At 38.1% G+C, this 144,179-nt stretch overlaps 1 protein-coding gene across 1 annotated transcript; it reads left to right on the top strand.

Moving 5' to 3' along the window:
* Positions 1-12,308: 12,308 nt before the first annotated feature.
* On the top strand, positions 12,309-60,705 carry LOC134528848 (MAGE-like protein 2). Its single transcript, XM_063362515.1, has 9 exons — positions 12,309-12,382; positions 32,322-32,365; positions 33,202-33,382; positions 34,302-34,345; positions 35,732-35,912; positions 36,942-36,985; positions 37,602-37,672; positions 38,869-39,015; positions 58,364-60,705. Exons 1-9 carry the CDS (start codon positions 12,309-12,311, stop codon positions 60,530-60,532), a joined length of 2,955 nt encoding a protein of 984 aa, XP_063218585.1. The 3' UTR covers positions 60,533-60,705.
* Positions 60,706-144,179: the final 83,474 nt, after the last annotated feature.

Here is a 144,179-nt window from a genome sequence, read left to right on the forward strand (position 1 = left end):
CGTTGGCTCACGGTCGTAGAGGGGCGTGTCCATGTAACTGCGGTCCAATCATGAACACAGTGCGAGAGTGTGAAGGTTTGCATTCTAGCTTTTGACTAAATGAATCCGCGAAATTTCCGGGTCTCTACTGGTAAGGCCAAGGGGCTTTGGACAAAGCCAACTGTCTGTCTATCCAATTTCCGATTGCTAGGGACACCTGTATTTCTTTATTTCATTTCATGTCAAGGTATTTCACAAAACACTGTAGCTTTTTATAAGAGTCATGGCAAATTGTGAGGGTGCAGCAGTACGGTGACCACATTCTCATTGGCCCCGTCAAGAGCGGGACGACACCTCTCACCGACCTCGGCCAATAACCACAGGAGAAAAGCTACAGTATTTTGTGAGATACCTCGACACGAAATGTATTCGCGAAATACAGGTGTCCCTACCGATTGCGTGTACGGAGTGATCCGTTACCGGCGCCCATGGGGGCCCCGGGGCTGAAAAGAGCGCCGGGTTAACAAGTGCTCCCTAGTTTAGATTGTATGCAATACATATAACTAAGTATACCTAGCCAAAATAAGAGACAAAAACCCCGGGGGACTAATGCTATGAAAGAGATACTTTCTTTCTTATCTAATGTACTGTTCACAAAATAAAAAATTTCAGTATTAAAAACATCTATTCAAAACATGGCATCCAAACAAACACAGCGTGTCTTTTCTTTCTGTCCATATGTTCCGATTAAATAGTAAAATTATTAGATACAAAAATAAATAGAAAATAAATAACTTTTTTCCAGACAACAAAATTAAATGCAAAAGAAAACTAGGCTTATATTTACGATTTTTGACGATAGGCGTACACATTTTTCGGTGGAAAACTAATCAAGGGACTGACCATAAACACTCGTATATTCTAATCTACCCACTCAGGACAAATGAATAGGTTTCATTTACCGTTCCTACTTATTTCTGTAAAGTTATTTATAGGATTGCTTAAAAACTGGTAACCTTATTTACATCTGACAACACAGCATGAGTGCTCCAGCCAGAGTTTTTACCTAGTCATTCTGACAAACACAAAAAATCAATATTTTGATTTAAGAGCCTTTTAAATATTTCTAAATTAACAGAAATTCAAAATCATGACACGGCCTAAGATACGTAATTTGATATTTTTCTAACATAACACTGTTATATCAAAATAAAAACTACCTGAAATTTAAGTCTTAAAAATGACATGTATAACTGAAGAGAATATCTGGAGTGGTCCCGCAGATCATACACAGAATAGCCAACCATATATAATTTGTGTTTATTTGAGAGGAAATAATTATGTGAAAGTTGCTTGAAATTGATTTAGGGAATTTTTGTTTTATCCAGGCTTGTTTATTACAAATTTAGTTGATGCTGGAAAACTTCACAAACAGCTACGCATGATTCTAACTCATGACTAGAGACCTGCAAAATTCGCGGATTCATTCGGTGATAGGCTAGAATTCAAACACATATACCCCTTAGATAATTTTGCTATTGGCTTACTGTTAATCTGGACCAATCTCAACCAGTTATAAACTCTCAACCAAAGAAGGATCGAATCACAAACAAACCAGCTGAGACGACTTACAAGTCGGCAGCCAATGAACTTGCGTTATTTGCCCGAGTGTACAGGGGTATATGCAGTCTATCCTGAAGGCCATCGAAACCGCGAATTTTGCAGGTCTCTACTCATGACCCTTAGGTCGATGAAGAACTGTGCCAAAAAAAGTATTGGTTTACACCTCTCCCCTCCACCCCTCAAAACTAAGAATAAAAATTGGAAATTTATTGCAAGAATCATTTTTAATAGAAATTAATATTTTTTTTTTGTTTCAAATAATCGCCGCACCATTCAGTAAAACATAATTTATATTGGCCTCTGTTGGAAATAAACGACATGCCATGTTTTACACAGCCGCCCACAAGTGGTGTAGGGGTGACTTGCCTCTCGCCCAACCACGGTTCCTTGGTTCGTTTCCTTTCCCGGGAGCATTTTTTATGTCATCTAAGTCCGTAAGCCCTACCTCGACAGGCCTTTCGGCGCAAAACTGGAAGATATAATAAGTAGAGACCGGAAAAATTCGCGATTTCAATGACAAGTAGGATATACTCCATGAGCCTCTATGCACGCGAGAAAATTACATTTCCTCATTGGCTACTGACTTGTGACACCTGTTAACTGGGACGCTAGTGAATCAATACTTCTTTTGTTAAAGGTTTTTCATTGGCCGAGTATCATACATGATTAACTGTGGCCCAATCACTGATGCAGTAAAAGGGCCAACATTTTTGGATTCTAGACTATCACGAAATGAATCTGCGAATTTTTCCGGTCTCTAAGAATAAGCCATTGGAGTAAATAATTAAATAATTAATGTAACAGATGTTTGAACCACCGATTATTTTATTTGACACTGTTTTTTTTTTGCATGAAAACCTTGCATATTTCATATCATTACTTTTGAAGGCTTGCATCATCGGAGCCGAAACCAACCAATTATTGTACCTGGGAATGAAAGGGAAGTACTACTTAGCGTGCGAATTGGCAAGACTCGACGACAAAAAAGGCGAAGAAACATTTTGTTTTAAAAACTTTAGTGGTCCCAGCACAGGAATGGACAAACTGCATGAGTAGGGGCAGGCATTTTTCACGGAAAGATCTGAACACTTATTAGACTGCAAAAAGGTATACCCTCACCTGTGGTTTCTTCCTTGTGATTGGCGGCCGTCCTCGAGAGAAGTCATTGCCTTATTTTACCGAGCCACTCAGGACGCGTTTACTTCCGCACTGAATCACTGTGATAGGTGTTGTTGCAATCGATATGTACCTGGAAGAAACTCTCCCAATCACGAAACACAGACGATGCTACAGTGTTTTAACTTTCATCTAGTCCCGAAATCTTTTCGCGAAATCTGCATGCCCCTATGCATGAGAGTTGAGCAGCACATGTTAAAATTACAAGTTTCACAACGGTTACGGAAATTCCAGCGTTCACTCTCGAATAAAGCTGCGATTTCCTTGCGGAAGGGAAGTCGTTGATGTTGAGTGTGCAAACCTAGATACCTGTAAAATTCACAGATTCATTTCGCGATAGGATAGAGTCCAAATACTTTTTATATTATTTTGCTTCAGTGATTGGGCCACAGTTTATCTGAAGGACTCTGGGCCAATGAAAAATCTTTGACAGAAGAATTAGCGAATCACGATCATTCCTATGTCAACAGGTGTTACGAGTCGGTAACCAATCAGCAGATGTAATTTGCACGAGTGCATAGAGGATCATGGAGTATATCCTTTAGGGATTTGAAATCGCGAATTTTACAGGTCTCTAGGCAAACCACATAGTAAAATACTATCGAAACCATTTGCACGAAATTTCAAGAAACATAAATCATTTCCACCTCCTGCGCGACTTTTACTTGACTCAAGAATAGAAAGCTTAAAATCCGGCGCTAGAAAAGCAAATACAAAATGCTGGTTAATCTGCTGTTGGCACATCTGTCGTTCAACTGAAACAGGACGTAAAAAATGTTCTTTATCATGTAATCGATTGTCATGAAAACTGAAGTGAAGAATATTGTAAAAAAAAAAAAAATCCCAATGACGAAAATTTCGTGCCATTCATGAAAAAGTCGGGGATTAAGGAAGCCAATGAACAAAAATAGAAAGATGAAGTTAATCCTCGAATATCTGAACCGGGACGCAACAACATTTCATCACATTCATGAAATGGAAAGAGTAGGTAAATACTGTTGGTCTACACGGAAACACTAAATTAAGGAATACTTGCACGAACAGACTTACAGCATCTATTTTCGGTTCTGGGGTATAAAGAACACCAGGGGCGAAGCCAGGGGGGGTTTTAAGGGCTCAACCCCCCCCCCCCCCCTTAGCTCCAAACCTTTAATTTATTTTTTATTCATCACTCAAACATATTTTATATTAAAATTAATACAAATTTTACCTTTACAATATTTAAATTTGAGAAACGAAAACTGCTAAAATAGCACTATTTTACACCTTAAAATCCAAATTTTCCTGGGGGAGGACCCCCGGACCCCCCGCTTTAATACGGGGGCGCCATGCTTCTTAACACCCCCCATACACAAATCCTGGCTACGCCACTGAAGAACACACACACCTTGTTACTGTCCATTAAAATGAATTTTGTATCACAGAGCGCTAAAATCCAAAGCCGTTCAGTTTGGACGAGTCAACGAAAAAGTGTCTAAGAATATGTAAAAAAAGTCTTAAGTCTAAAGTTTGTTTATTTTTGTACTTTCACGCTGTCCATTTCTCGAAGCATCTTCAGATAGACTTGTGGCAGACGATCATCTACTGGATGTCTAATGCTTATTTTCAGCTTATATATAAAATACATATAATATATATATTTTTTTCAAGGTCAACTTGGCGTCTGCAAGTCTGCAATAGAAAATATAGTGATTTAGTAGTTTATACGAAAAATGACTTCCACGTTGAAAGATTTTTGTTCGACAAAGAAATTTGGGAGAAATGTATGCTTCAAAAACTATAACAATTTTTTGAGAGATAACAGATCCATTAATTGCACGAGGCCTAAAGACGTGAGAGCCTAACTTAATGATAGAAGCTCAAGAAACACGAGAAAAAAAAACATCAAAGGAATTACGTACTTCAATGATGGTTTCCTAAACTCAAGTTTTATGCATCTGTTCTATTTTCAGAGCTGTCATATGATCTTAATAGCAATACGGTTTTTATTTTAGGAATCGGGTATATTAAACACATATTTTATATTTACATGTAAATAAAATTTGAACTAAAAATTATATATACCTACATATCTTATACTAAAAGAAATTTATGTGTATCGTAGCATACTAAGTGCTAGAAAGACTTTGTTTAAAAACGTATGCCAACATGTTAGTTTCAATCTTTAATGTTTTATTTTACTGATTACTACGTATTTAATTCATGAAATATTTTAAAATGAAATGTATTAGGAATAAGTTTTTAAGGGATGTAAGTTTAACAGTATCATAAATGAACATACGCATGTAACCTATCCTTCTAAAGTCTCTGTGAAATTACAGAAAAAAAAATTCTGGTCAGAGTATCATTGTTTAGTACAGCATATAATTTTGTGCAGTGTATGTTCCTGTAAATTTCAGGGTATATTTTGGATATTACTTTACATAAGTCTTCAGAACAATTTAAAGTGGTTATGCATTTATAGACTGAGAGTAGGGCCTATACTGTGTTTTTTTTAATTATTATAGGTATAAAATCGGGAATTCATTATTTTTTTAGTTATTAATTGTTTTCAGTTTATGTTGGGAATTCTATCTGAAGACAAACACGATCATACCCGAACCGAGATATTTTCAGGGATTCTAGCAGTATAAGCCACAATGCGGTGTATACTTTCAAAAGTATCAAAAATTACAAATCAAGTGTTGCAGCACAAGTTACCGTAGTTGACCACTGTTCTGGTTGAAGACGAATGTAACAATAACGTGTGCGTGAATAACGCGCGCCGGTGGAGTGAAGCTGTCTGGCTGGTGTCCGGCCGTGAGGAAGACGCAAAGGCAGGCATGGAGGCAGGCAACAGCGGCCAGCGCGCAACCGACGACTTGGCAACCCCGCGCGCGATTGACGACTTGGCAACCCCGCGCGCGGAGCACTAGTCCCGAGCCGAGCGCTGTACATTCACGGGAAGCCTTCTTTTCACAGACGAGAGAGCCAAAACCCGAAGTTACCCGAAGTTCCCCGAAGTTCATACTTTTTTTCCGTATCTTTTATGTAGCTATCCTAACCAAATCAACCGTCCACAATGTTTTAAAGTATTTATAATGTAGCTAACCTAACCTAATTGACCATTAGTATCCTTTTATCAACACCGCGACATTTTTTTTACAATGAACAAAAAGAAGATGCACGATCGGGCGTTTGGCTCTCTCGTCTGTGAAAAGTAGGATTCCCGTACATTCACAACCAGCGAGCGGCAACTCGAATAGCCAGACATGTACTCAAGAAGTGTTTAAAATCGACACGATAGATGGTGCTACCGAAGCTGTCTAGTTCTTGTGTAAATTCATAGATAGCGTTAATATTTATAATTAAATAATAATTAAAGTGTTTGTGCAGAGAATTAAATTTAAGAATTAAATAATAAACAGTAGTAAAACCCATATATTATTTAATGTTATTGTCTATTGAATGTGTGTTTTTTTACGGTAATGGGTAACCACCTGATAGCGTCTTTAATTTATTTAATTATTTATTTATGTTAATAATTCTCCTCTAGATCCCCTTAAAAGCATTACACTTGGGCATATGGGCTTAGTCAAAATAACATAATTGTATATAAATACATATATTTATACATTCATATCTAAACATTCATGACAGGTTACCAAATTTAATTTAAAAGAGAAAGTTCCCTATATTAAAAATATAAGTGTTTCTGTCTAACTTCAAGACGAAACACACATTAATAAAATTATACCAAAAGGCCTGTATTAAATAATGATAACATGTTAGAAATCATTTCCATCCGAAATTGAATAAACGTTTTTGCTAATAATAAAATTTCTAAGTTATTTCTTAAATTAATTACAATTGTTTAAAAGTAATATGTTTTAGGTTACTTATTAAATGCGTAATTCCTTTATGTTGAACTCCCTTTGCAAATAACGTAGTTTTATAACACTTAGGTTTAAGTTTATATTAATGTATTGTTTCGTAATGGTCAATGAAATGGGTTTCTTTAAAATGTTCCACATTTTCTTTAGTAAATAACAAAAAACGATAAACATATTCAGAGAAATATGGTAAAATTTTTAGTGCACGAAAATATGGTATACAAGCGGAATTTGGTTTCTTATTACAAATAATTCGAATAGACTTTTTTTGTAATCTGAAAATGTTCACACTGAAACTACTATTTCCCCACACTTCAATTCCATAAGTCATATTTAGGGGCATGCGTTTTTCGCGAAATAATCTGCTCGCTCGTTAGACTGCAACAATATATGCCATTGTTCCCTTGTGATTGGCGGTCGTCTGCGAGAGAAGCCATCGCCCTGTCAGGCCGGGCCATTCAGGACGAGTTTGCTTCCGCACTGGGTGGCTGTGATTGGTGCGCCGACAGTAGACATGCACCTGGAATAAACCCAGCCAACCACGAGACACAGAAAATGCTATAGAGTTTTAGCACACAGCTGGTCGGAAAATCTTTTCGCGAAAATCGCATGGCCCTAGTCATATTAGAGTGAAATAAAGCAAAATAAGCAGTACGTAAGGATTCCTTGTCTAATGTATTGCTTAAAATTCTAAGTGCATAACATGATGTACTTAATTTCTTTGCTATTTGTTCAAAATGCTCTTTCCATTTAAGAATTTTGTCCACTAATTAGCCTATAACTTTACTTGTATCTGTCAGATTTGTTTGTTGATTTAAAATTTGCACTAGAATATTTTTAAGATTTATATCATAATTAATTCTATCTTGAAAATACATAAATACTTTTTTTATATTAATTTTCAAGTTATTAGCATTAAATCAATAACACATGATTTAAAATTGTTGCTCAATTTTAATCTTAAGATCAGGCAAAGTGTCCGTTGAAGCAATTAAATTAGTATCATCAGAAAATGATATGAGATTTCCGTTTATAATTTGGCTAGGTATAGGTATCATTGGAATATAGTACCTAAACATAACAGAGGGCCCAAAACACATACCAAGAGTACACGTTTTTTTTATATAACCCCAGTTGGAATATTTTGTATCATTATTACTAGAGACCCGTGAATTTCGCGGATTCATTTCGTGTTATGCTAAAATTCAAATAATTATACTTTAGTGCTGCTTCTGCCATTGGTTCTCTGTTAATCAGGAGGACTGAGGGCCAGTTAGAGACCCTCACTCATAGAAATGTCGAATCACAGGCCACCCAGTCGAGACGAATCACAAGTCAACAGCCAATGAACAGTTGGCATTTGCCCGAGTGTGTAGAGGATATTGGAGTCTATCCTGGAGGTCATTGAATCCGCGAAATTCACGGGTCTCTAATTATTACATTTAAAAAAACTTTCTTTGCGCTTATATAAATATGACTCATATAAATAAGTTCTTTCCCTCTTGTACCATAAAGATATAATTTATTAAGATGAATCTCATGATTAACTAAATCAAAAGCATTAGAAAGGTCACAGAACACTCCAAATACATGTTGGCCAGAATCCAAGTTGTTCAGGATAGTCTTTACAAAGTGGTACATAGCTAAAGTTGTAGATTTATCTTTTTTAAAGCCAAATTTATCAGGTCTAAGAATATTATTATATTATAGGAAATTAATTGATTTGGCATGAATGATTTTTTTCATAATTTTTTGAAAAAATTGGAAGTAAACTTTATAGGCCTATAGTTGTCAGCAGATGTAAAGGTTTTTTCTTGTGTATAGGAATTAATTTTGTAATGTTCATCCTATCAGGGAAAATACCTTCCCTAATAAAAGTATTAATAATATGAGTCAATGGTTTAGTAATTTTAGTTGCACATTTTTCATCAAAGACAGGTTGAAAAAGTATGTTGACTTTTTATTACTAAGGGATGAAATAATTTTTGTGACTTCTCTTTCAGAAACTTGAAACATGTGGATGAAATTTAGATTTCTAGTAATTTTATAAAGAAAATGTTGAGGAGATATGTATTATTAGAGACCTGAAAAATTCGCGGATTCCTTTCGAGACAGGCTGGAATACAAACTTGTTTAGCTTAATGCTGCGTCAGTGATTGGACCGCAATTTACCTGAAGGACTCTGAGCCAATGGCAAACACTCAACAAAAGAAGTATCGAATCATAAGAATCGCAGTAAACAGGTGTCCTGAGTCGGTAGCCAATGACCAGGTGATAGTTGCCCGAGTACATAGAGAATCGTGGAGTCTATCCTAGTGGTAATTGAAACCGCGAATTTTTCCAGTCCCTTTGTATTATTAATACCTTTTTTTATTCACCCGAAACAATAAAAAAATTATTAAAATAAGTTGCAATATTTACATGTTAATTAAATATTTCCGATTCATTGTTTAGTTCATTAATCACTAGAGACCCGTAAAATTCGCGGGTTCAATGACCTTCAGGATAGACTACAATATCCTCTACACACTCGGGAAAATGCCAACTGTTCATTGGCTGCTGACTTGTGAGTCGTCTTGACTGGGTGGCCTGTGATTCGACACTTCTATGTGTGAGGGTCTCTTATTGGCCCTCAGCCCTCCATATTAACAGTGAACTAATGACAGATGCAGCACTAAGGTATAATTATTTTTATTTTAATATAATGCGAAATGAACCCGCGAATTTTACGGGTCTCTATTAATCACATAATTTTAAGATTTTAGTTTAGTTTAATTGTTTTTTATTTTCCATTACATTTTAGTTTTACTGTCACTTTTACTTAATAACCTTTTTGCATGCAATTGTTTTTGCTTTTTTTAAATACTTTTTTGTAGGCCTATATTAATTTATATATTTTGTAATATTCCAGGTTTTCATCACTTCAGTCATTACTTCTTAGTTCTTACTAAGGATTGAAGTTCTTTTAATCTTAAACTTGAAGATCTTATGCCTTTTGAGACCCAGTGTTTATTATTTCCTGTGGGTACTTTATAATTTATAACTTTCAATGGAAATACATTTTCAAAAAGTTTCAAGAAACTATCTATAAATTTGCTATACATAGTATTTTTATGTTCAGATTCATCTACCTCTTCCCAAGTGGAACCCCGGCCTTCGGCAATCTCAATGACCTTGATCGCTACCAGGGGTCTACAAAAAAACTTCCACACACACCGCCACAGGGAAGCAAAAATAAAAGGCAAAATTACTTATATGTACCCTTTCCCCGTCATGTGTGTATGGGATTCAAACAATAATTCTATAATAAGCAACAAATTGAAGGGGGTCGATGGGGCTCTACACGTAAAGTAAGGCGCACACAGAAGTACGGTGAATGAATTTAATGCTATACTATCACCGCGAGTGATGACGCCGTACAATAATGACATACATTTAGCACTGACATTAAAAATTAATAACTAGAGACCCGTGAATTTCGCGGATTCAATGACCTCCAGGATAGACTCCAATAACCTCTACACACTCGGGCAAATGCCAACTGTTCATTGGCTGTTGACTTGTGAGTCGTCTCGACTGGGTGGCCTGTCATTCGACATTTCTATGAGTGAGGGTCTCTAATTGGCCCTCAGTCCTCCAGATTAACAGAGAACCAATGGCAGAAGCAGCACTAAGGTATAATTATTTGAATTTTAGCATAACACGAAATGAACACGCGAACTTTTCAGGCCTCTAGTCATAATGTTCGAGACGACAGAGCTCTTTTTACCTGGCCTCCACGTTCACCTGACATAACGACATGCGATTTTTTTTCTTTTTGTCTTTATAAAAAATGATCGTGTCTACATTTCGCTGCTACCTAATGATTTTCCAGAGTTGAGACTCGGAATTGAAGAGGCTGTTGCTTCCATTACTCCAGATGTGTTAACCAAAGTGTGGGAAAAATTGGACTTTAGGTCGGATTTGTACCGTATAACTAGAGACCGGAAAAATTCGCGAATTCATTTCGCGATAGGCTAAAATACAAATTGTTATACCTCAGTGCTGTCTCTGCTATTGGCTCACAACTCACCTGGATGACTCTGGGCCAATGAGAAACACCCAACCAAAGCTGTATCGAATCACAGGCTGCTACGCTGGGACGTCTCACAAGACAGCAGCCAATTAGTGGGTGGCATTTGACCGAGTGTACGTAGAACTATGGAGTTCATCCTACAGGTCATTGAACCCGCGAATTTTTCCTGTCGCTATGTATAACTAAAGGTGCACATATTGAACATTTGTAAGAAAACTATTTTTGTTTACCTTCAATTTGATGCATTTTTTTTATGGTTTAAATTACTCTTTTATAATACATTGAAACTGGGACATTATTTTATGAAACGGACTTGAAGACGTGTACCTCAAATTAACTACAGCACTACAGTATAACCAGTCTCAGTTGCCTCAAATAAAATAATTATTAGGAAACTAAAGATCATAAAATTTACTTCAGAAACTTAAGAGGACAGCGACTAACCAACCTTGATCATCATATCAATAGAGCAAAAGTTAGTTTCATAGCTGTCTTTTGAAGACTTTGTGTTTAAAATATTTTTCTCATACTTTTACAATTTACCAAGAGATTATGTGAAATTTCTGATAAAATAGCCTGTCCTGTCTGTTGGTTCAGCACACACATGCTACGATATCTTTTCATTAATTTTTTTCATTTCATTTGAAGCATTTAAAGTAAGTGTGAAAGAAAATAAGAAATATTCATTCTAAGGGTATTTGTCAGTTCAATATCTTACCTAGAATAATTTTGGTATTTTATCTTGTACTCAAAATTAAATGACTGCAAATAAATCTATTTATTTGCCATCTAAGTTGATTAAAAAATATTTGTAATAGTGGAATTATTATGTGATAGCAATATGTTCTGTTGTCAGGAAGATTTTTGACTTGGAAAAATGTAGGGTTGGGGGGGGGGGGGATATGAGTTCTTTCCTCGAGTGATAACTAGTCTAGTTGCTTCCCTGTGTATATACAATCATTCAGTAGGCCTAAGCCAAATTAAAATCAATGTAAAAGCCATACACCAGTTATCACTTGCGAAGTTTAATTATTATTTTTTTAGTAGCTAATGCTGACATGCGGTGAAATGCCCTCCATCAATATTTTTTAAAATTTTTTTTAAGTAGGTACACATAGGTATACTAAGAATATCTATCTTTCTTTGTAGGTAATTCTCTAACTCTCTATGTCTCCATAAATCTCTATCTCTCTTTATACCTCTCTTTAAATATTTATATCTCCCTCTATCTCTCTCTCTCATATATACCTATATCTATATATTTCCATATATCAATATATGTCGCTTTATAGCAATAAAAATATTAAAATTCTATTTTTACCTATATATATTTATCCGTCATTTTACCTGTCACAGGTGTGACATAGGTACCTATGTAAAAACACGCGCGTATTCGAATGCAACGTTGTGTCAAAATTTTCAAACAATCGGTGAAGAACTTTCGGGGATTTAAGATTTTGAACAAACGAACTTTTACATTTTTATTTAGATATATTTCCCTACTATTAGCTTAGAACTGCCCTTTTTTTTCGTTCTCATATTTAACTGCCACTAAAGGAAAATATTATATTTGAATTCCAGCCATGGGCCTCGAAGAGACGCTGTTTGTTGGGCGTGACGTGACGTCACAGATCGCGCGCACCAACCAGAGGCCAGAGTGCGTGTCCTGTGGACAGAGGGTTGGTTCTTCCCTGCTTCCCCCTCGGGTTACAACGGTATTTAAAGTGGAATACAAAGACCCTCCCCCCTTCACACCCCACGACTAGCGAATTGGAGGGACGGGCGAAGCCCTCACCCTACACAGCGTTTAGACCTGCACCTGCGGAGCGCGCGCCAATCAGAGGAGGGAACATGTTCGTCAAGATGGAAGGGGGGTTGGGGGTAAACTATTATGCGTCGAAAAGTAATGGTAGCCAGCCCGTAGCCAGGCAATAAATTGACACCACCCGCAATATAATACAAATCGTCTGGATTTAAGGAACACCCCGTACATTTCAAGTAACAAACTTTAAAGCACAAGGGCATGAAATGTAATTTTTAGAGTCCCGGAAATTTCGCGGATTCCTCTGGCCTCAGGATAGAATTCAAAGTTATAGGTGTGCTCGACCAATGTTTACTTTCCCATTGGTTGATTTCTTAGCGAGAACATTTTTATCCTTGTTATTTGGCACTACCTGATTCGCTTACTTCTCTCCTAGCTGGACATCGTTGGCTCACGGTCGTAGAGGGGCGTGTCCAAATAACTGCGGTCCAATCATGAACACAGTGCGACAGTGTGGAGGTTTGCATTCTAGCTTGCGACTAAATGAATGCGCGAAAATTCCGTGGCTCTAGTAACTTTGTACAATCTAATACATTTTTTAAATATGGAAATATTATTCAATGTATTTGTTTATTATTTAAATGCTTCACCAAAGTTGAGATACGAGATTTTCGATCCATGCCAACGAAATAATAAAAAACGTGAGCGTGGCGTCAAAGAGCGACAGGAGTGAAACTTATTGTTAGAGACATGTAAAATTCGCGGATTCATTTCGCGATAGGCTAGCATTAAAACAACTATACCTTCGTACCGCTTCTGCCACTGGCCCACATTTTATCCGGGGAACTGTGAGCCAATAGGAAACACTAAACCAAGAAAGTGCCGAATTACGGACAGCCTAGTTGAGACGTCTAACGCGTCAGTAGCCAATGAACAGGTGTCATTTCCGCGAGTATTTAAAGGACTGTGGAGTCTATCCTAGAGGTAAATGAATCCGTGAATTTTGCAGGTCTCTACAGTTATTGCTAGAGACCTGAAATATTTGCGGTTTCGATGGCCTTCAGGATAGACTGCACATACCCCTGTACACTCGGGCAAATAACGCAAGTTCATTGGCTGCCGACTTGTAAGTCGTCTCAGCTAGTTTGTCTGTGAATCTATCCTTCTTTGGTTGAGGGTTTATAACTGGTTGAGAATCGTCCAGATGAACAGTAAGCCAGTAGCAAAATTATCTAAGAGGTATATGTGTTTGAATTCTAGCCTATCACCGAATGAATCCGCGAATTTTGCAGGTCTCTACTTATTGCTTATTAGTAGGGGCAGGCAGTTTTCGCGAAAAGATCTGAACACTTATTAGACTATTATCTTTGAGAGATTTGTGCAATGGGAGTGCATGACTTGATGTAAGCTTTTGGACATACGCCATTGCTATCCACATGTATGTCTGTAAAAGAAAACTACAAAAAACACAAATGACAAAAACACAAATTAAGCAAAAAATTGCTGTTGTCAGGATATAAACACCACACAATACTCCACAACAGGAATATTGGGAACAAACAAAGAAAGACCAAGAAAAATGGACTAACAAAACGAAAAAAAAAAAAAAAACACAAATGACAGCACAAAAATACCGAACCCAAAATATTCAGCACAACAGTTGAAACGAGACAAAAACACAGCAAAACGAAAAGACGAAACAAACACTATATTTATCCAAAAACAGAAGAGAACTAAAAAAAAAAAACCCACAAATGATGACAGCACAAAAATATTGAACCCCAAAAAAATTCAGCACAACAGTCAAAACGAGACAAAAACACAACAAAACGAAAAGACGAGACAAACACAACAGTTTTCTAAAACAAAAACAAGCGACGTTTCGGGAACTTCTATCTGCTCCCGTCCTCAGGCAGAGACGCACATGGTGCGGAAGTAAACTCGTCCTTAGTGGCTCGTGCAAACAAGGCAACGACTTCTCTCGCAGACGGCCGCCAATAACAAGGAAGAAACCGCTGGTGTGGGTATACCTTGTTGCAGTCAGTAGGCGTTCAGATTTTTCCGCGAAATTTTCCTGCCCCTACCATTACTAGGGACTGGAAGAATTCGCGGTTTCAATGACCTCTAGGATGGACTCCACGACCCCCTACATACTCGGGCAAATGCCACATGCTCATTGGCCACTGACTTGTGAGACCTGTCAACTGGGACCCTTCCGATTCAATACTTCTTTGGTTGAAGGTTTTACATTGGCTCAAAGTCCTCCAGATAAACTGTGAGCCAATCACAGAAGCAATACGAAGGTACGTGCGTTTGAGTTCTAGCATAGCGCGAATTGAATCCGCCAATTTTTCCGATCTCTACTTCATTACAATGTTTTGTGTTTTGGTGGAGAATATTGCTACTCTTTCCAAACCCCCCCCCCCCCCCCCCCCCCGCCAAACCCATTTGCACCGCTCTGGATGCCCGCTTGGAGCAGTCGTCTGCTCGGAGTTACCGCGCAGAGGTTGGCAGGCGTGATCGGCGCGACAGGTGGCAACGCCGCGCGCCCGTGAGCTGGTAGACGGGACGCCGGGTAATCGGAGCGCACCCGCCTCTTTCGAGGTGTCGGCTTGCAGGCTTATCGCTTGCAGCTAGTCCGGAGACTTCCTTCGCTTGTGTTGCTGCCCCACATTCGAGAGCTCTGAACACCCCCTCCCCTTTCCGCCCGTTTTGATGCCTTATGAGGGAGGGGGGGGGGGGGGATGGGGAGCAAAATACCCTCCGACCCCAGGAAATAAATAAAAAAACCTCTCCTGAGCTATGGCCCGCTTCCATCCGCAAAATCAAGTCCATGTTACGGATACGATACACGTAATATTAATAATAAATAATAACACAAATCTATACGCTCAAAGGAATTTTATTTTATTTTAAATTATTAAGTTTTCCGTTGACTGCATGCGCTAGAAGCACCAGCGAACGTCGCACTTATCATCCCTGGTCACTTAACACGAATACACCCTCTATCTCACACGAGAGCATGTTGAATTTGTTTTTTTTCCTTTTTTTTTTTTTCATTCTCACGTAAGTATATCTGATTTTATTTCAAGGCTAAAAATTTTTTTTTGATACTATACCTACCTTGCATTTGTTGGTCTCTCGCAAAACTTTAAACATCAGATAGCACGATGTGTGGGTGTTCTTCTGTGCTGTCGTCGTTGTGTTGTTTAGTTTAGTGTTTGGGCCCATCTGTTCGACATCAGCTGATTTGGGCTTCCTCTTCTGTGGGTTTATGTGTTCATTTATATTTCTTATTTTGAATTCTTGAAATTTTTCCATGTCTAAAACATTGTATTAGATAAATCTAAATTCCCTTTTGTATGAATAATTTAAAGAACATAAGGCCTGCAATGCTATATGAACGTATTATTTGCAAAAGTGCTGATAGTACTATGCTAAAACTTACAAATGTTCATTAATGCAGAGAAAACAAACTTGCGTCTAAACACAAATTTCAGACGCAATTGTTAAAAAATATATATTAGGCCTACTTAAATTGACGATATTTTCAAAAGATTATATAATAAATATGTAATGTCTATAAATTAATAAATTTCAGAAATCTTTTTTTTTATTTGTGTATAAGTACTATAATATTTTTGATTTAATCAGGGTTAAATACTCATATTATTGTTAAATATTTTAAATTATTATATTAAGAAGTCAATAATTTATACTTTATTCAAAATTTTGATGTAGATAGGCTAGGTACCTATTACACAGGGAAACAAAATTTTTGTTGCATTGGTAGAAACCATTGTTTTTTTACTAATTCTGGAGTGCTGATTTCATATCTGAAGTTAGTTTTTCTCTGAAAGCTAAGGTTTTTTTACAAACAGGTTTTAAAATTTTTTTCACATAATGTAAAATGTTAAAAATATTTAACTTTTATTTAAACCTGCAAATGTTTGCTATTATCTTAGAACACCATTATAGTGAATTATTTTGTACATTTGCACACAAAAAACACGCAATTGCACATGGTCTTTTACAAACAGTTGTTAAATTTTTTTTACATAATGTAAAATGTTCAACATTTTTATCTTTCTTTTAAACCTACAAATGTTTCTTACTATCTTGGAACACCATCATAGTGATTTATTTTTACATTTACACACAAAAACATGCAATCGCATAAACACATGCATAAAGTTTTGGAATGAAAAAAACATAAATGCTCTTATTTTAAGCATAAATATCGCATAAAGCACTGCCAGGTTCTAATCAGGCAAGAATTTGCGCATGCAGCTCTTGCGTTTGTGAATTTACTTGGGACAATCTCGTTTGATACTCCAGCAGCAGCAGTAGTCAGCCATCATATTCCTGTCCCATCGCCCTTGGTAACGCTGTTCCATCGTCTTCAGGTCTTGGTGGAAAAGTTCTCCCTGCTCATCGCTAACAGCCCCAAGGTTTTCAGGGAATTGATTCAGGTGACTATTCAGGAAGTGCATCTTAATGCTCATGTTGCATCCAAGATCTCGAAATGCAATTAACATCCTTTGAACCAAAACTCCATAGTTTTCTGCTTTTTTGTTACCAAGGAAGTTCCTCATAACTTCTACTAAAGACACCCATGCTGCTCTTTCCTTTTCGTCCATCTTCATGACAAATTCCTCGTCACGCACAAGGGCCTTAATTTGAGGTCCATCAAACACACCTGCTTTTATTTTCTCAAATGACAGACCAGGGAAAGCAGAAACAATGTGATTGAAACAATGTGTTTGAAACAATCCCTTTCAGTATGCAATACCTTTACGAATTGCTTCATTAACCCAAGCTTTATGTGAAGGGGGGGGGGGGGGGGGGAAGACGATTCTGTCTTGACTAACAATAGGTTCATTTACAATATTTGGCATACCTACTTCCAGAGTTTTACATAGGGGCCACTCCTTTTGTTTCCAGTGTTTCTCTCGAGCACGGCTATCCCACATGCAAAGGTAGCAAGGATATTTTGTGAACCCTTTCTGTTGTCCAAGGAGGAAGTTTACCATTTTAAGATCCACACAAATGATCCAGTTATGGTCATGGTAATTAAGTAAGCTGATCATGGATATAACATCATTGTATTCTTCTAGCAAATGAACTGAGTGACCAATTGTAACTGCTCCATAAATATTCCCATTGTGCAACAGAACACATTTCAGACTGCGCTTAGAGCTATCAAGAAAGAGGCGCCATTCTGTTGAACTATAAGAGGTAAAACCTAACAGTCTAAGAAGACCTTTGATATCATGGCAGTAAACAAAGTGCTTGTCTTCAGAAAAGAATTTGACAAAAATTTGTTCCCGCTTTCTGAAATAAGAAACTTTAGCTGAGCGTTGAAGTAGATCCTTCTCTTGCAGCCTGGAAGCTAATAACTCAGCTGCTTTCTTAGAGAGGTCCAGATCACGCACTAAGTCGTTCAATTAAGATTGACTAAACTGCTGGGAGGTTAATGACTGTCTGGAGTCAGAAGAAGATCCATCAGATTCTGCATCCATTTTGTCATACATATGATCAAAAGCCTCTTGATCACTTTCGCTTTCTTCGTACTCAATATGCGGAGCCCATTTCTTGTCTTGATCACCTAGTGGAACCTCAAAATATGTTGCGTACACACGTCTGACAAATGATGAAATATTGCGTCTTTGACGTTAAAGTGTGTAACTGCCACATATGTAACAGAAGGCATTAGAACTATTTAAACATTTATGCCGACTTGAGGAGGCCATTATCCAGTCTAATAAGAACATCATAATGATATATATATTAATATTTAACAAAATAAAATAATTAATTTTTCATTACTTTAAATTTTAATACAAATATAATTATAATAATATTTGTAAACCATTAATTACCTTGTATTTATTTTAAATATACGAGTAGTAGTACTCTAACTTGAAGGTAAGATCAGAAATCTGCAAAAAAAAGAAAATTGTATTGCATGAAATGCAATTCATGCACAAGAAAATGGATTCAGCAGTACCTAAATACATAAAAAAGTTGAAAAATCTCATGCAACAGACAACAACAAAAAAAAATTGTTCCTCTGTGATTCGTGTTATTCCTGATTACGTAATTTGTCTTAAATAATGTGTTGCTAAATTAAAAAATATTTTTGTATTCAAAAGGCATAAAATATGTATAAATGTAAATTTTTTATAACATTGTAACCAGTACAACTGTTTACAGTTATATTATTATTATTATGATTATTATTGTAACATTAATTGTACCTTATTTCATAAGCCGATCTTATGTATTTAATTATTTTATTGTAAAGAGGACAACCAAAGTTAACCTATATAACACATCTAATTGCCAGAGACAACACACTTTTTAACTATAGGGTCATCTAAGCATTATTCTTTGGAAACTTTATTCATTTGCCTTAGTTCAGCACTCTGACACGCTAATATCCAAGTTTTATTTCACTATGCAGTTAATTTGGTTTGCTGATTTTTCTATAGCTCCTTGGTTGCTAGGGACGGAAAATAAATAGTTGGAAGGAAGAAGAAAGGGGAGACGCCATCGCCATCTTGTAGCGGGAAGAGGTTTCTCGGGCTGGGGCGAACCAAAGCCTTGGTTGCCGCCCGAGGAATTGAAGATTCGCGTCATCCGCGGTCGTGTGCTATACAGAATTCTCCATACTATGATTTGTGAGAATAGTTCTGGACTGAATAAGTCTCAGATAGGGAGTATCGGCGACATCTAGTGCCAACTTCCGCGTCGGTCCCGTTCGTCCCTGTAGTGGTTCCGGTCGACCGATGTCAGCACCAGCTACGATCGGCCACGACTTTTGGTGAGACCGATCCAAATTAAAACAGACTTTTTAGAACGAGAGGGAAGTCGATTCTTCAGCCAGACACCCGGCTACTTCAGATCTTCTGTAGTTCGCCAATTACAGCTTCCAGCGTCCAGTGTTCCAGCGTCGCAGCAGACCACCTGGAGGTCCTAAGAAGAGAGCCTCAAGCCTCCGACAGCTTATAGCTAGACCCGGCATGGTAGTCGATGTGTTCCTGTGACGTCATTTACATCTACTTACTGACACATAGGTCTGAACAAAATGCTAACATACACTGTAAATGGTTGTTCCTCTCGCTGAATTGCATGTTAACAGTAACTTCACGTCAATATCTAAGAACCCATTAAAATAGTAAGTTTTCCAGCTATTACTATTTTATTTACATTAAATGTCAGTTACGTATAAAACAGACCTGGTCATAGGTAATACAAATTTCCGCTAGTCACACAACACTACCTAATTTATTTTTAATAATAACTCTCTTGACAGTAATACAATGCAGTGACGTGCTAGCTGGATTAGCAGTCTGGGTAATCAATACAGCAGCGGCGTTCCTGAGATCTACTGCGGAGAGAATAGGCGCCAAAACCCCGCAAGAACACCAATTAGTTACAGTTGACCACATACATATATTTTAAACTTAGAACATACTATCTAAAATTGTGTAAATACTATTTCTAAATGGGCAGGATGATGATGTTGAAAATCCTCGGAAACCATTAAGTGTTATTTGAAGCAGAATCTTAATCAAATGTTTTATTTTTTAAATTGTTTGGAAGCATTGCTTGTTCATACATGAGATAAATTAAACAGTAAGCAATTGGCCACTAAGAACATATTAATGAAAATAACATGTAAAATATAACAAATCCCAACAAAATATTTCATAAGATACTAAGTATAGAAGATACACCCCCACTTAAAATTAAATTTACAATACACACGTTTTTATTTCTTACCTATCTATTACCACGTATTTTCACGGCCTTTTTTTTATAGTTTTATCTTTAGCTGCAATTTTATGTATTACAAATTTGGCATCTTTATGCCATAAAAACTTTATATGGATCTTAAACATTCACATTTAGAATCCAACAACATGCACCTAATCATATTTAATTAAATACTGAATAAATAAGTAACAGTGTTTGCATATGCAGTTACAAATATTAAGCAATTTTTCTTTTTATTTATGTATATGGGCTAGCTGCTAATTTTTTTCAACTATCTTTAATTCAAGCAGTTAAAAACTCGATGCACCTTTTTAAGTGCGATAAATTTGACATTTTAAGCTAAAAAAAAAACTGACTCCGTAGTATGTAAAATATTTTATATTTAAAAATCAGTAAAATAGAACAAATAACATTCAAAAATAAACTAAATTTTTAACTTACTCTTTCTAATCATTGGAGATGCATTGCCATACATTTCCCATTCACTGTAAAAAGTGCTTGAAATTTTTTTCTTTTTAATTACAAACGTTGGAATGGATACAGAAACTTTTTTCACAATGTTGTGCCGAATAAAATTGAAAATTTTTATGCAGTTACCAATTTATTTGCAAATAAGTTCCGTTACATCCGTTTGTATTGGAATGGTATCATATAACGTCGAATACTTAAAGACATTTTAATATTGCACCATTTGTGCATAGGTATTTCGTGCGCCTACATTATCTACCTATAGGGTGATTTAGGGGGAAATTCTGTGGTGTCAAAAAATGGACTGCCACATGGAATAAAATGTTGGACGTGTATTGATCTCTTTTCGAAGTTATACTTATTTAGGCGCGTTATGAAAAAATGATGCGGGTGAATTTTTAGGATGTGCGCGCCCCACACAAAGAAATTTTCACTGGATGCAAAAGAGGCTACATAGAAAAAAAAATTATATAGCCTACATTGAATTTAATATTTTTGACACATGCCCCCTACAATTTTTGCAATCACCCAATGTACTCTATAAAAAAACAAGGCCCTTTTAAGAACATTAACCCGTGCCGACTTGCAATACAAACTTGTTCATACAAGTGGGCGAATACTGCGCTGTGACTTGCAACCATCGTAATACGACAATATGGGAAACTCTGGCCAATTATTTAATGCAGTTTTTTTGGACATACGCCATTGCAGTTTTGCACTGTTTGTCATGGAAAAATTCCGAATAAAAAAATAAGATAAAAATTTACAGAAAACAAGACTGAATCAGCTGATGTTAGACACCGTTTGTCCGACATCAGCTGATTAAGTCTTGTTTCCTGAGAATTTTTAACCTTCAATAATGGTTTTATTTTTTTGTTTTTTTTGGAATTTTTTCATGACAAACAGTGCAAAACTGCAATGGCGTATGTCCAAAAAATGCATTAAGTTAAAATTCCCCAATGAATCATTTAAAGAACGTATCTGGCCTATTATCATTGGCGAAGCACGAGACAAGTTACTGCATTGCTTTCATGCTGTTTTCACTCCACGCCACCAGATGCCATTACTCTCACGCACTTAAAAACGTAGTTCCACTCCATGCCGCCAGGTTCGCTGACATCACTTGTCTCTTGTATTTCTTACGAGTTTCCCATATTGTCCCTATTACAATATTTGCTGCAACTACGTGTTTTGTTTGTCACTTCTGCGTGATTTTTGGATTACAAACACGCTGTTGCTCTTTGCATGAACATGTCGGCTGAATCACGCAGTGATAAACCAAGTATTTTTCTTATCGGTCTGCCCAGCCATCAAATAAATGATGCAAAATCACCATCTAAACGAGGGCAGAGGTGGTTCTCTGCCCCACATGGCAGCGTGCGGCTCGGGTCGAGCACCGCCATGCTGCAGGGACAGGCGTGTCACGGTGGTCAGGACCCGCCTGCGCCTGACGCCACCTCGACCCGTGCACCGCTGGACGCGACCAAGGGAAGCCACTGTCCGGCGTCCTTCGAGGCTCTCCGCTTGGCTGCGCCACTGGCGGGAACAAACAATCCGCCACTCTCCAACCAATGAGCCCCGTTTGCACTGCTTCATCCATTATAATAGGGCAGGCAAAAAAAGCGAAGCATTTTATTTAGGTTTGTAAGCTGATTAGTAGGGGGCAGGCATTTTTCGCGAAAAGATCTGAACACTTATTAGACTTCAACAAGGTATAACCGCACCTGTGGTTTCTTCCTTGTGATTGGCAGCCGTCTGCGAGAGAAGTCGTTGCCATATTTGACCGAGCCACGCAGGACGCGTTTACTTCCGCACTGAATCATTGTGATTGGTGGTGTTACAATCGATATGTACCTGGGAGAAACTCTCCCAATCACGAAACACAGATGATGCTACAGTGTTTCAACTTTCATCTAGTCCCGAAATCTTTTCGCGAAATCTGCATGCCCCTACTGATTAGTTCAACTTTCCTTATTGGAGCGTCAGGAATCAAATCTACCTTCACTAAGCGTTCATACGTGTGTTTCTAAGTAGTGACAGCAACCCCAGTTCACTGCATGCAAGACGCACTGCGTCGACTAACCCCCAACCTACTCCTGGCAGCAGCACTGCTCCATACAGAAACAAGTCCAGACAGGTCTAATCTCGCTCGGTCCTTGGTCAGCTCTTCCAGTCGGCCCGGCCACTGGCTTCCCTGCCTGGGGCCGCGCTCGAAGACGTGCGGGCCTTAGCAGTCATTCGTGCTTATCCGCCAAGGCAGCAAGAGGTAGCACGCCATTTTTATGTATGTGTTACAAGTCAATGTTTTCTGAATATTTAGTGGGGACTAGTGGGGAAAATGTTGTAAGTCTACGAATATACGAATGTGTATACCGAACTCAACCTCTCACACTAAAAAAAAAAAAAAAAAAATATCAAAAAATACGGTTAATATATAAATTAATAGTGTTGAGCTGTATCACCTACGTCTGAATAGATCGGTGTTAAATGCGCCAACAGGCATTGGAGTGCCACATATTTTTGACGTCAGGAAAGCAAAAAAAAAAAAAAAAAAAAAAAAAAAACATTGAATCCGCATAATCGAGCCACTTTGCAGGCTTCTCACAAGAAAGCATGCCGAACAACAAATGCTGTATTTCCGGTGGTTTCAGACGCCCTGAACATTGCCTACCACCAAGAGAGATATAAATCAAAGTTATTTTGTAATAATTTTTTTTTTTTTTTTTTTTTTTTTGCAGGGAAATAGTTGGTTCGCCCCGCCGTGCGGCGGCGCGCTGGTGGCCTCGTGCGAGATCAGCTGGAGGCGGGAGACCACGCGCCACGGCGCATCCGTCCCCGCGCATGGAGGGGAGGCCGGCTGGGGAGGGGAAGGGGAGGCCCCGCCCCACTCCTTCCCCTGCTGCGGCGATGCACGGGAAGCCTTCGTTTCACAGACGAGAGAGCCAAACGCCCGATCGAGATCGTGCATCTTCGGTTTTTGACGTGACAACGTCCAATAAATCGATGAACGCCGGCTGCACGCACGAGAAAGTGTCCCACTACGCACATTGTCCCGTTACGCTCTGTCCCGTTAAGCTCATTGTACGCTTGCGCCGCATATATCTCTCTTCCACTCGATTGGAACAACCATCGATTTGACTTTTTCGAGGCACATTAAACTTGAAACACTCCCGTTCGTTTCCTACTTTTCCTATCATCGTCCTATCCTTAACAGAATAACACAGATTGGAAGAAGTTAAATAGCAAACATGTATAAAAGTTATAGTTAAAATAATCGCTTCGCTAAAGTAATAAACATATTTGAATTAATGAGTGCACATAAAAGTAAATTTATCAATTAAATTGTAGATTTAATTTCACTCTTTCTTTGTATCCATACAAAATAGTGATAATTCAATAAAAATGATTCAATTTTATTCATAAAAGTATGCAATCATTTCATCCATGTTTTGTTATGACGTTGTCACGTTAAACTATCGTCCGTAAACCGACTTTACAGACAACCAATTTTTTTTGTTCATTGTAAATAAATATGGCGGTGTTGATAAAAGTATACTAATGGTCAATAAGGTTAGGTTAGCTACATTATAAATACTTTAAAACATTGTGGACGGTTGATTTGGTTAGGATAGCTACATTAAAGAAACGGAAAAAAAGCATGAACTTCGGGGAACTTCGGGTTTTGGCTCTCTCGTCTGTGAAAAGTAGGCTTCCCGCGATGCACAGGAACGGACACTTCCCCTCCGCCGCCTGCAACCCTCTTCTTCACACCTCCTTCCTGCGCTCATCATCTCAATTAAGTTCAAAATATAACCATATTTAAGCTGTCTACAAAAGGGTTTCCCACCAAACAAGCCCTTATTTTAATAGTTTCTGACGTGTAACATCTCATCTCTCGGGCACACGCGGCATTAGGTGCGAGTTGTTTCGTGAACGGAACGGAAATGGGTAACCACGGTACTGTCGGAAATCAGGTTCGATTCATTTCCTATCGGAGCAGTTTCACTGTGTAGTTTAAAACGAGATTCGATAGTCGACGTAGTTGTTTCGGCACCGGGTGCGGAAACTACGCGTGATTCGCTTCAGGAAATGTAGTTAAAAACACCATTTATGTACCCAATTATCACGCTCGGCATTATTTTATAGAATTCTGCGTTATATTTCGTGCCAGTGTTTTGTGTTATGGTGTATTTGCATCATGAGAACGCATGAAATTGCTCGTTTCCGAGGTAAGATGTTACACATAGGTAACTGGGAGTAGCCTAATGAAATACTCTCTCACGAGTGTGTTATTTTTTTAAAATGAAATTAAATACAAATTTTGACGTGAGAACGTCTAATAAATCGATGAACGCCGGCTGCACGCACGAAAAAGTGTCCCGTTACGCACATTGTCCCGTTACGCACTGTCCCGCTACGCTCATTGTACGCTTGCGCCGCATCTATCTCGCTTCCACTCGATTGGAACAACCATCGATTTGACTTTTTCGAGGCACATTAAACTTGAAACACTCCCATTCGCTTCCTACTTTTCCTATCATCGTCCTATCTTTAACAGAATAACACAGATTGGAAGAAGTTAAATAGCAAACATGTATAAAAGTTACAGTTAAAATAATCTCTTCGTTAAAGTAATAAACATATTTGAATTAATGAGTGCAAATAAAAGTAAATTTATCAATTAAATTGTAGATTTCATTTCACTCCTTCTTTGTATTCATACAAAATAGTGATAATTCAATAAAAATGATTCAATTTTATTCATAAAAGTATGCAATCATTTCATCAATGTTTTGTTATGACGTTGTCACGTTAAACTATCGTCCGTAAACCGACTTTACAGACAACCAATTTTTGTTAAATATATTTTTATCATGTGTTATACAGTTGTGGATTAACCATTTTTATGTAGCCTTCGTCTTCAAAAAAAAAATTTTTTTTCCTTCTTTCAGTATAACAATAAAAAATCAAAAGGCCTATACTAAGACTTAAAAAGGACTTCAAGACGAAGGCTTCATATGAACAGTTTATCCATAACTTTATACCACATTATTTCATTACATACTAGGACTGACATAAGATTTTGCCTTTTAGGTTCATAAAATCCATTAAATAAGGACTTGTTTAGGAGGGGGGAAACATGGTTAATTTTTGCACACACACATATATATAAGTATAAATTATATTTATAAGTATATATAAATATATATATACAAATTATATTTATATATAAATATATATTATATTTATGTATATACATATATATATATAAATATTTATATATATATACATAAAATCACGTGCATGGACACGAAATAATAGAAGTGAAATAATTCAGGGTACTGCCCCTTAAATTGGACTCTCAATGATTTGAAACCCCTCCCATATCTTAGCCTACAAGTATGCAATAAGCAGAAAACTTTGAAATACACGGAAAGTTTTCCGAGAGACTTAGTTTTGATCTCAAACCCGTTTCACTGTCACTCTTGGCGGGGGGGGGGGGGGGAGGGGGAAGACACCTCCCCCTCCCTCAGGGATTGACACCCGCGCCCCTCTGTCCCCAATCCGTTCCACCAATTGAATCGCTTGGCCTTGAATTAGTTCTCCTTTCCGTCGCTTCCAACGACCCGAACGCCATATTGCCCCGAGGTCACGAAATCGACGGAACGATGGACAAGGAACGAATGCCGCCGAAAATTGTGAGTAAATGTTGAGGCTGCTTTTGCACGCCGATTTTATTTTATTTTTTTTCTCGGCACTATTATTTATGGCGATAACTTATGCCTAAAGTTCTGACTCGGTATTAAATTTGTTATTCTGCCACAAATAGCCAATTTCCCACAGGTGTTCACTAAGCGTCACGTCATGGCTGCGAAAAAAGACGTGCAATCATCCAAGTTATCTCGACTTGCGTGACTTTTTACACCAATGATAATAGGACACTAAGTGAATATCTGTTGCAATTTTTTTCTGGCAGAACGACCAACGCAAGGAAGTGATCACGTTAAAATTTAAGTATAGGCTAAGAGAAGCATAGTGACGGAAAAACTAAACGAGAAATATCAATATGTCGTGTGTAACAAAAGGCTCGTTCTCATAAGCTAAGATGAATATTTCATCCTCTAGTCATTGCATAGGCTTGCAAATGATTCCTGGGAATTTATTCCGATAGAGTTTTTGTATTTGTTTTGAAGTCACGGATTTTCTCACTGGATATTTTCGAAACGTTCTTTTCGAGGTTGTTTCAATCTATCGTTATTGAAACGTGCTAAAGGAGAATATTTAGTAAATACCTGTTTGATAAATTGCAATAGCGCTATATAAGGTCACATTTGTAAGGAAATCACTCAAATAATAGAAATGACAAATGTAGGTACTATAACTAACAAGGTGTCTTAAGGGGTTAGGCCTGTGTCCCATTACAAGTAATATTTTATATTTATGTTTCACGTGGTGAAATTTGCCGACATTTTGAGTGCCTGAACAGTCACAAATTGAATAAAATTATTATGTCGCAGTCATTTGCTTAATTAGCTGCAAAATTGCATTTTTAAGTTAACATTATTTTTGGAGTATGGATAAGGAGAAAGAAATAGAATATGAGACTGGAAATTGTTAGGTTACAAGTAAATTTTACTGTCTTCTGTGTGATATAGTTGAATTTCTTTCAGAATATAGGTATTATTTAATTTTACTTACGTTTTAGGGAATATAAAACGAGAAATTTTAAGTTTAATGTTAAATTTTGCTGGCTGCCATGTGATATTGTTTAACTTATTTCAGAAAATTTTTTTAATTTTACCTTGCCTAATGAAATCCTAAGAATTCTTATGATTTTAAATGGCTTAAAAATATTTAATAATTTTTTCTAAAAAAATATTAACCATATAAAGCACTGCCTTAAAACCCAAACATTTTCATTTATATAATCCATTTGGTTGTCTATATAAATATTGCAAAACCATGTAAAAAAAATTCAACTTTACCAGCTTAATATGCGAAAAGTATGCACATGTGTAATTTTTTTTTCATTTTGTTCAAGTTCGGTCACTCATTAAAGTCTTCAAGTTTATCCGTGTTAAACGTAAATAGGCATGGTTTGGCTTAATAAGAAGCCATGTTTGTTAATTGCAGACTTGTATGAATTAATACATATATGAAAGGAGATAGTAGAAGCACTTTTTAAATATTGCCAAGAGGTGAAACCACAGTACCATTATCAAAAAAAAAAAATATTGAAATTTTCGCTTGACTAATTTCGTAGTTTACCGGATCAGTGGCGGACATAGGAATCTTGTTCGTTGAGGGGAAAAAAAAGGGGGGGGGGAATTAAAAAATAGAAAAACAAATTAAATTATATCTTGTATAGTTTTAAGAACCCTAAGTCAATATTGACAATAACTACTGACATTTGGAACTACAGAAGCAACCGTACGCGACGTGGCTTCTTAATAAATCTTGCTTTAATTCCCATTTATTGAAGTGAAACTTCTAATGCGAATTCCAACAAGGTTGCGTTAAACGTTTAACGCTACCATGGAGGGGGTAGCCATTAAGTTATGCTATTGTAAGGAACTAAGTAGAGAGTAAGAAAAAATAAAGATCCGGACAGTTCGTAGTGTCGCCATATTTGTTTAAATTTTCAATACCCTTTTTGTATTATAATTTAAATTGCAGAAAAAAATCATGTTTCATAGACACATAAATAGTGAGTGGGTGTCATTTCTCTATGTCCACGAGGTCTCGCCGCGTCAATTTTCTCCTTGGGGCGAACCCGTCCGCTTAATTAAATAAACAGCTTTTATCGTTGAATGATTTCATGATTTATTTTTTTAGTTTGATTTGATACAATATGATTTCACTAAAAATCAATTCCTACCCCTTCCTATTTTCATTTCCACATTACGAAGTTTCACTTCTTCCGCGCGGAGGGACTCCACGCACTATTTTTTTTTATACATGAGCCTAAACATTAGTGTCAGTCCATTTATTAGACCTGTTCCTATCGTTCTACTTAAATACGTTTTGATGTGTTTGGTCTCATACGCCATGCTGATTTTTTTAATTCCCCCCCCCCCCCCCCCACCGGCATTTCTCTTTTTAAGGGCTATTTCTAAAATTTGAACTCGATATTTCGATTTAAATTGTGGATATGCCAAAAATATTTTCAACATGTAATATACTTAATGAATACATGTTGGATATGTAGGTTGAAAATATTTTCAACATGTAATACCTATAGCTACTTAATGAATACATGTTAGATATGTAGGTTGAAAATATTTTTGGCAGAAGAGCAAATTCAAGATTGGTAAAGAGTTATAATTTTAGAAATAGCCATTAAAAATTATTAAAAAAAACTAAAAACAATCAACATGACGAGTGAGACAGAGACTTAAGTCAATGCAAAGTAGAATCAGTTTTATTAGCTTGTGATGGCAGGGGAAAACTTGTGTCACTGAACAGGCTGACGGATGAAACAATATCAGCTGCCACAAGGCAAAAGTCTTTTTGCTCTGAGAAAATTTCTTTTCCACATCATTTAAGTCATTAAAACATACTCTGCTCAGGTATCAGTATCACACGGACACTGATGGTTAACTAATTGTTTGATGTTTTATTATCTTTTCTTAGGTTTAAAAAAATTATGCTTGAATGAAACATCAATTAAAATATAAAATTATGCACCAATTTTTGTAAGAAATACTCAGTATTATATCGAAAATATTAAATAACTATAGCCATGTGTTGTAGAAAGATACAATATATTTTGTGTAGTTTTACAAACTATTTCTTGGCAACTGGTTTCCAAATGAATATTTTGTAGTAGTACCGATTTTTTTTCTGTGTAGTGTGAATGTATCTATGTTAGAAACGTTGAAGGGTTTCGAAAAAAAAAATAACATACCATATTCCTTAAAAGTAGAATCCTCACATGGCCTAAATAATTCCCCACCCCCACCTCCCACCACGAGCGAAAACCAACTGTGAATCTCGATGTAGGCCTAGTTAAAAAAAAAAAAAGATAACACCCCACACCGCAATTATTTAAGGCAATGCAGGCGTTCCCCCTTAAGTTTTTTTTTCACCCATTGACAGTGTTGCACTATGTAAACAACGTGATTTAAGTTCACTTTTGCATTTAACATGACATCTTACCAGTGGCGGATCCAGAGGTTCACTCTAGGATTTCAGAATAGCCAGAGAAAAAATGTCTTAAAATTACTAAATTTGTATTTAATCTACTCACACTACACATAACATCCAACCACCAGATTTTATGATTCTACAAGAAATTAATTAATTATATTAAAATATTTTATTGGTTTCAGAAACAATCATTTTTGTCGGCAATATTAATGTTGCAGACAACTGGTTTTTCGGGGGGGGGGGGGGGGGGGGCACTTGCCACTGGTGCCGCCCCCCCCCCCTCCCTTGGATCCGCCACTGCATCCTACACAGTGAATTTTTGAGGTTAAGGCTAGAATATTCCGATTTCAAACGCAGTGCAATCGCATTTTGTAATTTTTGGACTGCATCCAGCTTCTGTCTTATTTGTAGCGACCCGCAAAAATCGCGTTATTTTCGGTGTCTACTATAGCTACACAGTCAGCCGCTACATTTCACTTGTCGCCAGGATTGAACGTCATTGGCTCACTGGGTCATTTCAATTTTTTTTTAGAGTTTTTATTGGTTTCTTGCCCTTAGGGGCGTGAGGAAATTATCATGTACTAATGCGAAAGTGGTTTAGGTATATAATAATGCATATTTTTCAGATCTATACTTATTGGCAAGACATTAAAGACAATTTTTGTTGATCGTAATATATGTGGTTCTTATACGCGTTAGGTTTTGAGAGTTACTTTCCGTAGCCTAATTATTTATTTTTGTAAACGAACGTTTTGCAAATAAGGATAGCAATTTTACTGGAAATCGTAGCTTTCAAGCACGCTGCAACCTTACAGCAACGAGTGCCCTAAAGCGAATATAAACTTGACTATGTAACATTGTTCCGAGCATTAATAGAAAAATTTAATTTGGAATTTGTTTATGTTTCATTAATAATAATGATTTGTTTACAGTTAAACCTTTTGTATTTAATGTTTTATTTTACGGTTTTTTATAGAGTGCATTATCAGAGGTTGAAAAATAGTTTAAATAATGATTTTCACCAACTATTTTTGGGCAAGGAATTCCATAACATGATAGAAATGTTTCATTATTATATTAACTAAACAAACCATTTATACAAATAACACACATTACTGGTGTTGCAGTTTAACCATTAATGCTATAAATAGGGACATCTGTATTTCGCGAATACATTTCGTGCCAAGGTATTTCACAAAATACTGTAGCTTTTCTCCTGTGGTTATTGGCTGAGGTCGGTGAGAGGTGTCGTCCCGCTCTTGACGGGGCCAATGAGAATGTGGTCACCGTACTGCTGCACCCTCACAATTTGCCATGACTCTTAGAAAAAGCTACAGTGTTTTGTGAAATACCTTGACATGAAATGAAATCGCGAAATACAGGTGTCCATAGTCATAACAAATCTCGATAAAAGACAAATAAAAAAATTGAACATGCACACAGAGATAGAGCAGTTTCAATCAACCGATGTAAAAAAAATTAACATTAAGCAGCACAGGATTTCCGAGGAAGGGATTTTGTCAAAAAAATTATTACAGCCCAGACGCACAGTGAGCTAAAATGACGAGACAGTAGAAACAGGGGCTAGTAAATAAAGACAATGAAACAGCGACAAAAATACGAACTCAACGACGACACTAAACAGACAATGTGGACAACACGACTGCGCAGATGAACACAGCAAGGCTTCCCGAGACAGCAGTTGCGACGTTTCAGGCACGAACAAACAGACAGGGGATACAGGCGGTGCAAATACCGCAGAGCAGTTGCTTGATGAAGCAGTCCCGGCTGTCGCCGCTGGCCGCCGCTGGACTGTCATCTCACTGTCGCTGTCACCAGACCAGGGCGCCGCCGGCAGTACCAGGCCCTGACCTCCAGTGCTGAAATGTGCAGCTAGTGTAGATATGATGGGCTGGTGGAAAGGATAATGTGTTTTTGCTTTTAATACTTACTTGTTCCCCCGATCCATCAAACTGCCAGCCGGGCAGTAAGTGTGTGCGAGGCCAGGAACAGAGGTTTGTATAACTCGCTTAGTGCACTGTAATTCACTTGTGGATCGACGGGCGGGGTGCGTGTCTTGTGGGACAGGTTTGGCCCGCCGCTAAAAGAAGTTACGTGTCCGTGTGGTCGACAGGGGAGGGGTGACGCGGTGTCGCGATGTCTGAGCTGCTACCTGCTTGTTGGTGTCTAGTTAGTCTCGGGTGTGGCGTGCAGTGTGGAGCTGTGCGAGCCGCTGCTACGAGACCCTCCAGACACAGGCACGGGTCGCTAGCCCGCACGAGCTTGTGAGCCAGTGTCTAGGTAGTCTCGGGTGTGGCGTGCAGTGTGGAGCTGTGCGAGCCGCTGCTACGAGACCCTCCAGACACAGGCACGGGTCGCTAGCCCGCACGAGCTTGTGAGCAAGTGTCTAGTAAGTCTCGGGTGTGGCGTGCAGTGTGGAGCTGTGCGAGCCGCTGCTACGAGACCCTCCAGACACAGGCACGGGTCGCTAGCCCGCACGAGCTTGTGAGCCAGTGTCTAGGTAGTCTCGGGTGTGGCGTGCAGTGTGGAGCTGTGCGAGCCGCTGCTACGAGACCCTCCAGACACAGGCACGGGTCGCTAGCCCGCACGAGCTTGTGAGCCAGTGTCTAGGTAGTCTCGGGTGTGGCGTGCAGTGTGGAGCTGTGCGAGCCGCTGCTACAAGACCCTCCAGACACAGGCACGGGTCGCTAGCCCGCACGAGCTTGTGAGCAAGTGTCTAGTTAGTCTCGGGTGTGGCGTGCAGTGTGGAGCTGTGCGAGCCGCTGCTACGAGACCCTCCAGACACAGGCACGGGTCGCTAGCCCGCACGAGCTTGTGAGCAAGTGTCTAGTTAGTCTCGGGTGTGGCGTGCAGTGTGGAGCTGGGCGAGCCGCTGCTACGAGACCCTCCAGACACAGGCACGGGTCGCTAGCCCGCACGAGCTTGTGAGCAAGTGTCTAGTAAGTCTCGGGTGTGGCGTGCAGTGTGGAGCTGTGCGAGCCGCTGCTACGAGACCCTCCAGACACAGGCACGGGTCGCTAGCCCGCACGAGCTTGTGAGCAAGTGTCTAGTTAGTCTCGGGTGTGGCGTGCAGTGTGGAGCTGTGCGAGCCGCTGCTACGAGACCCTCCAGACACAGGCACGGGTCGCTAGCCCGCACGAGCTTGTGAGCAAGTGTCTAGTAAGTCTCGGGTGTGGCGTGCAGTGTGGAGCTGTGCGAGCCGCTGCTACGAGACCCTCCAGACACAGGCACGGGTCGCTAGCCCACACGTGCTTGTGAGCAAGTGTCTAGTAAGTCTCGGGTGTGGCGTGCAGTGTGGAGCTGTGCGAGCCGCTGCTACGAGACCCTCCAGATACAGGCACGGGTCGCTAGCCCGCACGAGCTTGTGAGCAAGTGTCTAGTAAGTCTCGGGTGTGGCGTGCAGTGTGAAGCTGTGCGAGCCGCTGCTACGAGACCCTCCAGACACAGGCACGGGTCGCTAGCCCGCACGAGCTTGTGAGCAAGTGTCTAGTTAGTCTCGGGTGTGGCGTGCAGTGTGAAGCTGTGCGAGCCGCTGCTACGAGACCCTCCAGACACAGGCACGGGTTGCTAGCCCGCACGTGCTTGTGAGCAAGTGTCTAGTAAGTCTCGGGTGTGGCGTGCAGTGTGAAGCTGTGCGAGCCGCTGCTACGAGACCCTCCAGACACAGGCACGGGTCGCTAGCCCGCACGTGCTTGTGAGCAAGTGTCTAGTAAGTCTCGGGTGTGGCGTGCAGTGTGGAGCTGTGCGAGCCGCTGCTACGAGACCCTCCAGACACAGGCACGGGTCGCTAGCCCACACGTGCTTGTGAGCAAGTGTCTAGTAAGTCTCGGGTGTGGCGTGCAGTGTGGAGCTGTGCGAGCCGCTGCTACGAGACCCTCCAGACACAGGCACGGGTCGCTAGCCCACACGTGCTTGTGAGCAAGTGTCTAGTAAGTCTCGGGTGTGGCGTGCAGTGTGGAGCTGTGCGAGCCGCTGCTACGAGACCCTCCAGACACAGGCACGGGTCGCTAGCCCACACGTGCTTGTGAGCAAGTGTCTAGTAAGTCTCGGGTGTGGCGTGCAGTGTGGAGCTGTGCGAGCCGCTGCTACGAGACCCTCCAGACACAGGCACGGGTCGCTAGCCCGCACGAGCTTGTGAGCAAGTGTCTAGTAAGTCTCGGGTGTGGCGTGCAGTGTGGAGCTGTGCGAGCCGCTGCTACGAGACCCTCCAGACACAGGCACGGGTCGCTAGCCCGCACGAGCTTGTGAGCAAGTGTCTAGTAAGTCTCGGGTGTGGCGTGCAGTGTGGAGCTGTGCGAGCCGCTGCTACGAGACCCTCCAGACACAGGCACGGGTCGCTAGCCCGCACGAGCTTGTGAGCAAGTGTCTAGTAAGTCTCGGGTGTGGCGTGCAGTGTGGAGCTGTGCGAGCCGCTGCTACGAGACCCTCCAGACACAGGCACGGGTCGCTAGCCCGCACGAGCTTGTGAGCAAGTGTCTAGTTAGTCTCGGGTGTGGCGTGCAGTGTGAAGCTGTGCGAGCCGCTGCTACGAGACCCTCCAGACACAGGCACGGGTCGCTAGCCCGCACGAGCTTGTGAGCAAGTGTCTAGTTAGTCTCGGGTGTGGCGTGCAGTGTGAAGCTGTGCGAGCCGCTGCTACGAGACCCTCCAGACACAGGCACGGGTCGCTAGCCCGCACGAGCTTGTGAGCAAGTGTCTAGTTAGTCTCGGGTGTGGCGTGCAGTGTGGAGCTGTGCGAGCCGCTGCTACGAGACCCTCCAGACACAGGCACGGGTCGCTAGCCCGCACGAGCTTGTGAGCAAGTGTCTAGTTAGTCTCGGGTGTGGCGTGCAGTGTGAAGCTGTGCGAGCCGCTGCTACGAGACCCTCCAGACACAGGCACGGGTCGCTAGCCCGCACGAGCTTGTGAGCAAGTGTCTAGTTAGTCTCGGGTGTGGCGTGCAGTGTGGAGCTGTGCGAGCCGCTGCTACGACACCCTCCAGACACAGGCACGGGTCGCTAGCCCGCACGAGCTTGTGAGCAAGTGTCTAGTAAGTCTCGGGTGTGGCGTGCAGTGTGGAGCTGTGCGAGCCGCTGCTACTAGACCCTCCAGACACAGGCACGGGTCGCTAGCCCGCACGTGCTTGTGAGCAAGTGTCTAGTAAGTCTCGGGTGTGGCGTGCAGTGTGAAGCTGTGCGAGCCGCTGCTACGAGACCCTCCAGACACAGGCACGGGTCGCTAGCCCACACGTGCTTGTGAGCAAGTGTCTAGTAAGTCTCGGGTGTGGCGTGCAGTGTGGAGCTGTGCGAGCCGCTGCTACGAGACCCTCCAGACACAGGCACGGGTCGCTAGCCCGCACGAGCTTGTGAGCAAGTGTCTAGTAAGTCTCGGGTGTGGCGTGCAGTGTGAAGCTGTGCGAGCCGCTGCTACGAGACCCTCCAGACACAGGCACGGGTCGCTAGCCCACACGTGCTTGTGAGCAAGTGTCTAGTAAGTCTCGGGTGTGGCGTGCAGTGTGGAGCTGTGCGAGCCGCTGCTACGAGACCCTCCAGACACAGGCACGGGTCGCTAGCCCGCACGTGCTTGTGAGCAAGTGTCTAGTAAGTCTCGGGTGTGGCGTGCAGTGTGGAGCTGTGCGAGCCGCTGCTACGAGACCCTCCAGACACAGGCACGGGTCGCTAGCCCGCACGAGCTTGTGAGCAAGTGTCTAGTAAGTCTCGGGTGTGGCGTGCAGTGTGAAGCTGTGCGAGCCGCTGCTACGAGACCCTCCAGACACAGGCACGGGTCGCTAGCCCACACGTGCTTGTGAGCAAGTGTCTAGTAAGTCTCGGGTGTGGCGTGCAGTGTGGAGCTGTGCGAGCCGCTGCTACGAGACCCTCCAGACACAGGCACGGGTCGCTAGCCCGCACGTGCTTGTGAGCAAGTGTCTAGTAAGTCTCGGGTGTGGCGTGCAGTGTGAAGCTGTGCGAGCCGCTGCTACGAGACCCTCCAGACACAGGCACGGGTCGCTAGCCCACACGTGCTTGTGAGCAAGTGTCTAGTAAGTCTCGGGTGTGGCGTGCAGTGTGGAGCTGTGCGAGCCGCTGCTACGAGACCCTCCAGACACAGGCACGGGTCGCTAGCCCGCACGAGCTTGTGAGCAAGTGTCTAGTAAGTCTCGGGTGTGGCGTGCAGTGTGAAGCTGTGCGAGCCGCTGCTACGAGACCCTCCAGACACAGGCACGGGTCGCTAGCCCGCACGAGCTTGTGAGCAAGTGTCTAGTAAGTCTCGGGTGTGGCGTGCAGTGTGGAGCTGTGCGAGCCGCTGCTACGAGACCCTCCAGACACAGGCACGGGTCGCTAGCCCACACGTGCTTGTGAGCAAGTGTCTAGTAAGTCTCGGGTGTGGCGTGCAGTGTGGAGCTGTGCGAGCCGCTGCTACGAGACCCTCCAGACACAGGCACGGGTCGCTAGCCCACACGTGCTTGTGAGCAAGTGTCTAGTTAGACTCGGGTGTGGCGTGCAGTGTGGAGCTGTGCGAGCCGCTGCTACAAGTCCCTCCAGACACAGGCACGGGTCGCTAGCCCACACGTGCTTGTGAGCAAGTGTCTAGTAAGTCTCGGGTGTGGCGTGCAGTGTGGAGCTGTGCGAGCCGCTGCTACGAGACCCTTCAGACACAGGCACGGGTCGCTAGCCCACACGTGCTTGTGAGCAAGTGTCTAGTAAGTCTCGGGTGTGGCGTGCAGTGTGGAGCTGTGCGAGCCGCTGCTACGAGACCCTCCAGACACAGGCACGGGTCGCTAGCCCACACGTGCTTGTGAGCAAGTGTCTAGTAAGTCTCGGGTGTGGCGTGCAGTGTGGAGCTGTGCGAGCCGCTGCTACGAGACCCTCCAGACACAGGCACGGGTCGCTAGCCCACACGTGCTTGTGAGCAAGTGTCTAGGAAGTCTCGGGTGTGGCGTGCAGTGTGGAGCTGTGCGAGCCGCTGCTACGAGACCCTCCAGACACAGGCACGGGTCGCTAGCCCGCACGAGCTTGTGAGCAAGTGTCTAGTAAGTCTCGGGTGTGGCGTGCAGTGTGGAGCTGTGCGAGCCGCTGCTACGAGACCCTCCAGACACAGGCACGGGTCGCTAGCCCGCACGAGCTTGTGAGCCAGTGTCTAGGTAGTCTCGGGTGTGGCGTGCAGTGTGGAGCTGTGCGAGCCGCTGCTACGAGACCCTCCAGACACAGGCACGGGTCGCTAGCCCACACGTGCTTGTGAGCAAGTGTCTAGTAAGTCTCGGGTGTGGCGTGCAGTGTGGAGCTGTGCGAGCCGCTGCTACGAGACCCTCCAGACACAGGCACGGGTTGCTAGCCCGCACGAGCTTGTGAGCAAGTGTCTAGTAAGTCTCGGGTGTGGCGTGCAGTGTGGAGCTGTGCGAGCCGCTGCTACGAGACCCTCCAGACACAGGCACGGGTCGCTAGCCCGCACGAGCTTGTGAGCCAGTGTCTAGTTAGTCTCGGGTGTGGCGTGCAGTGTGGAGCTGTGCGAGCCGCTGCTACAAGACCCTCCAGACACAGGCACGGGTCGCTAGCCCACACGTGCTTGTGAGCAAGTGTCTAGTAAGTCTCGGGTGTGGCGTGCAGTGTGGAGCTGTGCGAGCCGCTGCTACGAGACCCTCCAGACACAGGCACGGGTCGCTAGCCCGCACGAGCTTGTGAGCAAGTGTCTAGTAAGTCTCGGGTGTGGCGTGCAGTGTGGAGCTGTGCGAGCCGCTGCTACGAGACCCTCCAGACACAGGCACGGGTCGCTAGCCCGCACGAGCTTGTGAGCAAGTGTCTAGTAAGTCTCGGGTGTGGCGTGCAGTGTGGAGCTGTGCGAGCCGCTGCTACGAGACCCTGGGAACACAGAATATCGATGGGTAGAGACAGGAAAAATTCGCGGATTCAGTGACCTCCAGGAAGGTCTCTACTACACTCTACACACTCGGGAAAATGCCACCTGTTTATTGGCTGCTGACTTGTGAGTCGTCTCGACTGAGTGCCTGTGATTCGACACTCCTACGAGTGATGATCTCTAATTGGCCCTCATTACTCCAGATTAACAGTGAACCAGTGGTAAAAGCAGCGCTAATGTTTAATTAATTGAATTGTAGCATATCACGAAATGAATCCGCGTATTTTGCAGGTCTCTACTGATAAGAAATCATGATTAATTTATTTTCTTTTTTATTATGCATTCTTCCCGTGTTAGAGGTGCATCATTGTCCCAGAGTATTATATGACTGTGTTCCCAGGCATGTTCGGCAAGTCTAGATTTTTTGTGTTTCATCCTTATTATGATTTTCGTGTTTTTTAAATGCGTGTAGAAGAGGTTCGGCCAGGGGATCTTATAAACACAGTTCTATCTTTATAATTTGGCTGCAGTTGGTTTTACTCTGGTGATCATGTCTTTACTTGGAATTTGTCTTTAAAACTGTTCTTAGTCTATTTTCAGTTTTCCAGTCGTCTTATTATTATTATTATTTTTTAGAAAGGTCACTGAAGTAAGAAATACCCAATGTACCACTTGGTTTTTTCGGCAGATATTTGTTCATTGATGGAGGACCTGTGAACTGTAATGTGTTGCTTTATGTTGCCAGGTGGGTAGAAATTTGCTAGGAGTTCATATTTAAGTGAATTTATTCATCAGTATCTGATTTCTTGTCAGAGAAAAAAAAAAGAAAATAAAATAATCAGCCTTTGTTGTCAGCAATATCGAAGTTATCAGTCAATTTAAAAATAATGCGTACCTTTAATTAAGACTGAGTCTCAAGTTACCACAAACATCCATAGCCACGCAGAGATGAGTGTACCCGGATTGTTGTAAGTCTGGCAACATTGCGCGGTGCACTCGTCCCTGCCACCGCGTGTGCTATCGTTGCGATTGGCTGGCCTGCTCGCAGGGTGATTGATTAGGGGGGGGGGGGGGGAAGTTGGCACTGTACGGAGCGATTGCCCGATGCGCTGCGTCATATTCCCGAGCTCTTCAGGACTGGGTGTGGCACACTTGCCTCGACTTACTACGTACCCTCGCAGCAAGAAACTGGCCAGAATCATCAGCTCTCGCGTGCACGGCCAATCAAGGGACTGCTCATCTGTCATTGGTCGCGCAAGGAGAGAGAATCGAAGGTATTTATACCACCTACAATCACTACTGCTTTGCACGATATTACGAAAAGCGCATATGCCTTCCGCCTGGCAGTTATTAAGAACCTCCCTTAAACTCACTCCCATTTTGTACAGGGCTCGCAATCACTTCGGTTGTGCGAGACTGGCTTCAGCGTGGAGGGGCTGTTGTCGAACCAAAAAAAAAAAATGCCAATGCTTTGCAGCATTTTTGACGTGATAACGTCTTATAAATAGGGACACCTGTATTTCGCGATTTCATTTCATGTCAAAGTATTTCACAAAACACTGTAGCTTTCTCTAAGAGTCATGGCAAATTGTGAGGGTGCAGCAGTACGGTGACCACATTCTCATTGGCCCCGTCAAGAGCGGGACGACACCTCTCACCGACCTCAGCCAATAACCACAGGAGAAAAGCTACAGTATTTTGTGAAATACCTTGACACGAAATGCATTCGCGAAATACAGGTTATAAATCGATGAACGCCGGCTGCACACACGAAAAATTGTCACGTTCCGCCTGAGCCGAGCGTGCAAGAACCGGCCAACCACCGTGCGAAAAAATATTTTATAATATAAAACAGGTTAAGGCGGGCTTTTTAACCAATTGTTCGCGATTATATTTAAACAAATTATTTAAATTAAATTTGCAAAAACTGTAAATAATATTCGAAAATTAAAAAGTATGCAATTTTTCATCAATGTTTTCTTATGACGTTATCACGTAAAATTATCGTCCGTAAACCGAAATTTACAGACAACCCCCTTTTTTCTAGAAACATTGTATACAAACCAAAAGTTACAGTAATCCAATGAGGAGGTTAGGGGTCGCAACTAGGCGACCTGGGACTCCTTCACGGGCCTCGGGGTTCGATGCCAAGTCGCGGTACTCGGTCCCTAGGCCGCACGGGCGATGATGAAACCCCTGTCAGTCAGACGTGACGACTGCTTGGGGTTGCTTCAGTAAGCGATCAACTCTGAGCCACACCACCTGCTTTTCCAGTGGAATATAGCTCAAATCCCGAAACTACTGTTTTCTTAGGGATACTACTGTTTTAGTCTGCGCTGTCGTCTTTGTGGTGTCCTCAATATCTGTGTTGTCGCCTGTGCGTCCCTGTGTTGTCGATGTGTAGGCCGGATTACGGACTATCGGTTTGGTACCATCTTTGGGTTCGTCTGTTTCTCGCTGTGTTGTGTAAGTCCTTTTATTTAGTCTCTAGTCTTTATTGTCTCACTGTTTTAGCCCATGTTGTCCGTCTGTGCTACTATAATTTTTTTTCATTTAATTACTTTCTGCTTATATTTTACACCGGCTCATTTAAACTGTCCTCCGTATACAAGTGCAATTTCATATAATTATTTTTTTGTAATTCTCATCCTTTTTGTCCGTTATCGACTTTTTCTTATGAAATAAAGTGTAACAAGTTAAGGAAGTGGAGGGTAAGCGTGCGCATTTAGGGGAATATTTGGGATAAATACCTATTTACCAATACGCATTGGAAAAAAACTAATAATACAGGATGATAGAATAATTATTCTAAAATGCCCTGGAGAGCCCAAGTAATTGTACAGCAGGAGATTCTCTTTTAATGAGCAAAATGGTAAAAGTCGGCATTTGCGCACACTTACCCTCTGTGGGAGGGTAAGTGTGCGCAGCATGTCGGGTAAGTGTGCGCATAATTCTTATCAGTTGTACATTGTATACTTTATATTTCTGTACCCACTGTATTCACTTTTACACATTAAATCGTACTGGACGAACATTTATACATTTATACATAAATTTAACATATTATTTTGATAATTAAAACATTTAGAATTTATTTTTATACAACCAATAAATCTGATGCTACTATTCCCTACACACGCTACTCGCACCCAGTCAAAATCATCACATATTCTTTAAACATTAATCACAATAAAAAAACTCCGCTCCCTTCATAAGATGAGCAAAGTTCATGCCACCATTCACTACACCCACAACATTGCACCCAGTCCTCATCACTGCATGATTCATCACATCCAGGGCAGATGTAGTCTTGTGAAGGAGATTGCTGATCGGACGCACTTCTCGTATTGAATGTTAGTTTGCGTTTGGCTGTAAGTAACTTCGATGTTTCACATTTATCTTCTTTGTTGTTTTTCAACAACTGAGTGTTTGACTTGATTAGCTTTCTTTCAGCTCTTGCTTTCGCATTTTCGAATTTTTTTTCTTCCTCTTCTTTAAGTTGTGGCCGGCAGGGCCACATTTTTACTTGTAATTTATTTTTGTTGCTGGTCTCTAGTTTTATATGGTTTTTTATTTCACGTATTTTTACGCCTTTTTTAATTAATGTTAATTTATCTGTAAATTTTTTTTAAATTATATTTGTTTCTGTTAATTAGTTATACGCCTTTTGGTAGCTATCGATTATGAGTTTAAGAACATCGATTGTGTTTCACGTAAATACCACTTGGTGAGCGCCCGGCGGTTGGCTGATGACGTCAGACATTCGGCTTGCCGGGAAGAAAAAATCAGCTGGGCCGGCGAGAGAGTTTGTGCCGAGCGACCGTCGAGGACAGAGCCATGTGACGGCGCGGACTGGTTATGCCGGACGGCAACGGGCGACGAAGAGTATTGGGTTGGAGGCTCCACGATGGGTGACAGGGCAAATGGATTGCCCTGTGGTACAGAAGAAATCAAGGTAAAGAGAGGCCGCGATTTTGATTTTTACCCTCGTGGTGCTGCACTGGTTTTTGGCAAACCTAGTGAACTGTGTATTTTCCCATACTAAATTTTATTTGGACGGAACTTTTATTAGCCTGTTTGGTGAAGAGGCCCATTTGTTTCACACGTTGTTCCAGTGTGGGATTTTTTAATAAGGTCGCCCGTTTGCCTGTAGTTGCCATAAAAGTATAAGTTTGGAAGAAACGAACATTTTGCAATTTGTTTTTGAGACTTTGTCTTCGGAATTTGCATACTTAAAGTTGGCTTTAGCTAATATATCAGCTTGTGCAGTATTATTAAAAGTATGCGATCGGTATTGGACTACATGCGCAGCCTGATGTTGGTTGGTGCGGCCATTCTACGTTTTTATAAAATCATTGGCAAGTTAATAAAGAAGTAAGACTTTGTTTGAAGCTGATGATAAATACTTCTGTGGTAACATGGTTATGTTACGTGAAGAGTTTTTGCTACATTTCCCTTAAAAATAAGATAATTTTTTTTTGGTCATCGTTCACGCCTTTGTGAATTCGTACCTATGGCCCGGCGTGGCATTAGACTCTGGAGTTGGTGAGGAAGGTCAGGAAGCCAGCGCACGCCTAGGATATTAACTTTGTTTTTTTTGGCAAGTCTTTAGCAACGAACATCTGAAGAAAGACTAAACCGTTGATTGAGAGTTTAAGAACTTTATTTAAATAAATTTTTTGTACTTAAGTTTTATTATTGTAATATTTTTTTATATATTTATATATTATATTGATTGTCTTGTTTGATTTTTGGTATTAGGGCAGTCAGTATATTTTGATATTTTATAGTGGCCACGCCTCACGCCCTTATATATTTTTATACTTGTTGTTATCAGTATTTATATTTTTACGATTTTTTAAAGGTTATTGTTAGTATCGCAAATGGGGATAAGATGCTGCCATTATTAACGTCAGCTTTTGTAACTAAGCTTGTATGGTTATGTATAGTAAAAATTATTTTTGCAAATTTCTATTTTTTAATAACATACGTCCAAAGTCTTGCCTCTTGTTTGTTTAATGGTTACTCTACTATTATATCCTTTGAAATTTTTGGCCTGACCCCTGGGCAGTGGTGTGGGGAATTTATATTGTTTAGCTTTTTATGCCTGGTTTTAATATTAATTTTTTCCCTTCGCGCCCAGAGTGAGTCGGGGACGCAACCCCTCTTCCAATTAAGGAGGAAGAAGGGTTACAAAGTTTCTTTTTTTCTAGGAGCAAATTTTTGTAAGGTGTTGCAGTTAAAATCTCAGATTTCTGCCCAATTCTTTTCCTTTTGGTTTGCTTTAGAGCTTTGGGCAAGGGATAGGTAAATCACTGTGACTGAGACAGTTGGTCCTGACGAAGTACCAGCAATTTGAATGATTTCTATTAGTGACACGTTTGTGTTTTCTTGCGTCTTTGTTCCTTCTCCTGTTATTTTATCTTCCAAATCTTTAACTTCTACAACTGGAAAAAATAATAATATGAACCTATGATTCCAATACAGTAATTATGTAATAGCAAAATACTAATAATAAACTAATTGAATGCATTTTTCGAGAACGAGTGGCAAAGTGTACGCAGGCGGGTAAGTGTGCGCATTAACAATATTGGTGCGCACACTTGCACGCCTGCAACACTAGTTCATAAAAGTCCCGCTAGATGGGATAAGAAGGAACATTTTCACAAGTGAGCTACAGCAAACGTAAGCTACGCCTGCCAGTTTTTACGCGACAACTGCGAGAACACGATTGAATTATTTTCAAAGGCCCTAGCTCTTATATTAACATACCAAAATATGACATATACAGTGAAAACTAGTATATTACCTGTACAAATCGCAGAATTCAATTAGGAATCTTCGCTGTTCATTCTTCTTGCTTCTTTGCCAACTCGCTACAATAATAGCATGTCAATTGCTGCACCAGTGTTGCCAATTACTGAAAAACTTCACTGCGCACACTTTCCCGCCTGCGCACACTTACCCTCCACTACCTTATATGATATGACCAAACTAACATCTTATATCTTAAAACTACATCTTCAACGACAATACGCCAACATGAGAAACTGCCTTGAACTAGACTTCAGATCAAAATTTTGTTTTCTGGACACATTCTCAGAAAGCAACAGTCTTTGAATATTTGCGGGTTGTGGAGGGGGGGGGGGGGGTGTTTCCCTATGCGGTGGAGAAGGCAATACTACAGGGGCTTCCGCTAGATCTGTTCGCGTCAGTACGCCATAACGCACAGATTTCTCTTTACCTAGCAGTGTTATTTATTTAAATATATACCTATAAGGAACAGAAATATTAATGCAAAATTACAGATTTTTGTAAATTTGTACATACACACGAAAACAACTTTATAACTGCCAAATGGTGTTCGCAGTGATACTGGGTTCGGATTCTTACGCCGGGTATTTATGCTTTGTGTTGTACCAGTAACGCCGATAGTTAAAGCTATTCGTAAACCATTACTTGGCTAGCTTTCCAGTGCTAACTATGCACATTATTAAGCTTAATAACACAAAATAAAGTCCCATTATAGAATATTCGATTATCTTTTCAACGGTTGGAAAACATATTTTAAATGAATAATCAATTAAAATATAAAATTGTGCGATAATTTTCGTAACAAATATACTCAGTATTATCTCGAGGAAAAATTATTTCATACATGCAAATATAACCATAACCATGTGTTGTACAAATTTACAATGTCTTTCGTGTAGTATTGGAAACTATTTTTTGGGAACTGATTTCCAAAGGAATCTTTTGTAAAAGTACAGAATATATATTTTTTTTTTGGGGCTCGGAGAACAGTAGATATCACCCCCGGGCACCATTTTCCAGGGCCGTCTCTTTGGGGGGGGGGGGGGGGGGCAAAATCCTCGGGACCCGGTTACTTTTAAAGACTTTTTAATGCGTGGATTTGCCCTGATAGCAGGATGAAAATTCCAAATCTGGAAACCTCTGAGCTATGCGATGTGCTGATATCACGTTTTCAGTCGTGGCCTCGGTATCTTTGTGCAAGCGAATCTGACTGGAAGAGAAGTTATGATATAGAGCATCCCACTCTTAGATTGCAGTGTGGAAGTAAATGGGCGCATTCTCTCTCTCTCTAACACACGCCGATTGCCGTTAGCACTGTCATTGTTACTTCGTGCGTTGATGCCAAATATCAAACGAAAATTATAATTTTGATTTTTGGACCAAGCTTTTTTTCATATTGTATAGCATCGAAATACGCATCAGGCAATGCTTATTTTGAATACTTAACAATATTTTAAGTGTCCGAAAAAATTAAAAAACATAACTTATTCTCTGCGAACTGTTTTGAAGTTTTCCGATATGTTTCACATCAAAACAAAAACACCTACATGGATATTTCATTCAGATTTTTTTTATTAGTAAATTAATGCCTTAGGACGCCACCGAACAAATGTTAAGACAAAAACTGTACTGGTTTCACTTAAATAATTTTTTTAATATATTGAAATGCATTTTCTCACAAACTGACACATCAAAACGTTGACCAGCGGAAAAGTTTTTTTCTATTAAAGATAGATGGGGGACGAAAGCGTGAAAAATGTTCACAATGAATTGAATTAGTTTTTAAAAGCAGCTCCATCTCAATTGCTTCTACAGTTTCCGTGGAAATAGCTGTTAAATATGTGTCTTATCAGTACAAGAGCGCGCGCTGTCGTCGTAAGAGGAAACAGGGTCGTGTGTTTAGATAAGTGGGGTTCTGTCCTACAAGCAATTTCAAATACATGGCTTCCTTAGTCAACAAAAATATTTTAATCGATTCTTGAACATAATATGTAAAATGTATGAAATAAATACGAAGGAATTTAATAGCGATCATGGTACAAAATTTTGAATTATTTTTCTATCCTTCTCAACACCAAGCATCGTATCAAACATTGTTTTAGACAAAGTTTTGGAAAATAATTATGATATTTACAAACAATTTAAACAGATTTGATAAGGTGTCTACTAAGGCAGTTACGTTTTTTTTGTCCGGTGGAAATTTTTTTCGAACCCATGCAGTTATGGCTGGTCGTATCAAAAATTTATTTAGAAAAAATTTTTCGGCATTAGGTACTCCGAGTTATCATACGTTAAAACGGATTCGATATTATTCATATTATGGGAGTTATTGCGATTTTTCTGTTTTTCAAAAAATCTTCCCCATTTCGAACCAGTTGTTCGGATTTTTCCCATAACTTACTCGACCGAGAATTTCCATTACCGTAATTTATTTATCATTTTGGACATGACTTGTCCAAAAATACGGCATTTATCGGGCCCATGAAAATGTGATATATAGGGTAGTTCCGGGATAGATGGACCACCGGGAGAGACGGACCACTGCTAATATTTCATAAACCAGTCGCTAGAATGCAACTGTACCCAGTTTGTTCGATGATGGTGGACGCGTAACTATTGTGATTAAGTTTTTGGAATGTTATGTAACCCAGTTTACAAGTAAAACGTGCCTATTGTAACGAGGTAGGTGAAAAACGTTTTAATGCATTCAGTTCTTTTAATGTTTTGACTATTTTAATTCATGATTTTATTATATTCACATTGTTAAGGGTATATTTTAACTTTCTGCTTTACTGTAAGCTTACGTGGAGTTTTTTTTTTCCAAAGAATATCGTAGTTTTTGACTGGTACATTTCTCCCATAGTTTTGGGATAGATGGACCAGACACATTTAGGGATAGACGGACCACTTATTTTAGTGGTGTACATGGTATACTCGTATATGTGTAGTGTGAACAGGGTATTTTGAAGGAATAGTAGCCTAAATAAAATAATCTGTGGATAAAGATTTTAAAATTATTGTGGAAGCCGGTTGTGGCAGAAGGTTTTTGTATATAAAATAACTGGCCTACATACATAAAATCAAAATAACAATTAAATATAATTGATAACTTATTTAAAAAAAAACTCGTTTGATTCTACGGCAAACATTTTACTCTTTTAATTATAATAAAAATGAATACAGTAATTTAAAACGTTTGTCGGAAAATTATACTAACAGATATAGATAATTGTGATACTTAGGGCACCGTGGTTTGTTTTCCTTAATATTGTTACAGCAGCTAGGCGCATTGCTTCGGAAATTGTACACTAATAAACCCTTATGTGATAATTTAAATAATGTATTTTATTTAACTATGTCTTCTTAAAACCATAAGACATGCTGTTTTTACTAGTTCTATCAGTAGACTATAGTAGTTAATTTTTGGGGTCCTTTTTCCCCCCAGGAAAATGCCCACATTTTACCAGCGTAAAGGCATTTCTACTCGAGGCCTATGGACAAAGGAGAGTCCACATAGAGCGGAGAAGGTTCATTTATTCCTCCATATTGTATTTTCAAGGGCAAGACGAGTACACAGATGGAATGCCTCCGGGATCTGTGCTTAAGATGTCACAAAAATCAGCTTATGTAAATTCTGAAATTTTTTTGATTGGCTTCGAAACCATTTCACCCCAAGAAAATCACAAGGGTATGTTCTACTAATAGTGGATGGCCATATATCACACACTAGCAACACAGAAATGCTCGAATTGCAGAGAGCAACGGAATAATTTTGTTAAGTCTCCCAAGCCACACAACACATTGGCTCCAACCATTAGACCGGGTATTTTTTAAGTCTCTGAAATCATACTACTTTAAGGCATGCAAAAACTTCATGGCAAACAACCCTTTAAGAAAACTAACAAGGCTACAGTTCGGAGAAATGCTGAGTGCTGCCTGGAACAAGTCAGCATCAGTTGAAAATGGCATCTCTGCATTTAGAGCTACAGGAATTATACCTTTCAACCCTAATGTAATCCCAGAACATGCTTTTCTTACAAACACCAATGGGCAGAACCTAACTTCAGATGGGACCCAACCAGAAACTGAACATGTTGATACACCGACTGAACAAAGTGTCATAAGTTCTAGAACATGTTTTGTAGTAAATTCAGGAGAGAATATTTCGTCTTTCCAAGGGACTTCTCAAAGTTCTCTTCCAGGATTTTGATAGAGAACCTCTCCTATTTGCCTGTGACTTCTCAAACTTCTCTTCCAGGGACCTCAACAGAGAACATTTCACCGTCCCTTGAGATTTCCGATAGTGAGACCGCTTACGTAAAAAGATGCAATGTTGCTACACCTGAAAAGATACCGCAAATAATTTCGTCGAAAGAGTTAACACCCAGAAAAATTTTGTATGATATTTCTCCAGTGCCCTTGGTAAATAAAGCTAAATTATTACGACGAAGAGGTAAACTAGCACATCTAGCCAAAATTCTCAACTCTCCTGAAAACGTAGCAGTGTTAAAGGAGAAGAAAAAAACACGAAAAGAAGAGCAAGAAAATAAATTGAACAAAAGAGCGGAACGAGAAAAATGCAAACAAGTAAAAGAACAAAAAGAGAGAAAAAAACAAGCCAAATTTAACATCAGGAGGACACATCATACAAAAGATGAGGAAAATCAATTTTTCTACGAGAAGAGGAAGAAGAAATAAAGGAAATTCAAGTCTGCCTCATTCATCGGAAAGTGAAGACTCTCCAGTTCTAAATGATGAAAGTGACGATGGTCTACCAGAAGAGTGGAATGAAAATGAATGTGTTGGTTGCGGAGAAGATTATAACGAAACACAAAAGTGCGACGTGTGGTTTCATGAAGGCTGCAGTCAATATGAAAATGTGTGTCACGAATGTGGAAAAAAATTACTAAAAGGAAGGCGTAGGGCAGAGTGAATATTTCATTTGGAAGCACAATATTTTAATATTTAGATTTTAGTTTGATTGATAGTTAACTGTAATTTAATGCCGTTTTCCTTATCAGCTGAAATAAGTTACTAAAATAATATTTTTACTATTGTTTTAAAATCATATTTAATATTTTGTTACTGTCCCTAGCAATGCCTTTATTGTATTAAAAAAGTTAAAAAAGTGAAATGTTGTATTAAGCAAAATATGACTTTCTAATAAAATTTTATAATTCCTGGTCCATCTAACCCATACCATGTGGACCATCTCACCCATAGGACTGTGGGATAGATGGACCATGCAACCTTTTTTTAAAAAGGGTTAAAGTTATACAAAATATTCAGAATCAACATACGTATTTATGTCCCAAAACGTAAAGGAAACATCACTGCGCTTCATTTGGACTAATAATATATGTCGTTGAACACAAATATTCAGAATAATATATAAAACAAAAAACATGGTCCATCTCTCCCGGAACTACCCTATATATATATGGGATTTTTAGAACATAAAAGAAAACTATAAGAAATTTTCGTCTACAATAGGTAGTTTTTATTTGAAATTTATATAAAAGTGGCATTATTACAAATTTATATGTGTAATAGTATAAAATATTATAAATTACGATATGATTTCTTAAAATGCTTCTTGTTCGATCCGAATTACAAAGACACGCATCTCCTGAAATTCGTAATGTGTTAGAGATTTGGCAACAGCGTGCGCCATAAGCCGTGTACTGCAATCTAAGAGTGGGACGGGCTATAGCAGAGTACACGGAGGGGGAAAAAATATTTGTAAGATATTTTGTTTCATGTTGGATGAGGAGAAGGTTAGGCTATCGCCAGGTGACGCAACGTTAAAAACCCGATAAGGCAATGACAGCTTCTGTTGCAGCCAGTAACTCAAAATTATCTACGCACCTTGATTGGTCTATTGTGTTCATTCTGTTTTAGCGTGATAAAGTAAGTGCGGACAATCCACAAATAGTTGGCCAAGAATACTCGTGATTTATATATATAGACATGTGTGTGAGTATATTTTTTTCGATCTAGCTGTCTCATGTTTGTTTGGAATATTAATTAAATGACCGATGTAAGCACAAAGTTCGGAAATATCACTCAAGAAACAGTGGTGTGTATCGTGGCTTAAAAAATATTTGTTATGTAATGTATTAAATACACGACGAGTCTAATTTTGTTCGGAGTTAAAAATATGTGAGCATACTTATCAGTAGAGACCCGGAAATTTCGCGGATTCATTTAGTCGCAAGCTAGAATGCAAACCTTCACACTCTCGCACTGTGTTCATGATTGGACCGCAGTTGTTTGGACACGCCCGTCTACGACCGTGAGCCAATGATGCCCAGCCAGGAGAGAAGTAAGCGAATCAGGCAGTGCCAAATAACAAGGATAAAAATGTTCTCTCTAAGAAATCAACCAATGGAAAAGTAAACATGGGTCGAGAACACCTATAACTTTGAATTCTATCCTGAGGCCAGAAGAATCCGCGAAATTTCCGGGTCTCTACTTATCACAGTCATCAATACGAGCACTTATTAATTTTATCTACTTATTTAAAAATGCGATTCAAATAAAATGCAGTGCTCTAAATTTCTCAGGAAAAAATGGAATATCGACATAAAGCAGGTGTTGAAAAGTGGAAAGAAAAGTTCCAAAACGAATAAAAGTCTAACAAAGTTGAAACAAATTTATTTTGAATTAATTTTTAAATGTGAATTCTGATTCTATGGTTGAAACTCTCTCTGATATGACAGAGCAAAAGAAAAAAAAACTAATTTAGAATGATTATTGAATCTCAATTTGATTACGTAAATGTTAATTTTTAAAATAACAATTTTGTTATATTTTTGAAAAGGTATTAAAGCATAAAAATTTTCTTTTATTGAGAGAAATTCTAAAAAACCTTTTATTAAAGTGCTTAAAGAAAAAGAAACATTAAGTAATGTCCTGTTTATACAGCATTATAAACTCTTGACGATATACAGACTTTTGTTTTATTTTAAACTAGCTTAAAACCCGTGGCTTCGATCATGCATTTTAAAATATTGCTAATATCTTACCATTGAAAAAAGTATATGATTAATTCCAAACATTTTTATTAAATAAAAATACACAATAAACTGTCAGGTGTTTAAAAGATTTATTTCATAACAAAATCTTTTAGATTATTTTTTTAAAGTAGATATGCGCAGCCCACTTTAATTTTTAGTATAGATAAAGTATCTTATTTTCAAACTTCTATTTCAGAATGTTCAGTAGGATATTTTACCTAAATGAAATCACACTTAACTCCTTTTCATTTTATGAGGTAGAAAAAAAATGTTAAACACTAACCTGTTTCGTTTTAACTATGTTTATGCCATCGTTTACACTAAAACTTTCATTTACTATGGTTAGGGACCGGAAAAATTCGCGGTTTCGATGGCATTCAGGATAGACTGCACATTCCCCTGTACACTCGGACAAGTAACGCAAGTTCATTGGCTGCCGACTTGTGAGTCGTCCCAGCTGGTTTGACTGTGATTCGATCCTTCTTTGGTTGAGGGTTTATAATTGGTTGAGATTCGTCCAGATTAACAGTAAGCCAATAGCAAAATCGTCTACAAGGCATATGTATTTGAATATTAGCCTATCGCCGAATGAATCCGCGAATTTTTCCGGTCTCTAACTATGGTTAAATCTGTGCTTAAAATAATTATTATTATAAATTCTTCCCACTAATAAAGGAATTTTGATACCAACACATTTTTATTTGAAATAAAAGTGTACAGATATGAACTTTACCAACTAACGTATAAGTTGGTAATTAGTTTCCTTAGTATAACTTAAATAAAATCCCCAAGAGGGGATATTTCGGAGAACGTTGAATAAGAGAAGGTAGCTGAAGATATATTTACCTATCAAAAAAAATCTAAAATTATGTTTGATTTGTTCAGACGATGTTATGTTTTAATGTGAAAACCATATTTACAACATTTCACCTTTGAAAAATGAAGAACGTCAGCAATTTGTAAAAAAATAAAAATTGGTATACTTTGCATGTTTATAAATCATACCACATGAATTACATCCTGCTTGATTAGATTCATAGATACGACTTTTATAATAAAAAAACAATACCGCCTTTTTAAACCCTTTTGCGGTCGAATATACAACAAATGCTAAAGGTTAAAACATTATATCAAATCAGAATTTTGTACGTTCTTCTTGCTCAATTTTTCACCATCTTAATTAGCTTGGATATATAGATTATTACTATAAAAAAACGTGCCCCCGTTTCACTGATTTTGACGTCGAATATCGGAAAAATGAAAAAAAATTGTAATTAATTATTTATGTTATTTTGTTTGCGGTGGAGATATTAAATATTTACGATTAAACAAAACTTATTCCCTTTTCACAAACTTAAAAGACGAAATCTGTAATATTTAAAAAAATGCAATTTGAAACTTTATAATGCTTAATGTTCATTCGTTATTTCTAACCTACATATTAATAGGTTCGAAAATATGCATTTTTTCCCTTTAAACCAGACTTAACCTCTATACCGCCCTTAGGGGTGAAATCTTCGCAAATAAGTTAAATAATTTTATAGTTTGTTATTTTTACCCTTAAATTACACGTTATATTTTAATTTTTTTAATAAATGAAGGCTTGCCCAGTTTTCACCCCCATTAAACGATGAATTTTAATAAACGCAAAAAATGAGAAATACGTAACTCTAGTTGCAAGTTTTTTACATTCTTACGTCTTATTTTGATTGGATTGAAGGTGTAGATTTTTTCCCCGTTTTAAAAATACTCCTAACTCTTTTACCAACCTTATAGTGTGAATTTCGCAAACTGGTAAAATTGTGTTGGTACTTTTCGTATGTTTATAATTGGTACCCAAAATAATTTATTATATTTAATTCAGAAATATATTTTAATCTTAAACCATATAGCTATAGGTACTCTTTTTAACATCTTGGGGGTTGCATTTCGCAAAATGTAAAATCTGTGGTTAGTAGTTTTCGTACGTTTATTATTCGTACCCAATATCTTTTAATTATGCTTCATTAAATTATAAGTTAAATTTATATATCTTAAAACTATATTAATCCCTTTTTCATACCTTAGGGATATAAAGCCCAATTGGTAAATTGTAGTTTGTAGTTTTTTGAGTGTTTTTATTGATCTCTTGTATCTTTTGTTATGCTTGGTTAAATTAGGAGATATAATAAATTATCTTTAATCCATATTTAGGTAGGCCCTACCTCTTTTCCACCCCTTAGAGGTAAAATTTCACAAAACGGCAAATTTGTGGTTGGTAGTGTTCTTATGTTTATTATACCTAAGTACCAAAAAAATATGATGCTTAATTTTATTCGGAGATACAATTAGTAATCTTAAAACCATATGTATCTTTTTCACCACCAAGGGGTTGCATTTTTCGAAATATAAAAGTTGTGGTTTAAAATGTTCGTATGTTTGTTATTGTATCCCAAGATTATTTATTTCAATAATTAAATTCGGAGATATAATTAGGTATTAATAATAAAACCATACTTTCCCCTTTTTCATTCCTTAGGGTTAGAATTTAGGGAAACATAAACATTTTTATTAGTTCTTTTGGTATGTTTATTATTAATACCTAATAAATTATATTACGTTTAATTAAATTGGATATATAATTGTTAATCTTAAATGCATACATACCTATTTACACCTTATGGTTTGATTTTAAAATAAATATTTTTGTTGGTAGTTTTTGTTTATTATTTGAAAATAAAATAATTTTTTCCGCTAAATTAAATTCATATATATAATTTTTATTCTTAAAAACATATTTACCCACCTTTTTCACTCTTTAGGTTGATCTCCGTAAAATATAAAAATTGTGGTTGTAGTTTTCGTATGTTTATTATTGTTACCCAATATTTATTGTTACCCCATATTTTTTTACATTTAAAAATTCTGAGATATAATTATTAATCTTTAAAACAACTCTTACCCCCTTTTCACCCTTAGTGGTTAAATTTCGCAAAATAGCTGTAAAACGTTTGGTTGGTAGTTTTGGATGTTATTTATTGGTATCAATATCAGTTATTATACTTAATTAAATGCTGAGATATAATTACTAATCTTAAAAATATATTTAACCTTTTTTCATCAGTTAGAGGTTGACATACACACAATTTAAAATTTTTGGTTGGATGATTTGTATGTGAATTATTAATACAGAATATATTTTCTTCACGATTAGTTTAGAGTTATGATTAATTATCTTAAAACATATTATTTACCCCTTTTTCACCCCATTACGGGTGGAAATCTGTAACAATATATAGCCTGGTTTTTAAGTTAGCCAAAGAACCTTATAGTAAAAAGATAAATCAAAATTCAGTAAGTAGTTTTCGATTGATACTAGAACAGAAAAATAAAGTTTTGAGTTCTTAATAATAATTTAAATAGACATTTCAAATATATATATTTTTTCATAATTTCATCAATTTACAGACTTTATGCCTTGAAATGTTTTATTATTAGTTTAGGTAGCCAGGTGTTTGGAGAGTTGTGTATTAAGTAATATTTATTTGGGGGGGGGGGGGGCAACGACAATATTAGCCCCAGGCCCTTTATTTCTCTCGCCGGCCCTGCGTGCGACCTGACTCGTGCTTCTGTGTGCTCCTGCTTCGTCCGGGGCCTGGACTGGCGTTGAAAGGGAGGGCGGCGCGTTGGTTTTGAAACTGTTACGAACACAGACAGGACCGCGACACGCGCCAGGTTCGGAGCTGGCTGGCGGCCCTGCACGGCCACTGGCGTCACCCGCCATGTCACGTGCCGTCCATTGACGTAAAGCAGGCCACGCGCTCCTGGCCTGATTAGAAGGGTCTTCGTTACCCCCTCCCCCTCTACACACCCCGCATCGTCACGCCTCGGGCTATTATCACCTTTAGCGGAATGGGAATTCCGGGCTTACATAATTGATCAGCTGAGTGGAAAAAGGATAACATTCCGGCACTTCAATTATTCGTATTTCTTTACTTACTTTGACTATGGACTCGGAAATTGTGTACTTTTGCCGTATACTACTACACCTACAGTTGCACAATAGTGAAGTTTTTTTATCCAAACTGTAGTTTTCGTACAAATCAGTTTTTCCTATTTTTCTCAAAACATGTATATATGGAATATTAACCTTTTTCCACTCAGCTGTTCAATTGTACATAATAAATGTCCAATCCCAATCGCTAGCACTTAAAAATGTTAATTCGCATGTCACAAAATGTCTTATCAGGTAGGACCTACAGTACGCACTCCTCACTGGAGCTAGGTTCAACAGTGGTTCGCCCCTTACCTCGCGCCTGTCCACACACACACAGTCTTGCGCCACTGAGTCGCCGCACTCTCGCGATCCAGTCTAACTCGGCGTCGCGCCACTCTCGAGTGGGTATCTATCTCGCCCTCTTCGCCGATGCCGCACTTCCCTTCACTCGCGGAACTCTCCGACCTCTCAGAACTCTCGGAATTGTCGCGGAACTCGTCGCCGCATTCACGCAGCCATCGCGGAACTGCCACGGATGCTGGCATCGTTGCTTAAATACTAGTGGGTCGTATTTTCAGAACCGACTAGAGCAGCCGTGACGAGTCGCGTCATCCCGCGCTGACCCGCGCCCGAAACATTAAGAATAGCTTCGCTTGTTCACGCCACTCCGCGCGGCGGCCCGCGGAATTCCCAAGACCGCTCAGAGATAGAATACAGCACCGAGGAATGATGATAAGCGGGGAGCGGAGGGGGAGAGGGGTAGCGAAGACCCTTGTAATCCGGCCAGGAGCGCGTGGCATGCCTTACGTCAGTGGACGGCACGTGACACGGCTCGTGACGTCAGTGACCATGCAGGGCCGCCAGCCAGCTCCGAAACTGGCGCGTGTCGCGGTTCTGTCTGCGTTCGTAACAATACGAAAACTACTAACTAAATTTTTTCCATGTTACATATTTTAAACCATAAGTTTGGTAAAAGGGGCAGGTGTGTTTTTAAAAACAAAGACAAACCCATCCAGTTTAATTAGAACTAGAAGTAAGAAACTAAAATATTGCATCTATAGTTACGTATTGCTTATTTTTTACGTTTATTAAAATTCGCCCATAAATGGGTATTAAAACAGTAATATTCATTTATTTAAAAAAAATTATCTTATGAAACATAAATCAAATTATAACAATTTTAAACTAATAATTATTATTTTATTATTTTACTAATTTGCAAGATTGCACCCCTTAGGGGTGTAATGGGTTTAGGCAAAGTTTAGTTTAAAGAGAAAAAAAAAGTAATTCCGAATATACTAGATCTAAGTGTTAGACATTGAGAATGATCAACAAGCATATAGAGTTACAAATTATATTTTTTCTTTTCAGTTTTCTAGGTTTCGTCTTTTAAGGGAGTATGTTTCATAAAAAAATCATTTCTCCATAGCAAAGATAGATGGATGCAAGAAACTTAGCATGAATAACGTAAATACTTAATAACTGAAGAGTACTTTTACCATTTTTCGATATTTAACCTCAAAAGCAGTAATGCGGTGACACCTTAGTTTTTATGGTAACAACTCATAGAATTTCTAAGATATAAGTTAAGAAACCGAGCAAGATTAACTTACACAATTATTAATTACTATCACGTTTTAACCTTTACCATATTTTCGATATTCGACCGTAAAAGTGGTGTAATGGTGGTCAATTTTTTTTTACTATAAAAGTGGTAGATATCTCTAAGGCTAATCAAATCACTTATGTGGTATGATTTATAAACCTGAAAAATCGACCAATTCTTTTTTACATCTTTATGAAGTTCTTCTGTTTGAATAGTGAAAAATGTAAATAATGTTTAGCCTAATAAAGTATCTTCTAATCAAATAACACTTAATTTAACATATTACAAATTATTAATAAAAATACCTTAAGTTACCTTCTCATATTCAAAGTTCTACGAAATATCCCCCTTTAAATTGTAGTTAAGGTTTTATATTATTTAAAAAATAAAAAAGTTATGAAATCCATTTAATCAGTATTGGCAAGACAAATTGTAACTCTATATAAATATAAGTTTGTTTATAATTTTTTGAAGTTCACATCTGCGGTTAAAATATAAAAAAACGGGATTAGTTTGGTTTTTGTTTGGTTAAAGAATATTGCCTTATTTACTTAGTTCTGAATTTTTACATTGGCATCCGTGTGAGAAAAGATGATATGGGTAAAATATTTAAAGGGATTTAGTTCAATTAATACTAAGAAAACTAAGAATAAACTAATACGTTGGATAAGAAATTTTATGGTTGTACCCTACATTGAAAATAAATATGCGATTTTATAATATAGACTTAAATAATGGAATGTATTTGTAGTAACGTAAATTAATTTTATTATTCTAAGCATAGATTTAAAAATAGTAAATTATATTGTTAGTGTAAGCGATGTCATAATCTTTGCTAAAGTATAAAAAATAAATACGTGCGTTATTAACAAATTTTTTTAATTGTATACCTAATGAAATAAAAATGTGATTTCATCAAGGTAAAATACATACTCGAACACTCTTAAACAGAAGATTTAAAATAAGTTACTTAATCGATACTAGGTATAATTAAAAAAGGCCTACACACAACCATTAAAAAAATCACTCTAAACGGTTCTGTTATAAAATAAATATTTTTACACCTGACAAATTACTGTATCTTTATTTAGTAAAAATGTTTCCAATGAATCGCATACTTTTCTTTAAATTGTCAATTGTAGGATTTTCGCAATATTCTGGAGTCACGCGAGCGAAGCCGTGGGTTATGAGCTAGATAATAATATAACCACGAGAGAGAGCACTGCATTCGTGTGTCCCTGGCATTTGAAGCAAATAACTCTTTAAACATTTTTGCGATAGGAAATAATTGTAAGATAGATTTCTTGCTTGTAATATTAACTGAAATAGCCCTTAAATAATGACAATGACAATAAAATTAAAAGCAACATGGCGTGTGAAAATATGTCGAGATTTGTATCGTGGTTCTGTTTTCGAAATATATTTTTAAACTATAATTTTTGTTACGTGATCATAGTTAAAAAGTTTATGTGGGAATAATTTTTAGATATGGTAATCTCGGTACAAATACTTGATTGCACCATTAATACGTGCATTGCGTCTTAAAACGTTAAGATGATTATCAAAGATTTCCTTTCACTTAAAGGGGATACCGCACTACATGGACCAGTAGATAAGAGTGGAAATTACCAATCTGCCTCATTAACACATTTACACCCCTGGTTGGGCGTATCATTTTAATTTAAAACTAGGCTTTATTAACAGAAAAAAATAAGGAAGGCTTTTTTGGCACTTACAGCTTTATACTCGTGATCTTGGATCCATAAAAATTTCCAAACGAAGGATCTAAAAAAAAATAATTAATTAATGAGCTTGTAGTCTTGTCTAAATCGGGGTCATTATATACTATGAGAGGTGATGCTACGAAAATGAAGCATTGATGGAATCAACGGGTGGGGGGAAACGGGAGGTCTCCGATAGAACCACAAAATCCGCTTCTTTTTTCGCTTGCGGAAAATTTCCGCTTCGAACGCAACGGGAATCAAATCCAGTTCGTATTGATGGCAGTCTATTATTTCGCACATTCATTGGATATAAAAATAGACTTGAAGAATTTATACATATGCTTCTCGTTGATGATTGCTACACCATTGACGAACCTGAGGCAGTTAAAAACAAGGAGAATAAGTGGTGCCCCAATTAGGAGCACCTTGAATGCGCTAGGTCATGTATGGGCTGGGGGGTGAGGATGTGTGTTGTACCCGCAGGTCCGAGGCGCGAGGCGACTGCTTCCTCGCCCTGTAGAGCCTGGGCAACCAGCTGCAGCGACGCCCCTCCCCGCTGCTGCTGTACTGCCACAGCATCATCCCTATCTGCTGCCTGTGCATCTTGTCCCGGCAGCTCCTCTCCGTCATGGACCTGCACTTCTCAGCTACGTCCCTCAAGGTAACGTGCAGCTGAGCGCGGTCACTCAAGTACCAGTGCAGCTGAGCACTGTCACTCAAGTACCAGTGCAGCTGAGCACGGTCACCCAACTACCGGTTCAGCTGAGTGCTGTCACCCAAGTACCAGTGCAGCTTACCGCGGTCACTCAAGTACCAGTGCAGCTGAACCCGGTCACCCAAGTACCAGTGCAGCTGAACCCGGTAACTCAAGTACCAGTGCAGCTTAGCACGGTCACCCAAGTACCAGTGCAGCTGAACCCGGTCACTCACGTACCAGTGCAGCTTAGACCGGTCACTCAAGTACCAGTGCCGCTGAGCGAGATCATACAAGTACCCGTGATGCCAACCAACCTCCCTCGTGGACCTTTATTGCTGAGCGAGATCCCTCACGGATCTTGGCTCCTGAACCAGTTACCTCATGGAGAAATACTGGTGAGCGAGATTCCTCACGGATCTTTTCTGCTGAGTGGGGTCATTCGCGGACCTGTTGTGGTGAACGAAGTACCACAAGGACCCTTGCGGCCGAACGAGGTCCCTCACGGATCTATTGTGGCGAACGAAGTACAACAAGGACCCTTGCCACTGAACGAGGTCCATCGCGGACCTGTTGTGGGGAACGAAGTACAACAAGGACCCTTGCTGCTGAATGAGGTCCCTCAGAGAACTGTGGTGGCGAACGAAGTACAACAAGGACCCTTGCCGCTAAACGAGGTCCCTCACGGACCTGTTGTGGCGAACGAAGTACAACAAGGACCCTTGCCACTGAACGAGGTCCATCACAGACCTGTTGTGGCGAACGAAGTACAACATGGACCCTTGCGGCTGAACGAGGTCCATCACAGACCTGTTGCGGCGAACGAAGTACAACAAGAACCCTTGCCACTGAACGAGGCTCCTCGCGTACATGTTTGGATGAACGAATTACAACGAGGGCCCTTGCCGCTGAACGAGGTCCATCACAGACCTGTTGTGGGGAACGAAGTACATCAAGGACCCTTGCTGCTGAATGAGGTCCCTCAGAGACTTGTGGCGAACGAAGTACAACAAGAACCCTTGCCACTGAACGAGGCCCCTCCCGTAAATGTTTGGATGAACGAATTACAACGAGGGCCCTTGCCGCTGAACGAGGTCCATCGCAGACCTGTTGTGGGGAACGAAGTACAACAAGGACCCTTGCCGCTGAACGAGGTCCCTCACGGACCTTTTGTGGGGAACGAAGTACAACAAGGACCCTTTAAGCTGAATGAGGTCCATCACAGACCTGTTCTGGTGAACGAAGTACAACAAGGACCCTTGCCGCTGAACGATGTTCCTCACGGACCTTTTGTGGGGAACGAAGTACAACAAGGACCCTTGCAGCTGAATGAGGTCCATCACAGACCTGTTCTGGTGAACGAAGTACAACAAGGACCCGTGCCGTTGAACGACGTCTCTCGCAGCCCTGTTGTGGAGAATGAAGTCCATCAAGGACCTGCGCTGCCGAGAGATATCCCACGTGGACTTGTGACGCTGAAGGAGATCCCTCGCGGATCTTTGATCCTGTGCCAGTTACCTCACGGACTTTCGCTGCTGAACGAGATACCTCAGGGATCTTTTCTGCTGCGCGAGCTCCCTTGCGGATCGGTTGTGCAGAACGAGGGCAACCAAGGGCCTGTGTTGCTGAACGAGGTCTCTGAAGGACCTGTGCATCTGAACGAGGTCGCTCATGGTTTAGTCTATCTGAGTGAGGTCCCTGAAGGGTCTTTGCTTGTGAGGCAAGTATCTGATGGATCTGAGTTGCTGAGTGAGATCCCTCATGGGTCTTTGATGCTGAACGAGGTCCCTCGTGGACCTGTGCAGCCTAGTGGGATACCTCATAGACTTGTGACGCTGAGCGAAGTCCCTCGCGGGTCGTTTTACGTGAACCAATTACCTAATGGAACTGTTATGTTGAGCGAGATCCCAAATGGATCTTTGTTGCTAAACTATATCCCCCAAGGACCTCTGCTCTAAATGCAGCCCCTTTTTGACCTGTGCTCTCGAGGGAGGTCCAGGCTGCTTCATCCAGTTATATCGCCATCGTTTCTTAACAATATCTTCCTTGTAACTATAGCACTACAGAGACACTTTTTCCTGCACTATCGCAGGCACTTTTGTACTAGATAAAAATACTTTTTGTCAATCTTGGTCAGAATTTTTTTTAATACTCCAACTTAGACCCCAATTGCCTTTATATAACCCAGCCTGTTTCAAAATAACTTCCTTTGTTCGAAATATTCGCGATTAAGTAAACTTCATTATAACTGCTCAGAGTCAAGAGTGCTGTGGCCTTTTAACAAGGTGAAGCTTATGTATACCTATGTTTTTGAAGTATACTTTACTACCCAAGGAATACATGAAATAATCTTAGCTCGATGCTATCTACCTATAAAGCATACAATAACTTCAAATACATTTCAGAATTACAAATATGGTCTCATACTGAGACCGTGTCTGCAATGTTACAGCAATGATTCAGAAACCTATTTCCTGTAAAATTATCTGTAGATTTCTCCACTTAAAAAAACGTTAGCCTTACATTTACAATCTTTATTTTATGGAATTTGAAAGTACATTTCTCCATAAACCTTATAATAACTTTGTCTATGATTCACTATGCTTAAATTTGAAAGCGTTTATTATTAGTATTCAGAAGGTACTTAACAATCAGGCAATCAATTATTATTAGCCTTGCGATCGTCATCGCATACCTTATCCAATGACAAGTTGGCAAGTCTCTAACATTCTTGTGTAATAATAATAACCTATGACCGTAGCCAATCACAGTCTTTTCTCGTAGCCATAGATAAACTGCGAAAGTGAATTTCACTCTGAAGCCTAGCTACATGAGGTAGTAGACTAGTGCATGTAGTTTTACTACATTTTAACTTCGTTTTTTAAAGTTTTTGGATACACGAGTATACTTAACGAGAAAGTAGTGAAGTACATTTGCAAAACTATTAGTAAATAAAGGAAAAATAAAAAACAACTTTGTACTATAAAATAAGTTACTTTTGTTTCTGAAACTAAATGTGCGCGCTTCCAAAATACAGCAATTATATAATGAAAATTTATCCTTACCATGAATAGGCTCTAGTTTTTGTGGAGCAAAAGAAAACTTAGAATTTCAATATTCATACATTTCACAAAGACCAATGACAATGAATAATTATGGCAAGAATGAGAAAAAATAAATATATCTATACGAACTTCACCATACAAAACCAAACTTACATTGTGGTAACACAACTTATTAGTGAAGACTTGCAAATTTCGCTTAATTTTTTGGTATCAAGTAAGACTCAGTAGACTTGTTAACAAACCAATCAATTTTTGTTTTGTTTTTAAGTGGTCGATGCCACATTTTTTACCGTCTCTCTGATTTTCATACAGTCGGATGAAATTTAATTGTTTTTTTAATTGGTTTCATTAACTTCAGGGCGTGTAAAACTACTCCACGAACAATTAAAACTGCCAATCAAGCGTATAATCGTAGTAATTCTAGCCGGTATCCGAATTATAAAGTGAAAATTGCAAGTTTATACCTAAAGAGATACAATGTCAGAAATTAAGGTGTGATTACGTACCGCTTTTAAATTGAGCGCGTTAGACGTTCTTCTGCATGGTTTGAATTTTTGAGTGCACAGTCTTGAAGAACAGTGGAGCCAGGGTGTGGAAGAGGTCAGTGCCAAAAGCTGACCCAGGGAGTGAGGATTTATAAGGGATATATATTCCCCCCCCCCCCCCCCCTCGATGTTATGAAAACATTTGCAAAATATCAATACAATATGTTCCTTTTTTTCTTTTCTTTCAAAATCCTTTCCATTAAGCTAGAGGCCTGCAAAATATGCGTTATTTTCTGGTGCCAAGTTTTAATCTATAAACGCGTGCGCAGAATAACTCGAAGTCATGTGTTCATTGGCTACTGCTACTATCCACCTTCTCTCCGAGTGGCACTTGTTTCGATCAGATGTCTTCGAGGAGTTTGCCATTGGCTTGTATACTACTTCAAGTCGTAGCAAACGACGCACATTTGAGTCTAGACTTAATAACTAGCGACCGGGAAAATTCGCGGTTTCATTTCACAATAGGCTATTATATATAATCCAAACACTTTTTACTTTTTGTTGCTTCAGTGATCGGACCACAGTTGGTCTGAAGCACTCTGAGCCAATGAATAACCCTCGATGAAAGAAGTATCGAATCACAGCATCCCTAGTTAACAGGTGTCACGAATTATCATTCAATGAGTAGAGACATGCAAAATTCGCGGATTCATTTCGCGATAGGCTAGCATCAAAACAACTATACCTTCGTACCACTTCTGCGATTGGCCCACATTTTATCCGGGGAACTTTGAGCCAATGGGAAACACTAAACCAAGAAAGTGCCGAATTACGGAGAGCCTAGTTGAGACGTCTCACGCGTCAGTAGCCAATGAACAGGTGTCATTTACGCGAGTATTTAAAGGACTGTGGAGTCTATCTTAGAGGTCAATGATTACGCGAATTTTGCAGGTCTCTACCAATGAGCAGGTGTAAATCTTCCCGAACACATAGAGGACCATGGAGTTTATCCTGGAGGTCATTGAAACCGCGAATTTTTTACAGTCCCTATTGATGACGCAAATTTTGCATGTCTCGGCATCAGGTCGGTTCGGGTTCGACTCCCGGCTGGGTCGATGCCGTTTTTCTCGCAAACGTGGCGGACGTCGCCATGATCCAGTTGCGCCTCCCAGAGTGCTGCGGATTCCCTCACCCATTCATAGAGACCTGTAAAATTCGCGGATTCATTTCGTGATAGGATTGAGTCCAAATACTTTTGACATTATTTTGCTTCAGTGATTGGGCCACAGTTTATCTGAAGGACTCTGAGCCAATGAAAAATCTTTAACAGAAGAATTAGCTAATCACGATCATTCCAGTCAACAGGTGTTACGAGTTGGTAACCAATCAGCAGATGTAATTTGCACGAGTGCTTAGAGGATCATGGAGTCTATCCTTTAGGGATTTGAAATCGCGAATTTTACAGGTCTCTACCCATTCATTCTGTCATTTCTCCGTTCCCACCTCATCTTCCCTCGAAGTTCGCTGGCCACGAGACGATTTAACCGTTATTTTTATTTACTATTTCAGGCGTTTATTAAATTTTTAATGGTCTAAGAAGGCAAGTACAAAGCTATAAATGTAAAAAAAAATATATATATATATATATATATATATTTAAATATTTAAGGCTCAGTCTCACACGTCATTTAAATTATTTTTTTGGCATTAATTTTTTTTATTGATATTTAAAATTTTATATCGATACCTCCGTTGCATTTGTTATGTCTACGAATATTTTCAACAGATATTCACTTGGTATAATGCAGTGGGTGTAAACTTTTTCGCAAATCTTCGTAATAATCATCACTAGGGCCATGAAAATTTCGCGAAAAGATCCCGAGAGTAGCTGGAAGTTAAAACACTGTAGCATCGTCTGTGTTTCGTGATTGGGTGAGTTACTTTGAGGTGCATGTCGATTGTTACAACAACCAATCACACTAATTCAATGTGGAAGCAAACTCGTCCTTAGTGGCTCGTGCAAACAAGGCGACGACTTCTCTCGCAGACGGCCGCCAATCACAAGGAAGAAACCGCTGGTGTGGGTATATCTTGTTGCAGTCTAGTAGGCGTTCAGATTTTTTCGCGAATATTTCCTGCCCCTAATCATCACTTTCATGCACGGCTTTTCAGACCCATGGTATTACGCTAAGTGAAAATATTTGTGAGCACAACAACCAATTCAAGGGAGGTATTGATTTGAAATATTAAAAAATAGCCCTTGGATGAAAATTAATGACAAAAAAATATCAAAATGGCGGGTGAGACTCAGTTTTGAGGGTCAACCTGGTCGGGGGAGTATTTCTTTCTGATGGTGAGGCGGAGTGACAAGTGCGACGCTTATCTGGTGCTTACAGTACAATTATGTTCATGAGAAGTTGCAATAATGTGCTCAGTGCGCTGTAGAAATTTTCATTTTTTTTACAAGGAAAATTTTTGGAAACCTTGTTGCCAACGATGCCACTTGTAAAATTTCACGGCGTAGCTTTGTTAAATTTGCAAATGTTGCAAAGCTATGTCTTGCAGTTTTACAAGTGATATAGTTGGCAACTGAGCTTCCAAAGAACTATCCTTGTAAAAATTAAAAAAAAAAATTGTTATGGTGTTGTTGTACACTGCATGCACACAGTACAAAGGTTTAACGCAGGGAGGATTATGGGGGGAGGTTATATCTCTTTCCCCCTTATCACTCGAAAAAAAAAAAACTATCAAATTCCACAAAAAAGGAAAGACTTTCAAAACAAACATCAGGAAATGTGCATTTTATTAATTTTTGTACTCTTACAATGATCGTCCTTGGAAACACTGTGCCAACGATATAACTTGTAAAACTGCAAGGCAGAGCTTTGCAACATTTGCAATTTTACAAAGCTCTGCCTTGCAATTTTACAAGTTATATCGTTGATAACTAGGTTTCTAAATATTTTACTTACAAAAGTAGACAATTTTATTTACAGAGTGACTATACCCCTCCCCCTAAATGTACGCCCCTGCATAACTGAAATGCAGCAAATATTAAAAACAAAATAGAGGCTTCGTTCGAGGCGGATTTCAGAATGCGTCGAACATTGGAACCTCGCTTGGATATCGCCGGTTACGTCAGGGCTGAGTCAGCGGACACTCGAGTTACAACGACCAGCGATTGGCAGGCGCCCGAAGCATCAGTTTCACGCGCGGAATGTGGCTATATTCGGAGCCACGTCTCGAATGTGGATATCTTTAGAGCCACATCTCCAATGTGGCTAACTTCAGAGCCACGTCTCGAACGTGGCTATCTTCAGAGCCACGTCTCGAACGTGGTTATCTTCAGAGCCACGTCTAGAATGTGGCTATCTTCAGAGCCACGTCTAGAATGTGGATATCTTCGGAGCCACGTCTCGAATGTGGCTATCTTCGGAGCCATGTCTCGAATGTGGCTATCTTCAGAGCCACATCTCGAATGTGGCTATCTTCGGAGCCATGTCTCGAATGTGGCTATCTTCGGAGCCACGTCTCGAATGTGGCTATCTTCGGAGCCACGTCTCGAATGTGGCTATCTTCAGAGCCACATCTCGAATGTGGCTATCTTCAGAGCCACGTCTCGAATGTGGCTATCTTCGGAGCCATGTCTCGAATGTGGCTATCTTCAGAGCTACGTCTCGAATGTGGCTATCTTCAGAGCTACGTCTCGGTGACTGTTGCTTCACACAGGAAGCTCGCCTGTACAGCGCGGAGCAAAAACCCAGTGCAGATTGCAACACCTTGCCAGCCGCCATTTGCCTCAAACGTATTTCAATCTCTCTCTCTCTCTCTCTCTCTCTGTCCCCCACCACCTATTCACAATTGCAATAGCATCCCCACACCGCATTCTTGTACGAAATATTCAAATTCAAGGGGCCCGCCTAGCCAGGCGGGACGATAAGTGCGAAGCTCGTCGGTGTTTCTAGCTCTAGCGCCGTATCGCCTCTAAACTCAAGGCTGTTGCCTGGCGCGCAGTATTCTCGTCGTGCGTAGTCCTACTATGATATCTGAGCTGTGTTCAAAGCATATATTGCAGAGTAATAGAGATAAAGGTGTAATGCAAGTCCCTCAAGTGCTTTCAAGAATCTGCACCGGTATGCTTCCATGTTACAAAAAATTTGCCTTTAAGCCATTTTCAATCTGTTTAAAACACGGTATTTCTTAATGTTTTTTTTTTTTAACAGAAATCACTCAGATTTATGGGGCAGTTTTCAAATCGTCTGGTTTCTTGTGAAGCTCTGCACAGCCTGTGTGTTCCCAGGCAGGCGAGCCCTAAATTTACGATAACACAGGTTAAAAGGTACCCAAGGACATCGTGCATTTTTCTGTTTGGCACCTTCGTAAATTTACATACAAGTACCGAGTTTACCTTCACAGAGCACGAACTGACAATAATCATCTCAGAGTATTGAAAAAAACTTTTAAAACTTGTAAAGTTCACAGCAAAAACACTTCCACGCAGTAATTAGTAGAGACCTGCAAAATTCGCTGATTCATTCGGCTATAGGCTAGAATTCAAACACATATACCTCTTAGATAATTTTGCTATTGGCTTACTGTTCATCTGGACGAATCTCAACCAGTTATAAACCCTCAACCAAAGAAGGATCGAATCACAGACAAACCAGCTGAGACGACTTACAAGTCGGCAGCCAATGAACTTGCGTTATTTGCCCGAGTGTACAGGGGTATGTGCAGTCTATCCTGAAGGCCATCGAAACCGCGAATTTTGCAGGTCTCTAGCCATGACTCTTAGAAAAAGGTACAGTATTTTGTGAAATACCTTGACACGAAATGTATTTGCGAAATACAGGTGTCCCTACGTATTTCAGCATCAAGTCAACGACGGTACCGAATGAAAACGAATGAAATAGTTCATCTGCCCCATGCCAATGCTGATATGATTCTTAAGCACCAGCTTTAGGTTTTTTTGGTGATTTATTCATCGTGGCGACAAGGTTTGGATTCACGTTTAACGTACTGTGTAGAGGTCTTTACTCCGGAATTATATTGATCGACACATTCTGTAGTCCGGCACCGATTGAACCACTCTTGTTAAGATAATTCCGGAGTGAATACCGGCTGTTCACACAGAGTTATAGTTCACTCAGAGTTTACCGTTACTACGTTCTTTAAATGATTATTGCAATGAGGGGTTTTGATTTAACACAACTTCTTGGACATACGCCATTGTAGGTTTGCACTGTTTGCCATGGGAAAAATTCAATAACGCAATTAAGAAAAAAGAAAAAAACATAATCTTACAGATAGAGACCTGAAAAATTCGCGGGTTCATTAAGTATTGTGCTAAAATTCAAATAATTATACATTAGTGCTGCTTCTGCCATTGGTTCACTGTTAATCTGAAGGACTGAGGGCCAATTAGAGACCCTCACTCATAGAAGTGTCGAATCACAGGCCACCCAGTCGAGACGACTCACAAGTCAGCAGGCAATGAACATTTGGCATTTGCCCGAGTGTGTAGAGGATATTGCAGTCTATCCTGGAGGTCATTGAACCCGCGAATTTTTCCGGCCTCTACTTACAGAGAACAATCCTGAATCAGCTGTCAAACAGGTACCTAAACTCAACGATGTAACTAAACGGGTTTTAAAGAGAACACAACGACGACAGTACAGACGAACACATTAAAACTGAAATATCAGACATCACAAGAATTTCGTGGAAGAAATCAAGGCGTGAAAAAAACACAGACAAACCCAGTGAGCTAACAACGAGGAGACAGTTTCAACAAAAACAGTAAATGCAGACAGACAACAAAACATGGACAACGCAGAAAATATACAAACACAACGATATTACGGATAATACAATGACAACACGGACGAACACTGTCGGTTTTCATTGCATTAGTCTGCATTATTTCTTGTTTTCTAGCGGATTGAATTTCCGAAAAAATATTTTTTGAGTAAGATATCTGAATCACGCCCTCAACGTAATATCATAGTGATTTATTTTAAACAGTGTCTCCCATCCCCATTACAAGTTTGTTAATATATCATAGTGGGTACTGCATTAAAATTTTTATTTGGCAATACTTTATTGACGTTCGGTAATCCGGCAAAATCAAATATCCCGCATGGCTACGTTTCCGAAAATTCCGAATTAAAGACCTCTTATTTTCTCAGCCAATGAGGAAACACACACTTCAAAACAGAAAGTATGTGTTTCGCTCCAATATAACTAAGCCATATATATGTACTATATAGGGGAGACCGGGGCAAGTTGACGATGTTAAGCTTTGAAATGGCCTTTAACAGATAAATAAGCATTTATTATATCTAATTTGGTACCAATACGAAGTATATACAATTTTCTACCTAAAAATGTAACAAGGTTGTATTAATGTGTGTAGTTCTGAAGTTATTGACAAGAAACCAATTAGTTAGAACATTCGTCATCTTGCCCCAGGAGTGGGGTAAGTTGACGAACCTATTGGGGTAAGATGACGAAACAAAAAAATATATATTTATAGACAAAGTACCCAATAGTTTTATAGATATCCTACACTAAACAACATGCAGGCTGTAAAGAAGATATATTGTAACATATTTGAACGACTTTGATACAATTCCTTGCCACATAGTATGGAAAAACTGCAAGTTTTTGCTTTGAATAATGTCATGAACAATAGTCACACACAAAATTGGAACAGTTTTCGTGCCACCACTCAGAACATGTGGAACATTGAATCCAGTCTTCATTTGGAGGTTCCACGTAAACTTCTTCACATGCAGGGCAAGAAACACTATTATAAGCTGCAGCGAAGAGATTTCCCACATTAAGATCAGTTATTTTTTGTCCGGGATGTGACACCAAATAATTGTCACAGGCTTGTGAGTAGAATGTCTTCAAAGGGCCGAAAAACGAAACATCCAATGGCTGCAACCTATAACCTATGCGAAGTATGTGGTGGTAATCCGACCATCACAATACCATTATCACGACAAAAATTCACAGCAGCACTCATCTCTACGTCACTCCAACTCCTTTCCGTTCTCCGCTTATAATTCCTGGGCATCTACAAAAAAAAAATCAAACAAAATCGTTACGACTATTAACACAGGAAATATTTATAATATTATATAATTTCATTATTAGTTTTGCTTTTACATAAATGTTCTTCATATCTGTATATCATTGGTTTAAATAAAACATTTAATACAAAATAATGCTCACATTGTCATTACCTATGGCAAGTAGACGATTGCAGGGGCAAGATGACGAATTCGTCATCTTGCTCCCGTCAATTTGCCCCAGCAGCCCTTTTTTTGCTTTACCAAAATCACAAACAACATTAAAATAATTTCTTCCACAATATATACATTAAAATACTCCCAAAAGTAAGCGTTTCATTTTACATGTATAAACATTTTTTATAAATGGACTCTTTTCTTGTAATAGCTTAACATACGTACCTTCAATATTACAACAATGGCTCACGAAACAGTTAGCCTCTCAAAGCTGCCACATTCAAACTGACTGGAGAATTCCGCTGCACCTGCCTAGTAGGTGCAGATGGTGACACTCAAGGTCACAGGGGCGCCAACCTTCTATCTGTGTTTCTGGATTAGTTACATACGATTCGTCATCTTACCCCGTTCGCCAACTTACCCCGGTCTCCCCTATATACATATACCTAATGTAATAACCTTTCTAACTTAACTAGTAACACAACAATAGTACACTTTTCTGGAATATAAAAAAAATATTTATATAACTTCGTAGAAAAGTCTGTAAAAATCTATGTATATTGAGTTAATAGTGATAGCATAGACATTCTATAAATATAACACATATAAGGCTAATTCTCATAAAAGTCGAAAATGGCTTTATCGAGTTGAGCAGTTTTTTTTAACTCATTATCGAATTTTTTTTTTGCTCAAGTCGTAGTAGTCCTATATGTATGTCTTGTCTGAGGAAAATATATATGGTGGTCCCCAACATTTTTGAGTTTGAATTGAATATAAAAATAAAATAAAAATTCGAAAATGAGGGAATGACAGATTCGTGAGGGAATGATTTTTAATATGTTTCTACAAAAATTAAAAACTCTATAATGCACCAATTATTTATTTTATTGCAAAACTATAAAAATTAAATAATTGTATTGCAAAACTATAATAATGAAATCCATAATGCAACAATCTAATTTTTACAAACCAAACACATTGACTTATAAAAGTAATATTAAATATTAATTTAGTTAAAATAATTTAAAGAACGAATTTAAGACGTACTATATAATCAGTATAATTTGACTTATGTTTTTAACATTGTAAATACAAGAATATATACTTTCATATTGAAGATTTAAATGTATTAAAATAATGAACAGAGAATATAAATTGCAATTTTACTAATCTTATATAATTTATCAGTTTTCAGTCTCTATGCAATCTAATCCCAGTTGGTTTCAGTTATTTTCATCTTCTTAATGTTTTTATTTTTTCTCATCGACTTCTTTAACAAAATAAAAACCTCGACTGAGTAACTTTGTGGGTTCAATTATTCGAAAAACGTCAGGCCAAGCATAAAGTTCTTCATCTTTAACTGTCGGCCATTTCCAGCATTTTGAACCTTTCTTCATACACCGTACTAAAGCCCCATCATCAGATAGTGAAAGAATTTTACCAGGATAGACCTCGTTATTCCATGTTATAAGGACATGGTCGCCAACTTTATATTCATAGGTACCTTTTTCAGAAGGAGTAATCTTCACATCACTTTCTACTTTAACATCTTTTCTTTTACGTCGCGTTGATACTGCAGGTGTGTCCTTATCCGATATTTCAGAATTTTTATAGTAACCAAGATGAAAAAGTTGGCATTTTTCAACGCAGTCAAAACAAGATAGAGTTCTAAATTCAAGCACATCATTTGAGAACACAAATTGTTTTATTTTTTGAGTGCCAGGAAAAGTTGAAATAGACTTAGATTTTTTTATTAAGTTATCCGTATTATTGATTTCCGCTGTACTTACCTCAATAAGCATTATTGAGGGACACTTTGAACTCTGAACATTTTTCAACACATTTCAATCTGTCACATCTTTCCTTTCAGCTTGGTCGGAAGACCTCTTTAAGGTGCCACCAACACCATCTGGTGCTCCTTTGCCATGATCAGGTTCAGAATAGTTCCAAGTAAAATTGTTTATACCTGGCAAAACATATTTCAAATGATGAGAAACAATGCGGATAACAAATTTGTAGAAACCGGAAAAATTCGCGGATTCATTTCGTGTTGTGCTAGAATCCAAACACATATACTTCCCTATTGATACTGTTATTGGCTCAGATTTTACATAAAGGAATTTTAGCCAATGAAAAACCTTCAACCAAGGAGTATCGAATGGGATGCATCCCAGTTGACAAGTCTCACAAGCCAGTAGCCAATGACGGTGTGGTATTTGCCCGAGTATGTATGGAATCGTGGAGTCTATCCTAGAGGTCATTGAAACCGCGAATTTTTCCAGTCCCTACAAATTTGTTAGATTTTTACGTACATTTTGATTCTTCTCCCTGTATTTTGAACTGTTTAATCGCCATTGTTTCCGTATCTGCCTTCTTTCTCTTGAACTCATAGCACAAACAGACTTGACCTGACCTTTTTCCTTCTTCTTTAAATACTTGAGTCTTTCTTTCTCTCTAAGTTTCTCCAAACTTTCAGGACAATTTTTTAAAATTTTTCTCTTCGCTTTCTGTCATACTGCTTTTTCTTTAGCTTTGCTTCTGCAGCGGTTAATTTTCTACTTCTCGACATTATAGACGTTCAGGGTACTGAAACCAATCAAACAAACACAAGTATTTTATACTTATTAGAGACGAAACGAAACAAAATTGCCACAAATTCAGGAACATAACCTTACTTTCTTATGAACTTTAAACATTACTTTATTACTACCGAAAACATAAAAATATGCTATGATTATTAAATAAAAAGATGCTTACCTTTTGATAACATTACATGAGGGAACGACATTAAAAAAATGTAATATTCAAAAACTTATTGTCAAATTGATTTTCAGAAAACATCTTTTCTTCAACCGTCCACTCTAGTGTAAGTTCTCAAGGACAATGTTGCCATCTGCAAAAAAATTAAAGTGGGGCTTGGTAGGCCTTAAAATATTGCTCCAATCACACTGTTACAAAACGGTGAGGCCATGCATTTTTCGCGAAAAGATTCCTAGAGTAGCTGGAAGTTGAAACACTGTAGCATCGTCTGAATTTCATGATTGGGTGAGCTTCTTTCAGATGCATGTCCACTGCTAGACACCAATCATAGTAATTTTGTGTGGAAGCAAACGAGACCTGATTGGCTTGGTCAAATAAGGCAACGACTTCTCTAACAGACGGCCACCAATCACAAGGAACGAACCGCTGGTGTCGGATATAGCTAGTTGCAGTCCAACTGGAGTTCAGATCTTTTCGCGAAAAATGCATGGCCCTAATGATACGTTTTTTAAGAACAAATTTTGAATCATATTTAAAAATATTTACATTCGCATTTATTAAACTATGAACACATATAGGTATAGTCAATACTATCCTATATAATATCATAATAAACAATTTGTAAGGAATTTTAAGTTTTAAGTTGCATGTACGGGGTAGTGTTTCGATGACATAGAGACCGGAAAAAGTCGCGGAACCTTTTCGCAGTATGCTAAAATTCCAATACCTATACCTTTGCGATCCTTTTACTATGGGCTGTGATCTATTTGGAGGACTCCAGGCCAATGAGACAAGTTCAACCAAAGAAGCATCGAATCACTGGCCACTCAGATGAGACGTTCCTCATGCCAGTAGCAAACGAATAAGTGACAATTGCTCGAGTGTGCATAAAACAAAACGGAGTGTATCGTAGAGGCAATTGGAACCTCGAAATTTTCCGGGCCCTAATGATATCTGTAGGTTCACAACTGCACTTTTAAAGAATTTTCACCTTAAATCTACGAAGGACGCTGGATAAAAAAGTATCCAGGGATCTTCGTAATTTTACGGGTAAAAGGTTCACTCATTGTGAAAATGAATCCACAAGAATAATCTTGGTATATAAGAAAAAAATTAAAAACCTAATAAGGATTAATGAAAAAAACAACACTTATTTCTTAATGTGCGTTAACACCTTTTATACTGAAAAATAGAAATTGGAAGTTTGATAATCAACTTAATTTCTACGAAGGTACTGTAATCTTAAATTACGAAGACTTGGTTGAGAAGTTCTTAAATTTTCTGTAATGTCTAAAGGCTCATTTACACGAGGCCAGTAGCTGGCGACAGTAGCTGGATCCAGAACACAGGCCAGTGAGCTGTCCCAGCTAGTGATTCCAGTGCACGTCTACACGTTTCCAGTTGTAGTAGCAGAACAATATGGCGCCATGTCGTGTTAAAAGTGCTCTTCGCTGCGGTGTACGTTGTATTGCGAATATACTGATTGAAGAATTAGAGGTAATAATACATAACCAGAAAAATAAGAGGCGCAGATTGTGGGTTAAAGAGTGGATTCGTAGGCGCAACAGTTTAGGGGCATCGGAGGCACTTCTACGTGAACTTGCTGACGAGGACCCCAACATGTATACGAACCATTTGAGGATGACTGAAAACAATTTCGAATGGCTACTGGGGCAAGTCAAACATGCTATTCAAAAAGAAGACACTTTGATGAGACCAGCGCTTCCTGCAAGAACGAAACTGCAAATTACATTACGATATTTAGCAACTGGAGACAGTTTGGCATCGTTGCAGTATTTGTACAGAGTGCCCAAATGTTCTATATCTCTGTTTCTTCCAGAAGTTCTGGACGCTGTTTTCACAGCACTGAAAGACTACATACAGGTAAGAAACATCATGTAATTAGTTTTACACACAATGAACACATCAATTGGCAACATTTTATTAGTTACAAACCGTAGTAACTCATAAACGTACATTATAGCATAAAGTTAAAAAGTTAAAAAGAAATACCCATGAATAACTTGTATACAAAGATGAAACAATAATAACATACAATAAACTAATAATTACACTGAAGGTGCAATATGCTACAGATTTGTATATGTTTTTTCTGTTGTAAAAGACATGTCGGATTCATCTGAAATGCTTGCTACAGCTTGCTGCAAAATGTCAGTATAATCGCTACTTGAATGGGGAGAACTTGCTGTTGGACGAGAGATGATGTGTTAGGCATAGTAGTTTGCCTCTCAGTTGCAGCAAGCATGCGGTGTTTCATTAGAACATGTTGCAGTTCCAGCTGGCAGTTCAGAGCTGACTGTAATGGCAATTTTTTTAGATTACAAGCAACTAACTTGCCAAAACAATCAAATTCGTCCTCTTCTTTGTTTATGTCATCGGTTATTTTTCGTAAATCTTGGAGAGCTGTTGACACGGCTGTCACACTTGATGGCGTCTTTCGTTTTTGTCCCCTCCCTTGTGGTCGTGACGGCCCACCGGATCTGTTGGAATTTGTGATATATGTTGCAACATCGCTTATATTGTGTTGTCTTCCCAGGCCTTCTTCATCCGAGTCTTGTGTCATCTCATCTGCTGTTTGAGTATTTGTAGCCTGAAACAATGTTTTGATTTTAGGAGGAATCATCTCAGCATGTTAAGCAAAGCAAAAACAGCTCTGTCTGGATGTAGGCTAGACATATTGGTATTATATAGATAACTGTATAAATATTGCTAACTAATTTGTATTTCCAACAAAAAATAACGCTCGTTTAAGTAATAGTAAAGTTATATGTAGATATAATAATAATTTATAATATTTGAAACACATCCACTCTCCCAGGCAGGTCTATTAATACATTGCTCAGCACAATATTACTTATATTTCATATACATAATATTTTTTTTTTGTGAAAAATAACACGTTAATTCGAATTCGGGAATTTTCTATTTACTGTATTGCGGAGCCAAACACTATTAAATATACTCGCTGTAATAAATCCTTATATAATTGTATGAATGGTAAAAGCGTGACACCTTTGCCATGTATTTTATTCTTTCTTGCAGGTTCCCGATATAGAAGAAGCTTGGAAAACAATTCAGAAGGGATTTGAAGAAAAGTGGAATTTTCCTGAATGTATTGGAGCTGTAGACTGTAAGCACGTAGTAGTTCGAAATCCGCCGCACAGTGGTTCCGACTTCTACAATTATAAATCAACATTCAGTATCATATTGTTTGCAGTTGTTGACAGTAACTATAGCTTCAGTTACATAAATGTTGGAGCAAATGGTCGGATGAATGATGCAAACATTTTTCGACATAGTGATTTGTACACTGCTTTGGAGAAAAACGATTTAAATATCCCGCCAGGCGGAGTCTTTGTAGCGGATGATGCGTTTCCACTTAGAGTTAACATAATGAAGCCATATGCAAGAAGTGGCACTCTAACTGTGACACAGCGTATTTTTAATTACAGACTTTCCCGTGCCCGGCGCATTGTAGAGAATGCGTTCGGAATTCTAGTTTCCAAATTTAGAATATTTGAAAGACCTATAAATGTTCAGCTCAGTACAGCCGACCGCATTGTAAAAGCCACATGTGCTCTGCACAACTGGCTTCGCATAAACAGTTTAAACTACATAACACATGATACAGTTGACACTGAAGACCATGAACGAGGCTCTATTGTACCTGGTACATGGCGTCTGGTTCCTCGTGCAACAGGACTAATAAACTACAGTGAACGCCAAGCAGGAAATCGGTTCAAAAATGAAGCAAAACTAATACGTGACAGATATGCACAGTACTTCTGTAACGAGGGGGCTGTTCCTTGGCAGCTGAAAATGATTTAATTATGTAAATATGAAAGACCTTGTGTTTACACTATTTGTAATGTTCTTAAAATAACTAAGTAGTCTACACCTGAACTGAGTCTCAAATAAAGTGACTTTTATTGCAGCTCAATGGGATACTAAACATTATTCTTAGGATCCTTTATGTTTACATTTTTGCTTATCTGATAATTATTACATATTTTACACAATCATCTTAAAAATAATATTTCCTATTACTTTTCTTCTTGCATTGAACGTACAAAAAACACAATTACTTACCATACTTGAAGAGGTTGTCCGCAATGTCACAACTTGACGAAGAAACGAATCTGCCTTGGAAAACCACACAAGTTGCGGCTTATAAACATCCTCCAAACCAGCTACAGATTTCTTTGACGCTCGAATTTTCCCCACTTCTTGGCTGTATGTGGATCGAAGAGCCTTTATCTTGTTTTTTATATCCTGCTCTGTTGCTGCGACTGGCGTATTTTCTACCATGTATTTGATGGCTTTTTCCCTTGCCCCACGATTTTTGTAGCTTTCACTTTGCGTATTCCACAAACATTCCTGCGATTCATACAATTCTAACAATGTAATAATATCTTTACCGCTCCACTTTGCCATATTGCTAGCTTGACAGTACACTGGGCAGTGCTCCAGGACGTGTTTACACGAAGCCAGTTGTTGCGATTCCGGGAATTTTGCGTTCCAGTGGGTCATCCGTATGCCAGTAGCTGACTCGTCGAGTCAGCTACTGGAACACATTTTTACTGGCGCCAGTTACTGGTGGTGGCCGTCTACACGTTTCCAGTTTCTTTCCAGTCCACTGGATCCAGCTACTGTTGCCAGCTACTGGCCTCGTGTAAATGAGCCTTAACGGTATGTGGGCCAGTCACATCGACACACTAAAAAAAAAAAAAAAAGAATTATCTACATAAACAGTCAGTAAGGAAGCATACATATGAAGGTACAGCATACATAGGACTGGTAATATTATAGTTAGGGGCATGCACATTTCGCGAAAAGATTCCGAGGCTAGCTGAAAGTCAAAACAAAGTAGCACCGTTTATGTTCCGTGATTGGCTGAATTTCTTTCAGGTAAGTTCATGTCGATTGTAACAACACCAATCACAGTGATTCAGTGCAGATGTAAACGGGTCCTGAGTGGCACGGTCAAATAAGGCAACGACTTCTCTCGCAGACGGGCGCCAATCACAAGGAAGATACCACAGGTGAGGGTATACCTTGTTGCAGTCTAGTAGACGTTCAGGTTTTTTCGCGAAAAATGCCTGCCTCTAATTAATTATAGCCTGACACCACATGAATCCATGGAATTTATGGACATCTACAAAGTTAAACAATTTCAGGTTAAATTTGTGAGAAACGCTGGTTATAAATTACTAGAGTCCCGGAAATTTCTCGGAGTCCTCTGGCCTCAGGATAGAATTCAAAGTTATAGGTGTGCTCGACCCATGTTTACTTTCCCATTGGTTGATTTCTTAGCGAGAACATTTTTATCCTTGTTATTTGGCACTACCTGATTCGCTTACTTATCTCCTAGCTGGACATCGTTGGCTCACGGTCGTAGAGGGGCGTGTCCAGATAACTGCGGTCCAATCATGAACACAGTGCGACAGTGTGGAGGTTTGCATTCTGGCTTGCGACTAAATGAATCCGCGAAATTTCCGTGGCTCTATAAATTACCCGTAGGTATTCGTAAATTTTCCATTATCTTCGTAAATTTGCGGGTACTCATTTCACTTAATTTGAACAAGATTCTACAAAAATAATTTTGCTATACTAGCAAAAAATTCAAAAAAATGTTAAGTCTACTGCAAAAAAAAAAACCTCTTGTTTTCTTGTAAGTGTGCGTACCCTGTTAATAAAGAAAAACAGAACTCGGAAGTTAAATCTAGAGTAATTTCAACAAAGATCCAGTTAATTATATGAATTCTTTGAAGAGAATTCTTAGTTTAAAAGTCCGTAAATAACTGTTATTTCTAACAGTATACATGTAGGCCTAGACCACCTAGTGAAATGACTTGTGTCTACTATTTCCATTGGAAAATCTCCTTAGGGCACAAGAGACCCCCCCCCCCCCCAACTCCCCTCGGGAATCATACAGACTTCTGCACTTTGTCGTTTGTGTACGAACCCAACCCCCGGCATGACCCATTTATGCACTCTAATATATTTTTTATTTATTTGTAAATGGAACAGAAATATTCATGTAAAATTACAGTTGTTTGAAAAAATTGTACATTTACATGAAAACAAGTTCATCACAACAAAACACTAATGATTAAAGTTATTCGTAAACCGTTCCCTGAATAGATTTCGGGTATAAACTGCGCACGTAATAAGCACGACACAACGAGATAAAGTCAAATTGTGTAATATTCTATTATCTTTACCTTGGTTTAAAAAAAATTGCGCTTGCATGAAACATCTATTAAAATATAAAATTGTGTGCCAAATTTTCACAAGCGATTCTCGGTATTATCTAGAAAAACGTATTTACTGTACGAATAAATAATCAGAGTTTCTTGGCAGCTGGTGTTTTAACCCGACATGTCCCATCGCCTGCCAAGTTTTCGTAAGTGATACTCGGTGTTATATAGGGAAACATTTTTCCTGTACGCACAGACAACCCAATGCTTCTTGGCAGCTGGTCTTGTAACCCGACATCACCAGCTCGAGGTCGTCGGTATCTGTGTCGGCGATGCGAGATGATAAGAACGACGCTCGCTGGTGCTGGTGGCACACAGCTGCGGAAACACATGGTTCCTGGTGTCGACGTTTTGCCTTCCCGACCGAGCTACTGATAGAGCCGTGTCTCCTCTGGGATCCCACCAGCGACCGTAACATTGGGATTATTATTTTATTTCCTGACCTAACTAAAAACTAAGTTTATTCGGGAGGGACTAAGAGACTAAGTGCGTCTCAGGCCGAAGCCCATGTAGGGACATGCAGATTTCGGGACTAGATGAAAGTTAAAACACTGTAGCATTGTCTGTGTTTCGTGATTGGATGAGTTCCTCCCAGGTACATATCGATTGTAACAACACCAATCACAGTGATTCAGTGTGGAAGTAACGCGTCCTGAGTGGCTCGGTCAAACGAGGCAACGACTTCTCTCGCAGACGGCCGCCAATCACAAGGAAGAAACAACAGGTGCGGATATACCTTGTTGCATTCTAATAAGTGTTCAGATCTTTTCGCGGAAAACGCCTGCCCCTACCTATACGCTCTACTCATGCTGGCTTTAAGCCATGCAGGAAGGATAACATGCATCATGTGCTAGGAGGGGGATTGTCCAGCCATGGCTGCGATTGACACCATGACCAACTTCCCTCACTGACAATTCTAGACTTTAAAACTAGATAATTTGGGCCCAGATAAAACCTGCATAGACACAGGGAAAACCCTGGGCACTTACATGCGGGGTGCAAAATTTCATGCATTAATTACAAGCAGGTTGGTTTCAGGAAACAGATGGATGGTTCAGGAAGAAGAGTAGAAAGAGTCTACCATACGGGGGTTGGTCGCTTGGACTTTTATGTCCGCATTGTGTTTGGGGGGGGAGGGGGAGGGGTAACTTTGTGTCGATTCCCGCCAGGCTGCCAACTAGCCTATACTAAATTTGTAAGGGAAGGTATTAGTAGACGCCTATAAATTAATTAATTTAAATAACAGTGTATGGCGAAGAAATGAAGATTAGGTGTAATGCAAGTCCCTTGAGTGCTTTCACGAATCGGTGCCGGCAGGAGCGCAAATCTGTTGGATTCACGAGGTTTGGGGAGTTAATGACCGTGGGTTTTAAACGACACAAGTAGAGACCTGCAAATTTCGCGGACTCATTCGGTGAGAGGCTAGAATTCAAACACATATACCTCTTAGATAATTTTGTTATTGGCTTACTGTTCATCTGGACGAATCTCAACCAGTTATAAATCCTCAACCAAAGAAGGATCGAATCACAGACAAACCAGCGCTGAGACGGCAGACTAGTCGACAGCCAATGAACATGCGTTATTTTCCCGAGTGTACAGGGGTATGCGCAGTCTATCCTGAAGGCCATCGAAACCGCGAATTATTCAGGTCTCTAGACACAAGTCGTCTCTGGATAGGGTGCTTGTCTGTTGTATACTGTCCGTATTTTGGCCTACATGCATGCAAATAGCAGAAAATTTTGAAATATGCAGAGAGAGTTTTCCATGAATCATAGTTTCAACGTTTGCGTCTATCAACTCCGTTGCAAGAGCAAGCGCCCCCCCCCCCCCCCCCCTCAATAAGGGTTCGTTTTAATTCCAAGGGGGTTGTTAGCCAGGCCTTTTGCCCCCAGGGATCTACCCCCATCTGTACCGGTTAAGTTTTACGCCCAAAAAATTATGCTGATAACACGCGCTCTAGCCATATTCTAGCTATTTAAATTACAGCTTATTATTAGGGGCAGGCATTTTCCGCGAAAAGATCTGAACACTTATTAGACTGCATCAATGTATACCCGCACCTGTGGTTTCTTCCTTGTGATTGGCGGCCGTCTGCGAGAGAAGTCGTTGCCTTATTTGACCGAGCCACGCAGGATGCGTTTACCTCCGCACTGAATCGCTGTGATTGGTGTTGTTACAATCGATATTTAACTGTTAGAAACTCACCCAATCACGAAACACGGACGGTGCTACAGTGTTTTAAATTTCACCTAGTTTCGAAATCTTTTCGCGAAATGTTCATGCCCCTATACTTATTATCCAAACACGCAGGCAGAACTTCTCAACCTGCCCTCAGATTGTTCTTAAGTAGGGACACCTGTATTTCGCGAATACATTTCGTGTCAAGGTATTTCACAAAATACTGTAGCTTTTCTCCTGTGGTTATTGGCTGAGGTCGGTGAGAGGTGTCGTCCCGCTCTTGACGGAGCCAATGAGAATGTGGTCACGGTACTGATGCACCCTCACAATTTGCCATGACTCTTAGAAAAGCTACAGTGTTTTGTGAAATACCTTGACATGAAATGAAATCGCGAAATACAGTTGTCCCTATTCTTAAGTGCTTCCCGTGCACATACGCCACTCTTGTATCTTGTGTCGCGTGTGTTCTTCTGAAGCTCTGGACAACGTGTGAGGGCGACTTCGGCCTCTGGGAGTAGCGGTGCGACGCTAAACAGCACCGAAAGAAAACCACTTCAATCTGATGCTGGGACAGTTTCTTTCCCAAAATCCCTGGTCTGTGTGCTTGAAAAACGTTTCGAAAAATTACATGCAGGCTATTAATTCTCTGTTATTTTACATTTTTTTGTCGTGTAATTTTACCAAACTACCACAGTTGGTAGTAGTATAGAAAAGGGGCTCCGGCGCCAGGCTTTAAGGCTGAGGAGCCAGAGGAGCCGACCGCCATATTTGATTGTGACGTCATGGCGGCCATCTTGGATGGATGTGACCTTTACCTTGAATTTGACCTCCAAAATTAGTCAAAATTGGGCAAAATTTGTCCAAAATTTCCATTTTTTTTGGAAAAAAATTCCGCCAAAAAATCTCAAAAAATTCCACAAATCAAAAATGTATCTTTTAGAGGGAAAAATTCTCGTTTCGAGGGAAAATTTCCCGTTTTTAGTCCTTAAAAATCCCAGCGGCTAGAAATGTCCATATAGAGGCTTAAGCATCCTTGTATACAGCCTCCAATAAGCCTCTGACGTCATCATGGAATATGACATTTTGAATAATGACGTCACCGTTGCAATTTCTGTTACGGCCGCCATCTTTAAAATCTTTATTTATTTTCCGATGTTAATAAAAAAAATTTAAATTTATAAAAAAATTCAATTAATAAATTTTAATAAAAAATATTTAAAAAACAAACATTTACGACACGGAACTCGGAGTCCTCGGTTCGAACCTGGTGAGGGCAAAAAAAATAAAAATGACAACAGATCCTTCCTCCACGGTAGCCATCGACAGACTGACCCCCACCACTTATGTCAAAGTATATATATCGTCATCTAGTATTATACGTCATGTCCGCCATCTTGTCTTCGTTTGCCGGAAGCCACAATCTTGTTATCGACTACTAGAGTGCGAAGACGCCATGTTAATTTATTTATTACCCGCTAGAGTGCAGTAATAATTTATTATTACTGTGACACCCGCCATCTTGTCATATGGATGCCATCTAGGAATTTTGTAATTATTTAGCTAGAAATTCGGGAAAAATACCAAAATTCATTAAATAAATTGGCAATAAATATACTGATTCATTCGATCGATTCATGTCCTTGGTTCGATCCCTGTATAATGCAAAACATTTAATTTTATATAAAAAATAATAATTTCAATAAACCATGTTCACAACTCTTATAGAGACTTTAAATCCTCTACTACCATCATTCTATAATCCTTTACGACCGTCATCTTGGAAATTCTTATTAATTAACCTAGAAATTCAGGAAAAAGTTCAAAATTCATTAAATAAATTTGCAAACAATATACCGATTAATTAATTAGATCGACTAAAGTCTTTGGTACGAACCTGGAAGAAGCTAAAAAGAATCTTAATTTTTAGGTAAAAATGCCTCAAAAAATGACAGGTGCGAAAATAAAACACAAGTTCTTTTACAAACATAATATTTATTACATAATTTCTATTCTACTACAGGATCACTTGCGAAAGCCAGCAATCTTATAATCATTTAGCCCTGCATAGAAGCGAAAAGACTAATTCCTAGCTCCAATCGGTTTATACTAGACAGAGTCTAACCAGAACCGTTACTAACATAGTCCTTCTCTTCTTGACAGAGTTTCTGGGCACTGTGTTTAACAGTTAGCTTCTCATCGTCAGAACTGTAAATTGTAACAGCCGATGTCTTGAGAGAATTTCTTCTCTAGGTCCTCGGAATGGATACAATTTACCATATAAACAGTTAAGTCACAAGTTATAATTTATTTTCCGTACGTCGTTACTTCATAAGTAAGCTGATTGATTATGTTCTACCTGATATCATCAAGAAAAATAAAAATGTCTTTAGCTCCAAATGATCAATCGACACCAAATGCTCCAAATGGCTCCAAATGCTCCAAAATATTCCAAATGGCTCCAAATGCTCCAACAGCCTCCAAATGCTTAAGACAACTCCAAATTCTCCAAAAGGCTCCAAATGCTACAACAGCCTCCAAATGCTCCAAAAGGCTCCAAATGCTTCAAAAGGCTCCAAATTCTCCAACAGCTCCAAATGGCCCCAACAGCTCCAAAAAGGCTCCAAATGATTCATAAGGCTCCAAATGCTTCAAAAGGCTCCAAATGCTCCAAATGGCCCCAACAGCTCCAAATGGCACCAAATGCTCCAAAAGGCTCTAAATGCTCCAAAAGGCTCCAAATGCTTCAAAAGGCTCCAAATGCTCCAACAGCTCCATCTTCAATTGGTTCCAACTGATTCCAATTACTTTTCTTTTCGAACTTGGCATGATTACTGACATGTCTTTATTAGTATACATTTTTACTGGCAGTGGTGACGTTTTTTACACCTTTAAGTTATAAGTTTTATTTATAAATCAGATTTCGATAAATGGTAGCTACCATCTGGAAAAAATATATTAATTTATCTACAAGTTTATACACATACCTACATTTAATTTAAGCCATTATTGTATGTAGCCAGCTTCCCTCAGTTTCTTGAGTATGAAGGATATTTCTTTAATGTTCGAATAGTTTCCTGCACAAAGCGATCCATCTAGTAGTCGTAGCCTGTCAACCAATATGTTAGGATCTTCCCATAAGGTATAATCAATCTCCTCTGCTGCGTTCATCATCCTTGCATGTTTATAATAAATATTATTATCTCTGGTGTCTATCGTTTTAACACCAACCACAAGGTCACTTTCGTCATCGTGCCAGTGATTATCACAAGCTTGATCAGGATAATTTATTTCATTACGACGTTTCCATCGTTTTGATCTCAAGCCACCATCACAGTCTTCGATCTTGCATGTTTTTGGTGCTTCAGCACAGTACTCAATCATGTCAGCCTTTGATGTGTCAGCACAGTCTTCGTTCATGCCAGCTTCTGATGTGTCACCACAGTCTTCAATCATGTCAGCATCACAAACTTAATCAAGATAATTTATTTTATTACGTCGTTTCCATCGTTTTGGTCTCAGACCGCCATCACAGTCTTCGATCTTGCCTGCTTTAGGTGCTTCAGCACAGTACTCAATCATGTCAGCCTCAGATGTGTCACCACAATCTTCAATCATGCCAGCTTCAGATGCTTCATCAAAGTCTTCGACCTTGTAAGCTTCAGGTGGTTCTCCATCTTTCACATTTTCATGGAGACGACTAGATATTGGAGTAAATATCTTTTCATTTCTACTGTGGTTACAACTTCCTTCGTTTGTTTTAAATTTTAAATTATTATCTTGATCTAGATCAGTAATTTTAGCATTAGCTTTTTCGCCTTCGTTCCTCTTCCGCGATGTCGTAGCCCAGTCTTCGTTATCTTTATTCATCTTAATTGTACAGGTATTGCAATGTCTATACAAGTAATATCTTCTACCAAAGGATTTCTGACACTGACTCCAATGAAATGGTTTTTGACAAGGACCCAAATTACACTCGCTTCTCTCATGTCGTTTAGCATTCTTTCTCAAGGTAAACACCTTGCTACAGTATCTACAGTGATGACGTTTTGATACAGCAACAAATCCCGAATCAGGATTCATATTAGTTACTGAGACTAATGCCAGATGCAAACTAAGAGTTTTAAATTTGATATATTACTTAAATAGAATTTTTTAATTATTTCATCAGCGAGAATTAATTTATCTCATTCAAAGGTACTTGTTGCAAGTAGTTCTGCTTTTCAACATCAGATGTCACCACATGTTACTTGCAGGTAAATAATATTTAGTTCTTTTATGCGGGATGCGGGATGCTCACTAACGATCGCAAAAGAAGGATGGCTTCGCTAGACTCCAAGGAGAAGGAAGTTCGTCCTTCCTGTTAGCGCTTCTTAGATTTCTCAGAGATTATTATTATTTGACTGAGTAATGATATTTTTTTTAATTTCCACCTGATAAAAATATTACAAGTGTTGATTAAGTAGCAGAAATTCACTAATTACATGTAATCTTGAATAAAATGACATGCCTCATTAATTAAAAAAATCCTTCATGCAGAGATCAATTTCTCCTCTGTAACCAGAAGCACTCGGAGAAAACCATATGATTTCGAGTCAGGAATAATCAGAAGCACTCGGAGAAAACCATCAGATGTCTAGTCAGAAATAATCAGAAGCACTCGGAGAAAACCATCAAAATATTTTCAAGAATAATGAGTACACGGAGAAAACCAGCATAACTTTGACAAGAATAATTCGATAGCCCACGGAGAAACCACCAAAAGTTTTCTTAGATATCATAAAATTACAAAAAGAAATAATAAAAAATTTAAAATACAAACTAAAAATACAAAAACAAACACTGGCTTGTACTGGAACTCTAACTTTGCACTACAATGAGATTTTCACAAGCTAGCCGATTTTGTTTTTGTATTTTTAGTTTTTATTTTAAATTTTTTATTATTTCTTTTTGTAATTTTATGACATCTAAGAAAACTTTTGGTGGTTTCTCCGTGTGCTATCGAATTATTCTTGTCAAAGTTATGGTGGTTTTCTCCGTGGGCTCATTATTTTTGACAATATTTTGATGGTTTTCTCCGAGTGCTTCTGATTATTCCTGACTAGACATCTGATGGTTTTCTCCGAGTGCTTCTGATTATTCCTGACTCGAAATCTTATGGTTTTCTCCGAGTGCTTCTGGTTACAGAGGAGAAATTGATCTCTGCATGAAGGATTTTTTTAATTAATGAGGCATGTCATTTTATTCAAGATTACATGTAATTAGTGAATTTCTGCTACTTAATCAACTCTTGTAATATTTTTATCAGGTGGAAATTAAAAAAAAATATCATTACTCAGTAAAATAATAATAATCTCTGAGAAATCTAAGAAGCACTAACGGAAAGGACGAACTTCCTTCTCCTTGGAGTCTAGCGACGCCATCCTTCTTTTGCGATCGTTAGTGAGCATCCCGCATCCCGCATATAAGAACTAAATATTATTTACCTGCAAGTAACATGTGGTGACATCTGATGTTGAAAAGCAGAACTACTTGCAACAAGTACCTTTGAATGAGATAAATTAATTCTCGCTGATGAAATAATTAAAAAATTCTATTTAAGTAATATATCAAATTTAAAACTCTTAGTTTGCATCTGGCATTAGTCTCAGTAACTAATATGAATCCTGATTCGGGATTTGTTGCTGTATCAAAACGTCATCACTGTAGATACTGTAGCAAGGTGTTTACCTTGAGAAAGAATGCTAAACGACATGAGAGAAGCGAGTGTAATTTGGGTCCTTGTCAAAAACCATTTCATTGCAGTCAGTGTCAGAAATCCTTTGGTAGAAGATATTACTTGTATAGACATTGCAAGACCTGTACAATTAAGATGAATAAAGATAACGAAGACTGGGCTACGACATCGTGGAAGAGGAACGAAGGCGAAAAAGTTAATGCTAAAATTTCTGATCTAGATCAAGATAATAATTTAAAATTTAAAACAAACGAAGGAAGTTGTAACCACATTAGAAATGAAAAGATATTTACTCCAATATCTAGTCGTCTCCATGAAAATGTGAAAGATGGAGAACCACCTGAAGCTTACAAGGTCGAAGACTTTGATGAAGCATCTGAAGCTGGCATGATTGAAGATTGTGGTGACACATCTAAGGCTGACATGATTGAGTACTGTGCTGAAGCACCAAAAGCATGCAAGAGCGAAGACTGTGATGGTGGCTTGAGACCAAAACGATGGAAACGTCGTAATAAAATAAATTATCCTGATCAAGCTTGTGATAATCACTGGCACGATGACGAAAGTGACCTTGTGGTTGGTGTTAAAACGATAGACACCAGAGATAATAATATTTATTATAAACATGCAAGGATGATGAACGCAGCAGAGGAGATTGATTATACCTCATGGGAAGATCCTAACATATTGCTTGACAGGCTACGACTTCTACATGGATCGCTTTGTGCAGGAAACTATTCGAACATTAAAGAAATATTCTTCATACTCACGAAACTGAGGGAAGCTGGCTACATACAATAATGGCTTAAATTAAATGTATGTGTATAAACTTGTAGATAAATTAATATATTTTTTCCAGATGGTATCTACCATTTATCGAAATCTGATTTATAAATAAATCTTATAACTTAAAGGTGTAAAAAACGGTACCACTGCCAGTCAAAATGTATACTAATAAAGACATGTCAATAATCATGCCAAGTTCGAAAAGAAAAGTAATTGGATTCAGTTGGAACCAATTGAAGATGGAGCTGTAGGGGCATTTGGAGCCTTTTGAAGCATTTGGAGCCTTTTGGAGCATTTGGAGCCTTTGGAGCATTTGGAGGCTGTTGTAGCATTTGGAGCCTTTTGGAGCATTTGGAGCCTTTTGGAGCATTTGGAGCCATTTGGAGCTGTTTGGGCCATTTGGAGCATTTGGAGCTGTCTTAAGCATTTGAAGGCTGTTGGAGCATTTGGAGCCTTTTGAAGCATTTGGAGCCTTTTGGAGCATTTGGATCTATCTTAAGCATTTGGAGGCTGTTGGAGCTGTTGGAACCTTTTGGAGCTTTTGGAGCTGTTGGGGCCATTTGTAGCTGTTGGAGCATTTGGAGCATTGGAGCCATTTGGAATATTTTGGAGCATTTGGAGCCATTTTGGAGCTGTTGGAACCATTTGAAGCCATTTGGAGCTGTTAGAGCCATTTGGAGCATTTGGAGCCTTTTTGGAGCTGTTGGAGCCTTTTGGAGCATTTGGAGTGGTTGGAGCATTTGGAGTCGATTGATCATTTGGAGCTAAAGACATTTTTATTTTTCTTGAGGATATCAGGTAGAACATAATCAATCAGCTTACTTATGAAGTAACGACGTACGGAATTTAAATTATAACTTGTGACTGAACTGTTTATATGGTAAATCATATCCATTCCGAGGACCTAGAGAAGAAATTCTCTATAGACATCGGCTGTTACAATTTACAGTTCTGACGATGAGAAGCTAACTGTTAAACACAGTGCCCAGAAACTCTGTCAAGGAGAGAAGAACTATGTTAGTAACGGTTCTGGTTGGTCTCTGTCTAGTATAAACCGTTTAGAGCTAGGAATTAGTCATTTCGCTTCTATGCAGGGCTAAATGATTATAAGATTGCTGGCTTTCGCAAGTGATCCTGTAGTAGAATAGAAATTATGTAATAAATATTATGTTTGTAAAAGAACTTGTATTTTATTTTCGAACCTGTCATTTCTTGAGGCTTTTTTACCTAAAAATTAAGATTCTTTTTAGCTTCTTCCAGGTTCGTACCAAGGACCTTAGTCGATCTAATTAATTAATCGGCATATTGTTTGCAAATTTATTTAATGAATTTTGAACTTTTTCCTGAATTTCTAGGTTAATTATTACGAATTTCCAAGATGACGGTCGTAAAGGATTATAGAATGATGGTAGTAGATGATTTAAAGTCTCTATAAGAGTTGTGAACATGGTTTATTGAAATTATTATTTTTTATATAAAATTAAATGTTTTGCATCATACAGGGATCTAACCAAGAACATGAATCGATCGAATCAATCAGCATATTTATTGCCAATTTATTTAATGAATTTTGGAATTTTTCCCGAATTTCTAACTAAATAATTACACAATTCCAAGATGGCGTCCATATGACAAGATGGCGGGTGTCACAGTAATAATAAATAATTACTGCACTCTAGCGGGTAATAAATAAATTAACATGGCGTCTTCGCACTCTAGTAGTCGATAACAAGATTGTGGCTTCCGGCAAACGAAGACAAGATGGCGGACATGACGTATAATACTAGATGACGATATATATACTTTGACATAAGTGGTGGGGGTCAGTCTGTCGATGGCTACCGTGGAGGAAGGATCTGTTGTCATTTTTATTTTTTTTGCCCTCACCAGGTTCGAACCGAGGACTCCGAGTTCCGTGTCGTAAATGTTTGTTTTTTAAATATTTTTTATTAAAATTTATTAATTGAATTTTTCTATAAATTTAATTTTTTTTATTAACATCGGATAATAAATAAAGATTTTAAAGATGGCGGCCGTAACAGAAATTGCAACGGTGACGTCATTATTCAAAATGTCATATTCCATGATGACGTCAGAGGCTTATTGGAGGCTGTAGACAAGGATGCTTAAGCCTCTATATGGACATTTCTAGCCGCTGGGATTTTTAAGGACTAAAAACGGGAAATTTTCCCTCGAAACGGGAATTTTTCCCTCTAAAAGATACATTTTTGATTTGTGGAATTTTTTGAGAATTTTTGGCGGAATTTTTTTCCAAAAAAAAAATGGAAATTTTGACGGTTTTTGAGGAATTTTGGACAAATTTTGCCCAATTTTGACTAATTTTGGAGGTCAAATTCAAGGTCAAGGTCAAGGTCACATCCATCCAAGATGGCCGCCGTGACGTTACAATCCAATATGGCGGTCGGCTCCTCTGGCTCCTCAGCCTTAAAGCCTGGCGCCGGAGCCCCTTTATTATACTACTGTTGGTGTAATTTTTCCCATATGTTTCAAAAAACACAAAACTGCCACAGGCTTTGGTAAAAATATACAAATGTATGACTATACGTCGATGGCATTTTGTAAAAAGGGCTTTGTCAAAATTTAAATGTTTCCAAAACACCATTAATATGATATTACAATAACTAAAGTGTTAAATTACACATTTGAATGCATACGTGTAATTACACTTACAGTTGTAGTTAATGTATAAACGCATTCATATGTACATTTTTAAATCACTAAGTAAAAATACACCAACAGCTATAACATATTTACCAATTCATAGCAAATTTTATTTTCCATTTTAGACAGTATTTTTACTTGAGAACAAGAGTCAAAATTCACCAACACATGTAAGTGCAAAATTACACTAACTTCAGCGGAGACTCTGCTAACATACCTATACATGAAATGCAAAATACACAATTATTTTTTACAGTGGTGTACGTCCGCCTGCAATTACATCGCGACTTACGAGATGTTACACTCCAGTGTGAATTAAACTGTTCAATACATCATCAAGACATTTTAAGGTGTGTTCATAAACTCATATTCAGCCTGTCGGAGGCTTTATATTTTAATGTCTAAAAATCTTCTGTTTGTTTGCGTGTTCATTAACTCATGTCTAGTCTAGGTCAGATGCTTTACATTTTTAGATTAAATAACTTCTCTTTGTTTTATCTTTATGTTTAGCTTTGGTCAGAGATTTTAATTTTGTTTAAATATCCCTTCTTTGTTTATCCACATACCCACGATTTTATACACGATTATACAAAGAAGCTTTCCATAGCTTCCCATAGCTCGGCGCATTCCGCAACCGGGCGCCATTCGACAGCTCACGTTCAGATTTTTTTTTTCTGTGGATTCCAGCCGTTGGCCTTGGGCGCTCAGGTCACATTCCTGGGCTGGCGGTGTTTTTTTAGTCAGCTTTTGTTTTTTTTCTCTCTTTTGTTTATGTCGTTTTTCTTTCCAGGACCTTTTCTCCTGTTTTCTAGCGCTTTGAATTCCGCCTATCAACACATGTTCACACTTGTATCTATTTAACATGCATTGAAGATAAAAGTTCGTTCACGGTATACATATATTTTCTCTTCTTGAAGCGTAGTAACTACATACATGTAAAGGCGCAAACCGGAAGCGTGTAAGGATGATGTCACTGAATATTCTTTCGGTCGCTTTGCTTAGAGTGCACAATGCTGGTCTCTCAATAATGCACTAAAGTAAACCGGACATTAAACAATTGATCAAGAAGAAACCACCGAATGGAAACTAGCAACCACTCCGATTCAACTACACGTTGTGAAGCCGGCCTTATAGCAGGCACACAAGTACAGGAAATCCTCAAGAAAATAATCTTGTTTATCTGAAAAGAATATATTTTATTTTTTATTAAACTATCAATGTTATTTGAATAACGCATTCTTTCTAATTACCCAACAGTTTTGCGATTATATCATGGTTAGAGATACGGAAATTTCACGCATTCGTTTAGTCGCATGTTAGAATGCAAACCTTCACACTCTCGCACTGTGCTCATGATTGGACCGCAGTTATTTGGACACGCCCCTCTATGACCGTGAGCCAACGATGCCCAGCTAGGAGAAAAGTAAGCGAATCAGCTAGTGCCAGCCAATTAACAAGGATACAACTGTTCTCACTAAGAAATCAACCAATGGATAAGCAAACATCGGTTTAACACACCTATGACTTTGAATTTTACCCTGAGGCCAGACTAATTCGCGAAATTTCCGGGTCTCTAATCATGGTTATCTTTTGAACTAACTTGCCAAAAGCAAGCTTATTTCTCTTCAATTTTTAGACTGTTGGAAATTGCATTAAATTCACGGACTTTACAACGAAGACTTCTTCGCAATTTCAAATAATGGAATGTTCTTATAAACCACGCCGTATTTCACCCTTCGAGTGAAGTGTTTAGTTCTGAACAAAGGTGGACAAAATGAGAGTGCTCTTGCTGTAGACGTTTTTGAATGTTTTGATAACATACCAATAATATTCGTTTGGATTCATGTCCAAAGTAAGATAACTCAGTTTCCGTAGACTTAAGAAGATAGCCGTAAATTTACGAAGATTCCTGAATAATTTGTAACCAGTTTTCGGTGTAAATTGAAGGTGAACATTTTAAACAGTGTATGAATTTTGTAAAAAAAATTCTCTAGACATGACAAAAAAAATTGGTTGTCTGTAAAGTCGGTTTACGGACGATAGTTTAATGTGACAACGTCATAACAAAACATTGATGAAATGATTGCATACTTTTATGAATAAAATTGAATTTTTTTAAATAATAAAAGAATAAATATGCCTACTTGAAATTATACTAGTAATCAGATTTTTAAAATGCAAGAATAATTAATCTTTATTGCCGAAATTGTTGTTGTAATAAGCAATGAAAACCACATTAACTTTTCACTTCACTTTATAAACAGTCGCCGAAACAGTTCACGTGAAGATGACTTGTAATTAATTTTAAAAACTGGCGTTTAGCTATAAAGTTTAAATATAATTATGAACAAGTTTTCATGTAAATAAACTGTAATCAAATATCTATCATCAATTATATGAATCACCATAATTTTTTAGTCAATTTTAACATAACCTATTATTACTGCACTCGCCGACAGATGCTACTTTTTTTAATAATAAAAGAATAAATACTTGAAATTATACTAGTAATCAGATTCATTTTCTTATGTACATTTGACGCAGAAATTATTTCATATTACACATTTATAAACAAAGTTTTAAGTTTTCACTTCTGTCGGTGCGGCGCAAGCGTACAATTAGCGTAACGGGACACAGCGTAACGGAACAATGAGCGTAACGGGACACATCGTAACGGGACACAGCGTAACGGGACACTTTTTCGTGCGTGCAGCCGGCGTTCATCGATTTATTAGACGTTGTCACGTAAAAAGGAGGACACTTTATGCCCTCGTTTAAGACGATGAACATACAGATTCAACGACCTTTCCACGAAACACTTCGAAAATCTCCGAAGCCGACTGTCGTTAACTCAAGACACGCCACATCTCACTACGTAGTTTCAGCCTCAACGTGGGCAATATTTTTTTATGTGTAACATATCAGCTCGCGATATACGGTATTTAGTATAAGTAAATTCGTGGATGGAACGGAAGTCGAAAGGAACGGAAAAGGGTAACCCCGGTGCTGTCATCCGGGACGGATGGCGCGAACCAAAGTTCACAAAGCCAAAGGAAGACTTTATAGTATTAACTGTTTGATGAATGTTAACAAGACGGTCAGTATTTTAATAAAACTCCTTGTCGAAAATCAGGTCCAAAGCCGGGGTTTAGAATTTTTTCGAGTATTTTTTTTTCTTTTATCGGAGCAGTTTCATTAAATAGTTCAAAATTTTCTGTCTGCAAATGGAATGATTCGATGGTCGATGTAGCTGCTCCGGCAGCGAATTCCAGCGGTGGGTGCGGAAACTGCGCGTGTTTCGCGTTCAGGATTGTAATCGAAAACACCATTTGAGTGTAGGTATGTTTCACGCCCGACATTAGTTTAAAGAATTGTATGTTAAATTTCGTGTTCGAGTTTCGTGTTGTAAGAGTATGTCGTAGAGACCGGAAAAATTCGCGGATTCATTTCACGACAGCCTGAAATTCGAATAGTTATACCTCAGTGCTGCCTCTGCTATTGGCTCACAACTCACCTGGACGATTCTGGGCCAATGAGAAACACTCAACCGAAGCTGTATCGAATCACAGGCCGCTACGTTGGGACACCTCCACAAGACAGCAGCCAATGAGAGGGTGACATTTTTGCCCGAGTGTACGTAGAACTATAAAGTTCATCCTAGAGGTCATTGAACCCGCGAATTTTTCCGGTCCCTAAGTAGGTGCAACATGAGAACACATGAATTTTCTTGTTACCGAGGTTAAACGTTACACATCACTGGCGATTACTGAAGGACTTGATATGTATATATATATATTTTTTTTTTGGGATTCCGGGGACTGTGTAGTCCACAGGTGGCCTCGGGGTTGCCTCCACACACAGTGAAGTTCTCCATATATGGACTACGCGGTCCAAACCTCAAAGACTTCCTGAAGTTTGGCTACCTTAGAGGCCCAACGCTTGTTCTGGAAATCCTCAGAGCAAAAACTGCGCAGGCCAGGCATTCAGGATTATCAAAAGCGGCCATAATGTAAACTGCTAAAAACATTTCACTAGAGACCCGGAAATTTCGCAGATTCGTCTGACTTCAGAGTATAATTTAAGGTAGTACTAGGTGTGTTCAACCCATGTTTGCTTTCCCATTGGTTGATTTCTTAGCGAGAGAATGTTTATCCTCGTTAATTGTCACTACCCGATTCGCTTACTTCTCTCCTAGCTGGGCGTCGCGTCGTTGGCTCACGGTCGTAGAGGGGCGTGTCCAAGTAACTGCGGGCCAATCATGAACACAGTGCGACAGTGTGAAGGTTTGCATTAACTTGCGACTAAATGAATGAGCGAAATTTCCGTGTCTCTACATTTCACCTTGAATATACGAAAAAAACTGGTTAAAAATTATCCAGGGATCATAGTAAATGTACGGTTATCTTCGTAAATTTACGGACACTGACCACTTACTTTAAACATGAATCCAAAAGAATATTCTTGGTATATTAACAAACCTTTCAAAAACTTGTTAAGAACAATCTTCTTTTGTCCACGTGTGAGTGTATCTTTGTTCAGAACGAAAAAAAATACAACTCGAAAATCAAAACACGGCGTAGTTTCTAAGAAAATTCAGTTATTTTGAAATTACGAAGAATTATTCGTTGAAAAGTACGTAACTTTAATGCGATTTCTAAACAGTGTGCCGCTCTCCAAACACGTACCGCAAATCGTGTGAGAAACATGTTCATAGGTGACGGTGGCGTCAGCAGTCGATGTTTTTTTAAGCTGTTGTTGGATGATCAGTTGCGACAAACGTAACTGAAAGCCCGCGAGAAAGTTTCAAAGGTTCCTAATATTTTGATTTGACGCGCGTAGTCATTTTATTTTTGACGTGACAACGTATAATCGTATAATAAATCGATGAACACCGGCTGCACGTGCTGTATTTGTGGCAGGACAAGATATGCAAGGGAGTTGGAGAGAGCGGAGGTGGAAATTGACGAGTCCCTACCGGAGGTGTATGTAATTTTTCATCAATGTTTTCTTATTACTAGAGACCTGCAAAATTCGAGGTTTCGATGGCCTTCAGGATAGACTGCACATACCCCTGTACACTTGGGCAAATAACGCAAGTTCATTGGCTGCTGACTTGCAAGTCGTCTCTGCTGGTTTGTCTGTGATTCGATCCTTCTTTGGTTGAGGGTTTATAACTGGTTGAGATTCGTCCAGATGAACAGTAAGCCAATAGCAAAATTATCTAAGAGGTATATGTGTTTGAATTATAGCCTATCACCGAATAAATCTGCGAATTTTGCAGGTCTCTACTTATTACTAGAGACCCGTGAATTTCGTGGATTCAATTACCTCCAGGATAGAATCCAACATCATCTACACACTCGGGCAAATGCCAACTGTTCATTGGCTGTTGACTTGTGAGTAGTCTTGTCTGGGTGGCCTGTGATTCGACATTTCTACGAGTGAGGGTCTCTAATTGGCCCTTAGTCCTCCAGATTAACAGAGGACCAATGACAGAAGCAGCACTAAGGTATAATTATTTGAATTTTAGCATAACACGAAATGAATCCGCGAAATTCACGGGTCTCTACTTATTACGTTATCACTAGGGACAGGAAAAATTCGCGGGTTCAATTACCTGTAGGATGAACTCCATAGTTCTACGTACACTCGATCAAATGTCACTCACTCATTGACTGCTGTCTTGCGAGTCGTCCCTAAGTAGCAGCCTGTGATTCGATACAGCTTTGGTTGAGTGTTTCTCATTGGCCCAGAGTCATCCAGGTGAGTTGTGAGCCAATACCAGAGGCAGCACTGAGGTATAACTAGAGACCCGGAAATTTCGCGAATTCGTCTGGCCTCCTAGGTGTGTTAAACCGATGTTTGCTTATCCATTGGTTGATTTCTTAGTGAGAACAGTTGTATCCTTGTTAATTGGCACTAGCTGATTCGCTTATTTCTCTCCTACCTGGGCATCGATGGCTCACGGTCTCGGAGGGGCGTGTTCAAATAACTGCGGTCCAATCATGAGCACAGTGCGAGAGTGTGAAGGTTTTCATTATAACTTGCGACTAAATGAATGCGCGAAATTTCCGTGTATCTGTAGGTATAACTATCTGTATTTTAGCCTATCGCGAAATGAATTAACGAATTTTTCCGGTCTCTAATTATTTGCCAGGGACACGGCTACAAACTAGAAACCAAGCTAATTAATTATTAAATCATAAACAAATTAAAGCTTTTTTCAAAAACCTATAATAAAATTTGACATGAAAAATTCTTGCAGATATTTGGAGGTTGTGCTTTCATCCGCCGTGTCCGTCAACAGTGTGAAGTTACCAAGCCTTTTACGGACGGACGGGATGAATTTTTCGGGCCGTATGATTAAAGACCTGTAAAATTCGCGGATTCATTTCGCGATAGGATAGAGTCCAAATACTTTTGACATTATTTTGCTTCAGGACTCTGGGCCAATGAAAAATCTTTAACAGAAGAATTAGCGAATCACGATCATTCCAGTCAACAGGTGTTACGAGTCGGTAACCAATCAGCAGATGTAATTTGCACGAGTGCATAGAGGATCATGGAGTCTATCCTTTAGGGATTTGAAATAGCTAGAGACCGGAAAATTTCGCGAATTCATTTCGCGATAGGCTAAAATACAAATAGTTATACCTCAGTGTTGCCTCTGCTATTGGCTCACAACTCACCTGGATGACTCTGAGCCAATGAGATACACTCAACCAAAGCTGTATCGAATCACAGGCTGCTACGATGGGACGTCTCACAAGACAGCAGCCAATGAGTAGAGACATGCTAAATTCGCGGATTCATTTCGCGATAGGCTAGCATCAAAACAACTATACCTTCGTACCGCTTCTGGGATTGGCCCACATTTTATCCGGGGAACTGTGAGCCAATGGGAAACACAAAACCAAGAAAGTGCCGAATTACGGACAGCCTAGTTTTGACATCTCACGCGTCATTAGCCAATGAACAGGTGTTATTTCCGCGAGTATTTAAAGGATTGTAGAGTCTATCCTAGAGGTCAATGAATACGCGAATTTTGCAGGTCTCTACCAATGAGTGAGTGACATTTTACCGAGTGTACGTAGAACTATGGAGTTCATTCTACAGGTCATTAAACCAGCGAATTTTTCCGGTTCCTAGAAATCGCGAATTTTACAGGTCTCTACATATAATTGGCTGCAGGTCACGTGATGGACGGGCAGACGGAGGTGAAGGACCATTGTGATCCCGGCTTGACTGTTTTTACATTGTTCCCCGGCGGCCTGTTACAGAGCTCCAGAACTGCGCAGTTGCACGTGCGCTCCTCGTGCCCCCAAGGCCTGGCATCTCATTGGCGCGTCGGCAGCGACGCGAACATTTCCAACCAATCACGTTCGAGACACATCTATGACGTCAGCGCGAGCAAACTTGTGGACGCGACAGACTTCCCTATAAGAAATACGAAAGTCTCCATTTCCATGGCGTCGCGGGACACGCGTGTCAGAATTTTGTTTTCCAAAGGTGGCTAGTCTGGTGCATTGATAATTCAGTGAATATTACTAGGCCATATTTCTAAGTTCCTTTTTTGACGTGAATACGTCTTTAAAATTGCTTCCATAGTGGGAGGCAATTCAAAAAACGAATGATAACAAAATCGGGGGATACTGTTTGGTGTTGCAGCTACATATATATCATTTCCATCCAAAATGTAACTACACCACTGGATAGCTAAAGGATCAAAAAAATTGTTACGCTTAGATTGTGACGCATCGCGCGCGGTGGAGGAGGAAGCGCCGCCATTTTGAGGTCATTTTGCTGCGTTTCAAGATTTCCATTTAGTATAACTTTTGACTCTGAGAAGCTACGACGTTCGTTTAGGTTTCAATCGTCAGATCTCGTCAAAATCTATCTATTGCATATATAAAACACTAGCTGCCCGACCCGGCTTCGCACGGCTATACTAATGGAAAAAAATTAAGCCACATCTCCCATTTACAGTAATGGTAAATAAAAAATAATTCAGTGAAAATTTATTACAATGCTGTATAATGTACCGGAGAGAAAATGAACAGCACCGATGGTTTTCCGACTCGTGCACGCAACGTACAACTGATGTACCCGTACTTCGCTACTGCAGTCTACAGGTAGATCACTCTTGCGCCGCTCATTATACATGCCCCTCCTTGTGGGTACGCCACTGCCACGCGATGCCCGTTGCCATGGACACGCAGAAGGCATGAACAATGCAAAATCCTGTTCTCATGCAGACAAAGTACCCACTGTTGCCTGGTTTTAACCACCCATGGGATCTAATTTTCGGAAAATGTCATCCTGCGTAACATAAGGAACTTTACTGTGAAGTTTCAAGTCTGTAAAATATATATACTTGAAAGAAAAGGGCAATTTTTGATATTTAAAGTACCCGCAAAATTTTAACGGTGATGAGGACTGCACTAACAATGAAATAGTCGTTGCCATAGAGACGAATGAAGCATCAACAAAGCAACAGCCGTTGCCATGGTGATTTCCTACCAAAAACTGGGAATTTTTAAAATTACACCCCCGAAACTCCCCTTGGTATCGGCTTTCCGCAGAATCCGTTTATAGTGAGCGTCTACATCACAAAATGAGTAACTATGCTAAATTTCAAGTCAATCGGGTGTATAGTTTTAGAGATCTCGTGATGAGTGAGTCAGTGAGTGGTATTTCGCTTAATAAACTTCTAGCGCCTGCGGCATTGTCAACACACACTTCGTACGTGTACTGCATGTTGTATCTAACCCCCTCCAACGCATTTGATTCTAAATTGGACTTTTAGTAAGGATCCCTAATGTTATTGATAATATAATATAGCATATAGCCTTCCTCGACAAATGTACTATCCAACACTGAAATAATTTTTCAAATCGGACCAGTGTTTCCTGAGATTAGCGCGTTCAAACAAACAAACAAACAAACAAACTCTTCAGCTTTATAATATTAGTATAGATTAGTGTAAAATAGTTACAGTGAATAAAATAAAAACATGGAAACACGTAGTCACGTAGAACACACGGCCGTGTCCATGACACAGCCACACCCCATTTTTTTTCTTTTTGACGTGACAATGTCTAATAAATCGATGAACGCCGGCTGCACGCACGAAAAAGTGTCCCGTTACGCACATTGTCCCGTTACGCTGTGTCCCTTTACGCTCATTGTACGCTTGCACCGCATCTATCTCTCTTCCACTCGATTGGAACAACCATCGATTTGACTTTTTCGAAGGCACATTAAACTTGAAACACTCCCATTCGTTTCCTACTTTTCCTATCATTGTCCTATCCTTAACAGAATAACACAGATTGGAAGAAGTTAAATAGCAAACATGTATAAAAGTTATAGTTAAAATAATCTCTTCGTTAAAGTAATAAACATATTTGAATAATGAGTGCAAATAAAAGTACATTTATCAATTAAATTGTAGATTTCATTTCACTCCTTCTTTGTATCCATACAAAATAGTGATCATTCAATAAAAATGATTCAATTTTATTCATAAAAGTATGCATTAATTTCATCAATGTTTTGTTATGACGTTTTCACGTTAAACTATCGTCCGTAAACCGACTTTAGAGACAACCAATTTTTTGTTTCCAGTAACTCATTTGTACCATATGGAAATGGAACTTTGAGTCTCGTGACTGCGACAGGTTATATGAAGTCAGACCTATTTCTCGACTGGCTGAATCATTTTGTGCATCATGTGAAACCATCAACAGAAGATCAAATCTTGCTCATTGCAGATAATCACTCAACACATTGTTCACTTTCTGCAGTTTTGTTCTGCCGATATAACCACATTACATGATTCAATTTTATTCATAAAAGTACACTGTTAGAAATTACAGTAAATTTACGGACATTCCAACGAAGAAACACCCGTAAATAAACTGAACGCTCTTCGTATTTCTGTAAAACGGAATCTCCGTAAAATTACGGTGGTATTAGAGAGAGAGAGATAGCTGTGCTATCGCCCCTCTCTCTCATTCACCGTTTAGTACCCTCTACGCATGCGCGTAATTTACTTCGGCGTACTTCGGCCTACTTCGTGAACTATCATTTGTTTTTTTCCCCATGCATTCCGTGTTACCGTGTTTTGTTGCTGTTTCTTAATTCGCATATATATGGAATTGTTCAAGAGATATTCCTAGTGATTTTATATTAATTATTGTTGAAATTAAGTTTACTGCTTTTAAGATTGATAAAATACCTGCTACATGTAATGAAAAAATAGCTTAGTCTGGAAGTTGACCGTGGTCAGCCATGTGTGGAAGAAGAAAGCAAGCAATTTTTCGAAGTTTTATACAATCGGAAGAATTTTGTGAGTCCATGCGCAAGGTAAGTTCAATTAGAGTATCTGTTTTTATTTAAATAAATTATATTATATATTTAAGTTTTTTATTCCACCAATAATATAACCAGGTTAAGACACGCAAGTTTCGGTAAATATGTAGTTTAGAAAAAAAATGTTAAAAATCCGAAAATACTTTTATTATTATGCATATTATGCTCTTTCACTTCCTCTTTTCATTAAACCCGGTGGATATAAATTATAAATACTTAAGGAGATATCGAATTTTTTAATTTTCATAGTTGGGCGATATTTGTTAAAAAAAATTAAAAATTCCGTAAATACTTTTATTCTATGCTCTTTAACCAAAAATGCAACTTTTATTCAACTTACAATCTTTATTTGTTGTTCTACCTGAAGTTCAGGATCTAATGATGTACTTAATTGAAACCGTAAGCATTGTGTACCACAGGGTCAAAATGTACAGTTTAATGCCATCAAGATCAAGGGCTCAACTTAGATACGCGATACGGAACTTTTACCATTAAAATTGAACAACTTGAAGTATCAAATGTCAGCTTAGAAAATTATTTGAAAATAAGTCAGGAAGTAAAAAAAAATAGCCATTTGAAAGTTTTTTATCTTAGGAAAGTATCCTTCAGTATTATCTAAGCATGTATTCTTTGCTTTAATTTATTATGCCTACACATATTCAAAACATAGTATGTAATGAACATTAACAACGTACTTTCTGATGAACAAAATTTGTTTCTAGATTTATTAATGTAATTTTTATGTACTAATGGATTTTATTTTGGGACTATGAATTTTTTTATGCATGCACTTAAAAGCTTTTGTTTCGTACTAATTTACCCAAACAAAATTGACCAATGGGGTTAAAATAATGTTTATTGTTTCCTGGCCACCCGCTGTACTCGGTTGGCAATGTGCTAAAGCAGGTGCTCTTCAGAAAGTATAAAACTATAATTTTGAGATTTCTACTTTTGTATTCCTCTCATTATGTTTAGCATTATTAAAAATTGCAATTTAAAAAATGCTGTTGTAATTGGTATAGTGCATTCATAAGGAAAAAAGTTCATCATTCACTCATAAGAAAAATGTTCATCGTTCCAGAATAAAATCTAAAACACGTAAGTCACGGAAATAAATGCAGAAAAGGATTTGGCTTTCTTTAAGTATGTTGAAATGTTCATCACATTCTTTTAATTTTTTGAAATATGTTGTTAATAAATTAAATTAAAGAAATCAATGGTATTTCAGTAATTCTGAAGGAGAGATGCTTTAAGAGGCCGTGTCAGTAAATGTTTATTTCCAATATTCTGCTCTAGAAGTTCTCTCTTTTAACAGTGAGATTTAGTGGCTTTTTCAACCGAAGGAACTGTAGCCGCAGCGCGTGATAAAGCTACTATACCCTTATCACAGGATTAGTGGGACGGTTGACAGCTCGAGTTTACTCGACGAAAAATGTATCTGGTTCCTCGACAATCTAAGAGGATGACAATCTGACCGGCGGCTCACTAGGAAATTGCGGATGCAGGGATTCAGAATCAAGAAACCTCACTTTAACAAATGTAGTATGAGTCGTATCTAAAACTAAAACTAAAAATTTTAATACTTTAAACGTATCGGAATACAATTAATCTTTAAACATGTGGTAATTATTCTTTATCTGGATGTAATAGTCCGTGAAAAATAATGTTAGTTGACATTAAAAAGTATACGAAATTCATCATGTAACGTTTTAAAAGGATAATAACATAAATGCATATGCTTATATATTGCATATGCATCACACACAATCTAAATACAATCTCACTCAAGTCAGACTACCTAATTTTTTACAATGCACCATCATACAGTTTAACAGAGGTAGGTGAACCTCTTATCGACGTTGTTTCAAAGAATTTAAATTTACAAATATTACTATTTATCTTAATACGATATGTAGCCTACCTTTATGAATACGAACTTACAAAAAAATTATTGAATTTATCACATTACACTTTAACATTACACAAGACTAAAAAACTAACAAAACTTAATTTTATACATTGCTGTAGCATATTAGAAGACGAAATAACTCACAAGACTAACATTAAGAGGGCTGCATTACAAATTTACTTTACAGAGAAGAAAATATCCTTTCAAGATATTTCATTACCTCATTGATTACATAATACTGCCGTTTATGTGATCGTAGATATAAAGTATTTAAAAAATATATTCCATTATGTTTATGTAAATATTTTGAAAACGTTATTGCTTAAAGATGCTCATTATTTAAATAATAACGAATCTTTTACTTTTATGTACTGAACAAACAAAATACTTATAAGTTAATAAGAATAAGCTTAGTTGAGTAACATCTTCAATTTGTATTGAATTCAATGTACATATCGAAAATCATGTACAATGAATGCAAAAGATTGAATTCAATAAATATTTGATCTTGTGAAACGGCCATAATATTGATGTAGATTAGGGACCGGAAAAATTCGCGGTTTCGACGGCCTTCAGGATAGACTGCACATTCCCCTGTACACTCGGGCAAATAACGGCAGTTAATTTGCTGCTGACTTGTTAGTCGTCTCAGCTTGTTTGTCTGTGATTCGATCCATCTTTGGTTGGTGTTTTATAATTGGTTGAGATTCGTCCAGATGAACAGTAAGCCAATAGCAAAATCATCTAAAAGGTATATGTATTTGATTTCTAGCCTATCGCCTAATGAATCCGCGAATTTTTCCGGTCTCTATTAATTATAGATGCTCACATGCATCGTGAGAGTCCGTATAAAGCCTATTACAATTCTATAAGTATACATTAAAATGATTTTAAAATATACATGTGTAATATAATTAAAACTTGTTTAAGTAAGATCATCACAAAAAAAATGAAAATCCTTGAACAGTAAGTGATGTTTTATAAGATTTTAACAAAACACACTTACAATAAGAGAATACTAATCATACCACATAATTCAACACAAAATATACATTCCAGTAGGCGCTACGTAAAAACAACTTCTATTTTTATGCTGATAACTCTGCATTGTTTTATATATATATATATATCATTATTTCTAACTTTTAATATTCTCTACACATTAACTGAAATTACTTATTTACAGAGTCTTAGCTAATGTTGGTCTGTACCACATACAGTTCGTACGATATCTCTACGCAAAACACATACAGTTCATTATTAGTAATATCAATTATATTTCATGAACATAATGAAATTAGTATAGGCCCTAGGTTGTTCACTGTTAATTGAGTACTTCTGAAGTATTTTCATTGTGAGTTAACATACATACCAAATGCCATTCTTCCAGTAAAGTTACAAAGAAGACAACAAGATAATATAAATATGTATGTAGTACCATATTTTAAACCCCTATTAAATGAATAATAACTCAATCTCTATTCTGGACTATTAAAAAATAATTTTTATTACTGTTATTTATAACTTAAATAAAATGACAACTAACAAATTAGTAAAAAATATAATTACGTGCGATATAGTGTGACATTTGTACTTGGACGGCAAACGAATATAATAAAATGTCTATGACAATGTTAACTTTACTCATTATTATGGAAAGAAACAAAATAGGCAGATAAGCATATTCTACGCTGACATTTAAAAATGCTCAATTCAAAATGAACATTCCCTAGCAAGAAAATTTATTTTATATCACCACAAAAAATCAAACTGCGGCGTCATTTTCCCGATGACAAACAAAAAAGTTGTATGGTCGCAAATAATACATTCGTATGGCGTCACATCAGCGGAATATTCCCTTGGCATAAATGTGTGAAGTCTGTGGCACTTATGGAGAAGTAAACCTTCGCTCGAACACAAAAACAAATGAACGAACAGCTTTTTTTTTTGATAAGATGTGCAATCGGAGACCCCTGGGGTGGTTGAAGAGTGTCAGGTCGGTCGCCAGACCAGATAGTAAAAGCTCAGGGGCTGAGGATAGAAAAGGCATATCTCCAAATTATTAAGTATAAATGAATCAGGAATTTGCAAAAGGTACCAAGTCCACTTTTTGAGCAAATTCATGTTATAAGAGATTCCGCCCCTTCAAAGTGTTCTTTTTGCTGTCAGCAAAAAAGGGAACCAAGTCCTGTATAAGAAGTACGATAAACGGACTATTAAATATATGTAGAACTTGCAAAAGGTACCAAGTCCTGGACTTGGTACCTTTTGTTGCAGGTATCAATCTCTGGACTTGGTAAGTAAGTACCACCAGCTTGTGTACAAATACCACCAGCTTGTGTACAAATCTGATGTGAAAGGTATTGTTGAAGTATATGAACAGCTGCAGGGGTTGGTTAATCATACCTTTTATCTCCAGCTCCCAGGACAGTTGAGACACATTGTAATGCTCACAAACAAAGCTTACAGAAATGGAACTGTACCAATTAAAAAAAAAAAACTTGAAAACATTCACATATGTTTGCGGTACATTGCAGTTCATGGTGAAGCTCTCACATTCTACGACAATATACTACATTGGCCTGCCACAGACTAACAGACATGTCCATGTATGCCACAAGTACATTATTGTTTTTGAAGGATCTGTTTTCATGTTGTTTGTAGTTATTTCAATAGCATGTACTAAGGTTCAACTAATCTATACCAATGACACTACGCATTATCAGATGTGTAAATTTAATACTTAACATTTCTTTATGGGTAAATGGTATCAGGTGGTGTTTTAAAATATGTTTTTGTGTATCATATTATTAATTGTTGCATTATAATATACTATACCAACACTGTACTATTATCTAACCAAAACATTATGTTTTATGTGCCATTGTTAATGAATGATACTTCATTTGCAAAAAGTACCAAGTCCACTAACTTTATTGATTTTTAAAATATTTCAGACAAAAGTGTATATATGTGAATTACGTTTAAAATCATCACACACCCACTATACTATCAATTGATCCAATACTGATAACCTGTTTCATTACCAGGTCAACAATAATATGTTTTCTGTTGTTTCCCAACAATCTACTTACTTGGACTTGGTACCTTTTGCTAATTCCTGATTCAAATGTTGTCATGTAATAGTGTAACCCTTCTTCCTCCTTAATTGGAAGAGGGGTTGCGTCCCCGACTCACTCTGGGCGCGAAGGGAAAAAATAAATATTAAAACCAGGCATAAAAAGCTAAACAATATAAATTCCCCACACCACTGCCCAGGGGTCAGGCCAAAAAATTTAAAGGATATAATAGCAGAGTAACCATTAAACAAACAAGAGGCAAGACTTTGGACGTATGTTATTAAAAAATAGAAATTTGCAAAAATAATTTTTACTATACATAACCATACAAGCTTAGTTACAAAAGCTGACGTTAATAATGGCAGCATCTTATCCCCATTTGCGATACTAACAATAACCTTTAAAAAATCGTAAAAATATAAATACTGATAACAACAAGTATAAAAATATATAAGGGCGTGAGGCGTGGCCACTATAAAATATCAAAATTTACTGACTGCCCTAATACCAAAAATCAAACAAGACAATCAATACAAATATATAAAAAATCTACAAAAATAATACTGAAGTACAAACAAATTATTTAAATAAAGTTCTTAAACTCTCAATCAACGGTTTAGTCTTTCTTCAGATGTTCGTTGCTAAAGACTTGCCAAAAAAACAAAGTTAATATCCTAGGCGTGCGCTGGCTTCCTGACCTTCCTCACCAACTCCAGAGTCTAATGCCACGCCGGGCCATAGGTACGAATTCACAAAGGCGTGAACGATGACCAAAAAAAAATTATCTTATTTTTAAGGGAAATGTAGCAAAAACTCTTCACGTAACATAACCATGTTACCACAGAAGTATTTATCATCAGCTTCAAACAAAGTCTTACTTCTTTATTAACTTGCCAATGATTTTATAAAAACGTAGAATGGCCGCACCAACCAACATCAGGCTGCGCATGTAGTCCAATACCGATCGCATACATTTAATAATACTGCACAAGCTGATATATTAGCTAAATGCCAACTTTACGTATGCAAATTCCGATGACAAAGTCTCAAAAACAAATTGCAAAATGTTCGTTTCTTCCAAACTTATACTTTTATTGCAACTACAGGCAAACGGGCGACCTTATTAAAAAATCCCACACTGGAACAACGTGTGAAACAAATGGGCCTCTTCACCAAACAGGCTAATAAAAGTTCCGTCCAAATAAAATTTAGTATGGGAAAATACACAGTTCACTAGGTTTGCCAAAAACCAGTGCAGCACCACGAGGGTAAAAATCAAAATCGCGGCCTCTCTTTACCTTGATTTCTTCTGTACCACAGGGCAATCCATTTGCCCTGTCACCCATCGTGGAGCCTCCAACCCAATACTCTTCGTCGCCCGTTGCCGTCCGGCATAACCAGTCCGCGCCGTCACATGGCTCTGTCCTCGACGGTCGCTCGGCACAAACTCTCTCGCCGGCCCAGCTGATTTTTTCTTCCCGGCAAGCCGAATGTCTGACGTCATCAGCCAACCGCCGGGCGCTCACCAAGTGGTATTTACGTGAAACACAATCGATATTCTTAAACTCATAATCGATAGCTACCAAACGGCGTATAACTAATTAACAGAAACAAATATAATTGAAAAAAATTTACAGATAAATTAACATTAATTAAAAAAGGCGTAAAAATACGTGAAATAAAAAACCATATAAAACTAGAGACCAGCAACAAAAATAAATTACAAGTAAAAATGTGGCCCTGCCGGCCACAACCTCCGCCTTGAACAAAAAAAAAATTTAAACAGCAAAGAAAATTTTAAAAATAACCACAACTACAAATTATAAAAAAAAAAAAACATACCAGAGTAAGTTCCAAATAAAATAAAAATAAAAATATTTAGCCATATTCACCCTAAAAGGGTCATCCACATTCATTTTAGGAACTCCGCCTTACAAACATTTTCAAATGACTAACATGGGCCTTTTTTACCTTATTATTTCTTTCAACTTCTTCCAACAAGACAGTAACCGGCCCTAAAATCTTTACAATCTTATACGGTCCATCATACTTATTCTCTAACTTAGAGCTCTGATACCCTACTTTGTCACTCAAAACAAATTGCCTGCATAGCACTTCATCACCAATTTTAAATACATTATCCACTCGCCCCTTATTATAAAACTTACTCATTTTCTTTCTAACCTTTTGCAGATTTTCGGCTGCTTCTTCCCACATTTTTTCCAACAAACGGGGGCTTCGGGTTTCCAAAAGGGCTGGACGCAAACCCCAACAATTTAGTAAAGGATGGGGTACATTTCTTCCCAAAAAAATTTCCGATGGTGTGAATTTAGTACCACTGTGTATGGTCATGTTAAAAGCTAAATTTAATACGTGGATAACACTGTCCCACTTCCGTTGGTTACGTTGATGAAAAATCGTGAGGGCCACTTTGACATTTTTATTCACCCTTTCAACCAAATTAGGGTTGGGATAATAGGGGCTGGTAGTAATATGTTTTATACCCCAATCTAAACACATCACTTCAAAACACTTACTCTTAAAATATGTAGCATTATCTGATACTACTTGCTCCGGGCTACCAAACAAACCCCACACTTTAGTTTCTAAAGCCTTAATAATATTCTCGCTTTTCATATTACGCAAAGGCAAAAAAAAACAAAATTTAGAAAAACCATCTACCGCTATAAGTAAGCAATTATTCCCCCCTAATGATCTAGGTAGGGGCCCAAAAATGTCCAAATAAACCCTTTCCCAAGGTCTAGTCAGAGCTTCAACAGAGTATTTACCTATCTTACTATGTCTAGATTGCTTAGCGCGCTGGCAATCTTCACAGCTTAAAACATGATCTTTTACGTCTTTTTTCAAACCTGGCCAAAAAAATTCTTTAGAGATTTTATCTATAGTTTTTTCGATTCCGCCATGCGCGCCTATATTAGAATCATGGTAATACCGCATTATCATTTTCCTTACCCCCTTAGGAACAAAAACTTTATGTTCTCCATCTTTCATCCAACACAAAAGCCCGTCTTTCATTCCTAAGTCTATAGTAGTATCCTGTCCCAAACGCGTTATTAAATCTTTAGTCTCAGGATCCTCTTTTTGTATTTCGCGCAAATCAATAAATCCTTGAGGGAATTCCCTCAGGATGTTACATTCTTCCTTGTCTTCAGTTCTCATTTCGTCTTTACACTGAAACTCATGTTCATCAAACATGCGCGATAAGGCATCGGCCACTACATTATCCTGTCCTTTCATATGTTTGAGGTCAAAACGAAAACGCGTCAACCGCATGATCCACCGCCCTATTTTCCCTAGTTGCCGCGGGTGGGAAAAAAGCCATGTCAAAGCCTGGTTGTCAGTCCATAATTCAAATTTCTCATGTTCAAGAAAACTCTCAAATCTCTCCAACGCAAATATGCACGCTAATGCTTCCTTCTCATATACACTGTATTTTAACTCGTGCTTATTTAGGGATTTACTAGCATACATAACAGGTTTTAAACCTCCCTCACGTTCTTGCAACAAAACCGCCCCCAGACCTACTCCCGAAGCGTCCACTTGCACAATAAATTTTTGCTCAAAATCCGGAAGTATTAAAATGGGGGGTTGAGCTATGGCTTTCTTTAAATTCCTAAAGGCCTGTTCTTCCTCTTCCCCCCATACAAACTTAACATCTTTCCTTTTCAAATTATTTAAAGGCGCGCATAGGTTAGTGTAATTCGGTATAAAACGGGAAAAATAACCAAGCATTCCTAAAAAGCGCATCACTCCCTTAACATTACGGGGGGCCGGGAAATTAACTATGGGGTTTATCTTATCTTGGTCCATGACCAATTCACCTTCTCGGATTATGTATCCTAAAAATTTTATCTCGCTACGGGCCCAAACTATTTTTTCCGGATTTACGGTAAAGCCGGCTCCCTTTAGTTTCTCAAGTACTTTTCTTATATGTTCTATATGTTCTTCAAAACTATTTGAAAAAACACAAATATCATCCAAGAAACTTATTACAAATTTATACTGATATTCTTGTAATATGTGCCCTAAAATTCGTGACAAACATTGGGCCCCAAAATTCACCCCAAAAGGCACTCTAGTCCATTCAAAGTGCCCCCAAGGAGTGACAAACCCGGTAAATTTCTGACTACTTGCTTCTAATTCACATTGATGAAACGCAGAGTTCAAATCAAGCACCGTAAAAAACTTGGCTTTTCCCAAATATTGCAAAACAATTTCAACTTTAGGCATGGGAAACGGATCTAGTTTTACCCTGTCATTAAGGAGGCGATAGTCAAGGACCAAACGATATTTGCCCTTATTTTTCTTATCTACTAAAAAGGCAGGTGAGGCAAAATTGGATTTAGAAGGGACTATTACCTTATTATCAAGTAAATCATTAATAATTTCTCGAAAGGCTTTCATTTTAGGCGGGGCACATTGATACGGCACACATTTAATAGGGGTTTCATCTACCAGCACGATCTTGTATGGCATTAGCGTACATTTGCCAATTTTAGTAGTGATAACATCCTTATATTCCTCGCTTAATTGCTGTATCTGCAATTTTTCCTTCTCACCCAACCTTTGCTCTAACCCTTCGATACCACCACAAACCACCTTTCTTTTTTTTTTATTCTCCCACAATTTTATCTTAATTTTATCATTAAAATCGAACCTCATTACTTTCTCGCCGCACACTATTATAGCCTTACTATCATTTAAAAAATCCATTCCCAAAACTACTTCATGGATCAAATCGGGCATTACCCAGAATTCACGTGTCCAAGATAAATGTTCCAATTTAAAATGTAAAAATACTTTTACCTTTACCTGAACCTTTTGCCCGTCCGCCATGGCCACATTAATGCCTTGACTACTTACGATCTTAGTTTTCAAAAATTTATGATCGCGCACCAAATTACTCAAAAATTTCTGCTGGATGAAACTACAACTAGCCCCCGTATCAAGTAAAGCTTCTATCTCACGATCATACAACCAAACTTTGACACATAAACCTCTTTTTGCCTGAATGACCGCCAAACTATGCTTATTGTTAAATCGATATTTCTTAACTTCCTTACGGAAATTACATTTCCCGCTATTATGACCATCTTTATTACAAAAACCACAAACTAATTTTTTCTTGCGATTACATTTTTTTATCAAATGGTCCATGCTGCCACACCTAAAACATGTCTTGTGTCTTTCCTGCTCCGGTTTCTTTTTAAAGCAAAATTTTTCTAAATGACCATATTTGCCACAAAAACCACAAACAAATTTATTAACCTCCGAAACCGAGCAATCCTTAGCAAAATGCCCTACCTTATTACACTTAAAACAAGTCTTATCAATTTTTTCATTACCCGGCGTTTTAAAACAAACCGGTTTAAAATTGATTTTGCCTTTACACTTATCGAATTCACATTTAGCGTAAAAAATATTATCTACCTGGATAGCCCAAGTGTTGAGTTCCTCCACACTATTAGGTCTGCCAATAAATGCGCATTCGTGTCTGATGGCAGGATTTAGATTTTCCAAAATAATAGCTACAAAACGGTGATCATCTAACTGCAGACCAAATACATTAACGTGATTTCTAATATCCTGTATAAATTCTAAGGTGCTTTCATTTTCCCGTTGAAAACGGAAAATCAATTCCTTAATTAGATCGTCCTTCACCCTCTTAGGGCACAAATATTCCCACAAATTCTCTTTCACTACCGACCATCCAACAGACTTATTTATACCTGACGTAATCACGTCTCTAGCGATCCCGCTACATTTAGTCGAAATACACCTTAACAATTCTTGCTCATTTTGTAAACAACAATTAGTTTTCAAACTATCTACTCCCAAGCAAAACTTTATTAAATCTCTTGGCCCACCGGAACATAAAGATGGCAACCTATCCAGTTCTTTGAAAAGTAATTTACTTTGCATAGCAGTATTCAATGAATTTACTTGGCTGATCTCCGAATTCTCCACATTTTCCTCAACAGGTTTTTTCCTCCCTTCTTTAATGTGGGTACTTAATTTCCTGCGTAAGGTATCAATGTCATCCTCCAGACCACTCTCTACTCCCGCTGCTTGCAAATTAGCGTAAACCTGTTCTTTGGGAAGTTTATAAATCCAAGAAACTGCCATTATTAAAAAAATCAAAAAAGTCAGCAAAATCGCAAAAGTCCAAAGTCTCTGCCAAGCAGAGTGGCGCAGGTTGTAACCCTTCTTCCTCCTTAATTGGAAGAGGGGTTGCGTCCCCGACTCACTCTGGGCGCGAAGGGAAAAAATAAATATTAAAACCAGGCATAAAAAGCTAAACAATATAAATTCCCCACACCACTGCCCAGGGGTCAGGCCAAAAAATTTAAAGGATATAATAGCAGAGTAACCATTAAACAAACAAGAGGCAAGACTTTGGACGTATGTTATTAAAAAATAGAAATTTGCAAAAATAATTTTTACTATACATAACCATACAAGCTTAGTTACAAAAGCTGACGTTAATAATGGCAGCATCTTATCCCCATTTGCGATACTAACAATAACCTTTAAAAAATCGTAAAAATATAAATACTGATAACAACAAGTATAAAAATATATAAGGGCGTGAGGCGTGGCCACTATAAAATATCAAAATTTACTGACTGCCCTAATACCAAAAATCAAACAAGACAATCAATACAAATATATAAAAAATCTACAAAAATAATACTGAAGTACAAACAAATTATTTAAATAAAGTTCTTAAACTCTCAATCAACGGTTTAGTCTTTCTTCAGATGTTCGTTGCTAAAGACTTGCCAAAAAAACAAAGTTAATATCCTAGGCGTGCGCTGGCTTCCTGACCTTCCTCACCAACTCCAGAGTCTAATGCCACGCCGGGCCATAGGTACGAATTCACAAAGGCGTGAACGATGACCAAAAAAAAATTATCTTATTTTTAAGGGAAATGTAGCAAAAACTCTTCACGTAACATAACCATGTTACCACAGAAGTATTTATCATCAGCTTCAAACAAAGTCTTACTTCTTTATTAACTTGCCAATGATTTTATAAAAACGTAGAATGGCCGCACCAACCAACATCAGGCTGCGCATGTAGTCCAATACCGATCGCATACATTTAATAATACTGCACAAGCTGATATATTAGCTAAATGCCAACTTTACGTATGCAAATTCCGATGACAAAGTCTCAAAAACAAATTGCAAAATGTTCGTTTCTTCCAAACTTATACTTTTATTGCAACTACAGGCAAACGGGCGACCTTATTAAAAAATCCCACACTGGAACAACGTGTGAAACAAATGGGCCTCTTCACCAAACAGGCTAATAAAAGTTCCGTCCAAATAAAATTTAGTATGGGAAAATACACAGTTCACTAGGTTTGCCAAAAACCAGTGCAGCACCACGAGGGTAAAAATCAAAATCGCGGCCTCTCTTTACCTTGATTTCTTCTGTACCACAGGGCAATCCATTTGCCCTGTCACCCATCGTGGAGCCTCCAACCCAATACTCTTCGTCGCCCGTTGCCGTCCGGCATAACCAGTCCGCGCCGTCACATGGCTCTGTCCTCGACGGTCGCTCGGCACAAACTCTCTCGCCGGCCCAGCTGATTTTTTCTTCCCGGCAAGCCGAATGTCTGACGTCATCAGCCAACCGCCGGGCGCTCACCAAGTGGTATTTACGTGAAACACAATCGATATTCTTAAACTCATAATCGATAGCTACCAAACGGCGTATAACTAATTAACAGAAACAAATATAATTGAAAAAAAATTTACAGATAAATTAACATTAATTAAAAAAGGCGTAAAAATACGTGAAATAAAAAACCATATAAAACTAGAGACCAGCAACAAAAATAAATTACAAGTAAAAATGTGGCCCTGCCGGCCACAATAGTTAAAGACTTGATTACACCCAGGTTTATAAACCCATCATGATCATGAAGACACTGATCGAAAGGTAATGTGCAATACATTTCAATGGCGTTTTCAGTTTTTGCTAAATAATTATAAATATAAGCAAAATTTCAATGTATCTGGACAAATCAAAATATTGATAATATTATTTTCATCACAGAAATAATATATGATATGATAACTAAATTTGAAAAAAGCGGTTATGTTAAATGTATTGTATACTTTCAGTAGGCAAAATTTCCGGCCCCTACCTCTTATAGACTTTGAGAAAAACTGCCTTTTAAAATAACATTGATATAGATAGGAGCGCAAATTTGTGACACGGCCTCTTAATTCCTGAAAACAAAAGTTTTAGAACTGTTTTTTTTTTTTTAAATTATCTTGTGTTTTCGAAACAATTTCTACGAGGGTGAGGAATAGGTTATGTAATCTACAATAAAAATGGCTGCAAATTGGTGTGAATAGGGGTCACATTAGTTTGTGAAAAACATTAAAAATAATTAACTGTGTTTTTCTGCACCTTCTTTCTGGTAACCCTGCTGAGATCTGATTGTAAGAGGAAAATGTTAATAATTCTCTTTAATAGATTTTTTTCTTTTAGGTCAGCTACATTATAAATGTAACCGAATGATTATAACCAACTTTTCATCTAAGTTAATTTTTGCCTGGTTTCCCAAAATTCACTACTCTCCATAATTACCTTGTTGTAAGAATTAATGTACAGCAATTTAAATATCTCAATCAATATTTGTTTCATGGTAATATATCAGAACTAGCCATTTCCCTCGACTTCAAAGGTCTTAAAATTTAACAAGTTTTCAGAAATCAGGGGATAAAAAGGAAGCTATTTTATGATAATGTTAATATTGACAATTTTACAGATTTAAAGTATGGCTGATTACATAAGAAACCTTTCACTTTTGATTTTAATTCCAAGACCTGTACATTGAGCATCTGTGCATCTAGTCCTCTCAAAAACACTTAACTTCCTCCAGAAAAACCTTACTTTTACTGGAAAAACCTTTACAATATTAAAACCACAACCAAATAGGACAGGGGTGCCAAACACCCGAAGAAAATTAAAATTAGGGGTAGACTGAAGGTCAAATTAATCTCACCGTGCCCCTGGGGCCGGTTCCCTACCTCAAAATGTGGGAGGTTAAAACTAAGTTTAAAGGGGACCTAGTCCCCACAAGTCACTAACTTAATACAGCTAAGTGAATTTAAGTGAGAAGTCAGATCTAGTCTGCCTGTACATCAAATTAATACAAAAAACTTGGATAGACTATGTTTTCAGGGAGCCTAGCTCCCTGCGGTCCTTAAATAAATTCAAACTTAACCTATGCACTTAAACTATAATTCGGTGAACCTGGGAAGTAGCCCCTTCCTAACTTTACTTAGATAGGTACATAATAATAATTTTTATAGGCAGGCTGCCTGTTCCGAAGATAACCCAGTCATAGCTGCTCTCCACCTGCTACTTTAAGTGCCTCAGAACTGCATTCCTAACAAAGCTATTATTATTAACTAGTAGTTAAGAACATGTTATTCGTATAAATTTAATACTTCACCATCTTCATAAAGTAACAGCTAATAACAATTAAACCAATTTTGAAATTGTAATATTGAAACAAGCATTATAAAAAATGTGGTCTAGGTGTATAGTAACTGTGTAAATTTCGCTGTGGGTATTTCAAGTAAAATAAGACCACACAATACAAAATTCTGCTTTCATAACACCAAAATTCTTCTTAAAATATCACCATGAAATCTTGATACAATTTGGGACGTGCCCCACTGCTGGTCATAAGAAACCTTAAATTTGGACAAAAACATTCATTTACAAAAAAAGATGAACATGCAAACACAGAAAACAAGCTAAAATGAGCCAATGTAAAAAAAAAAAAAACAGAATTCTACTGTATTTTTTATGCTGTTGAAGTTTTAATTATTGGCACTACCTGCTTTTATTTTGTTTTCTGTGTGTTTGCACATGCATTTATTTTAATTTTTCTCAAATATTTTCAGGTTTCTTAAGACATACAGTCATACAGCTATGGTTTATGTCCATAAAACAATTTTTTTAATCAATCTTACCCAATGCAGTAACCATTCAAAGACTGAACTATGAAATCTTGTCTTCATGTATGCAGGGGCGTAGCCGGGGGGGGGGGGGGGGGGGGGTTTAGGGGTTCAAACCCCCCCCCCCCCCCCTTAGCACCAAATATTTAATTAATTTCTTATTCATCACTCAAACAAATGTCATATTAAAATTAATAAAAAAAATTTACCATTACAATATTTAAATTTAAGTACTGAAAACTGCTAAAATAGCACTATTTTACACCTTCAAATCCAAATTTTCCCGGGGGAGGACCCCCGGACCCCCCCGCTTTAATACAGGGGGGGAGGGGGCCATACTTCTTAACACCCCCCATACACAAATCCTGGCTACGCCACTGCATGTATGAGGTATATATTAATACATTAATTAGTGGTGAGTTGTGTATGTATGTAGGCTACTCACAAAAAAAAACTACAAATGAAAAGATACATTGAAATTTTGGCATTACTTTATAAAAATGTAACTTACCTCCACAACCATTCTGATCCCTAAACATCATCTACTCAAAGTAACATTATGTAACTATAATACATAACACTATACTTGGCATAACAACCAAGTTTAATTATATATAATAACACTGATTTACCTATCCCATTATTTGTTTATTTATTTTATAATTCTAAAAAAAATTTTTTTTCTCTTCTTTTTACATTTTGTTGTATTTTTATTTCTTTTGTATTACTTATATTTATTCAAGCCCTTCCCATTTACTTTATTTTATAATAAATTTGCATCTAAACAACACTGCCCATGTTATTAAAAAAAATTGCCAGTTTCACCCATTGTAGCCATAACTTTACATCCCCCACCCATGATCCAGTTCTACCAACATAAAATACCTACCCCCTGGCTTAGAATAACTTTCCACTGATAGCCTTACTTTAAACTAAATTAACTTTACTGATTACTTGCCGCTTTATTAATTTCTGCCAACTAAAGAGGCCTGAACAACCTACATTTTTTTTTTTTTCCCAATATTTTATTTTCCCAATTATGTTGAATTTGCTTCTTGTTTCTGCTAAATTCTGTTTTTGCCTTCCCTGCTGCTCCCACTTATTATAATCTTCATAACCATAACAACCGAGTTAAATAATATACATCCCATAACTTTTTAATTTATTTTTAATTGTTTTCAACCTTATCATTGCTTTTTTTTACAAGCAGACTTTTTTCACATACTTTATTTTATAGTAAATTTAATCTTTAACAACCCTGCCAATGTTATTAGAAAAAATTGCCAGTTTCATCCGTCGTAGCCATTACTTTACCTCTCCCCCACCCATGATTCAGTTCCACGTACATAAATATATATGATAAATGCTGTTCTGCTAAAGTCTGCCAACTAAACAGTCTGACCAATCAGCATTAATATTATTATTTACCTCAATTTGCTTTACTTTTGTTTTAACTCTTGTGCTGCTCTTATATTTTGTTTCTGTTAAATTCTAAAGTTTTTACACCCCATGCTACCTTCTGCTCATAAAAACTAGACAATAACTACATAAACATCAAAATTTTTATCCAACCACACTCCACCAAGTTAAAATAAAACCTACACAATTCCAACCAAACCTTTGTCGTGCGCCCCCCCCCCCCCCCCCCTTCTCCCCACACATCTTAAAAATAATAATAATTGCAATCAACTTCACCTTTTTCATTGTTTTATTTTCCTTATTATTAAGTAGCTTGCCCCGCCATCTGAGGGTGAGCACATTTGACCAGACCTCGGAGAGACCAACCAATCTTGGACACCAGGCTGTATTGAAGTTCCTACAAGCCCCAGCCAGGGTACAGTCATGTACGCCGCGACCCCCTTCTCCCCAGCCAACTCCAGGAAGTGGTACGACAGGGGCGGGAGCCTATTAGTTAACCTGACTGTTAAATCTTTCTGAATGCTTGCCTACAGTTAATGCACAAGCCCTGTTGTATGCAGGGCTGAACTGGGTAGGGGTGTCTTTCCCTCTCCTCATTAGGTTTTTAAATAATTAGGGGAGTGAAGTTAATTATTATGTTCAATTTGCCATTTTGGCCAGGCATTATTTCAAAAAGCAAACACTAGATAAAATTAAGATAAAAAAGGTGGCAGCCTTTGAGGGCACTAAAAGTCTGCTCATGGCAGACCCTACCACCCAGACACCTCAGGTCAGTCCTGTACACAAACCAAGTGATGCTAGATGTTAATTTGGCAGAGTAAACATGCCAAAGCAAGGAAAAATCTTGTGTGCAAGCATTCAGTTATTGCAATGGAGAAATTGGAGTTAAAAGTTGAGAGCAGACATTGGCACTGGCCTAATCTTTTTGCAAATCTAAGCATGCCTTAAGTATCTCATGTTATACTTTGGAAAGAAAAATAAATACTAGTACATATAACACTTGCCAATATACATAAGGTCTAACCCTCACAAACTTAAAAAAATTCAGACCTGCAAAAGGAAAAACAAACAAAAACTGAGCAAATAAAAACTTTGAAAAAAGAAAAGTATTGGTTTGCTTGAAGAGCTTGCATGATGCTTAAAGAATGGTGTCTAATACCCTCAAAGCTTAAGATATTTCAAGTACAGATAGAAAATTTGGCCAATAGCTGATGGTTAAAAATATGAACAGCTAAACATTGTAAAACTAATTGATGGTAAACAAAGTGTCTAACACCCACAAGACTTTACCTCAGATGGTGGGGCAAGCTACTTAATAATAAAGAAAATAAAACAATGAAAAAGGTGAAGTTGATTGCAATATTATTTGTTTTTAAAAAAGATGTGGTGTGGGGGGGGGGGGGGGGGGGGGGGAACACAAGTTTGGTTGGAATTGTGTAGGTTTTATTTTAACTGGGTGGAGTGTGGTTGGATTAAAATTTTGTGGTCATGTAGTTATTGTCTAGTTTTTATGAGCAGAAGGTAGCATGGGGTGTAAAAACTTTAGAATTTAACAGAAACAAAACATTAGGGAAGCACAAGAGTGAAAACAAAAGTAAAGCAAATTTAGATAAATAATAATAATGCTGTTATCTTTAAAAGATTTGTGCAATGGGAGTGCATGACTTGATGTAAGTTTTTGGACATACGCCATTGCTAAGAACTTTTTCTGTTGAAGAAAAACTTATAAATAAAATAAATAAATAAAAATAAAAATACTCAAAAAAAGATACAAAAAACACACAAAATTAAGCAAACAATTGCTGTTGTCAACAAGGATATGAACACCACAAAATATTCCGAAACAGGAATATGGTCAGTAAACAAAGAAAAAACAAAGAAAAATGTACTAAGAGAACGAAAAAATCCCCACAAATGATGACAACACAAAAATATTGAAACCCAAAATAATTCAGCACAACAGTTGAAGCGAGACAAAAAACATGACAAAACGAAAAAACAAACAAATACAATAGTTTTACCTAAACAGAAACAAGCGACGTTTCGGGAACTGCTATCTGCTCCCGTCCTCAGGCAGAGACGCACATGGTACTCGCACCTGTGTTTCCGTACCATGTGCGTCTCTGCCTGAGGACGGGAGCAGATAGCAGTTCCCGAAACGTAGCTTGTTTCTGTTTAGGTAAAACTATTGTATTTGTTTGTTTTTTCGTTTTGTCATGTTTTTTGTCTCGCTTCAACTGTTGTGCTGAATTATTTTGGGTTTCAATATTTTTGTGTTGTCATCATTTGTGGGGATTTTTTCGTTCTCTTAGTACATTTTTCTTTGTTTTTTCTTTGTTTGCTGACCATATTCCTGTTTCGGAATATTTTGTGGTGTTCATATCCTTGTTGACAACAGCAATTGTTTGCTTAATTTTGTGTGTTTTTTGTATCTTTTTTTGAGTATTTTTATTTTTATTTATTTATTTTATTTATTAGTTTTTCTTCAACAGAAAAAGTTCTTAGCAATGGCGTATGTCCAAAAACTTACTTCAAGTCAATAATAATGCTGATTGGTCAGACTGTTTAGTTGGCAGACTTTAGCAGAACAGCATTTATCATATATATTTATGTACGTGGAACTGAATCATGGGTGGGGGAGAGGTAAAATAATGGCTACGACGGGTGAAATTGGCAATGTTTTCTAATAACATTGACAGGGTTGTTAAGGATTAAATTTACTATAAAATAAAGTATGTGAAAAAAGTCTGCTTGTAAAAAAAAGCAATGATAAGGTTGAAAACTAAAATAAATTAAAAAGTTATGGGATGAACAAATCAGGTTGTTATATATTATTTAACTTGGTTGTTATGGTTATGAAGATTATAATAAGTGGGAGGCAGCAGGGAAGGAAAAAACATTAGAATTTAGCAGAAACAAGAAGCAAATTCAACATAATTGGGAAAACAAAATATAGGAAAACAAAAAAAAATGTAAGTTGTTCAGGCCTCTTTAGTTGGCAGAAATTAACAAAGTGGCAGGTAATCAGTAAAGTTAATTTAGTTTAAAGTAAGGCTATCAGTGGAAAGTTATTCTAAGCCAGGGGTAGGTATTTTATGTTGGTAGAACTGGATCATGGGTGGGGGATGTTAAGTTATGGCTACAATGGGTGAAACTGGCAATTTTTTTTAATAACATGGGCAGTGTTGTTCAGCTGCAAATTTATTATAAAATAAAGTAAATGGGAAGGGCTTGAATGAATATAAGTAAAAAAAAAAGAAATAAAAATACAACAAAATGAAGAAAAAGAGAAAAAATATTTGTTTATAATTATAAAATAAATAAACAAATAATGGGATAGGTAAATCAGTGATATTATATATAATTAAACTTGGTTGGTATGGTCAATTATAGTGTTATTTAGGCCTATTATAGTTAAAGTTACTTTGAGTAGATGATGTTTAGGGATCAGAATGGTTGTGGAGGTAAGTTACATTTTTTTATAAAGTAATGCCAAAATTTCAATTTATCTTTTCATTTGTAGGTTTTTTTTTGTGTGTGTAGCCTACATACATACACAACTCACCACTTATTCATGTATTAATATATACCTCATGGCTGAAGACAAGATTTCATGGTTCAGTCTTTGAATGGTTACTGCATTGGGTAAGATTGACTAAAGATTTTTTTTGGACATAAACCATAGCTGTATGACTGTATGTCTTAATAAACCTGAAAATAACCGAGAAAAATTAAAATACAAAAAATTTGAATGTGCAAACACACAGAAAACAAAATAAAAGCAGGTAGTGCCAAGAAATATCAACAGCACAAATATACAGTAGAATTCTGTGCTTTTTTTTTATATTGGCTGATTTTAGCTTGTTTTCTGTGTTTGCATGTTTAGCTTTTATTGTAAATGAAGGTTTTTGTACAAATTTAAGGTTTCTTATGTACAGCAATGGGGCATGTCCCAAATTGTATCAAGATTTCATGGTGATATTTTAAGAAAAATTATAGTGTTAAGAAAGCAGAATTTTGTGGCCTTATTTTACTTGAAATACCCATAGCGAAATTTGCACAGTTACTGTACACCTAGACAACATTTTTTATAAATTTTGTTTCAATATTACAATTTCAAAATTGGTTTAATTTTTATTAGCTGTTACGTTATGAAGATGGTGAAGTATTAAATTTATAAGAATAACATGTTCTTAACTACTAGTTACACTAAACTTGATATATGTAGTTAAAAATATATGTTGGTACATATGAGACACACCATTTGACCGATCATCATGAAAGTTGGCATATCAGTGTTTTTTCATGGAGAGTGTTTTTTATGCTATTCATTTTAGTAACTCTTCACCAGACAGCGCTGTAGCACATAAACTTCTAGACTTTTCAACCATCACCATGGGTGAATTCATTTTTATAACAGAAAATCATAGATAATAGACATACAAACAGTAATTGTATGTCATTTCTCAGTGTCCACCACACTTGTCATATAGCGCTATCCATTCTCATGTAACTCATGGATACCTAGATACTGCAGCTAATTAATTATATTATGGAAGTTGTATTTGTTTATTCAAAATAATAATATAGGTATATTGTGTGGAACAAATTTTAAAAATGGGGGCAACCATTGATCGTAGTATGTACCAGGATCAGTAATTTAACAATTTGATGATAAAAGCATGATCAATCAAATTAGGTAAATAATTTTTATAATCAAATTAGTACATTATTTGTTACCAACTACTCACAAAATCTCTGACCTACATTGTATAAAAATTAAGGAATTAAATTTCAATGTTATTGGTAAAGGGTTTTTAAAATATTATTTTATTTAAGTAATTGACTTGTATTATTAAATCAAATGATGTAATGGCTCCACGTGTTATGTTTTATTGCAATTCATCATATAACTTGTTCCTTTGCGTGCATTCTTTTTGTATTCTATTATTTCTATTTTGTTTCAATAGTACAGCTTGTGTTCGGTTTTAGTATATTTTGGGACATGAGGCGAAATGCTTATTTCTCAGGAATGTGTGCTTAGTTTATACTTATTGCTACTAATTCTCAGTAAAATATTAAACTAGGTTTACTTTTCATCTTATTCCAAGTCTCCTGCACAGATTTAGATAATAAATAGTCAGCTTTTGGGGGTTTTGACATTGCTAAAAATTTTAAGACTGGCTGAAGTAAGATGGCTTGCAAAGTTACATAAAAACTAAGCACTAAGAATTTTTTAATTCTGCGTTTACCCATGTACACCTAGGTCAACCCAATGTTGACTGGGTTAGGGATCGTCCATTAATCACGTGAGGCTCGAAAGGAGGGGGGGGGGGGGGGGTTCGGAAAAATCACGAAATATCACAAGGGGGAGGAGGGGTGTAGAGAGATATCACGTGTATTAATTTTTTCACGCGATTTCTACTAAACCGAAAAGCGACGCGTGACCTTGACTCGCCGTAGCCAGGCAACAATATCCCCGCCTGGCTCGGCTTGCCAGTCGCCAGTAAGACTGTGATTTTGGTGCCGAATATACATGCTGTGCTTAATTTTCCAGAATTAAATTAGATTATACCTATATTTAAAGATAATATTCTGAAAATTTTAAAAATATTTTGTACCGAAAAAATACACGTGATTTTTTTTTTTGGGGGGGGGGGGGGGGTGGTGGGGTAGTCTAAAACCTCACCACAAATCACTAGGGGGGGGGGGGGGGTTAAAAATTTGCTACGAAAAACATCACGTGATTAATGGACGACCCCTTATGTAAAAAAAATATTTGATATATCAGTTCATGATACCTTGACGAACTTAATCCATCCAACTAACCTAATTTAACCTAACGTAACAATACCTGACATAGGTACTCAAAATAATGATGCAGCATCTAACAAGTATATGTGCAGTATGCTTACACAGTTCTATAGGAATTCTGAGCCCACTGCTACAGTTAGAGGCAAACTGCAATGTTTTTTTTTTACAAGTGATTGGTTTTTGTTCTATTAGTATTACCACTTAAAATTGAGGGTGAGATATACCTAACTTTTTTTTTTTGTTGTGAGAAATGCTAAGCACAATATTTTAGATATTGCAGCCTGTTGCTTGTTGGCGTCTACCACATGGATACCTAGTGTAAGTCATATAGCATTCACTGTGTATACGAAAAGGAAATTTAACAAACCATAAAATCATTTCAAGCCATTTAATTGTGGGAAAAGGCTTATTCATAAAATTGTTATGTAGCAAACTTACATTTTTATTTTAAATCCAAGTTATTCATAAATTTTGGTTATTTATGTCAGCAGTTAAACTGAAATATTTACATATAATTTACAGCATATTCTTACAGAATATGGTTCTTTTATAAACTTTTTTTTTCTTGTGGTCAAATTGTCTAAATTGGTGTAGATTAAAGTATGGTGGTAAATCAGTCATGTCTATCAACTAATTTATCATTATTGTGTTCACACTATTTTATCTAGGTACATAAAGTTAGGAATGGGATTCAACAGTTATATGACAGTAAATATATTATGATACAAAATACTTTACACATTACTGGTATTAATTAATTATAAATTTACTTTTTATTTTTCTGAATGTTAAATGATTCATTGTGTCTGAATTTCAATATATTTCTTTTGTCTTCCGGTTATCAAACTTACTTTCCTGTATGCGATGTCATTATGTTCATTTGTGATGGAATCCATGGTGACTGGTCATCACTGAGAAAATGTACTTATGTGGCGAGGGTTGGGACAGAAGTGGTACCTAGTAGTTTGACTTTCTTGATTGTTGTAGCTTCCCATCGGAGCCAAGTTTATTGTTACTGCTAGCCTTTTGAATTTTTGCTCCTAAATATATTTACAGTATTTATGTTCTTGTTTTCCTTGTGTGCCTTTAAGATTGCATAAATTTATAGTTGAAATAAGTTGCAATTTTTTTTTTAATTGAGAGTTAAAACATTTACAAGGATTGGTGGAAAACATGCATTAACTATTTGCTTAAAATGTGAACTTGCAGGGTTTTTTATAAGTTTTGTGGCTTTTAATGAGGTATATGGTATTATTGTTTTCCAGGGCCATCTCCCTAATTCTCGGAAGTTTATCTTGTTTGTGGACAAGAAAATGTCCCTAGAAACATCAGACGTAGTAAGTGCTGTCTGTAGTATTTGCATTTTTAATATTTAATGTCCTATTTCAGTGGCAAAAGCATTGGAATTCATTCAAAGGTAGCCTAGATTATAAAATCAGATTAGTATTATATTCAGGAGTTGTGTGTTAATGTGAAATATTATCACTGAAAATTTAAGAAATGATGTTACTGAGCATTAGGAAAACCAGGTGTAAATTATTTATAGTTCTTTAAATTTCAATTTGATTGTAGAAAGTATTGCAGATATTTCAATGAATTCATATTAAACCGTTTCATTTTATTATCATCATCATCATTATTATTATTCTTTACACTTGCAGTTGGGCTTTCACCCGGTGGCAAGGAACTCCCCTCGCTATCTCACTCTCCCAATTCCTGAAGTCTTCTGAAGTCCTTTCCTCCTCTCCCATCCAGTACCCCTCCCTCAAGCCCATTCCACTCTCGCCCCGTCCTCACCAGAAACACCTGCCTTCCTCGTTCAGTTTGTCTCCACTCCCTTGGAATCTTCCATTGGTGATCCCTTCTCCCTCTTTGTACTCCCCTCATTTCTGACATTAATTATTTCTTAACAACTTTTCCTAAAACTACAATACATTTTTATTGAATTTAATCCCTTGAATTATATATCTTTGCTAGATACAATATTTTATGGTTTTATTTTTAAAGACAATTTAGATTATGAAACAGGAGACTTTGATGTCATTGTTAATTAATTTTATACATAGAGGTGGTATGTTTTACAACAATTAATACATAATAAATACATACTTCAATATTTATTAATCCTATTTTGACTAATATAGGATGCACTTTTACATTAAAATAATTTTTTAATATTTATGCCTTAAACAGAACTATTCTGAATAAAAATAAATTTACAAGGGAATGTGTGACTTGGAAATGTACAAACATCAGGAGTTTAAAAATGAGTTACTAATAAGAGATGATAGCACAAATAAGGTAAAATTAAATTTTTGCGATGTATTTTGATGCTATATTTTGCAACAAGCTTTATGCTGACAAAATGATATTAATTGAATGAATATATTTACATTTTTGTGATTTACTAAAGTTTTGCTAACAAATTGATTGATTTCTAAATGAAATTTGGAGATTAATGACATTTCATGTTTGATGTTTCATGGTGAATTGATATGCTTTCCGGTTTCATCCAAATTTACCATATACGTAATCTTGTCCGTAATCATTGCTAAAACACTAATTGTTAACAGTTTTGATTTTCAAGATTTTGAATACTTAATTTCCTTCAAAAAAGCTTGTTGAAACATATATATATTTTTCTATTTTGAATTTATCTACCTCTTAAAATAGTATGAATATTTTTGTATCATCAAACTCATCCTGCGAGCAATGAATTGATTTTAAGCTTTCTTATCATAATAAAATAAATGGCAACCTAAATGAGTGTACCCCAAAAAAAATTGAAAGAAAGAAATGTTCTTGTATTTGTAACATTATCAAAAAGTGCTTGAGCATTATGCGAGATTGCATGTGATTTTGATTGAAATCATGAGCATTTAAGTCTGAAACATACTTTCTAACAGGTGTTATTTGCCTTACTTTATTAATTAGCAAAACTAATTATGAAGTGGGCTGTTATTTGTAATATTTACATAGGTACGTGCAGTCAGAAAACTTATTTGACTAGATTATATGTTTTTTGATAGAAATCTGACATATAGAGGATGAGTCTGAATGTGACTGAAAACTTGGGCTTTATTTTCCACATACTTTTGTGATTTGTTGCTACCCCTAATTATTTCAGGAAATATTTACAACAGTGACACAATTCATGGTTGTTGTTTAACTCATACCCAGTGTTTCATCTTAAATACTTTCACTATTATTTACAATAAAAATATTGTTCAGCCCCAACCACAATGACGTATATACAAGCCTTGAAGCAAGTCAGAACATAAGTCGTACAAAGGTTATTTTGTCGTGATGAACCTGCAGCTGATATTTGTTGGTCAGATACAGACACATCCTGTACAAAAACTTGTTTTTATTTATGTATAATCATAGTACGTTATATGACAATCTGCCTTGTACATAAATACATATGACACTTTTAATCGCGTGCCAATGTGGTGAATAAACAGGTGTGTGCTTGCTCTGTCAGCTATGAAAACACACTTTTTGTCTTTCAGTATCATTAATTGCAAGTCTTATTTGACAAACACTTTTCTGTACAACCCACATTTTATTTGGATAGATAATTTTATATTTATTTTTATCAGTTTATACAACCTTCCACTGATAGTTATAAATTATGCTTTTATTATTTTTCAGGTCCATTATGAAGATTAATCCTACTATATAAAAAAAGCATCAAGGAAACCCCAGAGTTGGAACTTTGAAGAAAGTGACAGATACAATTACTAAAATTGTTGAATTGTCAAAGCTGTTGGATGATTTGTACATGCAGATTTGTGTGGTGTTTCAAGATTATTTTTTTTTTTAATTATTGTGATTAAACAATTCTAATATGAATATTTTACATTTATATTTATTTAAAATGTTGGCTTATATTAACAATGCATTTTGTAAATAAATATTTATAAAGGTATAGCTCATTTATTTATTTTAATTTTTGAAAATTTACCAGCACATAAACAAAGGAACTATGTGCTACGATTATGGTTCTTATGTCTTACAATGGCATATTCTGTACGTTAATCAACTAGCAGTGCTGCTAAATATTATGTTTTTTTGTTGTTTAATGTTTCAATTTTGTAACAGAAACTATGTCTCCTAAGCAAAACTTATTGTGGGAATGTTTAGCAAAAATTTTCGGGATTTACATATCATTATAAGCTCTATTGGTGTGTTTTGCACTAAAATAATAATAAATACAGTAAATGGATATTTATTCAAAACTAGATGATTTAAGTACAATGTATCTATACTTTTTATTACTTCACAAGTTAACATACTTTTTCATTGTAGTATAAACACTGGTCCTACTTCCTACAAATATATAAACTTAAAAATTTTAAGGTTCATATGCTTTTCAATTGTGCTTTTTACACTTAACCAATTTGGTTACAGTTTGATACATAGGTAGCCCATATACTGGATTAACACAAATGCTATAGAGTAACTTATCATTAAAAGTATCCAAAAAACCCATACTTTGGTACTTTTTAATACTGTATGCCTCAAAGTGTGTTGCTTAGTAATGATTTTTCACTAATAAAAAATTCCACCCCTCAGGGAGGGGTGATAAGTATCATAAAAATACCTCACAATTAGGCTAAATGAAGCATAAGGCAAGGTTGAGTATCCTACTAATCTTTAAATTATGTAATTTTTTGAGTTTAAAAGTTTATAATGTAATGAAGTCTTTGCTACTTACCTGATTTTGATAAAATTTAAAACAGGATTCGTATCTTCTAGATTATAGTCTAACAAATAATGGAGTTAATGTAAGAATGTGAGTAAATATAATATTTTTAACTATGACATTTTATCATATTTAGATAAAGAATACCATTTTTTAATTGGGAAGAAGTCAGGGCTTAGTATATTCTAAATGGCTCCTTCTGACTTCTTATACATTCGACAAAATAAAGAGATTTTATGTAACTGGATTTTCCACACAAAACCCTCAATATACACTGTACATGATTAAAATTCCACCTCTAAATTGGGTTTATAATAGAAAATGGTAGAAAGTAATTTATTTGGTGTGAATTGTAAAATGGCCATTAAGTAAAACATGTAGAGGCTTAGAGTTATGTTTTTGCTCCAAAAGTAAGCTATATAGTTATTATAAGCACAAAAATTAAGAGTGCTATGTATTTAATTGCATTCTAAAATAGCATGACTTTACTGTAATTATACTGGTTACAAATTACCCAGAGAATTTCATAAATTAACATGTACTACACCATGGAAAATAACTTTATCTTTGTAAATTTTACAAGTGCTGTAAACATAACGGTAAAACAATATTTTTATGCTACGGAGTTTCAGTAATTTTTACAGAACTTTTGTAAATTTGAGGAACAATCTGTATTTGAATATTACGAAGTTATCGTATATTTACTGCATTGGTTTTGAAATTTACAAATAATCTTTATTTGAATTTCACAATGTACTTGTATATTTACAGTATTAATTGTAAAATTTACTAAGAATACATTTTTTAGTATTACGAAGTACCGGTATATTTACGGCATTGGTCGTGAAATTTACGAAGAATCCATATCTGAGAATTACAAAGTACTAGTATATCTACGGCATTGGTAGTGAAATTTACGAAGAATCCGTATCTGAGTTTTACGAAGTACTAATATATTTACGGCATTGGTCGTGAAATTTACGAAGAATCCGTATCTGAGTTTTACGATGTACTAGTATATTTACGGCATTGGTCGTGAAATTTACGAAGAATCCGTATCTGAGTTTTACGAAGTACTGGTATATTTACGGCATTGGTCGTGAAATTTACGAAGAATCCGTAACTGAGTTTTACGAAGTACTAGTATATTTACGGCATTGGTTGTGAAATTTACGGAGATTTAGTTTTTTTCCCTAATGAAGTAACCGTAAATTTACGAAGACCACCGGAGAATTTTTTTCCGGTACTTTTCGTAAATTTACGGTAAAATTTTTTAACAGTGTATGCAATCATTTCACCAATGTTTTGTTATGACGTTGTCACGTTTAACTATCGTCCGTAAACCGACTATACAGACAACAAAATTTTTACTACATTCATCTGTGACATCTCTGAAATGTGTTTACCAACAGCGATTTTTAGAATTTAATGTAAAAGTTGAATAAAACAAATTACTCTCTCAAACATAGGCCTATATATATTAAAAGAAAAAAAAAACTTTGCATGCCGTGATGGCTGCCATATGTTCAAGGACGTAACTAGAGTGTGGAACAGACAGGGGTCACCGCATTTTGGAATGAGAAAAAAAATGGGAAGGGGGTGAGGGTCGCTAAATTGGCAGAGTAATTTTAGTTTTAGTAATCATCGATGTTTTAGAATACAAAAAAAAACATATTTAAAAACTGATATTTTTTCGCGTACGGTCCAACTTACGGTGTATGAGGTGGCGATATGACGTAGAGAAACGGAAATTTCGCGCATTCATTTAGTCGCAAGTTAGAATGCAAACCTCCACACTATCGCACTGTGTTCATGGTTGGACCGCAGTTACTTGGACACGCCCCTCCGAGACCGTGAGCCAACGACGCCCAGCTAGGAGAGAGGTAAGCGAATCAGGTAGTGCCAATTAACGAGGATAAACATGCCCTCGCTAAGAAATCAACCAATGGGAAGGCGAACATGGGTTGAGCACACCTATTACCTTAAATTCTACTCTGAAGCCAGACGAATCTGCGAAATTCCCGGGTCTCTACATATGAGGTGTTGACGGGATAGGTTTTGATTTTGTTGGTTTGAAAATAAAAGGTGCCAGGGGGGGGGGGGGAGATGAGTTTTTTTCCCCGGGTGTTAACTAGTCCAGTTCTTCCCCGCGTATGCAACAGCACGTGAAACAGTTAACACGCAGTAGTATAGTTTCTGGTCGTCGCGCATGTGTTCCCACGCGGTGTTGTGATGCTAGAAGGCTCTCGGGTGGGGACGGAAGGTCTGGGAGTGGCCTCCGAGGCGCGCAGCGCGGTTTACAGCCGCCAGTAGCGTGTTTACGATCGCAGTCGACGACGCGCGTTTGCCCGGCCGTCACGGCGGCATGTGTTGCGCCTGGCTGTCAAAGGACGGTAAGTGTGACGCCCGACCGTCAAAGGACGGCATGTGTGACGCCCGACCGTCAAAGGACGGCATGTGTGACGCCCGGCCGTCAAAGGACGGCACAGCTCTTTGCCGACTTCCCAAGGGAACGGCATACCCTCTTCTTGCCGTCCACGTCGCCGTCGGTTCGAAGGCTGTTTCCAAACTTCCACTCTCTCCAACTCCCTTGCATCTCTTTCTTGTCCTGCCACAAATACAGCACGTCCATGAAAGAATGTCACAGTCATGAATTTCAATAGTTAGGGACTGGAAAAATTCGCGGTTTCAATGACCTCTAGGATAGACTCCACGATCCCCTAATACTCGGGCAAATGCCACATGCTCATTGGCTACTGACTTGTGAGACCTGTCAACTGGGATGCTTCCCATTCGATACTCCTTGGTTGAAGGTTTTTTTATTGGCTCAAAGTCCTTTATGTAAAATCTGAGCCAATAACAGTATCAATAGTAAGGTATATGTATTTGTATTCTAGCATACCACGAAATTAAACCGCGAATTTTTCCTATCTCTATTAATAGTATCAACTAACTGTAAGCGTTGTAGGATTTTGGTTCAAGGTCGAAATAAAAAAAAGTAACTCAAAACAGTTTTATATACGTGCATGCACGAGTAATGCTTTGCTGTTTTCTCGCTTGCAGCGCCAACTGCGCAAATTGGCGACTCCTGAGCTTAAGGCGTTTTGTGTAAAGCAATTTGCTAAGAGTGAATCTGTCTTTTCGCGCCCAATGTCCGTTTCGTTTAAAGTTAAATAGTGATCCACCGTGTGGCAAAATAATCCGCCGATGGTATAGGCAGTTCGAAAACGACCGGATGTGTTTGTGAAGGGAAAAGACATTTAAAACATTAAAACAAATTTTTGCTTTTGTACATAAAATATTTGAATTAAGTGTGTATCATTCAGTGAGTTGTTGTATACCGATGTTGTGTGTTCAACCTTTTATCGGTATATATTTTCTTGAAGTATTATATACAGTTAAATATTAGTCACAAACTATTGACCATTTCCTCTGTTATGTAGTATTTTAGACGTTTTTGACGAAAAAAAAAAATATTTATAGGCACATGAATTTTATTCCTAAAAATATTATTTCTGAAAAACCACGTAGTTTTGAATCAGAAAGATCGTCTTTAACACACACAGTATTATGTGTATGTATATATATATGTTTTAATCATCTTACAAATATACGCTTTGCAGTCAAAAATGCAAATGCAATTTCAATTTCATGATATTAGGTGTTCCGCAAAGTAGTAGTTTATCTCAACTAGCTACTCTTTAATATTTTAATAAAAGATATTCCAACTACGAGTATAATCAGAATTTATATATATAATTTTATATATATATGTGTATATATAAATATCTGTGTGTGTGCGCGTGCGCGCCAGTATAACATCCAGATATAAATAAAATATTCTATTTTTTATACTTTCCAACTTAATCTTATTAATAAAAAATATCAATTTAAGGTGTCGTCAAACAATGAGTGTTATATATATATTTTAATTATCTTACAAATAGACGCTTTGCAGTCAAATTTGCAAATGAAATTTCATGGTATTAGATGTTCCGCAAAGTAGTCATTTATCTCAACTACTCTTTAATATTTAAGAAATTATATTTCAACTGTAATCGGAATTGATCAAAAAAATTGCTGAAGGAAAAAAAAAGGAAATATGTTTGTGAAACTATTCAGCAAGATATTTCGGCTGTCTCTGAATTACGATAGCATTTATTGTACAACATTTGGTAACAAAAAACTAATTCATTTAATTAGAATAATCACATAGTAAGAAATGACATTAAACGTGGTGTCCACTTTTAATATCTTTGAGTTTTAGTGGATGCCAAGTTTTTATTTTTCACTAACATGTAGATAATACTGTTACAATTTACCTCGGGTTCGTAAAGGATAGCCCAATTAAAGATTTTTTATCACACACAGTTTTATGCCCCTATTTACATTACTAGCTAATAATCTAAAAATGCCAATTAATCAATTGTACTTAAAGAAAGTTGCTTCCTCCAGTCACTCGTTTATCACAATCCACACACCTCGCTGGGCCGCACCTCTGGCGTAACTATCACCGCAGCACCCCTCGTGGTCCTCCGTCGCAGGACTCAGTCGCCGCACTCCGCCGCCGCCGTCGCACTTCTCCTTCGCCGAGATCCCACTCGACGCCTCGCTCGGAACTTCGCTCGGGACTCCGCCGCACCCGCGTCAATATCGCCCAGAAACTTCGCCGCGGGAAAACTCCCGACTCCACTCACTCACTCACTCCCTGCCCTGAAACCTTCGTCCAAGGACTTCGCCACTCTGCCGCACCCGCGGCACTATCGCCCCGGAAGCTCCGCCGCGGGAAGGCTGCCGCCTGAACTCTCTGAACTCCACTGACTGACTGCCCTGACGTCCTCGGGCATATATATAGGCCCCGGCGCAATTCCAGAACTCACGAGAGCGGCCAGGGCCAGTCGCGTCATTCCGAGCCGTCCCGACGGCAGAAATCTCTCGAAAACACGTCTCGGCGGCTCGCGTAACTCCGCATCGGGCAGGTTTCGGATGTCAAACTAACAGTGTCGCGCGGGGGGAGCGGAGGGCTGGAGGGAGATAAAGCGACGACCCAGGTGCGCGCGGCACATCTCATGTTACGGCGGCATGTGATGCAGCCCAGCTAGCTCTGCACCTGCGCGTGACGTGGCCTTGCTCACGTTCGTAACAATACTATTAGTTGCACTTGGAGATCTTAGGTCTTATTAAATTTATAACATTCTCTACATCAATACCTGATTGTATACTTTGTTCTTCAAATTGATTAGCTATGAAGTAGATTATTGTGTTGCAATTTGGAACTAAACAATTAATTTTAATTGTAATAGAATTGAAAGAATGCAGAAAAAAATCTTAAATTAATATTTTAAAATTTCAGGCTTTTAAATGCATTTTCAATATGCTACATTCCTGTACAAATTTAATTTATATATTCTATTTACTAGACGTTCAATCAGTGATACACATTTTATATATACTACGTTTTATTACTATTTTTGATGCTTCAGACATAATATCTCGGTTTTGATTAAGAATTCCAACTTGCAATTATAGAATTAGTGACACTTTTAAAACCACTAGTAACTATAAAATTTGTTAAAAATTACAACTCTTTTTGAATAATCTAGAAACTTAAGCAAAAATTTATTTATATACTCCATATTAGTTTCTGTTTAAGATTTTTTGAAAACCAATTATTACCAATTAAATAATATGAACTTTATCTATCTTTATTTATCTGTGCTGTGTTGTTTCGTGTTTTGTCGTAAAGTTATTGATATTGTTACGAACGTGAACAAGGCCGCTTCACGCGCAGGTGCAGAGCTAGCTGGGCTGATATCATATGCCGCTGTAACTTGAGATGTGCCGTGCGCACCTGGGTCGCCGCTTCCCCTCCCTCCAGCCCCCCGCTACCCACGCGGCGCTGTTAGTTTGACATCCGAAACATGTCAGCTGCGGAGTTACGCGAGCCGCCGACACGTGTTTCGAGAGATTTCTGCCGTTGGGTTGGCGCGGAATGACGCGACTGGCCCCAGCCGCGCTCGGGAGTTCTGGAAGGTGTCTGGGCTGATTTAAAAGCCGGGGGACGCCAGCCTCAGGGGGGAGTTCAGAGAGAGTTCAGGCGGGAGCCTTCCCGCGGCGGAGTTTCCGGGGCGATAGTGCCGTGGGTGCGGCAGAGTGGCGAGGTCCTTGGACGAAGGTTCCAGGGCGAAGAGTTCAGTTCCGGGCGATAGTGTCGCGGGCGCGGCGGAGTCCCGAGCGAAGTTGCGAGCGGGGCATCGAGCGGATCCTTGGCGAAGGCAAGTGCGTCGGCGGCGGAGACCCACGAGGGGTGCTGCGGCGAGAGTTGCGCCAGAGCTGCGGCCCAGCGAGGTGTGTGGAACGAGGGACTGGGGAATAGACATTTCTTTAAGTGTAATTAATTATTTGCCATCTTGGAAGATTATTTGTAAGTGACATAAGTAGTGGCAATAAATAAAACTGTGTAGTGTGTAGTAAAATCTATTAATTGGGATATCCTTTAAGAAACCCTGGTAAAATCCTAACAATATGTATCAGTGTATGTCTTGTGTTAATGTGTTTTTGGTTGTTATTCTATGTTCTAATATGGTACCTATTATATATGCATGTGTCATAATTCATTAATAAGTGTTGTAAGGCACGGAAACTGAATTTCAATTTGATCTGACAGTTTTAAAGAAGCAGAATAATATGCTACGCATAGTAACATCTTTTATTTCCTAAAAGAAAAAATACTTAATTTTCAGCCGAGTTTATTTTTGAAAGACTGCAAGCCTGTGCAAAGCCCACTAACATTCCATGTACGGGCCTATGTCTCCCCTAGAGCGCCTGTGCTGCTTGCCCTGGGCCAACAAACTACACTACACTCCACTACACAAAAATATTTCCTTTGCATTTCAGCATCTTAAAAACACATTTTGTAGACTTTAAATAATTTAATATGGACATTAAAAATCTTAATATCTGAGCCTTTTGGTGTTCTGTCACCCTAACAATGAAAACATTACATAAGAAAACCCTTGAATATTTTCGTTGGATTTGCACTCATTAAATCTACAATTACTTTAAGTATTACAGTGTGCAAAAATGTAAATTCAATGAAGCTAGTTACATTACGATTTTACGAGTAAGGCCGTTTTCCTCATTGCGTAGAATGTATAAGAAATGTTGGTAGAATTCTCTTTCGTGCATGGAAAACTACAATATGTATTTTTTTTTAAATCGTCGTAATAAGAATACAGTGCTGCTCCCTATAAACCATTTTTGGAAACATTTCTTTCTTCTCGTTCGCGATCTGGACGTTATTGCAACTATCACCATCAGAAGCGCTAACTGTACGCTTTAAAGTTAACCTGAGAAACAGCTAGAGGGTTGACAGCGCTACCTACCGAGTATTCTGTACACTACTTCGAGGGCAATGCCACGGTACTGTATGGGCCAGGAATCTTGCGTGCTGTCTGCGCGGTGGTGAAAGGGAAAGAGTGGTTCAAGGCCGGCAGGGGAAGTAGGGGTTGAAGGGGAAGGGAGTGTCATACGATAGGAAATTCCGTCTCCCTTCCTGCGTTACTAGCTAACCGTGTGAAGTATATTGGCATGTAGTGTGCGACGAGTAATGGAGACGAATGTAAAGCGTAGGAAAAGTAATGAAGTGATTCACAGCAAAGAGAGAGAAATTATTAGTAAAGTAATATCAATTTGTGATCAAGAAGCTCGTGAAAAATGCCTTTCGATTCCTATTCACAAAGCAACGGAACGTGCAGCAAATTATACAGATGTAAGCAAAGAAACAGTGATGCGTATTCGAAAGAAAAAAATTGCAATGCCAAATGAACCGCATACAACACCAGGGAAAAAGTGGTAATCCATGAATTTTAAACATGGGTAATGTGCATTAGTGATATTAAACAAAGGGTATTTATCATTGGTTATGTTAGTTTTACAAAATATATCAGATGTGCATATGTTTTTTTTATTATTAAGATTGCTACAGGATAATTTTTTAATGTGCAGGCCACGAAAAAAACGCAAGATTGAGATCGACAGATTCGATAAACGTGTCATAAGAGACACAATCCAGGAATTCTATGCTGTTAAAAAAGTTGTCCCCTCAGTACGCAAATTGATTCTCGTACTAAGGAAAAAGATAGGTTGGCAGTGGAGTCCTTAGTTGCTCAAGATTTATTATTGCGAAGTATGGGCTTCGTCTGGAAACGATGCGAAGACAGGCGGCGTTTGTTAATCGAACGAGCTGACATAGAGACGTGGCGCTCCAAGTACCTCACTCAAATTAGACAGTGTAGGTCTGAAGGTAAGGAAGTGTTTTACCTTGATGAGTCGTGGGTAGATACTAATCTCACATTCCAGAAATGTTGGCAACGCAAAAATGACGTAACGGGAGTAACTAAAGGAAATGCAACCAAGAGGCTAATATTGGTTCATATTGGTTCAAAATGTGGATTTCTCCCAGGGGGTTTATTGATATACAAGTCAGGCACGACAGGCGGAGATTATCACGGGGAAATGAATGCTTATAATTTTGAAAAAATGGCTGTCCAAACGTGTTCTACCAAACGTGCCGCCATCTTCTGCTGTAGTAATGGACAATGCGCCATATCACTCCAAACAAGAGGATAAGCCTCCTTCGAAATAAGTACAAAAAACGAAATTATTACATGGCTAAAATGCAGACGTGTAGAGTGTAATGAAAAAATGCTGAAATGTATGTTGATGGAACTAGTAGAAAAACACAAAAAAAATCAGAAAATATTTCGGGTTGATCAACTTTTAAAAAATGCAGGACATCATGTCATTCGACTCCCACCATAGATGTGTGAGTTCAACGCTATTGAATTAGCGTGGGCAAAGATAAAGAGGTGCATTCTGGAATGTAATACCGTGGGAGAGTTCTCTGCGCAAGCACTTCAGACGAACACACTGGATGCTGTTAACTCTGTAACAAAGGATGACTTAGTAGGCTACTGCAATCATGTTCAAAAATTAGAAGACGAATACTGGAAGAGGGACTGCATCATAGAGATGGCAATGGACCAGTTCTTAATAAATTTACATGACGACAGTGACGATGACGAATTCCTTTCATCAACAAGTAACAGTGTAATGGACAACAGTGATGAAAATAGTGATACTGACAGTGCTACACCGTGTTTGGCTCAGCCTTTGTAAGAACTGGTATTTATTCTTTGACTTAGATATAGAGCTCTGGTAATATTTTAATGTTTCCATATCGCCTCGTTTCACATAACTAAGAGGTGCAATTTTGCCACTCTTGGCTTACATGAGCTGCGGACCTAAGCAACACTGCATTCACTGTGGTGAGTTTCGAAACCTTAGTCATTTTTTTTTTTACAGTCACGTCTATATATATGTGTTCAGTGTAACAAAATGCCATTACGTTTTTACAGATACACAATTAAATGTTGCGCTTTCATTTCTGCGCTGCATGTTTTTATAACGCTTAGTTCTGTGCGCGCCGCCCCGCCGCCGCTTCGTTCTGCCGATCTGTGCCGAGCAATGTTTGTTGTCGGAACTATGGGATGCAGCTACTTTCGTGCTCCCTACAATACTCTTTCCATATAGTGTATTCGAAAATATGGCAGAATTCCGTCTCGTCCTTTGAAAGTATGGCAGATTTCCGTTATGGTACTTTTCCGCCTTTTTCGAAGAGGCCAGGCGGAATACTGTCATTATAGTAGTCTTCCAGTATGGTAGTCTTCAACGCCCCCCTTCAGCGCCGTCCTGCTTCCATAAGCGACCGCACTGTACCAGCGCTGTCTGTCTGCCGTAGAGGAACTTCGGGTATTATCGAATACCACTTTGTTTTCCAAATGTAAAAAGTACAATATTTAAGTTATGGTTACCGGGATTGTGCTAGTATGATAGCAATACTATTGTACATAAGTCCAGTAAGTAGAAGTACTTAAGCAAAAATAATGTCTTTACAATTTTAAGTTTTCCAAAAAAACCTTAATTTGGGGGCAATATGGAATAGTATGGGTAACATGGAATACTACGAATTTTCAATTGTCTCACTTATTTACTGATAAATATATCTTCAAAGACGCTATACAAAGTAATAAATTTATAATTTCCAAACAAAAGGCAATAGTACAATGTCGAGAGGTTTTTAAAAAATACCATAAAATACTAAACACTAACATTAAACAGGGTTTCAAAGAAACACCTTCTTGCAGAAGTCGTAGACGCAATGAATTCTCAGTTAAGGAATCCTTAATTACTAATACTTGTTTTACAGAAACTATTTCAATTAGTAAATCACAAAAAGAAAGTCAAACCTAACAAAAACCAAGTTTTCAAAAAAAAAATTACATTTATAAAAGTAGCTATTTGCTGAAGTCACAGACATAGACAAGTGTTTCTGCTCCAGAGCAGTCATAGTGTGCCCACAATTCACACATTGTGCACTGAATCCACTCGTCCTCATGTGTATCCTGTGAGAACTTACCCTGGCAAAAGAGGCACTCTGCATCGTCAATACTTGGTTTGTCTTTATGAACAGTCAAACTAAGATCAGAAGATTGATCTGAAATCTATTCTTGAGATTCATTCCTACTGAAACTATCTTCTTCAATAAAAAGTTTTTTTTGTTTAGGCTTTTTTCAAACAGTTGAAGGACCAGCTTGAGAAGAAGATTCAGTAGAAGTAGATTGTGTGATGTCTGGGTCATTTATTGTATTCATGTTCATATGGATGTTGCTTTTCTTTCGGCCACATGTTCCCTTCTTTGTGCTCTTCTTCTCACTCTCTCTTTTACTCTTCTTGTCGTTTTGGTTACGCTTTGCAAGTGCTTATTCAAGTTTGGTTTTGTATGGTGAATCAGTGATTACTTCAGCAAGAGTTCTTTTTCGACCGATGTTGGAAGATGTATAGATTTTCTTACAGGAACAGGAGAAATATCATTGGGCAGAACAATGGTTTTAAGCCTTGAAGATAAGTGAGCAGGGCATTGATCCATTGAAGGGGAATCTCTTGAATGTTTAAATAACTGAGACTTACAATGTGATTCAGTCATTGGTATAGACCTACCATCACATTCTAAGTCGTTGACTTCACTCACCACACGCACTTCTATTTCGGTTTCTTCGTTGTCAGCTGTGTCAAGTGGTACTCTATAATTTGGGTTAGGACTAGGTCTAGTAATAGTAACGTCATTCCCTGCAGCAATGAAGTCGACATCACTGAAAATATGTCTGTTTACGGGATATATCCTTGTTGCTTTAAATCCACTGACAGCGATCTCTCCAGTTTGGACTTTAAGGTATGCCCTCCCAAAGAGTTCGGCAATGTCATAAGGCTTCATGGGACCTGGACTATGCCTGATGAATTGCCGAACCTCTTCACTATAGTACACTTTAAGGGGCCCCATGAATGTTTTGTCTAATGGCTGTAACTTGTGATTACAGTGTAAGGGCAAACTCACAATGCATATGTGGTTTTCCCATGCCAATCTGATGACTTCTAGGTTCTTTGTGTGACTGTAGTGTCCATCGAGGATCAACAGGATGGGTGATTCTTTGGTTGGTTTCGTATGTGATATGAAATGTTCAAACCATTGGCCAAAAATGTTTGTCTGAACCCACCCTGATGGGTGGCAAACCCCAACAGCACCGGGAGGGGCCCCTTTGAGTTCTTGCACAAATGTCTTTACATATATTTCTTAAAATAACTTTCATAAACATATCACGAACAACACAATAGTTTACTGCGTATTTTGAATAATAATAATTGTCCAGTTAAGAAACAAAATGTGCGGGTATTATGGAATACTTTGCAAAATGGAGGGTAATTTGGAATACCAGATATTCCATACTACCCGCACTAGCCATTTTGAAATTAACGAGGTGGCAACTACAGAAAAAAGCCGTAATACGCTTGAGAAATATATAAAAAAAACACTTCAATACTTCTACTTTACATATACTATAACAGTGGTAATATTTAAAATTGTTAAATAGTTATTGTACTTACAGATAAGCTCACCTGCACAATATTCGTGATTTGTAGAAACACAAAACGTACGATGTACGGTGCAACGCAGCTCCAAACAATATGGCGTCTGTGCAGTTGAAAAGGTGTACAAAGGAGCAGTAGTTCCACTTGTGTCCACATGGTTGCGACCCTTGTCAGCCGAGAAACTGCGCTATTCCATATTAACCGACTATTCCATAATACCCGAAGTTCCTTTATACCAGACTTGGAAACACTTTAGACCACAAATCGTATTATAGATGTTTTCCGACTTTTACTGTCCTGATAAACCTGCAGTCGAAGATTATTGTTTGAATTCAGACTCTTATTGTATGTTTATAAAATAATTTTTAATCAGAGGCAGACGTGTTGTGTACTGTACAGTTTGCTTAGTTCCATTTCTTTGTTGTATTGTCACCTACAAAGGAATCCGCAAAATATCGTGGTTCTTGTCACGCGAATTTCTTAAGCTTGCTATTGGCTAAATCTCGCATCACCCGCGATCTAATGATACTTACAGAGAATTCATATTGATAAGAGTATGTTAGCGAGCATGCTGCAAAAAAAAAAATTCCAGTTGTATTCCGAAGTTCTTTGGGCCGTTGAACCAGCCCCTTTGTTAAAAACTGGAAAAATTATAGGATTCATTTCGCGATAGGTTAAAATTCAAAAATTTATACCTTTTCGATCTTTCTGCTATTGGCATTCAGTTTTTGGGCTAGTGAGAGACCTTGGGCCAAATAAGTGTCGAATCACGGGCAACCCAGTCTAGACAACATTCTCGAGTCAGCAGACAATGAGAGGTGACTTTTTGCTCAAGTACGTAGAGGACTGTGGGAGCTATCGTATGAGGTCCCTGAAACCGCGCATTTTTCCGGTTGCCTTTGCATTGTTCCCCTGGACGCAGACTCCGTTGGAGAGAACCTTTTGGCCGAAAGGGTAGCCTCGGTGGGTATGCTCGGAAGAAAGAGAAGGACGTCCAGTCACGCGACATTAAACTCGCGGGTCTAAGGTTTCGGGCGCAGAAGGTCGTAAAGAGGCGAGCTACCACGCCGGGCTGGTCGGTGGGAGCGCTTTGTTCTTCGTCTCTGCACGTGGGGAGGCGGCAGAAGGTGGCTGTAATCTTCTTCTCCCGGCGTTGCCGCTTTTCTCGTTCCTTGGCCGCCGTCAACCCACCCGCGTCTGCCGCAGTTCTGACAGACGCTGCTCTGTTCGCTTCTTCAACGGCGACGCCAAGCTAATAAGTTATATTTGTTAGAGACTGGAAACATTTCACGGATTCACTTCCTGATATGCTAAAATTCTAATAATTATACCTTTTTGCTGCGTTTGCTGTTTATGGTTAACTGTTAATCTGGAGGAATCTTGGCCGACGAGAGACTCCAGTAAAAAAAAAAGAGAGTATCGAATCACAAATACTCAGCTAATACGCCTCACAGTTCAGCAGCCAATGAAGGGGCGACGTTTGCCCAACTATGCAGTGGATCGTAGAGTCCATCCTGGAGGTCAATGAACCCGCGAATTTTTCCAGTTCCTATTCATTATTAACGATACTTTGAAAATTACTATATTTACGATTCATTTCACTCCAGGCTAAAATTCAAGCGTTTTTTTTATGCTTACGTGATTGGATAAACTATTATCCTTGTTTATAGGCCTAACTAGAGACCGGAAAAATTCGCGCATTCATTTCGCAATAGGATATAATTGAAATTCGTATACCATTTTGTTTCTTCTGCTATTGCCTCACAGTTGATGCTGAGTAGTACTCTGGGCCAGTGGGAATCCAGTGACCATAAAGTTGCCGAATCAGAGACTAAACTGCAAAGAGGTATCAATTAACAGATTACATTTGCTCTAGCATGCAGAGGCCTGTAGAGTATATCCTGGAGTCCATTGAAAAACCGCGAAATTTTACAATCACTTTATTTATAGCTGACTGATTTGTACGTGCTTCCAGTCTGCCAAATTATGGTTTCTCTAATAATTTTCAGTAAGATTTTCTTTCTTTTATACGTGGGTAGCAGTATATAAATTGCGAGTCTGGCACAATGTATTTCTTATGGGACTTTGATTTTGGTGTTGGCTTGACAAACGTAAGCATTCGGCCATTTTCTGACGTTTCCGGCACTCGTTGCTTATGATCAGTACCTCGTCGACCATCTTTGGTAACAATCGGCTTTTTCATCCGCAATCCACTCCAGTGGTTCGATTGTTGTGCTAGTGTCACCTGCTAGACGCACTACCGTCGTGGATAGTCATATTTTATATTTTTCTCGGTATTGGCTCCTTCTACTGTAAAAATTGTTTTATGCTAGTACGTGTTCTTTGTAGATGTGTGCCCGAGCAAAGCTCGAATAACATGATATAGATGTGTCAGTTCGTTAGGTGTTTCTGGACAAGTTCCTTGTAATACTGAGGACACTGTTTCACTATTCTCTGGAATATGTTAATCTTGGGTTCAGCTACTTCGGAACACTACTAATTTTTTAACTGACTGATGTGGTGTGTAAATTATACTATATATTTTTTATGTGTGAGCGGATTCGAACCCACGACCTTCAGTTTATAAATCTCAGTGATTTGCTACTCAGCTACTGAGCCAAACATGACCAAGATAAGGTAATAAATGTATAAGTACTAAATGTTATTTCAAACTTTGACCGCTCGGATCTCTGGACTGGAAAAACATACCTATGCCCTTGTACGCACGGCCATCGAGACATTTACCAGAACGAGAATTAAATAAGGTATGTAAAACAATAAAAACATAATCTGACTTTTTTTAATTTGATACTTCCGCACAGTGTTCATGATTGGACCACAGTTATTTGGACACGCCCCTCAACGACCTGAGTTAATAACGCCCAGCTATGAGAAAAGTAAGCGAATCAGATAGAGCAATTAACGAGGATGATAAAACGGCTCTCGCTACGAAATCAGCCAATGGAACAGCAAACATAGGTTGAGCACACATAGGATTTGATATTCTATCCTGACGCCAGATGTATCTGCCTAATTTCCGGGTGTCTATTTACTGAGACTTATTTTAAGCGTATGATGGTTTGACTTGCAACACTCATTATTTATATCATTTTTACTAACTTCGTCAAATAGATGTTATTGCTCTATATTATTGACAACTAAGGCTTGCTTTTTTTCTGTTCATTTAAATTTCAAATACATTTTTCTTTGGCAGCAACATAACTTCACTGTGGCCGATATTAAGGGACCTGAAAAATTCGTAGAAGCATTTCGCGATAGGCTAGAACCCCAATACGTTTGGCTTTTTACATGCTTTATATTATTGCTACTTCAGTTATTGGATCACGGTTTATCTGAAGGACTTTGCTCCAATGAAAAACATTCAACAAAAGATGTATCGAATCCAAAGCATCCCAGTTAACAGGTGTCACCAGTCAGTAGCCAATAAGCAGATGTAATTTCCCCGAGTGCATAAAGGACCATGGAGTACAACCTATAGGTAAATTAAATCAAGATTTTTTTTCGGTCTCTACTCATATTTAAACAAAAGCTTTTTGTGGGGAAGACGGTGATTTTAAAATGTCGAGTGATTATTGGTAAAGACATCTGTATTACGCGGGAAACTTTAACTGTTTGTAAGAATCATTCACTCTATGTTTATATTTTTGCACAATTTGTTATGCTACTGTATGTGACCGGTGAGTGATGTTTTTCCGCAATTTACTTGGCCAAAGAGAATGTGGCTACACTATTGTCCATCATGATTATCGACTGCAGTAAGAAAAAGCTAGAGTTATTTTTTTTTGAAATCCAAATAAGCCTATCTATATCCAGAGGCCAACTCCACGGTCATAGATACAGGTAGCCAATGATAAAATTTGCCGTTTCATTGACCTATAGGATAGACTCAAATATTCCCTACATAGTCGGGCAAAGGCCAAATTCTCATTGGCTTTCTGACTTGTGAGACCTATCAACTGGGAACGCTTCCGATACGATACTTCTTTGGTAGAAGGATTTCATTGGCTCAAAGTCCTTCAGATAAACTATGAGACACACACAGAAAAAACACGAAGGTACACGTGTTTGGATTCTACCGTAACGCGAAATGTATCCGCGAATTTTTCCGCGAACTTTTCCTGTCCCTACCAATTACTTTCAGGGTATAGACATTCTCAACTGGGTTGTCTGTGATTGGTTAGTTCTTGGTTGAGGGTTTCTCACTTGCCTGGAAACCACTAGATAAACAGCGAGGTAACAGCGAAAGTAGAAGAAAATTTTGAATTTTTGCCCATAACAAAATGAATACGCGATTTTTTTTAATCTCTATTTACTAGTTAGGAGCATGCATTTTTTCCCGCAAAAAGATTCCGAGACTAGCTGTTTGTTAAAACACTATAGATAGCATCATCCAGTGTTAGGTGGTTGGTTGAGTTTCTTTCAGGTAGACGTCCACAGTCGGCGCGCGAACCACAGTTATTCAGCGTGGAAGCATACTTGTGAATGGCACGGCCAAATAAGTCAATGGCTAGAGACCCGGAAAATTCGCGGGTTCAATGACCTCCAGGATAGACTCCAATATCCTCTACACACTCGGGCAAATGCCAACTGTTCATTGGCTGCTGAATGTGAGTCGTCTTGACTGGGTGGCCTGTGATTCAACACTTCTATGAGTGAGGGTCTCTAATTGGCCCTCAGTCCTCCATATTAACAGAGAACCTATGACAGAAGTAGCACTAAGGTATAATTATTTGAATTTTAGCATTACACGAAATGAGCGAATTTTTCGGGTCTCTATCAATGGCATAGGTATATTGTAAAGTCCACCGATTTCAAGGAAGAAACCGCCGCGCGGGCATACCGCGTTGCAGTCTAATGAGTATACCAGCTCTTAGTCATAGGTAGGGGCATGCAGATTTCGCGAAAAGAATTAGAGACTAGATGAAAGAGAAAACACTATACTACCGTATGTGTTTCGTGATTAGTAGAGACCTGCAAAATTCGCGGATTCATTCGGTGATAGGCTAGAATTCAAACACATATATCTCTTAGATAATGTTGTTATTGGCTTACTGC

The sequence above is a fragment of the Bacillus rossius genome, chromosome 2 (assembly GCF_032445375.1).
Source record: "Bacillus rossius redtenbacheri isolate Brsri chromosome 2, Brsri_v3, whole genome shotgun sequence".
NCBI classification, from domain to species: Eukaryota; Metazoa; Arthropoda; class Insecta; order Phasmatodea; family Bacillidae; genus Bacillus; species Bacillus rossius.

Bases quoted from the DNA above. Each gene is read 5' to 3' on its own strand.
- LOC134528848 (XM_063362515.1), top strand. From the start codon at position 12,309: ATGGGCCTCGAAGAGACGCTGTTTGTTGGGCGTGACGTGACGTCACAG. The intron at 34,346-35,731 runs GCACGGGTCGCT...TGTGGCGTGCAG, and splicing joins ACGAGACCCTCCAGACACAG to TGTGGAGCTGTGCGAGCCGC. The intron at 36,986-37,601 runs GCACGGGTCGCT...TGTGGCGTGCAG, and splicing joins ACGAGACCCTCCAGACACAG to TGTGGAGCTGTGCGAGCCGC.